This window comes from Lutra lutra, chromosome 13 (assembly GCF_902655055.1).
Source record: "Lutra lutra chromosome 13, mLutLut1.2, whole genome shotgun sequence".
In the NCBI taxonomy this organism is placed as follows: Eukaryota; Metazoa; Chordata; class Mammalia; order Carnivora; family Mustelidae; genus Lutra; species Lutra lutra.
This window is the reverse complement of record NC_062290.1, coordinates 42,108,711-42,231,237: the sequence shown is the minus strand read 5'-3', so window position 1 is coordinate 42,231,237 and position 122,527 is coordinate 42,108,711. Positions and strand designations below refer to the sequence as shown.

The 122,527-nt window shown below is 39.7% G+C and overlaps 2 protein-coding genes across 7 annotated transcripts; one reads left to right on the top strand and one right to left on the bottom strand.

The window, feature by feature from the left end:
- Nucleotides 1–15,384: 15,384 nt before the first annotated feature.
- On the top strand, nucleotides 15,385–56,655 carry PSIP1 (PC4 and SRSF1 interacting protein 1). Of its 5 annotated transcripts, none has more exons than XM_047699053.1 (16): nucleotides 15,385–15,538; nucleotides 16,068–16,284; nucleotides 19,396–19,472; nucleotides 33,183–33,321; nucleotides 35,618–35,722; nucleotides 36,664–36,726; nucleotides 42,213–42,309; nucleotides 43,319–43,394; nucleotides 47,613–47,841; nucleotides 49,030–49,148; nucleotides 51,825–51,880; nucleotides 52,484–52,554; nucleotides 52,765–52,866; nucleotides 52,983–53,196; nucleotides 54,807–54,918; nucleotides 55,686–56,655. In XM_047699053.1, the coding sequence occupies exons 2-16, from the start codon at nucleotides 16,213–16,215 to the stop codon at nucleotides 55,744–55,746; spliced, it is 1,593 nt and encodes a 530-aa protein (XP_047555009.1). In that variant the 5' UTR covers nucleotides 15,385–15,538; nucleotides 16,068–16,212; the 3' UTR covers nucleotides 55,747–56,655. The 5 variants fall into 5 exon arrangements, with proteins under 5 accessions (XP_047555009.1, XP_047555011.1, XP_047555013.1 ...); XM_047699054.1 differs by lacking the exon at nucleotides 15,385–15,538 and adding an exon at nucleotides 15,544–15,665; XM_047699055.1 differs by lacking the exons at nucleotides 51,825–51,880; nucleotides 52,484–52,554; nucleotides 52,765–52,866; ... (1 more) ...; nucleotides 54,807–54,918; nucleotides 55,686–56,655 and adding an exon at nucleotides 50,580–51,218.
- A 4,254-nt stretch (nucleotides 56,656–60,909) lies between these two features.
- Nucleotides 60,910–101,175, bottom strand: SNAPC3 (small nuclear RNA activating complex polypeptide 3). 2 transcript variants are annotated; one of them, XM_047699058.1, is made up of 9 exons: nucleotides 100,810–101,172; nucleotides 100,002–100,079; nucleotides 87,695–87,779; nucleotides 78,994–79,098; nucleotides 77,010–77,159; nucleotides 68,514–68,596; nucleotides 67,039–67,203; nucleotides 62,821–62,928; nucleotides 60,910–61,651 (listed from the first exon to the last, which is right to left on the bottom strand). In XM_047699058.1, exons 1-9 carry the CDS (start codon nucleotides 101,124–101,126, stop codon nucleotides 61,504–61,506), a joined length of 1,239 nt encoding a protein of 412 aa, XP_047555014.1. In that variant the 5' UTR covers nucleotides 101,127–101,172; the 3' UTR covers nucleotides 60,910–61,503. The 2 variants fall into 2 exon arrangements, with proteins under 2 accessions (XP_047555014.1, XP_047555015.1); XM_047699059.1 differs by lacking the exon at nucleotides 100,002–100,079 and having other exon boundaries at nucleotides 100,810–101,175.
- Between the last annotated feature and the right edge of the window lie 21,352 nt (nucleotides 101,176–122,527).

Here is a 122,527-nt window from a genome sequence, read left to right as displayed (position 1 = left end):
GAGGAACCCAGCCAAATGGGAGAACCGAGGCCACAGACAGTGGCCAGTCTCCAGCTATTTGAGTTACTCTAACCAGGGCACCAGATAAGTAAGAGAAGAAGCCACCTTGGATGGCTCAGCCCCTGCAGATACTACATGGAACTCCTATGAAATATTTCCTCTGTGGCCTGTTCAAAGTTTTTGACGTAATTAGGAGAAATAGCAACATAGTTGTTTTTTGAAACCCCTAAATTTTGAAGTAGTCTGTTACACAGCAATAAATAACCAGAAAAAATCTCCCAAACTCTGAGGGGGGAGGAAAAAAAAATAAACCTTCCAAAATCATGTGTGTTATTCTTAAATTCTGCCCTTACCCCAGCCCACTTCTTGTTGTAACTCCAATAAATTAAGAACAAGTGTCCGAGTCCCCTGGGTGGCTCAGTTGGTTGAGCATCTGCCTTCGGCTCACATCATGATCCCAGGGTCCTGAGGTCGAGTCCTGCATCCTGTTCCCTGTTCCGTGGGGAGTCTGCTTCTCCTACTTCCTGTTGCTCCCCCTGCTTGTGCCCTCTCTTTTTCTCTCTTCTCTCTCTGACAAACAAATAAATAAACCCCCCCCCCAAAAAGAGCAATTGTCAAAGCAAGCTACAAGAGCACTTAGAGGGAGCACACAGGTAGTTTTGCAAAAGGGTGCAGATGTGTGCAAAGTTTTAAGGTCCTTTACACGCTCCAGAGCAGCCGGACCTTTCTTTCACCTTCTATAGGTAGTTTATGTTGTCTCTTTATTTTATTTTATTTTATCTTATTTTATTTTATTTTTATTTTGTCTCTGGTTTTAGACATCATCCCAAATTTGTATTTACTTCCATTTTTCAAAGCAGATTTATTAAGATTTGTTTTACATGCCATCAGATTGGTCCATTGGTCCATACAATTAGATCGGTTTCTCTGTTTGTAAATTTATAAAGTTGGGCAACCATCATCACAATCCGATCTGCTCCTTATTTCTGTAGATTTGCCATTTATTGACATTTCACATAAATGGAATCATATCACATCCACTTTTAAAAGAAAAAGGATCTGCATTTGTTTTTACCCAAACAATGCATGCTTTGTCTTAAAACTTCAAAAATACAGGTTTTAAAAAAAAGAAAAATGTTTTAAAAAGCAACTGTAACCCCACTACCAGGAGCTAAGGACAGTTAACATATGGGTATACATAAAAAAGAGAAAGTAAAGTCAAAAACTTTTTTGTAGCCTACAGGCCCTGCATGATCCGGAGACTTTCAACATCAGCTAAGGCTTTGTTCCTACCTGTCTCTGTACACTCCAGCCCAACAGGTTTTATTTCCTTTTCAAGAATATACCAAGCTCTTCACACATGCTGCTCATCTTGCCTGGAACTCTTCCTTCACCCCTGGAGTGAGTAGCTCTTTCTCCTCCTTTGAGGAACTGTTTAGACCCTATCTCTACAGAAAACCATCCCTGATTACCTTGCCTAAATTAGGACCAAACTACCTTCCTTTTCATATGTTCTCTTCATACCACCTGATTTGATCTGAAACTTATTCATGTGCCTGCTTTTATTTTTGTTTGTTCTTTTATCTCCTCTATTTGATAGTAAATTTCATAAGGGCATGAATGCCCAATAGCGAATATGTTTAGTGCTGTATCCTTCACACTTCTTACCAAACAGATTAAGTGTTAGTGGAATGAATGAGTTAAATAAAGCCTATTGTCCTCTCTGTGCCTCAGTTCCCTCAACAAAAGTAGGGAAAAAAGTTGTAGATTTCTCATAGGATTTTTGTGACGACATAGTAAACTCTCAATAATTTTTAAATTATTATTGTCATCATCATTTTGGAATCTTTGGGATGACTTTTTTTTTATTAACTTATTCAATCTGGAATTTTCAGTCTTTATTTTGGTTTTGCAATTTTCTTCACTTCAAATGTCCTATTTCTTTGGGTTGTTTAATCCTGTCCTCTTTTATGTAGCTGGTGTAGGAAGAAGGCCTTGAGTCTCATCCTTCCATCCTTCTTTCCTGTCTAGAAGACCAAGGAGAATTCAGGGTGGGGCCCAAGATTAAGACGACAGGGAGGGTATGGATGTCCAGAACTGTGCTCTATGCCTTCAAAAGAAATGCTTGATTTTCCTTAAGACTCTTTTTCTTGGCTTCATCTTTCTGAGCCTCTTCTCAACTGTAGAGAAAAATTTTCATGGCCCTTAGGAATGACCAAGTTTAGTCTGTTTGTAATGAGGTTTAAGGCTATAGGGATTTTAAAAAAAAATACTGTAAGATCCCTTGAGATTCAACCCAGCACAATAAACCCAAGAGTTACACCTTAGAGAATCAAAGACATGATTCTTTGGCAAGAACCATGTACATTATCTGAGTTGTTCTCTATATACATCTCTTCATGACTTCTGGGGGAAGACCACCAACCAAGGTCCCAATGTTACTGCTCATTCTCTCTTTCCATCAGAGACATGACTCACACATAGAATTGTGAGGTGTCTCTCTATCCCAATGACCCTACTCTCCTCCAAGTAAATTAGGACAAGAAGTGTTCATGTTAGGATCAGGAAAGTGTTCTGGAGATGGCGGTGATGGTTGCAACACAATGCAGATGTAAATTTACTGAATGCCACTAGACTGCATTTAAAAATTGTTAAAATGGGGGGCACCTGGGTGGCCCAGTCATTGAGAGTCTGCCTCTGGGTCAGGTCATGATCCCCAGGTCCTGGGATTGAGCGAAGTGTCAGGCTCCCTGCTGTGCAAGAAGCCTGCTTCTCCCTCTCCCACTTCCCCAGCTTGTGTTCTCTCTCTCTCTATGTCTCTCTTTGTCAAATAAATAAATACAATCTTTAGGGGAAAAAAAAAAAAAGACAACACCTTCTACATCTGCACTGTCTACAAAAAACCATTCTGACTTTCACTGGTGATGATGTTGCATGTGGATTAAATGTCCCAAGACACTACCAGTGTATTGCTTATTGGTGCCATTAAGTGACAAATTTTATGATGTGAAAACTAAGCTTGAGTGAACGTATGCAACACTAAATCATTCTGAACCCCAGAAATCCATGTCACTGAAACCATGCAAAAAAGGAAAACAATTTCCAAATAATGGAATAAAATTACAGCTTAGTTTTCCTTGTTCTGTATTTATATTTTCACAATCAGGGTTTCTTCAATTTTTATGTAGTTTAAAATTATTATGACATCTTCCTTTACAAACATTTGTACATAGATTTTTTTCAATACGGTTTTATTTTATATTGTTTAAATTCTATGTATTTAATTTGATTCTACTATTCATAGCTAACTTATAATAGAAATACTGCAATATTATGAAGATTTAGAAATCTTATCCGAAGTTCCTTGATTGGAAAAAAAGTAAACAAAGGACCCATAGGAGGACGGAATTTGACTTCCTTCTCTGAACTTTGAGAGCTATTTTTTTTGTTGCTTTATGTTGGTATATTTTCCTCTTTCTCTCGTTATATAGATATTTTTGTTCTTTGCACTCCAATGGAGAGTAAGATAGTATCTGAGACATTTAATAATTATCTGCAGACGGGGCGCCTGGGTGGCTCAGTGGGTTAAGCCTCTGCCTTCGGCTCAGGTCATGATCCCAGGGTCATGGGATCGAGCCCCACATTGGGCTCTCTGCTCAGTGGGGAGCCTGCTTCCCCCTCTCTCTCTGCCTGCTGCTCTGCTTACTTGTGATCTCTGTCTGTCGAATAAATAAATAAAATCTTTAAAAAAAATAATTATCTGCAGTTGAATATATATTGGTTAGTTAAAACAAAAAAGGGAGAACTACATCACCCAATGATAAATTACTTCCTACAAGTAATGGTTCATAAACATGCTTAGGCAGGAGAGAAGCAGCTAGATATACTAGAGAACACTCAAGCATTGTAAACAGAATAGAGGAAAAGGAGAGGAAGCCAACAGAAATATAAGAACCAAAACAAAGTCAAAAGACAAGACTCTGGGCAACATGTGATAGCCTAAATCCAAAGAAGGGACTCCTTTTTTCCTTCTAGGAGGTAGGTACCAGGGCAGTGGAAAAATGAGCTTGCACAGTAAGATCAATGAGGACAACATATATGATTTAAGAATTAAATTCTTGGCTAGGACAAAAGGGACAGAAGAAATGGACTAAGACATAGTCCTAACCCTCCAAGCATTTCAATCATTTTGAATCCCTAAGTGATGAGATTCAGCTTCCATTCGTCTGGTTTACTTAGTGTGATGGTTTGTTCCGTGCTAATTTAAATAAGCTGGATCACATTTCCCAAAATCCTCTTCCCTGAAAGATTCCAAATTAGAGTTGGTCAAAAGAATTTCAGAGAGGGATGCCTGGGTGGCTCAGTTGGTTAAGCGGCTGCTTTCGGCTCAGGTCATGATCCCAGAGTCCTGGGATCGAGTCCCACATCGGGCTCCTTGCTCAGCAGGGAGCCTGCTTCTCCCTCTGCCTCTGCCTGCCACTCTATCTGCCTGTGCTCACTCTTGCTCTCTCTCTCTCTCTCTGACAAATAAATAAATAAAATCTTAAAAAAAAAAAAGAATTTCAGAGAGATCTGGAAGGTGGAAATGAAGCAGCAGCCATTACTCCACAGGTCCTTGTGGTTAGATGCTGGAAGAGACAGATGTAGAGGACCAGCAGGTGTCAGTTTGTCTTTATTGTCCTCCAATCCATACCTGGCTCTTCTTCCCAACTTTTGACCCCGTTGACCAACAGTGGCCTAAACCAGATGTTTGGCAGCTGATCCTCAGGGGTGGTAGCTGAATGGAGGCACACCTTCCTAGAGATCTTCCCATAAGCCTTCCCAGTCAGTCCTATTTTGGCAGCTGGACATGTTTGGTTTCTTAGATTGACTCCTTAGTTTCTACCTCTCTCATATTCTAATGTGTTTTTTTGGACCTTTTCTTCTCTGGTTCCTGCCCCAATTGTAAAAGTTCTACTTCCTGGAGAAAAGAAAAAGAAAAAAGAAACTTTTCTCCCACAACTCATAGTGGTTCTGCCTCCCTGACTAAAAGAGTTGTTAATTTCAGAAGAAACTGTGCTGGCTCAATAATTCCCAAATAGTTGTGCTAGGTTTAAAGTCCCCATTGAAGAGCTTTCTTTGTTGTTTGTAGTAGAAATACATGAAATTAGGGGGACCTTACATTCATCCGGTGTGAAGTACGAAATGACTAATTCTAACTGGATCTCTGATCTCAAGGATCTTCCAGGCTAATTAGGAAGAGAGATTTACCTAAGTGTATTATACAGATATATATGGATCCATGTAGCAGATACCATTGTTTGGCTAACTGAATTCCTATTGACAATATTTTCCTCACTTGTACTTTCCAGCTATGAGTGGCTATGTAACAGAATATTGTCCAATGAGATAAAATGAGAAGTCTGCTCAATGTGACTTTTGGAAGAACTTTTTTTTTCTTTTTAAGATTTTATTTATTTATTTGAGAGAGTAGAAGTGGGGTGGGGGAGAGCAGAGGGAGAAGGAGAAACAGGCTCCCCACTGAGCAGGGAACCTGCCTCAGGCTTGATCCCACGGCCTTGGGATCATGACCTTAGCTGAAGGCAGATGCTTAACTGACTGAGCCACCCAGGTACCCCAGAACTTTTGTTTTCTAAATAAAATGAGGTGGACCAGCAAAGCCTAACCCTTCATTCTATGCCCTTTTTTCCTACCTAAAATTCAGACGTAGTTCCCAGAAGAGTAGTCATCTGCTTACAGGTAGATGAGCCAGTGTGAGAAAAAGGTCAAGTGAATTGAAGAGACACTGGCCAGGAGTAATAAGTTACAGTGCCAGCATCTATCTCTTAATTTCTTTTGCATAAGCCTCTACAACAGAGACTACTGTTAATTAAAGCTGAAAGTATTTTAAACTGAGACAATATGTTAATTAAAAAAAATAAGTACTACAGAGAGTAGTATATATAGGATTTTAGAATAGGATAATGAGGTTAGAAAGAGACCTAAGAGGAGAAACTAGATCTGGACTTTTAAGAGAAGAAAAAAATAATAATAAGCAGAGAATGATTGAAGAGCATTTCTGAGGAAGATAATGGTATAAAGAAAGGCACAGGGAGAAAAGCATAAAACATAAACCAATATTTTCATTTATGCATGAGCTAATGAAGTTTCTATACGGGAGTGGTTCATTGAGAAAATAAAGAAGGATAATGTAGTGAAAGAAAATATTTACCAAAGCCTGCTTTGTGTCAGGCCCTGTATCCTTAGTAGACAGTCATGAATACAAACAAGTTCAATTCCACTAGAGATGAAGGTTAAGTTGTGAGTGGTGAAGTAGAGGCAAACTATTTTTAATAAACAATTTTTCTGCCCACAAACTTGGTGGTAAAGGGAAAGTAGGAAAATAGGCCCACAGGACATTGTAAAGAAAACAAACATAAGAGGTCTCTGAAACGTGAAGAGATTACAAACTGGCTAGAGACTTTGGGACCCAAGGAATGATACAGTGGTGAATTGTCTGCTGGATTTTCTTTTTGCCTCATACATCTTGAAATAGGAGCTAGAAAAGCCAGCAACTAGAAATTTCAACAGACACAAACAAAACCTATTAAAAAAGAGCCTGCCCTCTATAGCCAATGAACAAGGAAAGGGGCAGCCTAGCAAGACAGAAAAGTTTAGATAATTATTACCCTACTCTAACCAAACACCGAGGACAAAACTGTGGTCTTACACCCATGATAAAAGAAGGAAACTTGAAACATCTGAAGAAAGAACAATGGAAAGCGTAAAACTATAGATAAACACAACAGACTTAACTTCTCCTCTTGAGTATTTCTAAATTATGTTTGATGGTTGAAGCAAAGTTATACATTCTGATGTGGTTCTTGGTGTGTATAAAGGAAATATTTAGACAGCCATCTTATAAATAGTGAAGAGTAAAAGGACTAAGAGTTAAGGTTTCTATACTTCGCTCAAACTAGTAAAATATCAACAGAAGTAGACTATCATAAATTATGTATATATAATATAATGCCTATAGCAACAACTGAAGAATTCATATGAAGAAATATACTAAAAAAAATATGGATAAATCAATATGGAATTTTAATAAAGGTTCAATAACCTTCAGGAAGGTAGGAAAAAGGAAACAAAAAATACGAGAATTAAGCTCTAAAATACTGAAGATTACATTAAATGTAAGTGTTCTAAATATACCAAAAGACAGAGATTGGCACCATGGATTGAAAATATGACCCAACTGTGGCACCTGGCTGATTCAGTTAGTAGAGCATGTGACTCTTGATCTGGAGGTCATGAGTTCAAGTTCCATGTTGGGTGTAGAGATTATTAAAAATAAGAAATAAAAAAAAATCTTTAAAAAACAGTTAAATCTTTAAAAGCTTTAACCTTAAAAACAAAACAAAACAAAAACAACTAGGGTGCCCAGGGACTCAGTTGGTAAGCATCTGCCTTTGGCTCAAGTCATGATCCCAGGATCCTGGGACGGAACTCCAAGTCCAGCTCCCTGCTCAATGGGAGTCTGCTTCTCCCTCTCCCTCTCCCACTCCCCCTGCTTGTGCATGCTTACTCTTTTTCTCTGTCAAATAAATAAATAACACCTTAAAAAAAAGAAAACCCAACTATTTGCTGTCTACAAGAAATCCACCTCGGATATAAAACATGTTAGTAAAAGGCTGGAAAAAGTTATACTGTGAAAACATTTATCAGAAAAAAGTAGGAATAGCTATATTAATATCACATAAAGTAGATTTCTGAGCAAAAAAGAATTACCAGAAATAAAGGGGAACAATAAATAATGATAAAAGTTGACAAAGAAAATACAGCAAAAACGTAGCAATTCTCAATGTATATATTCCAAACAACAGCTACAAAATACATAAAGCAGAAACTGATAGAACTGAAAGGAGAAATAGATAAATCTACAACTATAGTTGGAGACTTCAGTTTCTTTCTGTTAATTATTGATAGTGCAAATAAATAGAAAATAATGGAGTATATACAAGAACTCAATGATATCAACCAGCAGGATAGGATATAAATCGACATTTATTAATTCTACTTAACAAAGCAAAATAGGGGCACCTGGCTGGCTCTGCTGGTGCAGCATGCATCTTGATCTTGGGGTTGTAAATTCGAGCCCCACATTGGTACAGAGTTCACTTAAAAATAAGAAAATCTTGGGGCACCTGGGTGGCTCAGTGGGTTAAAGTCTCTGTCTTCGGCTCAGGTCATGATCTCAGGGTCCTGGGATCGAGCCCCACATCGGGCTCTCTGCTCAGCAGGGAGCCTGCTTTCCCCCTCTCTCTCTGCCTGTTCTTCTGCCTACTTGTGATCTCTGTCTGTCAAATAAATAAATGAAATCCTTAAAAAAGAAAAAAAAAGAAAATCTTGAAAAAATTGCAGAATATACAGTCATTACAAATACATAATTAGAGCGCCTGGGTGGCTCAGTCGACTGGATGTCTGTCTTAGGCTTAGGTCATGATCCCAGGGTCTGGGATCAAGTCCTGCATCTAGCTCCCTGCTCAAAGGGGAGCATTCTTCTCCCTCCCCTTCTACACTCCTGCTTGTGCTCTCTCTCTCTGTCCTGTGCGCTCTCTCTCTAATAAATAAATAAAATATTTTTTAAAAAACACATGATTAGACCATATCTGGGGCCATAAAACAATCCTCAAAAAATTTAAAAGAACTATGGGGCAACTGGGTGGCTCAGTCAGTTAAGTGCCTGCCTTTGGTTCTGGTGGTGATCTCTGGGTCCTGCATTGGGCACCTTGCTCAGTGGGGAGTCTGCTTCTCCCTCTTCCTCTGCCTCTGCCTCCCACTCATGCCCCATCTCTCTCTTTCTTTCTCAATCAAATAGATAAATAACAAATCTTTTTGCTGCTCCCTCTGCTTGTGCTCTCTCCCTCTCTCCCTCTGTCAAATAAATGAAAAACACTTTTAAATAAATAAATAATAAAATAACAGGGAGAGATCTTAAACATAAGATATTAAACTGTAAAATTTTAAACAAGAAAACATAGGAGGAAAAACCTTTACAACCCAGGACTTGATGAAGAGTTCTTAGACGTGACAATAAAAACATAACGTATAAAAGAAAAAAGTTGCTAAATTGGATTTCATCAATATTAACAACTTCTAGTCTGTGAAAGAGCCTGTAAAGAAGATGAAAGGGCAAGATATAGACTGGGAGGAAACGTTAGCAAATCACACCTGACAAAGAATTCTTACCTAAAATATAGAAAGAATGCTTAAAAAATTAATCCAATTATAAATTTGGCTAAGGGGGCGCTTGGATGGCTCAGATGGTTGAGCGGCTGCCTTTGGCTCAGGTCATGATCTCCAGGTCCTGGGATCGAGTCCCACATCAGGCTCCCCGCTCAGTGGGGAGTCTGGCTCTCCCTCTCCCTCTGCCTCTCCCCCTGCTTGTGTGCTCGTTCGTTCTCTCTTTCTCCAATGAATAAATAAAATATTTTTTTAAAAAGGAAAGAAAGTTGGCTAGGAACACGAAGAGACAACTCACCAAGGAGGACATACAGATGGCAAATAAGCACATGAAAAGATGTTTACTATCACAAATCATTAGGGAAATGAAAATGAAGACCACACCTATTAGAGCAGTGAAAAGAAAAACTAGTGACAATCCAAATGGTGATGAAGGTGTGGAAAACTAGATCTCTCATACATTGTTGGTGGGAATGTAAAATACACAGCCATTCTGGAAAACGGTTCGACGATTTCTTAAAAAACCTAAGTATGCAACTAAAATATGACCCAGTAATTGTACTCCTGGGCATGCATCCCAGAGGAACAAAAACTTTTATCTACACAAAACATGTGCAGGAATGTTTACAGCAGCTTTCATTGTAATAGCAAAATTCTGGAAACAACCAAAACGTCCTCCAACAGGTAAATGGTTAAAGGAACTAGGTAAATCTAAACCATGGAATCTACTGAGATATAAAAAGTATGAACTTTTGATATGCAGAAAAATTTAAATGGGGGTACCTGGGTGGGCTCAATCATTTCAGCATCTGCCTTTGGCTCAGTCATGATCTCAGGGTCCTGGGATTGAGCCCAGCTTCGGGCCCTTGCTCAATAGGGAGTGTGCTTCTCCCTCTCCCTCTGCCTCTCCTTCCACTCAGGTTCACGCTCTCTTACATAAATAAATAAATAAAACCTTTCAAAAAAAAAAAAACCCAGAAAACTTATATGGATTTTTTTTCTCAAAGATTTTATTAATTTATTTGACAGAGAGAGGAGAGAGACAGCAAGAGAGGGAGCACAAGCAGGGGGAGTGGGAAAAGGAGAAGGATGCTTTCGGCTGAGCATGGAAGCACCCAGGACCGTGCGGGGCTCAATCCAGGACTATGGGATCATGACCTGAGCCAAAGACAGATGCTTAACGACTGAGCCACTCAGGCGCCCCTTAAATGGATTTTAAAAGCATTAAGATGAATGGAAATAGCCCTTCTGCAAAGGTTATATGCTGTATGATTCCATATATATATAATGAAATGAAATGACAAAATTTGAAATGACAAAATTATAGGGACAGAGAAATGATTGGCGATAGCCAACAGTTAGGGATGGCAAGGGGCAAGAGGTTGGGATGCCTCTAAAGTAGGTGGTAACTATAGGGAGATATTCATGGTCATGCAGGAAAAAAAAGAAAGCAGGGGCGCCTTGGCTCTGGTCATGATCCCAGGGTCCTGGAATCAAGTCCCACATCGGGCTCCTGGCTCAGCAGGGAGTCTGCTTCTCCCTCTGCCTGTCTCTCCCCTTGCCTGTGCTTGTGTGCTCTCTCGCTCTCTCTCTCTGACAAATAAATAAAAATAAAACAAATAAGCACAAATAAAATAAAAACACAAATAAACACACACGCACACACATACACACAAAAAGAAAACATTGTAGGAGACAAGGGTCACACACACATGAGAAGACACTACAAAAACTGTCTGTCTTTCCTTCTTCTAGCCATATTCTTAACAAATTCCAAATTCCAAATGCTTATTGAAGCTAAGGAAAGCCAGGGTAAGGTAGGCCTAGACCAGATTTATGACATCTCTGACTGAACTAGGTCTTTCTTTTTTTTTTTTTTAAGATTTTATTTATTTATTTGACAGTGAGAGAGGAAACACAAGCAGGAGGGTGGGAGAGGGAGAAGCAGGCTTCCCGCTGAGCAGGGATCCCGATGAAATGCAGGGCTTGATCCCAGGACACTGGGATTGTGACATGAGCCAAAGGCAGCCACTTAATGGCTGAGCCACCCAGGTGCCCCTAACTAGGTCTTTGATTAATGCCTTTTATATTCCCCTTATTCTTGCTAACTTCCCCATCACGAGGCTTGAAGGATCACACAATAGAAAAGTTCAGGATTATGGTTCATACTCATGAGTTTAACATCTGTTATAAATACTGCATATTTATGGTAGGAAATTGTGTATATTCTACATAAAAGATGTGAAGGAAAGAATTATCATTATTTAATTTGGGGGATATGTATCAAATCTGATTTGGAAAGATTTCCATCAAAACTATTAAATGAATGTATTTTAGTCCATGAAAACATGTCAGTGCTTTTATTTTTTTATTTTTTATTTTTATTATTTTTTAAGATTTTATTTATTTGACAAAGCAAGATCACAAGTAGGCAGAGAGGCAGGCAGAGAGAGAGGGGGAAGCAGGCTCCCTGCTGAGCAGAGAGCCAGATGCGGGTCTCGATCCTAGAACCCTGGGATCATGACCTGAGCTGAAGGCAGAGGCTTAAACCACTGAGCCACCCAGGTGCCCCTATGTCAGTGCTTTTAAAGGGTTAACCTTTAAGTACATGAAAAAGTCATAAAGTCAAAACAAAAACAAATATCTTTTAAAGTGTCTTTTTATCTGTTTTCTCAGACTAAAACACTAGGGAGTTTTTCACATGCCCCTTCCTTTTATTCAACAAATATTTGTTGAGAAAAAATTTTATTTAGTGCCCGGTAAATGCCAGGCACTGGTGACTAGAAGTTGCCCATTTCTTTCTTTTTTAAAAATTTTACTTATTCATTTGAGAAAGAGAGAGAGAGAATACCAGCAGGGGGAGAGGCACAGAGAGGGAGAAGCAGACTCCCTGCTGAGCCAGCCAGGGAGCTGGATGTGGGGCTCAATCCCAGGACCTGGAGATCATGACCTGAGCTGAAGGCAGATACTCAACCATCGGAGCCACCCCGGCAGCGATGGTGCCTATTTCAAAATGGTTTAAATATTAGTTTGAAGGATTGTAAATAAGAAATTACGCCACAGTAAGATGGGGTCTGAAACCTTTCCAGAGGTGATTTTGGGGTTGAGTCTCTTAAAACCGGGAGTTAAATAAAATGAGCTGATGTAGGGACAAGTTGGGGAATGGGGTGGGGTAGAGGAAGGTCGTTAGGAAATTTGATGCTGAAAATACTTTCAAGTCAAAAGACAGAGGTGGAAGAGTGAGCGCTGGCTGCTTTTCCTTCTAGCATCTTTTTCTAATTATAAGCTCCTTGGCTTCCGGCACTGCTGGCACCCTGCTCCACCTAGAGGTGGTGTGGGACCACACCAAGGCGTGGACTGGAGAATTGACTGGTTGCAGCATTGTCTTGGCCGCTTGACAAGATGTGTGATTTGGGGCAGTTCGCTGAACTTTTGTGAACCTGTTTTCTCATCTGTAAAATGGGGATAGGAGCACCCTGATAAAATGAAAGACTGTAGATCAAGTTCCTTCCTGAATTCATTTAGATCTCCTTCCCCACCTCACCTCCCCACCCCTTGTTTCAGTTGTTTCGGAAATTGTATTCTTTCTCCTTACAACTTTCTCATTGCCCTTCAATCTCCATCTTGCTGTACTTTTCCTGGCATCCCCTCCCTAAAAAGATGGAGTATGGGGGCAGCTGGAGAGGGACACAGGCTCTCAGTAGTTCAGAAAAGCTTTCCAAGTAGCTCTGGCGAGGGCAACCCCCCCTCCTCCCTCTCCACTCCCCCTTTCCCTCATTCCAAACTGCTGTTCCCAGGGATCCTGGGCTTTTGTTCTCCGGAGGCTTAAACTACCACCTGTTTTGCCCCGACTTACTGTTTTCCAGGGCTTCCCTTGTTGTCTATAGACGATCACAAATTGAAATTGCCAAGTTTAAAGACACCAAGAGCTAAGTTTGTACTTTCTATTTTTAACAGTCACACTGAAACATCAATGTTTTTCCACTTTCCCTCTATTTTCATGTCTTTTCTGAGGAGCACCCCCCACTCTCAGTTACCACTCCCTTTTTTTTTGTTTGTTTTATCATTTAACACTAATAAAAAGTTATCTTTTAATATGCATTACAAATTATCTATTATACCTGTTTTCCTTACTTGGTTTACAGCAATAATCTCTCAAAGTTGAATATGCATAAGAATCACCTGGGGTTCTGGTTAAAATGCAGAATATGATTTAGCAGGTCTGGGGAGATAAAGCCCATGCTGCTGGGCCCTGGACCATACTTGGAATTGCAAAGCCTTAAAAGACTTAGAACAAAGGAGGTGTGCAAGAAATGGTAGCTGAATGATGCCTTGGTCTCTCCTACTCAGTATCTTGGAATTTTCTTCAATACATCTTTGTCCACTTTTCCTGTGCATGATTTATGGCTAACGCCTGGCAATCATTCTTTTGTGTACTTAGTTGTTCACTTTCTTGCCTTTTTCAGTCACCAGTCTCCTCTAGAAATGGTCACTTTGGGAGTACAACAGTAACCTCCAACCTCTTTCTACTGTCATCTACTTTGTAGCAAGCAAGAATAACTTTTTAAAGAATCATCTTTACTTTCTTGCTCAGCAAACAGTGGTAGTTCCCTAGCATACATCATATCAAACTCATTCAGGAGGAGAGGCTTCCAGACCTTTCTCTAACCTTTCCCTCTTCATTGCCAGTCAGTTTCTCTTTTTGCAACACTTGGAAACCTCTGCCTGTTGCTAAGGTATGATTTAGTTTCTTCAGATTCTAGGCAGGACAGTTTGCATTAGGGATGCCTTCATTCTTTTTAAGGGAGTATCTCTTTCAAAGTACTCCTCTCAAATTTACCTACTTTAATAAAGCTTTCCCTGATTTATTCCCAGTTGTGAGTTCTTCATTTAAAGGAGTATGCGCTACATACCATTATTGATACATTTTAATATTCTTAAACTTTTTCATATTTTATTTTAGATGGGAAGTATTTGTGCCTTTTGTTCGTGGTTGTATGCCCAGCGCCTAAAAATGCTTGACACACAGTAGGTACATTTGGGGGGGAATTCAGTGAAGCATGAAACAAAACTCAAGATTTTTATTAATTTTCTAAATGCCTTTTTAATTTACTACATGTATTGGGTGAATGTTAATTGTTAGGTAAAATTAGGCAATTCTAGTGACACAGTTCTGGTACAGTAAAAATATTAAAATATCAATTCATATTAGAGAGTTGGGCATGTTACTGCCAACGTCTTAAAAAGTGTATTAGCTGAAGGATCAAAAAATAAAATAATTTTAGAAATCTCTTGAGTATTTTAAGAGACAAAACATGTGAGGTTTAACAACACGTCTACACTTGACCACCACCCAGCTACCATTCTACTAAACAAATACAATTTAGATGCAGCTAAAATTTAGCAGGGGCCCAAACCCACATCCTATCTGAAAATCTTATGCTTTCCTGTCATTGTTCTCTTCCCTTCACATTTTGCATTCGTTAGGATTGTAGTTTTAATAGTTCTTGGTGCTTTAAATTTAAAAAGAAAAGAAATAGGGCTTTCTCATATTACAATTTCAAGGAAAAGGCCCATTCAGCGAGGTATAAGAGGCCTACAAGCTGCACACCCTGCAACAGCCTCACACTCCGATTTCATCTATGGGTTTTTGTACAGTTCTTTTTTGGATGGATGGTGCAAACCGCGCAAGTGCAGCATTAAAGCCTCCCCGCCCTGGGAAACGATGCAAGAACATGCAGCTTAGGCTGCCAGGTTCTCCCTAACACACAGCCAAGGGCTGGAGGCCCGGATACCCGCCCCCAAACCCCGTCCACAACAATCGTTTCCTCCCTCCCCGCCTTTTACATACAGTACACATACAAATACACACACGCAGAGCAGCCAGCAGGGGCGGGCCGGGCCAGACCACTCTGCAAACCGCAGGGGGGAGCTGCCGACGACGGAGCTTTTTTCTCCCACTTATTTGTTCCTTTGCCTCAGTATCTCTCTCGGCTTGGCTGTAACTGTCGGGAAGAAGCCAAGCTGGGGATCTATCGGCTTCCGAAGTTCCGCTTCCGAGCCCCACACCTCAGGCGGGTGCTGCGTTGTCCCCCCGCCCTCGGCCCGCCGTTGGTCCCGCCCCAGTGCTAGCGGGCGCCGAGCGGGAGCCGCGCGGGAGCAGCGCAGCGACGGCGGCGGCAGCGGCGGCGGCGGTTGCGATTCGGAGCCGTTGAGACGCCTCTGCGGCAGCTGGTGGCGCAGGTGGCTTGCGTGGACGCGGGCAGAGGCGGCCGGCCCGCCACCGCAGCCTCACAGCCCGCGGCCCCGGCAGGTGAGCGGGCGGCGGGGACTCGCCCCGCCCCCCCCTCAGTGGCCTCGCTCCTGGCTGTAGCGGGGAAGTGGCCGCGGCCCGCCCGGGAGCAGAGGGGCGGCCCGGGGCTGCGACCGTCGGGAAGCAGGTTGGGGGAGATGTCCGGTGTGGATGGGAGGGGGACGTTCCCCCTTCCTTTGCCATCTTTTTCCCTCTCCCCAGACTCCCTCCCTCTTGGGGCTTAAGCCCGGAGAAAAAAACCAGGAGAAAGATGGGGCGGGAGAAAGGGGAACGGGGGCTGAGAAGCATCTCAGCCTCAGGTGGTGGCGTCTTTTCCGTCGTCGAGCGGTGGACCTGCAGAAGCCTGGAGGGGTAGCTCCCGGGCTGCGGAGGCCGCGCACTCGCGGGGGAGGAGCGGGAGGCGGCTCTCCCCTCACTCTCCCACCCCCACCTCTCGTCGGCCCTCCCTTCCCCCTCCCCCGGGCCTCCCCGTGCGGCCCCTCCCTTCGGGTTTCTGAGCATTAACCGCCCTCGGTGCTCTCCCTCGCAGGCGCTTCGGGACGCCCGGAGGCATCTTCCCCCTCCCGCCGCCCCGGGAGCCTGGGCGCCCGTCCGCCCTCCGCCGGTACCCCCCCGCCGTCCGCACCGCCGCGCCTCCTCCCTGGGCTTCAGACCCCCGGCCTCGCCCCCGAAACATGACTCGCGATTTCAAACCTGGAGACCTCATCTTCGCCAAGATGAAAGGTTATCCTCATTGGCCAGCTCGAGTAAGTGATTTTAGCCTTCGCATTTAGCGGTGCTACCTTCCCCAGGGGCCTACTTTCTACCCTTTCTCTTAATTTTGTTCTCGGGTCCTTTCTCCCCCTCGCTTTCCTTTGGACTCTTTTGTAACCTTTCGTTTTAGCTTTTTGCCCAGGAATCTCCCGTGGAATTGTCAAAATCCAGGTGTTTCTGCTTGAGAGTTTCCCTGTGGGTTTGTTTTTGACAGACTTGGGCAGGTTTTCTTAATAGGAAATAGTTAAACGCGATGCCAGTTAAATGTCCCATTGTAGGTGAAAATAATCAAGGTTGGACTTTGTTTACCGTTTAATGAAGCACTGACATTTTAAAAATTTTGAGTAAAAGGCAGAGTATCAGTGGAGTTTATGCAGACTCTTAGATGTCAAAGATGTGATTAAATTGATTTCATAGGGATTTTTATGTTTTGTAGTTGATGAGACCTTCTGGGTTTGCTTGTTTAATATAGAGATTCAGGACTGGATATTCTTGAAAATTTTACGATAAGTTTTTTGTAAATTTATTTTCATGTTTGTATTCGTTAAGTTTGCCTTATGACCTTGAAGAAGTTGTTTTACCTCTTTGTTTCCCATAGGCGGAAGAGCAGATTGCTAGGTTCACATCTAGTGGTACAGAGGTAATTAAGGCCCAGGATTTTTGTGACATTTAAAGAATTGAGACTAATACCTAAATGCCATTTTCAGAAAAAGAGGTCTTTTTGTTAGCTTATGGTAGGACTCAGGTTCTAAGATCATGATAGAACCAAAAAACTGTTGAGATCTATTAGATTTCTATAGAATGCTCAATATTTTTTTTTAAATATAAACTTGATATTATTAAGTTGTAATTTCCACCAGTTTATTCTTCTTTGAGGGGTGTATTTCTTAAAAGACAGTTAAATCCTGTATTTTTAATTATGTCAGCTGGGAGAAAGCATACTCATTGGTTACAGAGAATCATGTAGTATGTTTGCTGATTGCTGTCCAAGTATAAAATGTTTACTGTTCTCTTGGTTTTTCCCATCCAGTTCTTGCTTGCAGGTTTCCTTCCTAAACCTGGAAAGATCCTCCCCTCCCCACAGTCTATCAAGTCTGCCTTTTCACTGGAGTCTTATCTTGAACAATCCTTATTCATAATTCTTATCTATATATTTGACATTCTAATCTGTTTCCTTTGTGATGACATTTTAAACTCTTAGGTGTGTGCTTTGATTTCCAAATAGATTATAAGATTTTTTTTCTTAAATTGTAAGCTTCTTGAGGGCAATAGACATAAACTGAATTTCTTCATGTGCTCCACAGTCCTTAGTATGCAATCATGTACCTATTAAACACTCTTTCTTGTCTGAATAGAGGAGAGGGAAGTTGGGCAGGTTTAAGGCCCCTCCAAGATACTTTTTTTTTTCCAATGATTTTAACATCCTTGTTTATTTTGACATGTTATAAAATCTGAGGTTATAGGGTATATCTGTATTCACATTTCGATGCTACATTACATTTATGAGCCAAATGAAAATGTTTGAAAAGTTACCTACTTTTCTTTCAAATTGTCTTCTCCACATGCTTCATTGTGTTAGGTGATTAAGAGCTGCTACTGCTAAAAGCAGAATAAGTAGCCTTAGGAGGGCCAGAATTTTCCTTCGTTAATAAGTTCTATATTCAACAAGGTCACTTGATTGGAATGGGAAATTTTTGTTTCTTTTCTCCTTTTTTTCTTTACAGGCAGCTGATTTTGGTTTGATACTGTCTGTGTCCGAGAATTATGTTCCTTTTTCTGTCATCTCTAGTCTTAACAAATTATGTCTTTGCTTTAGAGAGATTAGGGTATTTATTATCGTCTGTGAAGATGACAGTTGTCCATATTTTGATTTTAATGTTTTGTGTCTCTATATTTCAAACTACTTTAAGTTTTCTTTTAAGTTTTGCATGTTCTTATAATCCTGCATCAGTAATAACTTTCTACAGTCAACTTTTTAAAAATTGCCTAATGCTTATTAAACTCCATAGGTAGTGCACATTTAAAACTGTTGGCTAGTAGAAGGAAGCGTATGAACTGAAAGTTGACAGAAAGTATCCCTTAAGGGCTCTAAGGACTTTGTATATAAGTATAATGATGGTATAGGTGAGGAAATTAAAGTCCCTAAGAGTGTTAGTTGATAATGTTGATGTCTGAAACCTTCAGACTGCATAACAATCAAATCACTTTTACCATCTTTTTTTTCAACATGGTTATGCATATAGAGCATAGTAGGTCCTCAGATGGTCTGCTTCCTTCTTAACAAAGCTAATTGATTTTTTAAAATGTCTTTGAAATTAGGAAGGTTGTGACACAGAAATGTTATTAGGAAGTTAAGTAATGAAAAAATTGAAATGTTAAATTCTGACTTGATATTACTGCCTGATGGCTTTACCTTTGAGGTCTGCTTCTCCTTTATTCTTAAGAGAAAGTAACAAATATAACAGATATGTTAGACATGATAGTGCCTGATACTTTCTTCATTACTTGATTAGAATGATTGACAAATGAAAAAGGAACAGAACTTCATCTGATTTAGCCATGTAGGTGCAAGATCTTTCTAGAACGTGTGTTTCAAACTTAGGAAATACTGCTTGTAACTTTCATTTGTGTCTGCTTTTACGTTACTCTGATACTTGTATAGCCTCCCTGCAGAAATACCATTTAGGATTTTTGAATGGGTTTGGGCTCCCTTATCTGAAATACTCCGGGTCAGATATATTTAAAAATTCAGAATTTGAGGTATCTGTGGTACATAATGGTATATATTTTGCTCCTGGTAGGCTTCTAGAATGGCACATGTAATCTAACAGTATTTTTGCAGAGAAGCATCAGTATAAACACTGGTGGATAAAAGAAATGACGAAATACCTTCATTGTCAGTCCAGGTTTTGCCATGAAATGAGTTTTGAGAAATATTTTGGGTTTTAGAACTTCTTGGGTTTCAGAACTGAGAGAGGGATTATGACCTACAGAACTGGTTTACTTTTATCAGATCCTTTTTGGAAGTCTTGTTCTTACTTTATTCTGGTGTGTTGAGGTGTGTGTGATTTAAAAGATGTTAATTTTTCTGATCTTTCTTTTAGGTAGATGAAGTTCCTGATGGAGCTGTAAAACCACCCACAAACAAACTACCCATTTTCTTTTTTGGAACTCATGAGACGTAAGTCCTTTTAGCTCTAAAGGCAAATCAGAGTTAATTTAGGAGGGTCATTTAGCATAAAATGAAAAACAAGTAGAGATTACCTCACAGAGAAAATAAGAGTAGTAATAGGAAACTTTAAGATCATCTTTGAATTTTGGAAAAAGTCTTCAAGTTTCCCTTTTAAAATATATTTTTAGGGCAGAAAAATTAGATGCTGCAGGTTTAACTTTCATTGGAATAGATGTTTCCTTAATTATAAAAAGAGGATGTATGTGGATCCTCTCAGCAACCAGAAGAATGACTGATAGATGAAAGTATATAAAAGTTCTTAACAGGGCATTTGGTAATGATATTTAGTATACTAAATGCTTTTCATGAGAACAGCCTAGCACCTTGTTCTAGGCTTTGGTGATATTAACCACAGAAATGGTGTATTATGGTAAGAGTGAGAAGAAGTCTGGATAGTTCTCTCATGTGTATTTCTGCAGTCCTGAGAACCATTGCCACTGCTCTGCTGCCCCTGGTGGATATGGGGGCAGAGGACCAATTTGGTAGAGCAAATTAATTTTTCAAAAATTGCAACCAAATGTTGTTGAGCTGATACTTCTAGGTGCATAGGACTACTTCAAGGCTTGTTTCATTGATTTTGGTGTGTGATATCCTACATACCTATAATTTAACAGGCTTAGAAGTACTGTTTATGTAATTCTGCTGACTCTGGACTTGAAGTTTAAAATTTGCAATAATTTTGCTAAAGTAGGCTTGTTTACTTTGGACCAGGAGAAACAAAGTTGTTGATATAGCTAATTAGAATTATGTGTTCCTAACAGTATCTACAATGGCAACATTTGGTTTAGTGTTGCTTAGCTACCTTAGGAACTTTCACATAATTTCTTTCAACAGCTTTATTGAGATGAAGTTTACATAGTAAAGTTTCACTTGTTTAAAGTATGTAATTCAGTGGGTTTTAGTACATTTATTTTCTTTTTTTTTAAAGATCTTATTTATTTGACAGAGAAAGAGAGATCACAAGTAGGCAGAGCAGCAGCAGAGAGAGAGGGGGAAGTAGGCTCCTCGGTGAGCAGAGAGCCTGAGGCGGGGCTCGATCCCAGGACCCCAAGATCATGACCCGAGCTGAAGGCAGAGGCTTAACCCACTGAGCCACCCAGGCCTCCCTGTACATTTATTTTCATGTCCATTAGCAGTTTTATTTTCCATTTCCTCCTTCCAAGAATTAAGACAACCATTCTGTAGATTTGCCAATTCTGGACATGTCATATTAACGGTATTATATAGTGTTGCATAATTATTATTATTATTATTTTTAAAGATTTTATTTATTTATTTGACAGACAGAAATCACAAGTAGGCAGAGAGGCAGGCAGAGAGAGAGGAGGAAGCAGGCTCCCTGCCGAGCAGAGAGCCCGATGCGGGGCTCGATCCCAGGACTCTGGGATCATGACCTGAGCCGTAGGCAGAGGCTTTAACCCACTGAGCCACCCAGGCGCCCCAATTATTATTTTTTTTAATGCAGTTTTGAGACTAGAATTGGATCTGCCTTCATAATTACTTTGAGTCAGGTTTAGGTATATCCTAAACATAAAAACTTAAGTTTTGTAAGAAATGATTAATTTCTCACTCAATAGGGTAATCTACCATTTAAAATATTCACATAAATTTAATAGGAAAAGGTATCTTTTGATGAAAAATTTGTATACTTGGTATTGGAGTAGTAACTTAAGTGTGGTAATAGGTCAAGCTGCACCAGCATCACATGGGAATTTTAAACATGCAAATTCTTGGACCCCCCCCCCACAACTACTGTATCAGAAACTGGGGTGTGGGGCCCAGTAATCTGTTTTAACAAGCCTTCTGGATGATTCCGATGCATGTGAAGTTTGGAAACACTGTAGTAATGTGAGTAGACATTCCTTAGAATTTTTCAGTTTTATAAGTTTAGAATTCTTTAAATGTGATTTTTCTGAAATGGGACAGATTTTATATACTTTCATATGTGGCCTTATATATAGCTTCACAGGACACATAGTTTATTTTTATATTATGTTTAGGGGAATGACTATACCTCCCCCCCAGCATTTAAAAATTTTTTTAAAGATTTTTTACATTGTAAATATCTGTAAATTTTGAAACAACACCAAATAACCAAATTTTCATTGTTTGGTTACTAACAAAAAGTTGTTCTGAATGATTAATGATTAATGAAGACAATTATTAATATTCAAGTAATTGGAATATGTCCCTGGATTTAGAATATAACTTTAGAAGTAAGCTAATACTGAATTTTCATTTCAATATGCGACATTTTGTGCTTTAGTATTAACATAAGTATACCATTTATCTTTGGAAAGGCAGGGCTACTGTACCTCCATTGGTCTGGTGACTTAACTTTTTTTGTATTTAAGGTTAATTTTTAGAGACTAGGTCTCTGATGATTTGTCTTGCTGCATCCCACCCCCTAAATTGGGATGGTGGTTATTGGGAACCTTTCAGTGTGGATTTTGCATAATAAATGAGAGTATATTCTATAAGCTCTCTATAGCCTATAGTTAGGGATATGGGAAGGGAAGACCATGGGAGAAGAAATGGCAATTTGGAAAACTATACTTATTTGTAACTGATTTATAGATTAAGATTTTTTAAAGATATTTTTAAAATGTGAATTTAGTGCAGAACCATTTTAGAGCTTCATTCATTCTTGCTCTAATGTAGAAACTTTGGTTTTTCTTAGCATTTTATGACATTCACAGTAAATTCATCTAGCAGTCGAGTTTTTAATATTAGACAATAATGAGCCCTTAGTATACCAACTGTGACCATCTGCTAAGTATCTTAAAACTAACATTCAAGACAGATTCTTAGTAAATGAGACTAACAAGGACCCAGCGCTTTGCTGGAGCCAAGTTGTGGTGTTATCTTTGATTACATGTTATAGTCTCTTCCCTTCCTCCCCATGAGCAGTCAGCTAGCAAGTTTTATTCTTTTCTTTTACAGTGCATTATGATCTGTCCGGTCTTCCCTGTATCCTCCCCTACAGCTTCAGCTCATGCCACAATTACTCTTATAGTGTCCTAACCTGGGCGCCTGGGTGGCTCAGTTGGTTAAGCATCTGCCTTCCCCTGAGGTCATGATCCCAGTGTCCTGGGATGAGTCCACATTGGGCTCCCGCCCAGAGGGGATTCTACTTCTCTCTCTCCTCTGCCCCTCCTCCTGTTCATGCTGTCTCTCTCTCTCTTTCTCAAATAAATAAAATCTTTAAAAAGATTGTCATATCATGTCATTTCCCTGTCCAGAAATCTTCAGTGACTTCCTAATTAACACTACCAACATACAACTCCCACAATTTATCTATAAATGCTGTGTATTAAGAACTGTATGAATTAGCCTATGCTTACCTCTCCAACCTCATCACATTTTGTTCACTGTTACATAATCTACTTTCTCTTGTCTAAGGTCCGTCCTTATTTTTTTCTTTTTTGGGAAACGCCTTCTGATTTTTCAAAGTCATTTAGATCTTAGCTCATGCCGTCTTTTTCATACTTATTTTCTTCATTGCTATGATGACAAATTTTTTTTTTCCTTTACCCACAAGTGAAGAGCTTGGAGAGCAGGGACATTTGTCTATCTTGTCATCATTTACTTAAGTGGCTGGTGCGTAGTAGCTGTTAAGTAGATATTTGGTGATAAAATCATTTGTTGATTATGAATTTGCTGTCCATTAACCAACACTTATATAGTATTTAAGAAAACTAGATCAGAAGACAGTTTATGAATTCTGACTGCCATTTACCTGCTACATGACTTTGGACAGGTACTTAGCCTTCTGTCCTTTTATTTGTAAAATGGGAATAATTTACTTCAGAATTTTGGGGTATAAAGATACACTACATGAAAGAAGATATACTACATACTATGCATTTAATAATAAATGCCAGCTACTAAAGATAACGTTAACCTACTATTTTGCAAAGACTAATACTTGTGTTAAATTGTTTGAAATGCAGTTTGAGTTTTGCTAATGGCTATCGCTTACTGAGGAAATACTCTCACAGGTCTATCTCTAAAGTCTAGAAAATTTAAATGAAGATGTTACTTAGTTGAATTTATCTCCTTAACTGATTTTATCGTTATACAAGAATTTGGATCCTCAGTCTAGGAACCTAAAAAATACTTACCACAGGCTGTTTTAAAACCAGCCTGATACATAGTTTGAGGAGTGAAGATGAATCTGGAGGTGGCGGTTTTTTGCAACCTGTCCATGACAAAGGAGTAAAGAAACGAAATCGTAGGGTGGGTTTTTATTTTCTTTGCTTGTTCTTCTATGCAGCTTCTGTACTCTAGCCATAACTAACTGCACGTGTTGGTGTGGGCCCTATACTGTTTATTTATCTCTATACCAGCAGGCTTATGGCACACAGATAGAGATTTAGTTGTCTCTTGAATTGTTGGCTGTTACAAAGAACGCATGCTGGGACGCCTGCGTTGCTCAATCAGTTGAGCAGCTGCCTTCAGCTCAGGTCATGATCCCAGGGTGCTGGGATCGAGACCTGCATTGGTTTCCCTGCTCGGTGGGGAGCCTGCTTCTCCCTCTGCCTGCTCTGCTTGCTCTGTCTTCCGCTCCCCTGGCATGTGCTTATTTTCTCTCTTTCTCTGACAAATAAAACATTTAAAAATCATATAAGAGGGGCGCCTGGATGGCTCAGTCGTTAAGCATCTGCCTTTGGCTCAGATCATGATCCCAGGGTCCTGGGATCGAGCCCCACATTGGGCTCCCTGCTCATTGAGGAGTCTGGTCTCCCTTCCCCCACCCCACTTGCTTCCCTCTCTCACCATCTCTTTCTCTCAATTAAATAAAATCTTAAAAAAAAAAAAAACAAATAAATGCATGCTGTTATAAAAACTAGTTATAGGGGCGCCTGGGTGACTCAGTCGTTTAAGCATTAGCCTTTGGCCAGATGATGATCCCAGGACCGTAGGATCAAGCCCAATGTCAGGCTCTGCTTGTGGGGACCCTGCTTCTACCTGCTACTCTGCCTGCTTATGCTCATGCACACATGCTCTCTCTGTGAGATAAATAGATAAAATCTTTAAAAAAATAGAAGCCTAGTTATAAAACAGTATATTTCATATTTTGTGATTTAATAATAATGGAGGAATGAAGCAGCAAGTTAGAATCGGTGTTTCCAGAAATAGGGCTGTTTAGTAGTACTGCTTGGCAACAGTTAAATGAGTTTTGAGCTTTGTATCTTCAGCTCTGGTAAGCTTTCTGGTTTTTTACATATGACCTCTGGTTTGCCTTAAAGATGGAGAGCCCCAGGTGTGTGATAATTGAGCTTTGGTGAGGGATCCGTCTGTTCAGACCCTTGAACAACGTGGGTTTGAACTGCGCAAATCTGTTATGTGGACTTTTTATAGTATTTGTGAATGTATTTTTTCTTTATGACTTTTTAAATAATGTTTCATTTTTCCTAACTTTATTGTAAGAATACAATATATAATACATGTAACATAAAATATGTGTTGATTGATTTATCAGTAAGGCTTCTGGTCAACAGTAGGCTATTAGTAGTTATGTTTAGGGGGAGACAAAGTTACTTGTGGATTTTTGACTGAATGAAGGGGGTCAGCACCCCAAACCTCCCATGTTGTTCAAGGGCCAGCTGTTAATGATTTGCTATTTTCTTTTTTTTAAGATTTTATTTCTTTGTTTTACAGAGAGACCCTGAGAGAGGGAGCATAAGCAGAGGGAGTGGGAGGGGGAGAAGCAAGCTTTCTGCTGAGCAGGGAGCCCAACATAGGGCTCCATCCCAGAACTCCGGGATTATGACCTGTGCCAGAGGCAGACCTTAATGTCTGAGCCACCCAGGCCCCCCAATTTGCTGTTTTATTTTATTTTATTTATTAGCGTGCATGAGAGGAGAGAGGTCAGAGGGAGAAGCAGACTCCCTGCCAAGCAGGGACTCGATCCCAGGACCCCAGAATCATGACCTGAACCAAAGGCAGTTCCTAAACCAACTGAGCCACCCAGGCACCCCAATTTGCTATTTTCTTAGGACATTTTACATTAGCCTTGATTCTTAAGGGCAAGGACATTGGTATTTAAAGTCAGAGTTCATATATATAGGAATATGGTATCAGTATTTTAGTAGGTGTTTCAAAGACTTATAAAGGAAACCCTGAAACCCTCTTAAGGAAGATTGTACAAAGTTGAGGCTCTGCTGTTTAATAGCTAGATGATCTTGCTTGAATGAGTTAATCCTTCTTCTGGTCTTCAGTTTTCTAATCTTTAAAATGAGGATTTTAGTGATACCTAAGTTCCTTTTCACCTCTGGAATTTGATGGGTAACTCTGAATTAACATGTATCATTTCATTGTTAAAATTTTAAAAAGTTTCCTATAAAGGAAAGAAGTCACTTTTATTCCTGTTTTTTAGAAATGACCACCAAACATGTTAATGTTTTGATGTATTTTCTTTGAGATCTGTAGGTCATTTTATTTTTTTAAAATCTCAATTTTGAAACCTTTTATTTATTTTTGGTATGCCGTTTTAAAATGGGCTGCTTTGAAGAATGAATCAGCCATAGCCACATCAGGTTGTGCCCGTGGGGACTCGTGATGGCTGTCTAAACGATAATTTCAATCCTCTTCATCAGACCTGTGGGATTGCATCCCCATGGAGAATCCTGTGTATGTGTGGGGGGGTGCATGGACATGTACTTTTATTTATTTTTTTAATTAAAATATAGTAGACATATATACTGTTGTGTAAGTTTGCAGTGCCTGGCTGGCTCAGTTGGTTGAGTGTCTGACTCTTGATTTTGGCTCAGATTATCAGGGTCCTGAGATAGACCCCCATGTTAGGCTGTGGAGCTCAGCACGGAGTTTGCTTGTCCCTCTCCCTCTGCTGCTCCCCCTACGAATGCCTGCTCACTCCCTCTCTTTCTCAATAAATAAAATCATTAAAAAATGTATAAATTTAAGGTGTACATATTGATTTGATACATTTCCACATTGCAATATGATAACCACCATGATCTGATACATTTCTGTATTGCAGTACGATTACCACTAGAGCAATAGCTAACACCTCCATCGTGTTCCATAATTATCTTTTCTTCTATTATAGTGAGAATGTGGGAGGATTCTTCTTTTTTCCTCCATGGTTTTTTGAGTCTGATTAAGGGGTTTCTTAGTCTTGAGCATATTCCTTGACCCAGCAATTCTACTGAGAATACGTTATGAAGATAGGTGCAAAGATTGAGCAGTATTTTTTATGGCTGCATTATTTTTATAATAGAAAATATGTTACAGAAAGTAGTCCAACAATAGGCAGTCTGTTTTGAGATAGCCATTCAGTGAAATAATATGTAGCTGTTAGTAGTTATTACCATGAAGACATGTTCATTTTAATTTGAAAAAGTATGGATGAGTATGTAGTACATACATCTAACTTATGTATTAGTACATATACATACAACTAAAAAGCAGACTGAAACGGGCTGTCTATAGTTGGTAAAATTATGAATCATTTTTGTTTTCTTTGGTAGGAGAGGTACTCACTAAAGAATATTTTCAACAGCTTTATTGAGATAAAATGCATATATCCTACAATTCATCCATTTAAAGTGTACAATTCGATACATAGTATATCCAAGAGAGTGGTGCAGCCATTAGCACATTTTTAAAAAAAATATTTTATTTATTTATTTGACAGAGAGAGATCACAAGTAGATGGAGAGGCAGGCAGAGAGAGAGAGAGAGGGAAGCAGGATCCCTGCTGAGCAGAGAGCCCGATGTGGGACTCGATCCCAGGACCCTGAGATAATGACCTGAGCTGAAGGCAGCAGCTTAACCCACTGAGCCACCCAGGTGCCCCATTAGCACAATTTTAAAACATTTCCATCGTGCCAAAAAGAAACCCTCTGCCCCTTAGCAGATACTTCATTTTTCTGAAGTTCTGTCTCCTGTCTTACCATGGCTGTCACTAATATGCTTGCTTGTTCTGAGCATTTCATGTAAATGGAACTGTATAACATGTGGTGTTTAATGACTGGCTTTTTTCATTTATGATGTTTTCAAGGCTAATCTGTATCGTATTATGTGATAGTTCTTTGTTACTTTTTATTGCCAAATACTCCATTGTATTAATCTACCATATTTTATTTATCCATTGTATAGACATTTGGATTGTTTCTACTTTTGGCTGTTATGAATACAAGTTTTGTGTGTACCAGTTTTTGCAGGGACACATTTTTACTTCTATAGGAGTGGAATTCCTGGGTCAAATGATAACTTTATGTTTAATCCTTTCAGGAATTGCCAGACTATTGTCAAATCAGCCACGCATCATTTTAATATTCCTACCAGCAATGTATGAGGATTTTAATTTATCAGTATCTTTACCAAGATGCGTTATGTCTTTTTTGTTATAGCTATCCTAGTGGGTGTGAAGGTAGTATCTTGTGGTCTTGATTTACACTTTACTGATGATTAATGATATTGAGCATCTCTTTAAATTTTAGTATATTGATAGAGATGCAAATTAAGTATGACTTATGCAGTTGACCCTTGAACTGCATGGGCGTTAGAGGCACTGACCCTCCATGTGGTGGAAAATCTGCAAGTGACTTTTGACTTCCCAAAAATATAACTACTAATAGCCTACTGTTGACTGGAAACCTTACTGATAATATAGTTAATTAGCACATATCTTGTATGGTATATGTATCATATACTGTGTTCTTACAATAAAGTAAGCTAGAGAAAATGAAATTAAAATTATAAGGAAGAGAAAATACATTTACAATGCTATTAAAAAAATCCCCGTCATAAGTGGACCTGCACTGTTCAAACTGTTTTGTTCAAGATTCTGCTATACTGTGAACATAATGAATAGTAAAAATAAAGTGGAGCATGAAATCTGAATTTAGAGGAGGATGGAGGGGCGGAATTTTTAAAAAACCTATTCAGCAGGGGTGTCTGGGTGGCTCAGTCGTTAGACTTTCTGCCCTTGGCTCAGGTCATGATCCTGGTATCCTGGGATCGAGCCCCACGTCAGCTACCTGAGCAGGGAGCCTGCTTCTTCCTCTCCAGCTTCCCCATTCTTGTGCTCCCTCTCTAGCTGTCTCTATCAAATAAATAAAATATTATAAAAAAAAGTCCTATTCAGCAAAAGTAAGAATAATAGGTATCCAAGCATAATCAAAAGTTATTTGTAAAACAAGATGTGAATAAGACCAAATATAAAGATTACATTATATGACTAGAATTCTGTTAAGACTTTCAGATTGGAAAAAATCTTTCAGATTGGAAAAAATCTTTCAGATTGGATTAATAATCTAGCTGTGTCTGGGATGCTTGGGTGGCTCAGTCAGTTAAGCTGCTGCCTTTGGCTCAGGTCATGATTCCAGAGTCCTGGGATTGAGTCCCGCATTGGGCTGCTTGCTCGGCAGGGAGCCTGCTTCTCCCTCTGCCTGCCTGCCACTCTGCCTGCTTGTGCATGCGCTCTCTCACTCTGACAAATAAATAAATAAAATCTTAAAAAAAAATCTAGCCGTGTCTAACTTTGTGAGACAAATCTCAAATTAGACATAACCAAGTAATGATATAATCATAAAGAAAGCAAGAGTAGCAGTATTGGTTTCTAATAAAAATAGAATTTTAAGGTCAAAGCATGAAGAGGAGAGGAGGGTACAGGCCCAGTATGCATGAAGTTTGGTTACCATGTTTTAGTTAAATTTTAACACCAGTCCCCCAATAACATGGTTCAAAATTTCACATACCCTAGAATATTAACTGTAATTGCATAAACCACAAAATTTGCTGCTAACTGTTCAGTCCACAAGTCAAAATGTAAGTAACAGATGCATAGCATGTCACTTTTTTCAAAGGCTCTTGGTGATTGGTCAGTGTGCATCTGTTTTTCAAATCCTACATAGATGAGAGTGTAGTAGTGGTATTGAATGGTTATCTCAGTGATATACCCATTCAGGTTACATTTAAAAAAAAATATAGGGAATTGACCAGAAAAGGTGAAAGTGCAGCAAAGAAACAATAACACTAGAAGTGAAATTTGAACCGAATGTAAGTGGAGTTACAGAATAAAAAACTAACCTTCAAATGTAGACATGCTGCATTTGGAGAGACTGTGTGTGCAGCCAGAGGAACTTAGTGAAGGCAAGCTTAGCAACATAAATGAGGAAAGTGGTTGTAATAAAAAGGATGAAGATGTCTCAGAGGAAGTGATGCCAACAAAAAACACTAGACATATTTCACAACATTGGAAGTGCAAAGGATAAAATGTTGGAAGCTGATCAGACTTAGAAAGGAATATGACAATTCGCCAAGGCATAGAAAATATGCTCACTCCATATATAAGTTATATGATCAGAAGAAGGTAAGAACTGTTCAAACTATTCTTCCTGAGTTATTTTTTTTTTCACAAAGAAAAACACTTCAATCAATGTTTATAATGTTTTAAATTACAATGTACTAAATAGGTATTTTATTATTTTTTCATGTCTTATTGCTCTCAAAATAATAGTTTTGACAATTTTAAATTATGGAATGATCATAATTTTTCCCCTGTTAATTAAGATTGCCTTGCTTTGTCTATTTTTAAGTTTTATTTATGTGTGTGAGTGGGGGGAGGGGCAGAGAGAGAACCTTCAAGCAGATTCCCTGCTGAGTGTGGAGCCTGACAAGAGGGCTCAATCTCAGGACCCTAAGATCATGACCTGTCATGACCTGAACTGAAACCGAGAGTTAGACACCTAACCGACTGAGCCACCAGGTGCCCCTTTACAGGGTCATTGTTTTTTGTTTTTTGTTTTTTCAGGGTCATTTTTATAGTCTCATGCTGCCATGCAAAGTAAGGACTGTCTGTTTTAAGGAGAGAGGAATAACCCACATAAAGTGAACTCTCAAACCTTTATACACCAAATAACATTGTGGTAGAATCAGTCTTCTCTTGTTCTTTGTTTTTTTTGTTTTGTTTTGTTTTTTTTTATTTATCTGTCAGAGTGAGCCGAGCACAGTGGGGAAGCAGCAGGCAGAGGGAGAAGCAGGCTCCCCACTGAACCAGGAGCCTGACATGGGACCAGTCCCAAGACTCTAGGATCATGACCCTCACCAAAGGCAGATGCTTAACTAACAGAGCCACCTAGGCAACCCCAGTCTTCTCTTTTGAATAGCTTTTAGGTTTAAAGTCATATCTAAAAATGCCCTGTGTTTGAAGTTTTAAAACACTCTTCTATAATTTTATTAAGTATTTAAGATCCCTTCCACTTTTGGAAGTTCTTGATGCCACCAGTTTTGAGCCCATCGGGCATTTTGAACTGGAAGGGATAGTGCTGTGTTTGTACGTTGCTGCTTAGAATCCAGCCTTTTTTCAGTTTTCTTTCCAGCTTCTAGGTCTCTGATGGTATTGTGTTTCTTGTCATCTTCAGCCTTCTAAGTTGTTCTTGTGAGGTTTTGTAAGAGACTTTGTGTTGAATAGCTTTGTTCTAACTAGAATTATATTTGTTTTTGATGGATATTTAACTCAAATTATTTACTTAGAATTTGAGACATTATGTAGGAAGAATTGTTTTACTGTTTTAATTAAATGTGTTAATTTTTCTAATTAGAGATGATGGGTAGGAATGAATGATTCCTAGTAAAAGGCTGAATTTCTGAATCAAATGAGATAATGATGATTTAAATTTACTTTAATCAATGTGCATTTAAAAATACATGTATACAGTGAGAATTCCTAAATTACAGAATTTAAATTATAAAGCTGGCTTTTATATGCACTGGTTACATTTAAATAGAGCTCTGTCTCTATTTTTGTTATTTTTAAAGATTTTATTTATTTATTTATTTATTTGACAGAGTCAGAGAGGGAACACAAGCAGGGGGAGTGGGGGAGGGAGAAGCAAGCTTCTTGCGGAGCAGGGAGCCAGATGAGGGCCTTGATCCCAGGACCCTGCTGAAGGCAGACACTTAACTGAGCCACCCAGGCACCCTCTAAGTCTCTTTTTAATTAAAATTTTATCCTAAAGCCTTCTGAAATACTCTAGAGTGTTAACTGTAATCATTTGGTCCCTAATTCTTTTTTTTTTTTTTTTAATTTTTTTTATTTTTTCAGCATAACAGTATTCATTATTTTTGCACCACACCCAGTGCTCCATGCAATCTGTGCCCTCCACAATACCCACCACCTGGTGCCCCCAACCTCCCACCCCCCACCCCTTCAAAATTCTCAGTGGTCCCTAATTCTTAAAAGAATTTCACCAGATAAGGAACTTGTGATAGATACTTAATTAATAATCCATAATCTTAAATTGAAGTACATTTTAGAGGAGAGGAGTAGTAATCTGCTTTTCCTTTTCCTTTGATGAATACATGTATGTCAAGCAGCATCACCAAAAACTCACAGGCACAGTGCGTCTTCCTTTATAGAACTGACTGATATCTGCAGGACCAGCTGATGTAGGAGATATAAGGGGTCTGTTCTGGAGAATATCTCCCATTACATACAGTTTAGTCTCATCATTCACAGAGTCCATATTTGTGAATTTGCCTGCTCACTAAAAATATACCCAAATCAGTACTCAACGGTGCCTTCATGTGCAAGCAAAACAGCAAAAATTGTGAGTAATTTGATGCACACGTTCCTAGCAGAGGTTGACCAGGGCAGTATTTTGCCTTCTTATTTTTGGTCTTATACTATAAACTGTCCTTTTTGCAGTCCTAGGTAGTGCTATAGTTTTTGCATGTTTGTGCTTTTTTTTGTTGTTGTTATTTTGCAGTTTGTTATGGCCCCCAAATATAGTGCTGAAGTGCTGTTTAGCATTCCTAAGTGCAAGAAGGCAGTTTTGTGCTATATGGAGAAAGTATGTGTTGTATAACTTGCTCACTGTGAGTTCAGTGTGAATGAGTCCCTAACGTATGTTAATGTGTTTTTAAACAGAAACACATGCAAAAAAACAAGATGATATATTGATTGGTTGGTGAAAATGTGACCAGAGGCTCACAAGAACCCTACCCTGTATTTTTTTGGGTGCGGTGGTGTATTATTATTCCCTAATACAGTGTTTGTGGAAACTTTATAGAACATAACTACCACAAATACAAGACTGACTTTAATGAATGTATGAATGAACAAATGACCCAGTTATAACCTCTCATTCCTGCATTGAATAAAGTAAAATTCTTAACACATTTTATTCCAAAAACCTATATATGTGTGTGTGTGTGTGTATACACAGACATATACATATAGTAATATACCTTATTGATAGTGTTTAATGAGTTGTGTATTATAGCAAATTACTTTGAAATAAAATTCTTTTTGGAGTGCATTTAAGTGGATTAATGCAGTTGTGTCACAGTTCTTTTCATTTTGGGGCATTTTTAAAAATTATATACATAAAATTTACCATCTTAACCTTTTTCAAGTGTACAGTTCAGTGGCATTGCAGTCACATTGTGCGACCTGTGCGTTTTTTTAATACAGGACTGGATTCTAGGGGCATGTGATTGAATTTTTAATAAAAGCATTTGAACTTAAATCTAATGAGTTATTTGTGTCTACCTTTCATGTAAGATTTTTTAAATCAATTTTGGGTTAAGAATTGTTTATAATTGCATCATAGCATAGTGCTATTTAAGGAGATATATTTGAGATTACTTTGCACTCACATTTTTCTCCCTCTCTTTTTTTAGTGCTTTTTTAGGCCCAAAGGATATATTTCCTTACTCAGAAAATAAGGAAAAGTACGGCAAACCAAATAAACGAAAAGGCTTTAATGAAGGTTTATGGGAGATAGATAATAATCCGAAAGTGAAATTTTCAAGTCAACAGGTGCGTTATATTACATAAAATTTACTTCAGTATTGTCAGTCTTGAGGAATGATCACTATGCTAGCTGTAGGAAAATAAATACTAAGAGACTTGTGAATTTCAGATTAAATTGTACTTACTTGTGAAGTTGAAGCTTGATCTTTCATATCTGGAGGAAATGATGAAAATAATACCTACCTAGTTAAACAGATCTCAGAAAACTGGGAAATACTCAGTTATTTAAGTTCTGATTGATAGTTTGATGTATCAGTGAATTTAAAGCCATATGTACTATTCTCTTGAATTTGGGTATTATAACTCAAAGGATGTATATTTTTTTTCTTCATTTTAATTTCTAAATTCATAAAATTGTATTAAAATACAAACCTCACATGGGTTAAGTATGTGACAGAAGTTGTTACAGCACAATGCAATTTATACTTAATGTTTTTGGTATCTAGAAGAGCAGCCTTAACCTTCCTTCTTACTGTTTTTCATGTGTTCAGAGGTTTTGTTCATTTCAATTAGACTGAGGTGTAGGGGTACCTGACTGGTAGTCAGTAGAGCATGCAACTTTTGATCTTGGGGTAGTGAGTTCAAGCCCCACATGGGGCGTAGTTTACTTTAAAAAATAAATAAGACTGAGGTAGTAAAAACTAAAGAAAATTTTAGAAACTGTAGAAAATTCTACAACTTAACTACTTTGAAGCCTGTTTTATTTATTTATTTATTTATTTATTTATTTATTTATTTATTTATTTTTACATGTGCCATGCTTTTTCTCACCTTGAAGAACTTTTCAGGTGCTTTTCTCCCTGGAAGATTTAAATCTTATATTGATGCTCCATGGCTGCATTAGATGATCCTAAGTACCTTCATTATCACCCAAAACTTACTTGTTAATCATACCATATCATATTTGCTTCTGTACTTAGCTGCCACAGTTTATTAGCTCCATGAACAAAGAAGTTGTGTGTCGTATATGCCAGTTATATGTGTGGCAGGAATAGGTACTCACTAAATATTGTTGCATGAATGTAAGGCTAGATGGTTTCCCGTCGTTGTTGCCTCAGTTGTATGGTGGGAGTCCAAAGAGACTGAATTCATTATTTCCTGAAGCCAATGATTTGTAATTTCACTTGGATCATGTGTCCTGTGATTGGCCTTTTTCATCCTCCGTATAGCCCAGCAAGGTCACCCTATCCTGTGTTCCTTTGTATCTACTTAATTTTCAGGTAGTTTTTTTACCGTATATGCTTGGGATTTTCCATTCCACAGTGAAATTTTTGGTAGGTTGTGTGTATGAAACCTAGCAATTTTCTGTCCTTAAAAAAGTATGAATGATTGTGCTGATGTGATATACTTTGTGTTCAAGCCCAAACATGTCCCCAGTGGCACATTCCTAGGATTTGGAGAAAACCATGAATTCTAAACATACAAAACAGAAAAATTGGCCATCATCATTTACAAAAATTTATATAAGCAATTTTGGGGGCATTTTAATATTTTTCTCTTGTGACTTTATAATTTTATGGGTTTTTACCAAAGAAGAAATGGGTTTACAGTTTAGACTTGGAAAGGAAATTATTAGGGGCAGTTTGGACTGCAGTGCTGTCATCTTGTAGACCTGTGCTTACCTTCTAATATGAACTGTGTTACCTCTGTTACTCATCTTTTTGGGCCCTTAGTAGATCATCTGTGTATCTTATCATCTGGGGGTAATTAAAATTTAATGATGATTGGTTTTCACCTGCACCCCAAACCCAGAGGAATGAATCACTGCTTGATTGAATTACCATCCACGAATTAAAAAAAAAAAATTGATGATTACTGGACTCCCACTCTGCCTTTTAAATAAACTAAGTATAAGATATAGATCAAAGTCTTTAAATGAAGCTGTTAATATATGCTTTTTCCTAAGGCTCTGTGTCTTGAAGTAAGTTTCTCTTTGGAATATGTCAGTAGTTGAATAAGCAGTGCTATTCTAAATCAATTTACATTGTATCTTATTGGATATTGGTAAGAACATCAGAATGGTATTCTTTGTAATTATACTCCCATTTCTGCCTTAACAGTTTTATTCTTTACACTTTGTATACCTTCAATTAAAGGAATACAATCCCTTTAAGACTTTAAAAAAAAAATAGAGTTTAAAACTTTTTTTTAAATTGTGTATGTGAAAAGCATCTTATGGAACAGAAATGAGGGTACTTTTATAACTTTCTTGCAAATAGGCTTTTGAATTTTTTCATGGGTAGAAAACTTTTAAATGGGGGTAAAGTGTTATTTGATGATTAATAAACCTGGTTGTTTATAGGCATCAACTAAACAATCAAATGCATCATCTGATGTTGAAGTTGAAGAAAAAGAAACAAGTGTTTCAAAGGAAGATACTGACCATGAAGAAAAAGCCAGCAATGAGGTGTGTTTAATTTCTCTTGCATTTTTTAAACCCATTTTGTTGCAAGGAAGAAATTGTAAGATGGTTCATTATTTGATCACGAAGTAGAAAGTAATCTTTAAAGTAGTTGAGTAATGAATGAAAAAATATTTAAGGCTTATTTCCTTGTGTGAATATTAAATACTGTATTGTGAAATAATTTTTGCATTAAGATTCATGATATTGGGGCACCTGGCTGGCTCAGTTGGTAGAGCATGTGACTCTTGATCCTTGAGGTTGTGAGTTGGAGCCCCATATTGGGAATAGAGATTTCTTTAAAAAACTTAAAAAAAAAAAAAAAAAGATGCCATGGATGTTTTTATTTGAAGTCATTTTGCTTTGTAATATCTGAGGTCTGCATACAGGAGAGTGGGTTACTGTTTGTTAGGAATCTTTTTAAAGCATGGTATTGTGGGATGGAGGTACTGGAAAGGGCATTGAAGTGAATTTTTAAAAATCTAGATTTACTTTCATCTCTCTATTTGATTATAGGTGGGGATACTCATTGAGCCTTTTCCGGCCTCATGGAGTAGTTGTTAGATGATCTCCAAAGTTTCAGCCACTTCTTAAAATTTACAACCCTAAAACTCAGGATTCTGCTGTAGAAAAAATTGGTTTTATAAATTTTAAAAGACTATCTTGTATCCTAGCAAGTGTGAATTTTCTATTTCATCTGACAGAGGAAGTAATTTTTTTTTTTGTAGACAAAGATCCTAGCTATTCCTTTTACTTTATAATGATAATGTTAAGACTTTTAATGTTGATAATCTCAAATTTCAGAGAGGTAAAACAAGTATCCCTAGTACCATTAGTGAAATATGCTGTTGTTTTTCAGGAAATTTTCTTTAAGTCTTGACATAATTTATTCAGTTGTGTGTGTGTGTGCATACACACACACATTTTTTTTTTTTTTCCAATTTCAGGATGTTACTAAAGCAATTGACATAACCACTCCAAAAGCTGCCAGAAGAGGGAGAAAGAGAAAGGTAATGTTGCTGCTTAACCACAGGGATCTTAAAATAATTTTTATTTTATTCAGATTGAGAAAGAGTAGAGATAATGAAACCCTATTATTTAAAGTTGGCCTTTACTCCCAAGTCCTTAACTTTTTTAAAGGATAGGTTATTTAGGAAAATTATTTCTTTTCTAGTGATATAGCACCCTTACAATAAATCGAATGGTAAAGGAAATGCATTAGCTTTCTTTCCTTTTAATGACACGTCATCAAGTTTTGTTTGTAAAATGGATAACATATACTCATAAGGTTTTTGAGAAAATTAAACGAGTTACCACATTAAATATTCATAATAAATCCTGGTATACAGTAATTGCTGTCAGTATTGTCCATTCTAATGTTACTATTAGCAACATTATTGAATGAAATGAGAATATGTGACATTTTAGGAGGAGGTACACTCTCTGCTTTTAATTAATGTTTCTTCTTTCTTATGTGAAGTTCTGTTCATCATCTTTTTCTGACCTATTTATGTCATAGATTATTATGTGCCAAAGATCCAAGGAAAACTAAGGGTTGGGTTTCTCATGAGGAAGTAAAATATGAAAACAAATAATTATAGTGGATTTTTTTTTTCTTGTGAGATGTGTATGGAAGGGGCTATGGTATTTTTAACAAGACTTTAACATAGGCAGTCTTGTCAGGCAGATGAAGGGGGGGAGAACATGTGAGGCAGTTTGAATAGTATATCCATAGGTGTAGAGAAAATTTTATTTCAAGCATTGTATCTCAGTATTAATAAAGTTTGAGTGAAAATGGTACACCTTAAACTTAACCTTGAACTTAGAGAAGTGATAGGAAGCCATTGAATCTTTTTAAATTTCACATGCATCATTTTTTAAAGCACTGTGAATGATGGAGACTGGATTGGGGTAGTAAGACAAGTTCACTGATTAATTTGTTCAGAATTTTAGTACTAACATCACTGGTGCAGGCAGAGCATGAAGCAGTGAATAAAAAAGATAAGGTCTTTGTTTTTGTTGAACTTACATTTTTGTGGGACAGACAATAAATACATAAAATAAGAGTTAAAATGGGGCATTATGATAGTGACTTGGTAACTAAGTCATGAAAGGCTTTTCTAAGCAGTTAGCATGAGATTGGAAGGAAAGGACCTTCTAGCAGGTTTTTTTTAGTAGTGTAGAATCAGAGATAGGATTTAAGAGCACTTCGGGGGCGGGGGGCTGGTGGTAAAGCTGATGGTTTATTGGAAGTGGGTGTGAAGGGAGGGAGGAATCTACGGTGACTCCAAGGTTGGTTTGATTTGGGAGCAGAGACATGGGGAGGAGGAAGTAAAACATCTAGGGGAATTAGACTGCAGATACATTGTTTTAACACCAAAAGGGGAAAAGGTAAAAGTTAAAGATAGAGTCACTGATATAAAGATAGAACAATAGGTGAGGTAGTCAAGGGAGAAAGATGGGAAGAACACAGAAACCAGAATCCTGAGGGAACTTAATGGAGATGAGAGGTTGCTTTGTAAAGTTAAGGTTGAGAATGAACTATCAGGAGAAAAGAGAAGATATCAAGCTAAACAAGGGCGGTGAGAATTTTTTTTAAATGGCCAATAGTGCCCTGATACGGAGAAGATCCTAGAAGGTATCTGACAGTTGGACTCCCCCAGGATATTTTAAAGTCAGACAGTAAGGGCTGATGAAGGGGATTGCAGAATAAAATACGTAATGTTAAAGTTACACTGTTTCTGAAATCTTTGAAGGGAAGGAGAGAAAATGCAGCAACAGGGATTTGCATGGTTAAAGGAGAGGGTTTAAAGTGAAAAAATATGGCTTTAACGATTTCTTTGCAAAACTAGGAAAGATTGAAGATGTGGAAAATATGAATAATTGTAGAGGAAGATGCTGGATGAGAGAAAGGAGGCAGGCATATTTGAAGGAAGAGCCTTAACAGGAAGAAGGAAATGGGTATTTCTTCCTCTTTAACAGTAAAGAGAAGGATGGAGGGGATGAGGTTATTTAAAAGTTGTAGGGAGAGTGGGCGCCTGGGTGGCTCAGTGGGTTAAGCCTACACCTTCAGCTCAGGCCATGATCTCAGCATCCTGGGATCGAGTTCCACATCGGGCTCTCTGCTCGTCGGGGAGCCTGCTTCCTCCCTCTCTCTCTGCCTACTTGTATCTCTCTCTCTCTCTCTCTGTCAAATAAATAAATAAAAATCTTAAAGAAAAAAGTTCTAGGGAGAATTGGAAATTAAGGGAATTCCTTCCTGCTGGCCTCACTCTCTCTTTTCTCCACCACGCATTTCAAAGGAGGAATGTGTATATGGTATAAAGCAGGAAGAAAGGATTGAAAGTTCATGCTGGTGAGGGGAGAAGAGGACCTGCTCAGCAGGGTAAAGATATTCATGGATGGCTTTGAGATCCCAACTGAGATTACATAAAATGAATGTAGTAGTATAATTTTTCCCCCCTCCGGTCTCAGCAGCCAGGAATAATAGAGCAGAGAAGGTAGAGTTTTACAGTAATTCTCTGCTGGAGATTTGTGGGAAAGGTGCAGCAAAACAAGAATGCAGAGGGTTTGAGGATATGAATTTGAGTCCCATGACTGGTAGGTGGGAGGGGTGCTTGAGGTAAGATCACGAAGGGGGAGTAGTGCTAGGAAGTGGGGTAATGGGAGTAAAGGTGTGAAAGAGTTAAAGGTCTCAGGGAAATCAAGTAAAACAAAAAATTTGTACTCTATTTGCGTTTAAGATTTAAATATATGTATATTCAAAATAATAGTTTTTGTCTTTTCTCTGGATGAAATACATATTTTCACAAGGAATGCTTTTGACTTGCCTGATTTTTCCAACAGTCAGGAAGACGTATCCATGGTAGCACTGGTTTTTTGATGCAGTATTAGTGTTAATATATTTTTATTTATGATACTTATTATTGATCAATTTGTTGCCTCTTATTTGTACCTCCTCCAAAAGATCCATTCTGCCTTTAATTCTTACATAATGTTTTGGTTTACTTTCAAAAGTAGAAAGTGTAAATGAAGAGATGTGTGGGTTTGTTTTGTTTTTGTATTTGCACTAAAGAGCTCATCATTTGAACTGAATCTTAGAGAACTTTACCCTCTGAAACATCTCAGTCTGAAAAGAGCGGTCATACAGTCTTGGATTCTCAACCTTGGGTACCAGGGGGACCTGATAAAAACACATGTTCCTGGCTCCCCACCAGAGGAGCTGTTGAATCAAGATTGGGGCAGGAGTGGGGGTAGTAGGCAAGTTCTTAAAATTCTAGAAATACAAACTTAGTCAATGTTTAACACAGCAATTTTTATAATGTTCCTTGAGAACAGTTCAGGGGGGAACTTAGTTTACTGACTTTTAATAATACTTTGAACAGGCATTATTTTCCAGCTATAAAAGTAAAAATCATGTTTAAAAATTAAAAATGGAAGGGCACCTGGGTGGCTCAGTGGGTTAAGCCTCTGCCTTCAGCTCAGATCATGATCCCAGGGTCGTGGGATCAAGCCCCACATCGGGCTCTCTGCTCAGCAGGGAGTCTGCTTCCCCCCTCTCTCTCTGCCTACTTGTGGTCTCTCTTTCTGTCAGATAAATAAATAAAATCTCTTAAAAAATAAAGTTAAAAATGGATACATTCTGGGGCACCTGGGTGGCTCAGTCACTAAGCGTCTGCCTTCAGCTTAGGTCATGATCCCAGCATCCTGGGATCAAGCCCCCACATCGGGCTCCCTGTTCAGTGGGAAGTCTTGTTCTCCCTCTCCCACTCCCCCTGCTTGTGTTCCCTCTCTCACTGTCTCTCTGTCAAATAAAATCTTAAAAAGAGTGGGATTGCTAAATCAAAAATTTGCATATTTTTAAATTGCTGGTATTCATAAAGATAATCTTTCAGAAAGGTGTTGCCAGTCTATTGATCATTGGTAATAATATGATTCTTCATTTCCTTACCAGTACTGGGCATTATCTCTTAAATGTTTGCAAATTAGATTGTTGATTGAAAGATTTTCAAGTTTTGGAGGCACCTGGGTGTTTCAGTTAAGTGTCTGCCTTGGACTCAGGTCATGATCTCCAGGTCCTGGGATTGAGCCCCACTTCTGGTTCCCTGCTCAGCGGGGAGTCTGTTTCTTCCACTGTCCCTCCCCCTGCTCATGCTCTTTCTCTCTCTCTGATAAAATCTTTCGAAAAAATATTTTTAAGTTTTTTATCAGTCCTATTGGATTGTACATGTTTTTACATGCTTTATTGCCTTTATTTTTGTTTAGTGCTGAGTTGAAATAATTGGTCATAGGGAAGCAGCTCATTGTGGTCCTCCCATCCTCCTTTTTCGTTTCTTCTTCACTGTTTCTTTCCTCCCATTTCAATTATGATCAGTGGTTTACATTTCCTTTTAATTGGTGGTTTTAACCTTTGTTCTACTCTACTGCTTTAATTAGTTAAACTGACTCTCATTTGGGGCTCTTGACTCTTCAGGGGTCATTTTTAGTTTCCAAAGGGTCACTGGAATTTATTACTTTACTATAGTAACTCACTCTTTATGGAAAATATATTGCCTTATATATCCTCTTCCTAGAGAAGAGGAACAGATGTCATTTAATTCAAAAATAAAACATGTATTGGGGCGCCTGGGTGGCTCAGTGGGTTAAGCCGCTGCCTTCGGCTCGGGTCATGATCCCAGGTCCTGGGTTCAAGCCCCACATCGGGCTTTCTGCTCAGCAGGGAGCCTGCTTCCTCCTCTCTCTCTGCCTGCCTCTCTGCCTACTTGTGATTTCTCTCTGTCAAATAAATAAATAAAATCTTTAAAAAAAAAAACAAAAAAAACCATGTATATATTAACAAAGTAAAAGAATAAGAAATATTGGCAACTTAATGTCTTGCCTTTACTAATATTAGAATATTAATTTAGGTTCTGTCTCATAATTACAGAGTGTAAAGTGTTATTTGCATTTTGAGATACTTGGTGAAAGTACATTTATAAGCAGCATGTGGGTTAAGTGTAATTATACTTGGGTCACCATTTTGCATCAAGCATGTTAGCTCTGTTTTTACAAATGATTTTCTTAGGCCAAGGATATTAAGAAGTGATGTTTTTTGTTTGTTAGAATTATTTGCTGGAGGGGTGCCTGGGTGGCTCAGTTAAGTGGCTGCTCTTGAGTTCAGCTCAGGTCATGATCTCAGGGTGGTGGGATGGAGCCCCACCACACAGGCTCCGAGCTCAGTGGGGAGTCTGCTTAGGATTCTCTCTTCCCTTTCCCTCTGCCCCTTCACCTGCGCACTCTTTCTCAAATTAAAAAAAAAAAATTGTTCACTCTTATAAATTGTTATAAGCTGTGTTTGGAGATGTCATTCTGACAAGTTAACTGTTGAAAAAGAATAACAACTTACAAGTTATGCTTACATGTAAATTCTTAAGGTGGCATATCTTTGTTGTTGAATTAAATTTGGAATGCCTACTATTTATTTGCTAAGCAAGTTAATTAAATCTTTGTGATTCAGGCAGAAAAACAAGTAGAAACGGAGGAGGCAGGAGTAGTGACAACAGCAACAGCATCTGTTAATCTAAAAGTGAGTCCTAAAAGAGGACGACCTGCAGGTAGGGTTATTTGTGTTTCAGTCTCTGGCTTGTGATTAATACAATCCCGTTACAGTGTTGTGCCTCAGATACTTTGGAATAAGTGGATAGACAATTGGCTATGTGTAATATATATACAAATTTCAGAGGAGATAAACCTGCTGGTTTCTGCTTTGTGTGATAAAGTATTTTAAAGTAATTATTTGGGATATTTTTTCATTGTCTGTGTTTTTATCTCTTATATTTTCCCCTAATAGCGGCACATGAGGCTGTGGTGAGGTTAAATTCCATGAATGATGGATTTACTTTCCCTCTCACTGTAGAAAGCATAAGTTTTCCAAGTGGAAATTATTGCATTCTTTGTTTAGGACCTTTACAGTGTGCAGCTATCTTCAGCATTGCCTTAGAGAAAGAAAGTATTGTCCTAATTTGGGAAATTGAAGATAGTGTGGAAGGACATGCCTCTAATACAAAGTAAAACAAAGAAAATTAACCAAAATAGAGCCAGTGTTTTTTTACCTAATAATAGAATTCTTTGAAAAGGGGAGGAAGATCAATAAAACCCAGAAAAGAAAAATCCTGAGATTTGTTTTCATAATTATTTGGAATTTAATTTTTAATGGGTCAATTAATGGTGTTAGAAAATTCAGTGAATTCTGATACAGATTTTCAGAGATGTTAATGTAGAATATACACTTAGTGCTGTAATATGCATATAAATATTGAATATAAGTGGTACTATGCATTATAAAGTTGAATTTTGTAATCCTTCTGTTAAAATAAGGAACATTCTTTTAAGCCCTCTCAGCTATACTAAGGAGGGAATGAAATTACTCTGTTGATCTACCACTTTTAAATATTCTCTTGTTGCTCGTTTGAATCATTGGAGGGTATTATCTTTAAAACTTAAAATAATAATGTCTGTAATGAGCCACCAATATTCTTAGTATATATCATTTATAATCTTAGTGTGAGAATTGCATCTTGAAAAATGATAGTTACTAATTTTGTTTTTCCCTCTGAATGTTAGCTACAGAAGTAAAGATTCCGAAACCAAGAGGCAGACCCAAAATGGTAAAACAGCCCTGTCCTTCAGAGAGTGACATGTGAGTTTATTTTCAATGTATCGTTAATTATACACTGAATGAGGTATTTGACTTTAAGTATAAATCTCTTTGTATTATACCAGTTTTATATGATATTTGCTTTTACTATTTTATATTTCTAAAAATTATGTGGAAGAACTATTGAAAAGTTTTTTGTTGTATAGAAAGTAAAAATTAATGGGAAATCAAGAAAGACACGATGAGAGGCACCTGGATGGTTCAGTCAGTTAAGTGTCTGACTCCTGAATTCAGCTCCAGATCTTGATCTTAAAGAGTCCTGAGTTCAGGTTCTCCATTGAGCTCCACATTGCGCCTGGTACCTACTTTACAAAAAATCTGCTGTGATCATCATTTCATTAATCTACGACGTCTTCTTGGTATATCAGGATGTAAAGATACTTAGATAAAACAGGGTAAAACCTATAATAGAGAAAATTGGGCAAGATACAAGTTTAAGGAAGGTTTAGACAAAGAAAGGCAGTTTCCACAAATCCTTTCTAGCTCCTCCAAAATAACTTTTTAAAAATAACTACTAAGGGGGAGGGGGCCCTGGGTGGTGCAGTCCCTTAAGCATCTGACTCTTGGTTTCTGCTTAGGTCGTGATCTTGGCGTTATGAGATCAGATCGAGCCTACTGTCTGGCTCTGCTCTCAGGAGTTGGCTTAAGACTCACTTCCCCTCATCCCCCCCCCCCCCCTCCAAACATGCTCTTTCAAATAAATAAATAAATCTTAAAAAAAAAAATACTAAGGGTTGCCTGGCTGGCTCAGTCGGTAGAGCATGTGACTCTTGGTATCAGGGTTGTGAGTTAAGCCTCACGTTGGGCATAGAGATTACTTTACAAGCGTTATTAAAATTATTTTTATACTGTGAATTTAAAGTTTTAAAGTATTTTGGTGTAACTACGTAACAAAATAATACTTTTTTTTTCTTGCCACCTTTGTTTTCCACAGATGGATATTGTTTATGTGGCTTTTCTGTGTAGAAACTTCACCAGAAAGGAAAGAATGTATATTTAGACAAAGGGCAAAACTCTTTCTAGCTATTGTGGTTAAAGATTTTATAGAGAAGGCTCAAGCAAGTAGGGCATTTAAGAGGAGATTTATAGTGTTTTGAATGAAACATTTTTATAGGAAATTTTAGTTATAGAACACTGAAGCACTGGTACTTTTCAACTAACATATGTTTTCAGAGTTTTATTTTAATGTCAAGCTAGCTTTTAAAGTATTCTCAAATATTGTGGCACAAAATTACAATATGGTTTTAACTCCTGTAGTGGAATTAAGAAATTAGGTACATGTAGGTGAGTTTTTCTTTTTAAGCATACCAAATAGGGGTGCCTGGGTGGCTCATTTGTTTAAGCAGCTTCCTTTGGCTCAGGTCATCCCAGGATCCTAGTCCCTACTCAGCAGGGAGTCTACTGCTACCTCTCCCTCTGCTCTCTCATGTACTCTCTCTCTCCCATCTCAAAAAAAAATCTTCTCAAAAAGATTTTTGATTTTTAAAGATTTTTAAAAAAAAAAAGATCTCACTCATTCCCTGCCTAATCTAATCATGGAATCAGGCATAAAGTCTAGGATTTTGTGATTGCTGTAAGGCCTTGATCTGGAGACTTAGGAACTGAAAATACAAGTTACCTGCTCCCCTCTCCCCTTTATCATGCACTTAGATCTGGGATAAGGAGCCATGATAAATAAATGCTCCTATTTGGAAAGGGGAATATTAAGAGCCATACAGCAGTCATTGTTCCCTAAGAAATCTAGAATCCTGGAAAATATTGTGTGATCTCCGTATTTTATGTATAAGGAAGGTTCCCTTGATTAGGCCCCAATTTTCCTGATTCTGTCTTGCTAAAAATTATTTCTCTCCATGGCTTTTAGCTAATGTTGTGACAGTTGTCTACTTCTCCGTATCTTCCTTAGTTGTATCTGAAAGGTCATTGGAGGTTATTATCCTCATCACCTGAGTGGTATTGTGTCTGCTTTTAGGCTATAGGGTGTTGGAGACCCAAGATTACTTTTTTGATCTCCATTAATTTCTCTTGGAGGCTGTGTTGCTTTTGGTAATAATACTTTATAGCATGTGGGTGTGTTTTAGTTAGCTTCATGCCCAGTCGTCTTTCCCTAGGATTTTCTCAGACTTGTTTTTAATTCATGATAGCTTTTTTGCAGTGAGTTCTGAAATAACAGGATAGTGGAATAGAGCCCGAAAAGCTGAAGCCATCTCATAATCCTCATGTAAAGTAAGAAGTATTTGGTATAAGCCACTAAGATGTTTGGAGTTGTGTTTGCATTAGTTGTTGCTTATGTTAACATATTTTTAACTCTTTACTAATAGTTTCGTACTGTGCCTTCACCTATTAAAAAGGGAAATTGTCACTATGGGAGAAGTCTGTTTTTCGGGAAAGGTGGTGTGAGAGGACCACTGAGAAAGTACTTGTTTGTAGCAAGCTAGGATAGTTAAGTCTGTGGCAGTCTCTTTGGTATTGTTCAAAAACCCTTGAACCACTATTCCCATCTCTTATAGGATAAGAAGTATTGTACACTTCTTAATCTGTGTTTAATAATTAAAAAAAAAAAAAACGGCCACATGGTAGTCCATTGTATATATAATTCTTAACATCCATCTCAAGTATGGATACATCCTTTCAAAAGCTTTGTCATCTATTCTGTACACGTGCAAATATGTTGGTTAGAATACATTGCTGGAAGCAGATTTGCTAGTTCAGAGGGTATTTGGATTTTTAATATCTGCTTCCTTCCATTGAGGGGATATTTTGGGCAAGGAATTGGTCAGTCTGTCTTAAGAGCCATGGGAATGCTTTCTGTATGTGACTAGATATTCCCATCTCCATGAAATTATCAAAATACTCACATCTGTAAAAATATTGGACAAAGTTTAAATGATTGTATATGCATGCCTTTTCTTCTGTCGATTAGAAATTAATGAGGAAACCCATGTGACATTTGAAAATAAGCATAGCCAATGATGGTTATGTGACAAATTTCTGAAGAGATTAAAGAGTGAATTTTTTTTCTTCCAATTTAATAATCTCTTAAGGGTTCAAGAAGCAGTTGTCTGGTAGGCTGTCACTGGATTTGGAACTGAGATAATGGGTGGGCTAATTATTTGACCCTCACACCATCATTTTCTCCTTCATCAAATTGAATGGGTTGGACTAATGATCTGACGTCTCTTACACCTCTCAGATCCATTGATATAATTGTATAGTTTTTGAAAATCTCAATGAAATTCCTAGACTGGTAAAAAGATGAATTTTTAAACAGCTTGTCCAAGCCTCAAGTTGTGTTTTTTTTAATGGGATGGCTTTAGTTGGATGTATATACCATAAAAATCATTATTATGGTTAATACTGGCATCATTTGATTGTCCTAGAGCCTATCATCGTACCAAAAATAACTTGTATTTATTTCTGCTATACTAGTTAGCATAAAGGTCATCCAATAGTAACATTAGGCTTACTGAGCAATTTTGTTAATTTTAACTTAGTGATGTCTGTAAATCCACTGGTAATGGGAATGCTTAGTGCTAGTGAAATCAGTTATATATTATGTTTAATTACATATATATTATATATTTTGTTATATATTATGCTTAATTACCATATATTTTTGTATATGGTATGTTATATATTATGCATGATTGCCATATATTTCACCACCGTATGCATAAGTTGGGAGCCTTTTTACCTTACAAAGTATTTCTTTGAATTCTGAAGTGATCATATTTGATCATAAGCAGTTCACTTCTGCAATTGTATTTTTCCCAATGTGTGCACTTTTTAAACATGTTATTCTTACAGTTATGTAGAATATAATAAGATCCAGGTGTCACACCCATTTTAACGTATTGCTATATCCCCACAGTGAAGAATTATCTTGGCACATATGATCATATTAGGGAATTTTTTCATTAAATAAAGAACATTACAAAAACTTGGAAAACAAAGGGAAAAATTACTCTTCTATTACCCTAATTCCACTGTAATTTTTGTATTTCCTAATTTATAAGAAAAGGATGTTCTTTTCCTTTTATGATGGATGGTAAAGACATTATATTTAACTGGAAGATATGTTAAATTTTCTTCTCCAAAATACTTATTTGCTTGGTAAAGTATGGTTAAAAGACAGCCTATAATGATACCTAAAAAAAAAAAAAAAAATCTTTTTTTTTTTTTTTGCTATATTCTCCAAAATAGGGTAACTGAAGAAGACAAAAGTAAGAAAAAGGGGCAAGAAGAAAAACAACCTAAAAAGCAGCTTAAAAAGGATGAAGATGGCCAGAAGGAAGAAGATAAGCCAAGAAAAGAGCCAGACAAAAAGGAAGGGAAGAAAGAAGTTGAATCCAAAAGAAAAAATTTAGCTAAAACAGGGGTTACATCAACCTCTGATTCTGAAGAGGAAGGAGATGATCAAGAAAGTGAAAAGGTACAATGTTTATCAAATAAAATATTTGTTCTCTTTTTAGTTGCCTATGCAGTTCTTTTTTACCTAGTATACCTAGTAAGCATTCAGTATCTCAAAGTATGAGTGTGATTAAAACTGAATTTGTCTTTCTTTGTAAGCTTGAACTAGCTGTGTTTAAAAAGCATATTTGAAACTTTATTGTACATTCTAAATTTGTGTCACCTTTTCATAGTTATAATGTGGAAATCAAATGTTCTATAACAAACTTCCAATAACCCACCTATTTAGAATAGAAAAGTAGAAATTAAACCAAATGGACTGTGACCAGTGAAGACAGATGTAATAGAGATGCATTTATACAGTTTTATTATTTACTACAATGAAATTCTTAGCATTCTTCGGGCCTATTTAGTGTATCAGTTATATTTTATTTGAATGCCACTGTTGTTCAGGGATTTGATTATACATCTTCTTGCATAGAAAAACACAGTATTGGAGATCTACAGACTGAGGTCCTGTATCTTTGGGTTTTTTTCCTATTTCTTAATACTTTCTTTAGAGGCCAAAAATTTTTAGTTGGATAGCATAAACAACGTACTTGTTGGTAAACAGGTACTTGTCAGTAAACAAACAGGTCAGAACCATAGTATAGAGAACCATTGTATAGCAGCAAATAGCCTGACATACTTTTACTCCTCTAGTCATCAAGGCCAAGTTCAGTTTAGATAGCAACATGTGTAATTCTGAGATTTTTTAAAAATTAATAATCCCAGAAAAAATTCCCTAATATGATTATATGTGCCAAGATAATTCTTCACTGTGGGGATACAGCAATACGTTAAAATGGGTGTGACACCTGGATCTTATTATATTCTACATAACTGTAAGAATAACATGTTTAAAAAGTGCACACATTGGGAAAAATACAGTTGCAGAAGTGAACTGCTTATGATCAAATATGATCACTTCAGAATTCAAAGAAATACTTTGTAAGGTAAAAAGGCTCCCAACTTATGCATACGGTGGTGAAATATATGGCAATTATGCATAATATATAACATACCATATACAAAAATATATGGTAATTAATAAAAATAATAAGTATTTGTCCCTTCAGAAAATGAGTTGCTTTTTTTCCTCCCAAGATTGTAATCCCAGAAGCACTAGTCACTGACTTGTTAACTAAATTCATCCTAATTCTCAAAACAGAAGAGAAAAGGTGGAAGGAACTTTCAGAATCCTCATAGAAGGAATATGCTGAAAGGCCAGCATGAGAAAGAAGCAGCAGATAGAAAACGCAAGCAAGAAGAACAGATGGAAACTGAGCAGTAAGTATTTTTTTATTCTAAATCTTGATTTCCTTTTTAAGCTAGCATGAAATTTTTAAATGATAGAATCTCGTTTTCCAGACCGTATGAAGCCTTTTAGAGAAGTGACTTTCCCCAGGTGTTAGGAAAAAATCTTCTAGTATATGATGATGATCATGTTTTTTTTTAGGCTTCATTCTTTGCTGAGTAAGAGGATGAAATTCACTGAGGTAGTCAACTCTGTGAATTATTTTTAATTTAAACTGAGAGTGCAGATAGGATTTAAGCTGTTAGTAGCTTTGCTGAAACTGTCCTCATCCTCTCCTATTCACTTGTTGAGTATTAAATATAGAAAGAGTGGTGATAATATGTTGGTGGAGAAAGAATTAAATACCCTTATTTGCCACATACCACCAGCAGGCCACTCCCGAAAGACCAGCAAAAATAATAGCAGCAGTTGAAAACCCGAGAAGGCCAGTAAATCTAAAGGCTGACAGGGTTTGCATTAAATGTGTGTGATATAAATCAAGTTCAAAGCTGATTTAAGTTTTGATACTAGGAAACAGTATATACAGACCATGGGGAATTTCTTTCCCTTTCAGTTTTATTCTATAATTTTATTAAAAGGAAAATAGCACTGATGATGATTACACTTCATGTGCTTATTACATTTGTTTTCCTAGTTATCTTCAGACTGTCACTTCTGAATTCTTTCTTTGAAAAGCATTCTGTGAAGCATCTTTTGTTATTCTATAGCTAAACTTGGTTTTTTTGTTAATGGAGGTGATTTTAAAAACATGCTGTAGGTTATGAAGACAAACTTAATGACAAGTAGTGAATTCGTTAAGTAATTTTGTACTTTTTCTTTATAAGATACATTTGTAAGCCAAAGTCTCTACAAGTATAGTGTTTGACTATCTGCTTTCTTAGTTGTTTGGAGGATGATTATATAAGCAGTTTTATCTGCTTGAGGGGAGTAATTTAAAAATTATCTAAAGCTCAAAAATGTTACTCCCTCCATTCTGTTAGAATTTTGACCATTTCTGTAAATTAAATTATTTTTTGTTACCTATCCTTCTCTATCCTTTCACTGAAAAGTTGTTGGACTGTTTGTTGCTTTTAACTTTATTGTGCTCCCCAAATTAAGATATAAAATTAGTCGTTGCTTAGTAAATCTAGCCCAACCCTTCTTATCTCAAAGTTATCTTTATGTGTTTCAGTTTCTTTTTGAATGTCCTCCGAATGTAACTTTCTCAAATTCTAATATTTGTGTTTTCTTTCCTTCTCCTGTTATTACAAAACTTTGTACTTGGACAGTTTTGCTCTGTAAAGCATTTCAGATGCAGCTTGTGTGAAATGCATTATGCAAAATAAAGTTTATTGTATTGTATTCCCAGCCAAACAACATGTAATCTACAGTAATAAAAAATATATCTCATTTTGGGCTCAAAGCATTAATCCAGTTACTGAAAAGAGAATACAAGTGGAGCAAACAAGAGATGAAGATCTTGAGACAGACTCATTGGACTGAATTTCCCCCTCCCCCCCCTTGATGGAAGAATGTTGCAGATTCTAAATTGAGGACTTCATTAATGGCATTATTACTGTGTTATGATTGTTAAAAAAAAAAAAAATTCCTGTAAGGTACACACTACATACTAAGGTCGGCCATCATTCCTGTTAAGTTTTTTTACCAAGCTTAAGATGAAGCTTTGTATTTGGAAGTTAGAAGATGGTGGTTGTACATTATTTCATTTAGAAAATATAAAAACTCATTTTGTTTTGAAGCTAGGCGTTAAACTGGAACAGCTCTGATGCCCCAGAGAATGGGGCAGTTGTGCCCTTCCCTTGACATTCCTTTGTTGTTTAATTCTTTAGAATCTTAATAATTGTTTTTTTTAATCCTGAGAGATTAAACAGTAGACTTGTTAAGAAAATAAAAATGAAACTGTAACCAAAATTTTAAAATAAAGTTTTTTAAAAAAAAATCCTGATTTTTAGATATTGTTTTGTTCTTGTCTATTTCAATTGGTTTATAATAGGGCCCGAACTCAAAGCCAAGCTACTAGAAATTAAGAATTCATTTTAAAATGGTTATTTTTGTGATTTGCAGTAAAATGGTACCTTTTCTTTTGTGAAATGGTATGTGTCAGTGAATGTCCTTTTAAGTTTGAAATATTGGCCAAAAAGAACCCATTTTAATACCATAGTATCATCTTTGAACAGTCTATTTAACCTAGAAACTTAACCCCTCCAATTATCTACCCTTTTGAAGATGTGGGAAAAATTAGTCTGTTTTTGACATGCTACTTTTAAAAATAATTGTGATGTAGAACTCATGAAATGTTTATAGGCATTCTTCTCCCACAATGGTCTGTTTGTCCACTGACCCTGAAATTGGGTCTTTAAACAACACTATTTACTGTTGGAAAAAAATTTCACCATGACAAGTGAAAATTATTTGTGATGCCACTGAAAAATTAGATTTTAGCATGTTAATTTTTGCATGTGTTTTTAGTAATTAATACTAATGCTGTGGCATTCCAGAGTCCCATTAATTACAGTCAATTCCTTATGATCTAGGTTACTGACTTTCTATCTTAAAAAAATTTTTTAGCTTTTACATAAGGGATGTGGGCATTTGGTAATCAGTCACAAGTTCCAATGTTTTGAAATATTTGTGTTAACATTTGATAGGCAGAATAAAGATGAAGGAAAGAAGCCAGAAGTTAAGAAAGTGGAGAAGAAGCGAGGTTAGTTGTTTCACTTTCTAAGATGTGTAAAATAATACATAGAAAGGAAATTATACACTTAATTTTTCATGTATAGGTTTTAAAATCAGGCATTTTATGTTCTTAAATCCTGCAAAAGTGCTTTTTCAAATCCCTAACGGATTCTGTATACATTATATTTTAATTATAACCAGGCGCACTTGCTAAGGACTCAGGCTTACGGTTTTATTGCTTATTACCTAGTGGTCACATTTTTGTAGCATTGCCAAAAGCTAGATGTTTTCCCATTTTTTGACAGATCTCATGGTTTCAGATAGAGTTTGTATTTTTGGTTACGTGTGTAAGGTAAAACAGCTGTATAAGTATTGGAATAGAGGGATTTATTAACTGGATACAAACTGCTTATCTTACAAACCTATGTAGTTAGATGGTAATTTTTTTTCTTCAAATGATGAATGTTGCTTTCCTAAATACTTAAAATGGCAAATAACTTCTTAGTGAACTAGGCTGATTATGAAGAACATTTTTAAAAATTCAAATCTTATTGTGCTTTGCTTATTAGATTTATACAGAAATACTGGTGTTGGAAAAACTACTTACTGTGTTTCAAATTTTAATTTATAGAAACATCAATGGATTCTCGACTTCAAAGGATACATGCTGAAATTAAAAATTCACTCAAAATTGATAATCTTGTAAGTCTTTAATACCTCATTTAAAAATATAGTACTCTTTATAGCTTCGTATTTTATTTTCTCGTGTTTTACATGTGTAAATTTAAGAGAAATGGGACTATTACTGGTTCTTTTGTATTGCCCTGTTTGAGATTTTAAAAGTGATCTTTAGGAGTAGATCATATAGGTTGTGGTAATTAACAGTTATGAAATTACTGTTTTGTTGTGAAGGATGTGAACAGATGTATTGAGGCCTTGGATGAACTTGCTTCACTTCAGGTCACAATGCAACAAGCTCAGAAACACACAGAGATGATTACAACACTGAAAAAAGTAAGTGATCTGAGTCATGCAGATTTTTAAAACGTCCTCATCACCACTTCATTAAGAAGTAACATTTTAAAAATCAGTGAAGAAAACAATTGTGAGTGTATATTTTGTTTTCTCAGATACGGCGATTCAAAGTTAGTCAGGTTATCATGGAAAAGTCTACAATGTTGTATAACAAGTTTAAGAATATGTTTTTGGTTGGTGAAGGAGATTCTGTGATCACACAAGTGCTGAATAAATCTCTTGCCGAACAAAGACAGCATGAGGAAGCAAATAAAACCAAAGATCAAGGGAAGAAAGGGCCAAACAAAAAGCTAGAAAAGGAACAAACAGGTATGTGATGTAAGTTGTTTGCTGGGATTGCTTTTAAAAAATGGCTTTGATATATTTCATTAATACCTTATCTAAGGTTTCATAAGGCACTTAGAAAAACAGAAGCTAAGGTTAAGGATTTCTGTTTAAATTGTATAATCAAGCTTAAATTAGCAGTTGCTGTTCTTTTTCACACAATAGTAGTTAAGAAAGCAACTTCCCGTGTCCCCATCGCCCAGCTCCTGCAGTGCTCAGTACACAGTCATTCCTGTTTTACCTCCTCTGGTTACTCCATGAAGCAAATTCCAGATACAGTTTCAACCACAGATATGTTAGGATGTATCTGTGATGGATTCTTAAATAGAACCTTAGTATCATTCATTATCAATTCCCCCAATTCCATGTTATGTCTTAGGAATTGGATATTTTTATTTGTCAGGGAATGATGATGTAGGTCTCCTTAGAGATTTCTTAGAAATAAGATATACTTCTCATTTCCTTCGGTAGGACACAAAATCATGTTAATTATGAATAGTACTTTTGACACATTGTTGTGAAATAACAAGGAAAAATACAGCATTTTACTTTGATGCACATTTTTATAAAAAATGGAATGACCGGATTAAAAATCCCCCCCCCCCCACCCCGTGCATCTGTGTAGCTCAGTGGATTAAGCCTCTGCCTTCAGCTCAGGTCATGATCTTAGGGTCTTGGGATCCAGCCCCGAATCAGGCTCTCTGCTCAGCAGGGATTCTGCTTCTCCCTCTCCCTGTGCACAAGTGCTTGTGCTCTCTCTCAAATAAATCTTCTGTTTATTTATTTATTTGACAGAGAAAGAGAGCACAAGCAGGGGAAGCTGCAGGCAGAAGGAGAGGGAGAAGCAGGCTCCCCACCAAGCAGGGAGCCTGATGGTATATTTCATCCCAGAACCCTGGGATCATGACCCGAGCCAGGAAGGCAGATGCTTAACCAACTAAGCCACCCAGGGGCCTAAATAAATAAAATCTTTAAAAAAAATAATCCAGGGGCGCCTGGGTGGCTCAGTGGGTTAAGCCGCTGCCTTCGGCTCAGGTCATGATCTCGGGGTCCTGGGATCGAGCCCAGCATCGGACTCTCTGCTCAGCAGGGAGCCTGCTTCCTCCTTTCTCTCTACCTGCCTCTCTGCCTGCTTGTGATCTCTCTCTGTCAAATAAATAAATAAAAAAAATCTTTAAAAAAAAAAAATAATCCACCCCCTGCCCCACCCTGACTGTTGATTTCGGCTCAGGGCACAATCTCAGGGTTGTGAGATAGAGCACGGTGTCTGATGGAGATCCTGTCTTCTTCTTCTCTCTCTCTCTCTCTCTCTCTCTCGCCCTCCCACGCCCCCCCCCCACCAGCTTGTGCACACATATTCTCTAAAATAAAAATCTTTAAAAACCGCCCTTTCTTGTACCCATAGATCTGATTATAGTAACCCTACGACTTATCAGTGTGCCTCAGCATCCAAAAGATTACAGTGTCATTTCAAATGAGGTGTATTAAGTATTAGAAACTTTAGGGCCATGTTTTTATTTTTTATTCTGGCTCTTTAGAGGACATCTTAATGTATTAGAAGCTCTAACAGTTTTTCCATTGGAACCTTTTTAAAGGTTCAAAGACTCTAAATGGAGGATCTGATGCTCAAGACAGTAATCAACCACAACATAATGGAGACAGCAGTGAAGAAAGCAAAGACAACCACGAGGCCAGCAGTAAGAAAAAGTGAGGACATGTTTTAATGGATCATTTATATTTTTAATTTTTAAATCGCATTGCTGTTCCAAGGTTATTTGTATAGGATTATATTTTGATCACTCAATTCCTGAACTGAGGAAGCAAGATATAAATCAAAAAGGAAACAAAAACTTTATAATTGACTTGTCTGTATTCGAAGGGAATAGAGCTAGATAGTAGGAATCCAGTTTAAAATAACCGTTCTTCTTTGGACCTTTTCACTGATACAGCTTTAAGAGTGACTTACATTCATACTTTCTTGCATTGTGACAGGGTAATACAAAAATGAGATCTAGAATCACAGGCTATTTTCTACTATAGCCTCTAAATAGCTAGTTATTGGACTATAGTTATCCGAGTCTTGGTTTTTTCTGCTACACGTTTGAAGGACTTTGTCAAGCATCCCTTCTGATCTTGAAATTCAGGGAAATCGTGTCTGTATCATCCCTCTCTTTATTAAAGTTTGTAATATATTGGCATTACAGATATAATTTTCATGAGAATTCATTTTAAAGTTGGAAATGATGGAAAGGGCCTGGGCCATGATGCTACCCTGAGTTAATTTGCTTGATCTGAATATTAACATGGTAAAATAAAATTTTGAACAAAAATATTATTTTTAAAAATAATTTGGTGATAATCCACATATTTTAAAAAATAAAAACATTATGCATGGATTTAATGTGTTTTCTGACCCCCGTGAAGGAGTCAAGTCCCTAATCCCAGTTAACACACCTTTCTTTTCCTTCCTTTAGGTCATCCAGTGAAGAGAGAGAGACTGAAATATCTCTGAAGGATTCCACACTGGATAATTAGGTTGATATACCTGGAATATAAAGAACATTTGAGACGTTTGTAATGGTTTTCATTTGAAATATTTAGACTGCTGAAAGTTTTAAATTTTTATAAGCATAGGTTTTGATGTTGAAAACTTGTTTTGAGGGAGAAAATCCCTTTATATTTGTTTAAAAGTAATTAAACATTATTGCTAATTGTACTTGTGCAGTATTAACAGCTACATTATTCAGTAAATGTGAGGGAAAATCCATTTAGGAAATGTTAAACTGCTTTTCCAGACATTTGGTTGTAGCATAATTTCAATTAGTGTGTGTATGTTAATGTGTAATTGATAGTAGAAAAAGGTTCCATTTTTAAAACTGCTACTTGTATAAACCTTTCCTTTTTTCGCAGATACCGTGGGTTTTGTGCATAGTTTTTACAAACCTTGGATTTACCAGACTGTCTTTTCACTGTTTGTGGGTTTTGTAGAAGTTATGCATTTTTATGGTAGATAAAATGTTACTTCTATACAAGTACTCACTCCTTTTATCAAAAGTTAATTTTAATCTCCCAGTCTACGTTGTGCTACATTATCCTGCTGCTTTGTAACAATTTGTGGTCTGTATGCCTTTTTGTATGACAACTAGATATCCAACTGACAATTCTACAAGGTACAAAACTCATGTTAACTTTTGAAGGTTATTTAGTATTATGGCTGGGAATTGAGTGAAGTCACAGGACTTTCCTACAGAAAGCAGAAGAGGTATGTTTAGGAATGAATCTGGCTTTAGGGTTCAACCATCCAAGATCCTTTACAGGCACTAGTAGCTGAAACTAAAAACAAAATGATAAAAGTTTATTTTTGAGAACTGTCTCGTGTTTCTGAATTTTTTAGAAAAAAAGTCACACTCATTAAGGAAGTCACTAAGTATTTTTTTAATTGGGGAAAAAAAATTCCATGATTCTTATGCAGTAAATAGTAGAATTAAATGCTATATAAGAAAACTAACCTATTTGAAAAACATGGTCATATCAGAAGGGGATTATTATTTAGAGATCCTCCATGTGACAGACTTGTAAGGAGTAGAAATACGTTGCTCCGAGGCAGTTAGATAAAGTAAAGGAGTACTTTGATAGTTCGTATATTCATGTATATGGACTAAATCAGGGTAAACCAAGGTTAACAAAATTTAAGGGTAACTTAACAGATAGCATTTCTAAGATATTTTGATTAGGTCAGTTGGTGGTTTTCAGTAGCTAAAGGACACTTCTCATGTTTTGAAACTATGAATACAGAGAAAAGGCTTAATTAGTATCAGTGTTTGCATGTGACATGCATTGTATGTTTTGACCTCCCAGATAATGGTTTTCATCTATAAATGGAAAGTTTGAATTATTTCAATAATTGGAGTTCTTTTTGAGAGGTCTTACAATGGAACTAGGACCTACTGTTTTGAGGGAACTATTGATATTACATTATAGCTGGTCCTTAATACAATTTAAATTTGGACAGATTTATTCTAGTTAAGCCATACGTGTCGACATTGTAAACTTGTTTTGATTAAAGGATTTTTCTATCAAACTCTACTAGTAAATTAATTCTTTGTTATTTATAAAAGTGTTTTTGGAATTCTGGATTTGCTTCCAAGGGAGTAATTTCTTGGTTAACTTGGTATAGAGATTGTGTTGGCTTGGGAGATAGGTAACTAAACTAAAAATGTTATTTTTTGTTCACTCTCTTTTGTTCTGTGACCCAAAAGATCAATATAATTTACTGAGAAACTACAGAATATTCAGCTTCAGGAGATACATATACCAGCATTGTGATAATTTATGTGTGGTTTGTTTGGGCTGGCCGTGCAGAACAGTTGATTACTATAGTGTGAAAATATAACTAGCCTTCCATTTTCTATTGGTCATAAGCTAATTCACAGGTTACTACTACACTCTGAACTCTTATAAAGTCCTAAATACTAAGAACTTTCAGAGGCATTTGGTCAAAACTTCACTGCTGAACAATTCTCTAAGATAATTTAAATGAAATAGTAAGAAAAATGTCTTCCTCTTTTTGGGGGGCATATATAAACCACCTATTTTGTGCTATTGAAACCTCTCGCTAACATTCAAAAGAGGAGGTTATGCAGGCCCTGCAGAATGAGTTGTTGGAAGCTTGCTTAGCTGCTCTGGAGACCTTTCAGAAGTGTCATCTCAGCTGGAGAAACTGAATGTATAAACAACTTGACGATCTCAATTAAACCTTCTGCTAATACATCCTGTGCTTTCAACTACGATCATCTTTTTTTACCCAGTTTTTGCTGATACGTTGATTGTAGTGTACCGGCACACACTTACCTGATTGAAGATGTCAGGTCAAGATGAAGTCAGCCAACTAATCCTATATAAGAGCAAAGGCTTTTACAAGGTTCTGTGAGGGCTTTACTAACAAACACCTTATTTTGTCCCATTGGTCAGAGAAAGGACGATTTATCAGAAATAGCAAACCCCTAATTACAAACTTTAAGAAATGAAGCTGCTATAAGGGAGAAATGTTTTCAAATGTGTGCTATGGAACTCTCTAACCTTAAAGATAATAAAGACATTATGATTTGATTAGGAGAAGGTAAAATTATCCTTAAGGATAAGAAAGGCTGAAAAATATTTAAAGATAAACAGTGCTTTTCTAAATAGTGCTTTTGTGCATGTTCATCCGTCATACCAAAATCTCATTTCTAGGGGTGCCTGGGTGGCTCAGTGGAGTAAAGCCTCTGCCTTCCACTCAGGTCATGATCCCATGGTCCTGGGATCGAGCCCCACATCAGGCTCTCTGCTCAGCAGGGAGCCTACTTCTCCCTCTGCCTCCCTCTCTGCCTACTTGTGATCTCTATCAAATAAATAAAATCTTTAAAAAAAAACAACTCATTTCTAACTACAGAGGATGCTGATTAATAAGTTCATTACCGTATTTTCATATTTGCTTTTCTTCATTAGAGAAAATGACATACATAATTTAGGTCCTGTTTAGTACTGAAATTTACAGCTATAGAGTCCCTAATTCAAATACTCTTTTAGGCTTGTTTCAAACTTGGAAGGTCTTTCGACCTGTACTGATAAACTTAATACATGGGCAAATTCTGGGAGTGACTAGGTTAGTCTTTCTAACTCTAGATTTCACAAGGGGAAATGATCACATAAAGATATTTGAGCCTTTCTAACTTTGGTGGAAAAGTTACCCTCAAGAACCAGCAGGATAAGTAAGATTCTTAGTAAATGATAAAATAAGAGGCACCTGGGTGGCTCAGTTGGTTAAGCATCTGCCTTCAGCTCAGATCATAATCCCAGGGTCCTGGAATCACATCCCACATCGGGCTCCCTACTCAGTGGGGAGCCTGATTCTCCCTTTCCCTGCCACTCCCCTTGCTTGTGTGTGCTGATAAAATCTTTAAGTTAAAAAAAAGACAATTTTGGGGTGCCTGGGTGGCTCAGTCATTAAACGTCTGCCTTCGGCTCAGGTCATTATCCCAGGGTCCTGGGATCAAATCCCGCATTGGGCTCTCTGCTCATCGGGGAGCCTGCTTCCCACTCTCTCTGCCTGCCTTTCTTTGTGCTTGTGATGTCTCTCTCTCTGTTAAATAAAATCTTTAAAAAAAAAAATTTCACTAGCGGTAGCATTTTAGCTGTCTTTCTTCTTTGTCCGCTAAAAGGAATTGACAACACATGGACTAATGCTTCTGTTAGGACAATACAGTGCACATTTTGGAATCTGCGGTTTTGAGAATATGAAATGGAAATGAATAAAAGTAAACACCTGAAACGTATTACACTATATGTTAACTAACTAGAATTTAAATAATTTGGAGAGAAAGAAGGATAAACAGACCCTTGCATACTAATGCAAGACCTACAAGGAATACAGTTTAAAAACAAAGGAAGCAGGGGTGCCTGGATGGTTCTGTCAGTTGACCGTCCAACTCTTTGATTTTGGCTCAGGTCATGATCTCAGTGTCCTGGGATTGCACTGTGTTGGGATCAGAGTCTGCTTGGGATTCTCTCTCACTGCCCTTCTACCTTCACGCTCACTGGCTCTCTAAATTAAGAAAAATCTCCCCCAAATTCTTTTTTACCTGTGGAACTTACAGGAATTGGGTAAACATGGTTTTCTAACAGAATTTTTAATCTGTTCAGTTTAGCATCATCAGAAACATGAAAAGTAAAAATTTAGACAGTAATATAAGCCAGCCACGGGAGGCACCTCTTTACTGATTCTCTAGTCTGTTTAGTGAATCAGTGAATGAGACCATCACTACACATACCAGAAACGGGTGCTTGTCCTCTGCACACCAACTTAATTGGATATGTAGCATTTACGTCCATAAAACATCTCACTGCCAGTCTTTTAACATACAGGCTTAAAGGCTTCATCAGTTTTTTATTTATATGGTAAATGTCTGTTCTTAGCCATCCAGGGAATGTGGAACTCAGCTGAATTTAAATAAATAACCTAGGAGAGAGAAAGTGGAATTTAAATAACACATTTAAAAGGAACTACTTTACAGCATTCTTAAACGTCTTAAATCTAAATTTTCCACCAAAAAAGATTTTGGGAAAACATAATTTTCTGCGATGATCTAGATCTTGGCATTCATCTCAGGTGTCCTTTTGCTCAGAATGAGAGAAGCGAATACACAGCATTGTCAGGGTGAGGGGGCTGAAGGAATTTGGAAGAGTTGGGCCAGAAAAACTTTGTTTTTGCATACAGAATACTGGGTATTTTTATTGCGCAAGAATGAGTGAACCAGAGCTGGCAATCCATAGGATCCTGACTTCCCATGTCCCATGTCTCTATTTTTTTTTAAAGATTTTATTTTTAAGTAATCTCAACACCCGGTGTGAGGCTCAAACTTTTAAAACCCCGAGATCAAGACTTGCATGCTTTACCAACTGAGCCAGCCAGGTGCCCCAAAATTTATTTTCTTAATCATAATATTAAACTGAAGAAGTTCTCAAGAAATGAATCTTCAATTGAAATGTGACTTTTGTGAAGGTTTGAGTATATACTGAAATATTTTTATATTCATTATTCACGCAGTGAGTCTCATTAAAATGATTAGTATGCCTGCTAGTTTCTACCAACAAAAACTTAGTGTTACAAAAGAGCCCACTGTGAGATCAGATTACAGAATCGCTACTCTTAATACTGTATTTGTTAAATCTACTTTTATTCTTCCCCCTCATTTTTAATCACAGGTATTTGAAGGATCTTTACCTTGGAAGCCTCATGGTACAAGATACAACTCTCACATTCTTCATAGAATTTTTTTTTTTCTTTCCAAAGAACTTTCAAAACACCCCCACCACTTGATGTATGATTTGATTAACTGAATTTTTCTAACTACAGATTAGCAAAAGTACTCTGGACACAGAATGAATAGGCATGCCACAGAATGGCCGAAAATCAGAATACCTAAATCTGAAAGGATTTGTATTCAAAAAATATAAAGCACTCCTACAACTAAGTAAAATAAACACACTTAAAAAACGGGCAAACACATCAAATAAAAACCCTATTTTGAAATGAACACTAAAATAATGTATTTCTAAACAAGTTACTTTATAAGAAAACCTGGGTTTAAAAAAAAAAAAACACAAACACAAAAACCTGTGATGTGAACTTTTGCAGGGATGTGGGTAACTAGCTGAGTATTTCAGGTGGGTCCTGTTCTTCAGTAGCACGTTCTGGAAATAAAGTAACCATCCAAGAGGACAGTTACTTCACAGGTACATTTTTTGTTGTTATTAATTAAAGGTTCCAGGATCAACGTAAGGATAAGCAAGGAATTCTCCTAGTTTGTTGCCTTCTGAATCATAGTGGAGCATCCGAAAGCAAACATCACAAAAGAAACATGGGTCCTCTGGTGCAAAACTGTCATTGTTCGTCACCCATCTGTAATTAAAAAAAAAAGATTACACCATCACAATCAACCTTCTCAAACTTTAATGCATTATGACCTGTAGTGATGTGGAAACATAACATTCCCACTATTGCCTTGTCATCCTATCTTAATACACTGTAATCCTTTCTACAATTTTGTATACATATACAGACATATGCTACCAATACTCTGCAAGGCAAAAGGGCAACTAACAAAAACCCTGCAGAAGGCTGTTTCTCTGAAAGACTTCTTAAAAGTAAGTACAGCAAAATAAAACTCCATAGGTAAAAGCACCCTATACACTTCCGGTATGACTTAACCTATCCTCCAAGTAACTATTAAAATGTAATTGGCCATCTTGAAAAAATGGATTAGATGCTACAGACCTGACGAACTTTTATGTAAAATGGGTAAATTAGTCCTGGCAAATTTGAAAACTCCATGTGTTTTACCTAGAAGTCAGGATAAAATGTTACAGAGTGTATACAAATGGGAATATGGGCAACACTGAATTGATATGTTTTCTTGCCTGAGACATTACTACTGGTCATGGGAAGATGAAAGACTGAATTTCAGCAACCTATTTGAATCTGCATCTCATGGTCTATTTTAACATTCCCCGATTTCCGGTTTGATAACTGATTTATCATGTTTTCCTACTGATCATTTAGAAAAGCTCACGGGAGGGGCGGGGTGGGAAGAACCCCCACCCCCAAATCTGATACACAATTATTCTCCTTTCCTCAGAATTTTTTGACCCTGATCCATAGTTAAAAACCAAACTAAACGTGAAATATCCCATAAAGTGAAAATTTTATGAACCCATATTTTGACCTCATTCTATATATTGAATGCTGTATTGTTTTTTCATGGAGGAGCAGCCGTGGATGAAGCTGATTTTGTAGACTGCAGAGAGAAAGACAACATGGCTCCCTAAAGATCCTAAGTCTGAGCCAGCTCTGGACTTTCACTACACAGAATGCATTTCCTTACTGTTTAAATGTAACCTACTAATTTGCAGCACTTATGTACTAGATAAAACCATTTCTTTTATTTATACCCCCACAGTGTAAGTTCTCAGATTCAAATTTAAAACAGGAAACACCGAAATACCAAAAATGGAAAGTACTTGACTACTGAAAACCGGTAATTCTTGAAGAAAGAAATAGATATCACTTACCTGGCTGTGTACGTTTTACAAACAAAACATTTTCTGGTCCACAGCCAATGCTTCTTGATAAGAAGGGGATAAAGTGTCCTGTCCAAGCAGTCATCACAATGTGCGAGCCTTTTGTACATGAGAAGTAAATAAATATATTAAAATGCAAATTGTTATCGATGACAAAACAGATCTTACCTCAACATTAAGAACCTAGTAGGTATATTTTTCAATTTTTTTTTCTTATGAAAGACTCAGGTATAAAATTATTTGTTACACTAGGTCTGACCAAACTTTGTTCTACGAAAACACTCTCCTGAAGATCATTTGGGATTAAACAATGTTTTCTTTCAGGTGAAACTTCCTGAACAGGTCATGTGCTCTGTGACCCTCCAAGAGGGCAGTCTGCGTGCAGATCTTGAACGCATTCCGTCAGAGAGCCCCTGCTTTACTCAACACTCACTGCCTTCCTGGGAGACAGTCTGAGCAACTATTTTATCTATTTGGTCACGCGTTACGTGGCTCTTGTTTACTATCCTCTTTATTAAAATCTAAATCAGACTCGTGGTGTAATGTGAACTGACAGAAGACTTTAGCTTTAGGTGTCGGAATTTGTAAGTTATTAATGAAATCAGTCTCTACTGTGCCACTGATCAGCTGACTGGGTGTGAATAAATTCCTTAACCATACTGGACCTTACCTTCGTCATCCAGAAAATGAAGGGGACTGCGCCAGAGTATTCTAAAGATCCTGACCATTTAAAAATGATTCTTAGTTTTTGTCTTTTAGTAAGAAAGGGTAGCAATATATCAACTTCGTATCAGATGATGATTGGTAGGGGCGCCTGGGTGGCTCAGTGAGTTGAGCCTCTGCCTCCGGCTCGGGTCATGATCTCAGGGTCCTGGGATAGAGCCCCACATCAGGCTCTCTGCTTAGCAGAAAGCCTGCTTCCCCCCTTTCTCTCTGCCTGCTTCTCTGCCTACTTGAGATCTCTCTCTCTGTCAAATAAATAAATAAAATCTTAAAAAAAAAAAAAAGATTAGTAAACTTGTAAGAGTTTACCAACTATCAAACTATGGAATGGCACTGAATGATTAAATCTATTAGACAAAAATGACTTTGTAGTCCAGGGGCGCCTGGGTGGCTCAGGGAGTTAAACTTCTGCCTCCAGCTCAGGTCATGATCCAAGGGTCCTGCGATTAAGCCCTGTGTCGGGCTCGAGCAGGGAGCCTGCTTCTCCCTCTGCCTCTAACCCTCCTCCCTGCTCATGTGCCCTCTCTCTTTTTCAAATAAATAAAATCTTTTTGAAAAATGACTTGTAGTCCAAATTACATCTAAAAATTCTTTAAAGGGCACCTGCCTGATTCAGTTGATAGAGCATGTAACTCTTGGTCTCGGGGGTTGTGGGTTCAACCCCCACACTGGGTGTAGAGACTGCTTAAAAATAAAATATTTTAAAAAGTGAAACTAAAAATTTTTTTTTAAAAACTAAAACTAAAAATTCCTTAGAAACATCCCACACTGCAGATGTTTAATGAGCGTGAATTGTGGGGTACCTGGGTGGCTCAGTTGTTAAGCATCTGCCTTTGGCTTGGGTCATGATCCCAGGGTCCTGGGATCAAGCCCCTCATCAGGCTCCCTGCTCTGTGGGGAGCCTGCTTCTCCCTCTCCCACTCCCCCTGCTTGTGTTCCCTCTCTTGCTGTGTCTGTCAAATAAATAAATAAAATCTTAAAAAATAAATAAGCATGAATTATTCTCCCATGTTGCCTTGAGTTTAAGGATGACACTGCTGTACAGTAAGAAATGTTAAACTAAAATAACAGAAAAGTGGGTTGTCTTCCATCTTGGGCTAATTCTCAGGCACATTCCGCTTCAGTGAAAGAGCAGGCAGAAAGGCTTATATAAAGTCTAACACATTATCAAAGAAATGTATATAATTTTCAGTCCTACAAAACTGGAGTTTATGAGCTCTCCTGGCCCCCTGGCCCTTTGCTTCAGCAAATCTCCTTCCCCTAAGGGCTATTGTTTTGTACATTTAACTGTTTCTTTAGAATTTATCCCCTCAACATCCCTCTACAGAACCAAAATAACTTTGGTTAAATATTCAATGTTTACATGATGCCAAATTAATATTACAACTTGCACCTAAACTCCACAACTTATAGTTTCCCTTTATCATGTAATACACGGTTTTCTAGCTGCGAACCAGAAGCTGCCAGCTAGCTACTTCTCTCAGGTTCGCATCTGCTTCGGTTGCACATAGCTGTCGCCAATTTAGTTCTGTACTTCCCAAGAGAATGAGAACCGCACTGTCCAGTGTGTTAATGCACAAGCGGGAGACCTGGCAGTCCCAGACACCCTTCCCGAGTTCTCCGCTGTGCTCTAGTCTTGGGACGAATTGGCTAGATGGCCATCGTGCTGGGATTCTCCTTTCCCTGAATTATCTGTTCTGCTTTGCCTTCATGGTTTTTTTTGTTTGAAGATTTTATTTGTCAGAGAAAGAGAGAGCATAAGCAGGGGCAGCAGCAGACAGAGAAGCAGGCAGCCCAATGTGGGACTCAATGCCAGGACCCTGGGATCATGAGCTGAGCCGAAGGCAGATGCTTAACTGACTGAGCCACCCAGGCGCCCCTGCACTCCTGTTTTTCTATTTCAAGGTTTACTAAAGGTAAGTGTGGAGTACTTCCTCGGGGACCTTCCCAAGAATGAGTGCATGCCAGGTAAATTTTGGAAACTGGTCACTAAAATTCAAGAAATGTGGAGGTAGGGACTTTATAAAGTTCTTATTACTGGTATAATAAAAAGTATGGGTGTATCACTGCTCCACATACACACAAAAAAACCCCCTAAAAATGGTCTCTCTGAATTAAAGCAGGGATGGAGCAGGGCTTATTTCTATATAATGATCCTTTACAGATTTCCTAAATAAGGAAACGAATGGCCTTATTCATGAGAAAGACACAACACAAGCTATATAAAATTATAACAAAATCTTATTTTAAACTAGTCCTCTCAGGTGCCTCGGCGGCTCAGTTGGTTGAGCAACTGCCTTTGGCTCAGGTGTCGATCCCGGAGTCCCCGGATGGAATCCCGCATCGGGCTCCCAGCTCCACAGAGTCTGCTTCTCCCTCTGACCTTCTCCCCTCTCTATCTCTCAAATAAATAAATAAAATCTTTAATTATAAAAAACTAGTCCTGGGCACCTGGGTGGCTCAGTGGGTTAACCTTCTGCCTCAGCTCAGGTCATGATCTCAGGGTCCTGGGATCGAGCCCTGCATCAGGCTCTGCTCAGCGGGGAGCCTGCTTCCTCCTCTCTCTCTGCCTGCCTCTCTGCCTACTTGTGATCTCTATCAAATAAATAAAATCTTTTAAAAAAACTAGTCCTTCTCACTTTATACTTGATGAAAATATTAAGACTTCACATTTGTCAAATATTAGAATTACTCTTCTCTTCCCCCCAGTTCCCTTTGATCTCCTCAAAATTCTGGCAAAGAGACAAGAAACCTAGATATACAGTTGCAAGTTTGCTAGCAACAGGAGATACAAAGTGCTACACGAAGTGGATGGCTACTGCCTGATGGATATACAAATGGAGACACTTATTTACAGATTTCTGACAACTCTAATCAAGTATTTCTATTATAGATATTCCCAAAATAAAGACAGGATACAAATGGATGGAGAGTTGGTCAGTCCATGGAAAGCAAACATGATTTTGCTGGTCCCAAGCCAAGCTGCAATGACTACTTTTATTTCTCTTATTAAAAACAGGAGTGCCTGGGTGGGTCAGTGGGTTCAGCCTCTGCCTTCAGCTCAGGTCATGACCTCAGGGTCCTGGGATCAAGCCCTGCACTGGGCTCTCTGCTTGGCAAGAAGCCTGCTTCCCCACCTTTCTCTGCCTGTCTCTCTGCCTACTTGTGATCTCTGTCAAATAAATAAAATCTTAACAAAAACAAAAAAGCAAATCCAGGGGAGCCTGGGCAGCTCAGTCGTTCAGCGTCTGCCTTCGGCACAGTTCATGATCCCGGGGTCCTGGGATCAAGCCCCACATCGGGCTCCCTGCTCAGTAGGAAGCCTGCTTCTCCCTCTCCCACTCCCTCTCTCGCTGTCTTTCTGTCAAATAAGTAAAATCTTAAAAACAAAAACAAACCAACTCCAACTGCCTGTGCTTTTATACTGTGAAATCAAGAAAAGGAAAACAGAGCAAATGACATGATGTTCTGAGTGCTGCCACTTACCTTATGTCAGTGATGACAATAACATGTTCACAGTCTCCCTGGTGACAATATAAGTAAGGAAAACCCAGTTTAATAAACAGGTCATTGAAGGTGAAATCTTCCATTTTGGCAGTCTGAAATTTTCCATAGCCTCTGTCATGGGACTCCGACCATTCAATGATAGTTCTGAAGGGGGGGGGAAAGATGATATTTCATTACGCCACAAAAATCTAAAAATGACAGAAAATGGTTTGTGACTACAAGTATTTCATAAAGCCTGGCTCACCCAATAAGCTGGACAGTTGCCACCTTGAGGTGAAAATCTCAGTGGTTGACACATGTAAAAATCAAGAACTCTGAATGTGTCCTTATCCGTTAGAGCAACAGTTCTCAAAGTGTGGTTCCTGAAGTCAAAAGGATCTTTGTGATAAAATGTCATCTGCCCTTTTCGACTCCTATTCTCTCCAAAGACCAGTATTCTAACGGCTACATGATGTGTTTTATTACTTCGGACTGAATGGAAAATTCAGAACAATGCCACTCGTCTCATTCTGTTCTGAAAAACAGTTATTTCCTCCCCCAAATTATTAATGTTAAGATGTAATGGGAGTAGTTAATATTTGAAGTATTTCCTAGTTTCAACTTCTAATATGGTAAACACTGATAGCTATAGCCCACATAATCAAAAGCTGTTTGGAGTCCTCAATTATAGTATAAAGAAAGGCTGAAACCAGCACGTTTGAGAACTGCTGCATTAGAACCCAGATACAAATGGCTATAATGAAAAAGAATGTATATAAACACTCAGAAACAATATACATGTATGTTCTAGTTGCTAGGACACTGATCGCAAACGTATGGGCTAATTAACTTGACTACAAGCTATACATTTTTCATGTTATACACTTAACCATGTATTTACACACCCATCTAGGGCAAACAACAGTATATACTGGACAAACAGAAAAAACAGTAAGACTGACTTATTGCCATCACCTAAATATGAAAAAGACTAATGAAGTGTTTCAGAGGGAGTTAAAGTTTCTCCGATGTATCTATGGCTCAATACAAGATTTGCTAGAATTTTTTTTTTTTTTTTTTTAAGTAGGCTCCACACCCAATATGGGGCTCAAACTCACAACCCCTGTGATCAAGAGTAGCTACTGGCTAAGCCAACCAAGCACTCCAAGATTTGCTGTCGTTTCTAAGATCGTAGATAACACAAAGATTTTTGAAATGGTCTGTGTCAGGTCTTCGCTAGGAAAAGTTTCTTCCTGAAGTAAGAATTGTGATTCACTTACTAATACCTAGGCTGACCAGATGAAATAACTGAATATATTTTAAACTGAGAGACAGTTCTGATCCCAAAACAAACAAAACAGTCTAACAAAACAGTTCTTTGGCAAAGACCCTTAACGGACCAGTAACAGGATGTGTGGAGATCTATTCCAAGAACTAGAAACAGGAAAAACTGAGAAGATTTTTGAAAACTGTACCTGCTTAAATCTCTGCACTCCGGGTATCTTTTATCATTGTAAAATGTCCCTTCAAAATAAAAGAAGGCTGATTTGTACAGGTCCTATAAGGAAATAGATGGCATTGAAACAGAGTCCTCTATTAATAATTAGGAAATTGCTACCAATTCAAAATCTATAGGTCATAAAACCACACTAATATGCTTTACAGTAACTGTATACAACCTTACAGAACATGCTTAGCTTGGTAATTTCTTTACTATTTAATGGGAACTTTCTATGTGACAAGTATTATGCTATTTACCAGGGATGGAAATGTAAACATCTGATCCTTGCTGCTGTTTTCATTATCCTATTGCTGTTTTAATCACTAGGTCCGACTTAAATTTTGTATATTCTGAGACTTGTGAAAGGAACCTAATTAAAAATGAAATAAACAATATTATTTTATTATGTGAATACACAGCAGTGAGTTATTTTGGATACTAGAAGTAAAAACCAAAAGTCACATCTTTTATATTTCCCCAGCAATAATTAGTGATCACAGACTTAGGTTTTTCTGTTATATTTTTTAATATTTTCAGGATACTTAAAAAACAAAAAAGATTTAGTTATTTATTTGAGAAAGAAACAGAGATAGTGAGAGAGAGTGTGAGTGGGGAGGAGAGGGAGAAGCAGACTCTCTGCTGAGCAGAGAGCCCGATGTGGGGCTCGATCCCAGGACCCTGGGGTCAGGAACTGGGGTGAAGGCAGAAACCCAACCGACTGAGCCACCCAGGTGTCACTCAGTGTACTTTTTTTTTTTTAAGATTATTTCTTTGAAAGCACAGCAAGAGGGGCGGAAGGACAGAGACTCTCCAACAGGCTCCATACTAACCATGGAGCCCAACACCAGGTTCCATCCCACAACCCTGAGATCACGACCTGAGCCAAAACCAAGATTCGGATGCTCAACCAGCTATGCCATCCAGGTGCCCCTCAGTGTACTTTTATAAAAAATTCTCCCTTCAAACTTTCAGTAATTCTTAGGCAGAATTTGACTATCTCTTTTTACTCAAGCAGGCTTGCCCCAGAATACCAGAGTAGTTGCACAACTGGCCTGAACCGTCGGGTTTCTTAATTTTCAGCCTACCAGCCTTTCCAGAGGGGTGAGTGTCTCTTGATGCTCACTGGTAACAGAATGAATCGCAGGAACACTGAAGACCAAGTCTCACCTCAGAGCCATTACATGAGAAGCTCTCAGGATGTGGCCCAGGCACTGATGTTTTCCCAAGCTCCCCAGGACTCAGACGGGCAAGCAGTGCCAAGAGGCACTCTAATCTACTGCTCTTCACGATGTCCTGACAACCAGAGCCCTGGGGCAGAGTCAGGAGACCTGTGTTCTTTCTCCTTGCGTATATGTACTCCTCAGACCTTGGGTTCCTCACCTGTGTGAGTTTCTCTGTCCCACTATCTTGCAAGACTACGGTTTATCAACTATGAAAGATATGTAAGTTTTGGGTATTCAAAAAAAAAAATCTTCCCCCAAAATAAATGCAATTCATCTCCTCCCGCAAAGCTTCTATTTTTCTTTCTCCATGCCCTTGTTTATAGGTTATCCGGTAATGACATCAGCCACCCTTATGAGACTGGCTGTGCGGTTTCTCCTCAGGCCATCATTCCATTTCCCTGAAGCTGTTTCTTTCTTTCTTTCTTTGAAGATTTTATTTATTTATTTGAGAGAGAGACAGTGAGAGGGAGCAGGAGAAGGGAGAAGGTTAAAGGGAGAGGCAGACTCCACGTGTTGCTGGGAGCCCAATGTGGGGCTTGATCCCGGGACTCTGGGATCATGACCTGAGCCGAAGGCAGTTGCTTAACCAACTGAGCCACCCAGGCACCCCTGACGCTGTTTCTTCATGTAACACATGAGTAAAGCCACTACGTTCTTCCCAGGTGCTTGCAGAGATAAAAGGATAATCTGTACTAGAATGCCAAATCTAGCTACTGTTAAACACAAAAACTACCACTAAATATACTTCTGTACCCTCAACAAGGTAAGCTAGGGTCTAAAATAAAGATTTTTTTTTTTTAAATAAAGATTTTATTTATTTATTTGACAGAGATCACAAGTAGGCAGAGAGGTAGGCAGAGAGAGAGGGGGAAGCAGGCTCTCTGACGAGCAGAGAGCCCGATGTGGGGCTCGACCCCAGGACCCTGAGACCATGACCTGAGCCAAAAGCAGAGGCTTTAACCCACTGAGCCACCCAGGCGCCCCTAAAATAAAGGTTCTGAAAGAATATTGCCTTGTTTTGGAAATAAAAACAAAAGTTTCATTTTTTATTCATTATAAAATGCTTCTACAGAAATGGAAGTGATTTAGGCAACTTAATGCTTTTGGCTGGCATTGTTATTATTTAGAAGGGGAACTGTTTTCCCTAAATCTGAAGTCCTCCTGTAATAACTCTTCCTTGTCTCAGTACACAAACAGAACAGAAGATGTGAGCAATGTCAACACCAGGTAATTCTGATTTTCAGTGGCCAGCCAGAGATCCTCACTAATAGTTTCCCTATATTGTCAGCTAGTTTAGCTGACCAGCTTTGGGGAGGGGAGGATCGCCAACCAATATGGAAAACCTAGTGAAAGAAGTTACTTCTGTTATAAACCTAACATAGCCACAGAGTCTACTATTTCCACTTCATAAACAAAGTAAATATCAAGAACTGACCAGATCATGATAATTTTAAGCATCAGTAGTTTGTTCTCTTGCTAACATTCAAATCAGCTGTATTAGAACTTCAGAAGTAGGGGCAGAAGGCTGGTTCAGTTGGTTAAGTGTCTGCCTTAGGGGTGCCTGGGTGGCTCGGTTGGTTGAGTGACTGCCTTCAGCTCAGGTCACGATTAATTAATTAATATATGTATAAGATCAGGCCACTATTTTCTACCCGAGTGTTGTTTTGTTTTGCTTTTTTAGTATCTTAATTAGTATTTTAATATCTGGTCTGTTTTTAACATTGCTCAGATTAGTTCATCTTTTTCTCTTTTTTTTTTTGTCAATAATCTCTTAAGCGTCTTGCTTAGAGGAACTTTAAGAAAATACCTGGCACCTGTTGCTGCTAATTATAAATAAAGGCCTGGTGTAAGACAAAGAGCTTCTTCAGCGTCTCTCCCATTACCATTTTCTCACAGCAGATCCTAGGAATACTTCTGAAGTTTTGTTTTGTTTTTTTAAGGTTTTGTTTATTTATTTATTTAACTGAGAGAGAGAGCAGAAGCTGTGGGGAGGTGCTGAGGGAGAGTGAGCAGCAGACTCCCTGCTGAGCAGAAAGCCTGATTCGGGGCCCAATCCTACGACTCCAGTGGCCCGATCTTATATATATTTTAAAAAATGCACTCCATTCTCTGACTACTATAGTCCAAAAAACAAATGTTAGCAAAACTTACTACATTTCAGATGTAAGATTTAAGAGATTGAAATATACTGGCTCAATGTTCCCAGTCTGCTCAGATACTAAAGTCATCTAGACTTTAAGAATTCTTGCTTACTGGTTGAAATGAAGATACTCCTTTCCTCAGCTACAGGAACTGCAACTCACTGATGTTTTGCCCATGCTTACCAGTGAAGTACATGCTATATAACTTAAGAAAAAGCACTACAACTTATGGACCAGTTCTCCGTTTTGCTGGGTGAACAGATAAAATAATTTGGCAAACGCTGAGATTTGGGGAAGGTGGGTAATGGGTACATAAGGACTCATACTATCTCTTGTGTGTAGGGTTAGACTTTTCCAAGGGACCAGACTCACCAAGAAAGATGAGGACTCACATAATCAGAGGAAAAAAAAAAATTCCAAAGCAAAAATTAAAAAAACCAAACCATAAAATACAAATGCCAATCAGTGAAATGAAAATCTTTCCATAGGTCAGACAAATGTCAGTATCTGCAAAATGTCACTAATTCAGCAGTTCACATCCTTAAACCACAGCTGCCGACCAAGGGAGCACGAAACAGCTCTCTGAACAGAGATTCCGGAGTCCTTGTAGAAGCTGTGGTGACGCACAGCACAGCTCGGGGTTTCACTCTGCCTAGTCAGCAAGTCAACCAAAGGGCAGGGAAGACCCTCGGGCCTGACATCACCCATGGTAAAGGAGGATGTGGGGCTTAGGAGGCAAGTCAACAGCGGTCTGAATCCAGCCTCCCCGCTGCTTACCCAACTCCAGCAACACATGAGGGCGCGCTGACCCAACTTTTTCTTACCCCTTGACCGGTGCTAATTCTGTCCAAAGCACACTTCTGTCCAGCACGTAGCAAGCACTCAATCATCAGAGGTTATTCTTTTAATAAAGAGCTGGAAGAGGCAGAAACAATACAACCACACATGTGTTCGGTATTTAAGCCAGGATAATGAAATCTACCAGCACCCTGCTGAGAAAGCTGCTGAATGGGGACACCTGGGTGGCTCAGTCGGTTAAGCCGCTGCCTTTGGCTTAGTTTATGATCCCCGGGTCCTTGGATCCAGTCCCACATCGGGCTCCCTGCTCAGCGGGGAGCCTGCTTCTCTCTCTGCCTCTGCCTGCTTGTGCTCTCTCTGACAAATACATAAATAAAATCTTTAAAAAAATGGCTGCGAGGGGCGCCTGGGTGGCTCAGTGGGTTAAGCCGCTGCCTTTGGCTCAGGTCATGATCCCAGCGTCCTGGGATCGAGTCCCACATCAGGCTCCTTGCTTGGCGGGGAGCCTGCTTCTCCCTCTGCCTCTGCCTGCCATTCTGTCTGCCTGTGCTCGCTCGCTCTCCTCTCTCTCTGACAAATAAATAAAATCTTAAAAAAAAAAAAAAAAATGGCTGCGAGGGGCGCCTGGGTGGCTCAGTGGGTTAAGCCGCTGCCTTCGGCTCAGGTCATGATCCCAGGTCCTGGGTTCAAGCCCCACATCGGGCTTTCCACTCGGCGTGGAGCCTGCTTCCTCCTCTCTCTCTGCTTGCCTCTCTGCCTACTTGTGATTTCTCTCTGTCAAATAAATAAATAAATAAATAATCTTTAAAAAAAAAAAAAAAAAAAAAAGGCTGCGAAACACATCAGCTCCGACATACAAATACCACAAATACCATAGGCACACCTGGTTAGAAACCCTCTCTGGCTTTCTGGCCCTCAGACTGACTCCCAGATCAGACTCTAGCTACCTTGAACAAAGACAACATGACTGCCATGAGAGTGAACTCAGAGTCTGCTTATTAGAGTGGATTTATAAAAACTTTATAATTACTTTTTTTTTTTTTTGGTAGGGTGGAGAAACCGAAGGCTGCTGCTTCTCCTTTAAAAGAAGATAAATTTTTATTTCTTGGTCTGCATACAGCCTTGAAATTCCATTTGTTTCTCTCTATCTAAAGTTTATGTCCCACAGCACCGAGATGCCAAACCTGAAAAAAACCAATTATCTTAAAACCATTTTTGGTAGAAAGAGAAAACTAAGTGAAATCTACATGTGAGTCATAGAACGCTGGTCTCCTTGCCCATCAGCAAAAGGACTGGAACACAGCCCGCCTTGTGGGGCACAGAGACACAGCAGACAGCACCAGCCAATTATTACAGACACTATAATGGCCAAAGAAATGGTGCCAGAGTGGCAAAGAGAGGGCAGTCAGGAGTTTTATGTAATAAGTGAGTTTTAAGCTGGGTTTGGAAATATGAGCATGAGCCAGATGGAGAGAGGGAGGGAAAGGGCTTCCGACCATGTTCAGACATTTGGAGGCATGAAAAAGTGTCATGCTTGAGCAGCATAAATTCTCTGTGGCTGAAGCATACCGTGCAGAAGTAGAGGCTGGATAGCATGGAAAGTTAACTTGGGAATCATCATGACAAAAGGCCTTGTATGTCAGCCTACAGAGATCCACTTAGATTTTTAGATCGGAGAATGACAGGATTGATTTCTTTTATTTTCATTTTCAAAGACTTTATCTTTTAATTTTTTAAAAGATTTATTTTTTTATCTTTGAGAAAGAGAGAGAGAAGAGCAGGGCAAAGCCTAAATGTATTTTCAAAGCAGAGTCAAAGCTCTCGCTGATGCCTTCAATGTGGAAGAAAAAGGAGATAAGGAGGACTCCAGGTTTCCAGCCCAAGTCACCAGATGCATGATGGGCATATTTACTGAGACAGGAACACTGGGGAGGGCACAGGCTTTCGTGGAGCAGTATAGCATTTGCTTATGAACAGATTATATTTGAGATGGCTGTCAGACATCCAAGAAAAACTGTCAAGGATGGGGCACCTGGCTGGCTCAGTTGGAAGAGCACGCAAGTCTTGATCTCAGGGACCAAGATCATGAGACTCTTAGAGCCCCACATTGGGTTAGACACTACTTAAATAAATAAATAAACTGTCAAGAAGACTGTTGGATATAGAAGTCTGGAGGTCAGAGAAGATGCTGAGATTGGAGAGAATTTTGGAATTCCCAGTACTGACAGCTCTGAATCTGGGTAAGATCACCTAGGGAGGATACATCAAAGGGAGTCTGAGGACCGACTCCCAGGGCTTTACAACAAAAGCCAGGAAAATGAGAAGCATTCAACGAAGGAATTAATTAAAAGTCAGTCAGAGAGAAGGAAAATCAGGTGGGTGTAATGTCCTAAAAGTTGAGTAAAGAAAATCCTGCAAGGAAGAAGGAATATTCAATGGAGTCACACCAGATGAGTGGTCAGAAAAGGTCTGAGAATGACGTCTACGGTGGCAGCAAGAAAAGTGATTTTTGAGGAGTAGTGGGAACAAGAGTGAGTACAAGACAAGGTGATGGCAGAAAGAGAGAAACAATGAATTTAGGGGCTATTATTAATAACTCATTATTGTTCCTACTTGCTGTTATTCACTCTGGTTTGCTGAGGAGGAAGCAGAAAGATGAGTGGCGGCTAGAGGAAGCCGCGTGGTCGAGACAAGGTTCAGGAAGTGAGCCATCATGGCGCACCTGTAATGAAGGGAGAGCTGGCAGAATGGAGTGGACCATGATGTGAGGCCAAGCACGGTGAGACATGGGACCGCATGGGCAGGCAGCCTGGCCTCAGGTCGCAGCAGCTTTAGTCCAGCTCTGTGCCGGGTGGGAAGGCAGGAGATGGCTCAGTGGAGGTAAAGAGGTGAGAGGTGATGGAAAGTTCTTTTCTGGTAACTTTATGTTCTCCATGAAACAAACAGCCAGAGTTTCCACTGATGGTAAGTCATGAGGATATGTAGGCAGTTTCAGAATGAATCACAGCTGCCCCCCCGCCGCACCCCCGGAAAAGGAGCAGAGTGAATCAACTATAGAGATGTGAAAAAAATGCCAGGCAGCACTGAGGCTCAATGACAATGTCCAGCAGCCACTCAAAATAATGGTTTGGAAATGAGGAGAGAAGGCAGCAGAGTGTCACTAACACAGATTAGAGTATACTTAAAACCATGAAAACTGAGGAAAGCCCAGAAGAATTTATAAGAACCACCAAAGTGAAGCCCACTTTTTTTTTTTTTTAATCTGACAGAGAGAGCATGAGCAGGGGGAAGGAGGCAAGAGGTGAGGGAGAAGCAGGCTCCCCGCTAAGCAGGGAGCCCAATCCGGGGCTTGATCCCAGGACCCTGAGATCATGACCTGAGCTGAGTCAGACACAACTGACTGAGCCACCCAGGCACCCTGAAACCTACGTGCTAAGAACAGTTTTGTGGCTGGTGGCCCAGGAACCGGCAAAAATAGTGACTGTGGTGGTTCTCATCCAAACTCTCTCCCCATTCTATCTGACCCAAATATCCTTTTCTGAGCTACAGGAGAGGCTGCCCCTTTTAAGTGGGCCAATAAATCTGAGTCTTCCACCAGAGGTGCACCAAGTAACAGAATTAGCTCGTTTGCCTTACCATGAACTACAGAGAGATCAAGGCCCTACTATTCTACAGGGCGAGCAATCCCTTTGGAAAACTTTGTGGGTGGCCAGTCTACCACTCTGCCCCTTTCTATCTTTAACCAATGGGTATGTAAATTTCTGTCCTTTTGACAGCATCTCCGTGGCAAACAGCAGCTAAGGACCAACATCAGATGCCATGTATCCGGGCTTGGTCTTGCGCCTTGGACTGACAGGACCTTCTCTGGGCAGTGAGCCCTCAGGCGGACACCCACCCTTTGCTGGGGGCAGTTAGGGCAGATGGAAACTCAGAGTTTGAAAGAGGAGAGAGTGAATGGCAAATTCAAATGCTAGTGAGGTCAAGTTGTACGAACATGGAGGAGACAATTAGGTGTCACTATGACCTTAAAAGGAAGAGTGTACACAAGAGAATGGCTGAGAACTGAATGGGAGACAGACAGAAAATCAAACCTGAGCCCAGCCTCATCTTTGAAAATGTCTTGATGATAAAAAGAAGAGAACAGATAAATTTGACAGAATGGCATAAAAGAAGAAAGGATTTACTGGAACATTTACGATTCTGCTAGAGTAATCACTACTTATTTAATAGCTTACTATTATTGTTACTACTATTATTATTTCTTGATTTATGAGGGTTAAGGAAAAAAAAGAAAACACAACACCTTACTTTGCTTATGTGCTCAGGAGCTTGATCAGGAGTGTTGCTGAATTCCCCACCGATCTGGAGGTCACTGACACAGCAAATTGAATCCCTCAGTTCTGTGAGCTTCTGACTGCCCAATACCAGCATCGTCTGGTATGGCTTGTGTTCTTTGTGCTACAAATCAAATGGTAAATAAGTAAATGTCCACTTACAGACAAAGCAATTAAACTGTAAATCCTGTCCAGACCAGATCTAAATGAAGTTACTGGTTTTCTTAATTTGAAGTTATCCCCATAACTCAGTGTTCTGTGTTTTCTTAGATTCTGTATTTGTCAATTTGGCACCCGTTAATTACAGGTCCAAATTAATGGCCAAAATTGTTTACATCCCCACCGTGATCCAGAGCCTGGTCTCTGCAGCCACTTCCTTGTTCTCACTCTCACACACCAAGCAGGTATTTCCCTGTCCTAAATCAATTAAGGTTAGGTAGCAGACAACTAGGGAGACAGACCCCATACCCCAAGCCCACTGGAATTATTCAAACTAGCCAAGCCTGAACCGTTCGCTCTGCTCTGCCCTGTCCATGGAAACCTCAATAAAGGCTGTGGTCTAAAGCTTCTCCTCACTCCTTCTCACTCCCAACTGTCTCTAGTGCTTCCCCCTGTGGCCCTGTGGCTGCAGCCAACTCGCTCTTCTCAATGGCACGGACCTCTCGTATGGTCACTCGGCCACCTCTGTTAATCCAACAGACAACTGAGATACTTGGTGCTATGGTCTGAATGTCTGTGTCTACCCCAAATTCAGATACTGGAATCCTAATGCCCAAGTGATAGTGTTCGGAGGCTGGGTCTTTGGGGGGTGGGGGTGATGAGGTCGTGAGAGTTGAGCCTCATGAATGGGCTTCATGGTCTTATAGAAGATCCCACAGAGCACCCTAGCTCCTTCTGCCACCTGAGAAGTCCATGACATGGAAGAGGGCCTCACCCGCCTGTGCTGGCCCCAAGCTTGGACCACCAGCATCCAGAACTGGGACAAACTGCTGGTTATAAGCATCTCTATCAATGATTTTTTGTTACAGCAGCCACACAGACTAAGACACTTGGCAACAGAACTTTCTTAGTTTAAGCTAAAGTTTATCATCAAGATGCTCCTAAAATGTAATTACCAAGAACCTTTGGAATATTACTTCATCTAGCAGCACTGTTTTATTTATTATGATTTTTAAGTAGGCTCCACACCCAACCAAGGGCTTGAACTCATGACCCTGAGATCAAGAGTTGGGCGAGCTACACTGACTGAGCCACCCAGGTGTCCCAGCAACAGTGTTTTAAAATGTCTTGCAAGTTACCTTATGGAAGTCAAGCAATCTATACACTACTCTCATGTTACAGACCCAAAAGTTTGGTTTTATTGGTTTGGTTTGACTGGCAGGGTAATTGTACCAACTACATCCCAGATGCTTCATTACTGACTATTTTTCACAAGTGCAATTCAGGTATACTATTATTTCAATTAAACCTTATCGAAGTTTGTGACACCTATTCAGGGAATCAAAAATACACACATTTGGGCTAGGACTGAATTCTTTTTATTAGAGACCTCTAAGAAATTTCTGAATATTCCTTAACCTATTGACTTTCTGCATTTTCATCAAAGAAGAACTGTCTTTAGTTAGACAAATTCCCAAGTATTCTGAATTCGTGAAAAAAGGTTAACTTACTCCTTTACCAGTCACCTATTCTATTAAAACAAAAACAAAAGCAAAAGCAAAACTAAGAAACAAACCCAAGAATTCATATAATTAGAGTCACTGTGGATTCACATATACTTTCAGTTGTTTCCAGTGAAGCAATCTGGAATAACACATTCCAATAGTGTAAACTGTTACATAAAACAGCATATGTTTGCATTGATTTGGACCCTAAGGACTGTGACTCTTCAAATAATTAAATCGTTTGACAGAAGTCACCCATTTTATCTGTGAAATGAAAAAGGTTTTACTACTGACCTTATGAAATATAACAGGGTATAAGATATTCATAGATAGGATAAGCTCCCCTTCTTCAATCATGTCTGCTGGATTTTCAGGCTTTTTTCCTATGGCATGTGACTCCTAAAGGAGAAAAAAAACAAGTAAGAGACCTTAAAATCAGTGTGACTCAGCTAGCTATGAGGCAGTGGGTAAGCAAGTCAGGCAGCCCTGGCTTTGACTCCTAATTTTACCTTAAGAAAACTGTTAAAACCTCTCTAAGCTTTAGTTTCATCGTCTATAAACAACAACAACAACAACGAAAAAACCAACAAAACAGAAAATACTTGTTTTATAGGACTATTGCTAGGAATATGTACATAAAGCATCTAATAATGGTTGGCCCTAGATGCTTAGCAACCGATGATAAAACATGAGTATCAACTAATGTTGGTATAACGCTGGCATTTACAGCTGCTAATAGCACTTCCACATGCCTCCTCTCATGCTATTATGAAGCTATTTGACAGATGCACCAAGGTTCAGATTTACCCAAGATAAACCAGCAAGCCTGAATGTAAATACAGATTGGTTTGACTCTAAAACCAACACTGTCTTGCCTTTTACAACATTAGCACATCTGTACTCCCTCACACTTCTATTATGTGTGCACGATAACTATAAAACAGGCCCCCTAGAGGAGACTAGTTAAGAAGTACAGATGCAAAAATAAGAGAGAGTGACACTATGCAAAATGGCACAGCAGGCAGCTCTAGGGATCAGTCCCTCCCCCAAAGCAACCAATAAGATGGAAAGAGAGACTGGAACCAACTGTTGTGGAATTCTGGAATCTGATTAGTCAGTTATATCAACTCAGAAAGTGACGATGAAAGGACAAGCTGCTTCTCTTTATTAATAAGCACAGAGTGCAAACCAGCCACCATCCCCCGGTTCCTCAGCCCCCCTGCAGATGTGGAAATAGGGTCCCATGTTCCTGAACGGATGACTGATGCCATGACAAGCAATGGGGAACTTGTTCTCCCAAAACTGGGGGTTGTTTTGGTTGCTCTGGTAATGCCCTGATGTAGACACTGGCCTTGGTGTTGGGCCTCCTGCCAGCAGTGGCTTCCCACAGCAGCACCTACTGGGAAATTTAGAAACAGGGCTTTTAAAATTTTTTTTAACTATTTCTTTCATTTATTTATTTATTCATTATTAACATATAATGTACTATTTGTTTCAGGGGTACAGGTCTACGATTCATCAGTCTTACACAATTCACAGCACTCCCCATAGCAAATACCCTCCCCAGTGTCCATCACCCAGCCACCCCATCCCTCCCACCCCCCTCCACTCCAGCAAGCCTCAGTTTGTTTCCCGAGATTGAGTCTCTTATGGTTTGTCTCCCTCTCTGGTTTCACCTTGTTTCATTTTTCCCTCCCCCACTTTTATTTTAAATTTGTGGAGGCAGACATTTAAGGAAATCTCAAACAGGTCACTGGCTGTCCGCAGAGATGATGAAACAGAAATATCCATAACCATACACAACAAGGAATACATGCAGCTCCAACAATCAAAAAGTAAAAAAAAAATATACTCAGGACGTCCAGTATAGATTTGTTGTTCTCAACAAAAACATAAAGCACGCAAAGAAACAAAAAAACGTCGCATTCACAGAAAAAAAAAAAAATCTGACAAAAACTACCCTTGAGGTGGCCCAGATACAGAAATTACTAGTCAAAAATGTTAAATCAACTGTTTTAAATGCACTCAGTGAGCTGGGAGTAGGAAAACATATTCAAAAGAAATGATAGAAAAAAAACATTAACCAAGAATTCTATACCTGGCACAACTATCCTTCAGGAATTAAAAAAAGAAATTAAGGCATTTTCAGATTTAAAAAGAATAAAAACTATGAGGGAATTCATTACCAGTTGGCTTTAAGAAATACTAAAGAGAGCTCTTCAGGATGAAATTAGAAGACCCTACACAGTAACTTGAATCCATAAGAAAAAAATAAAGGACACTGGGAATAGTTAACTACATAGGCAAATATAAAAGCCAGAGCTACTGTACTTTTAGTTTATACCTTTTTCCCCCAAAAACAAATGGATAAAATATTTATAAATTTATTTATTTATTTTTAAAGATTTTATTTATTTGACAGAGAGAAACACAGCAAGAGAGGGAACACAAGCAGGGGGAGTGGGAGAGAGAGAAGCAGGCTTCCCGCAGATCAGGGAGCTGGATGTGGGGCTCAATCCCAGGACCCTGGGATGGTGACCGAAGCTGAAGGCAGATACTTAACAAATGAGCCACCCAGGCGCCCCAATATTTATAAATTTATGTTAACAGACACATAAAGATGTGATCTGAGACAGTAAGAACATTAAGGGGTAGGGACAGAGATGTATATGAATGGAATATCTATCCTTCAAGGTATTACTGAAACAAAGTTGGTATTATTAAGACTAGGTTGTTGGAACTTTAAAATGGTAGTTGTAATCCACAAGGTAATCACTACAAAAATAAGTAAACACATACACATGGAAAGAAGGAAAACAAAATACACCTTAAAAATTTAACTAAATACCAAAAAAGACAGTAATAGAGGAACCAAGGAACAAAAGAGAGATATGACATACAGATACCTAAATAGTAGAAATAAATCCTCATCAGTAATTACTTTAAATACAGATGGGCCAATCTTTCCCATTAATAAAGCAAAGATTGGCAGAATGGATTAAAAATATTTGATCATCCATACACTCTCTGTAAGAGACTCACTTTAGACATGAAGACACAAAGAGGTTGAAAGTAAAAAAAAATGGAAAAAGATATTCCACACAAATAGTAACCAAATGAAAGCTGTATTATTGTCAGACAAAACAAACTTTAAGTCAAAAAAGGTTATAGGAGACAAAGGAGGACACTGTGTATTTTAAAATATGCAATCCCAAAAGAAGATATAAAAATTATACACACATGTAGCTAACAACAGAAAGCCAAAATACATGAAGCAAAACTGACAGAATTGAAGGGAAAAATATACTGTTCAATGATAATCGGTGCAAATTTCAATACCCCACTTTCAATGAGTAGAATAACTAAACACAAATTTAATTAGGAAATAACACTACAAACCAATGAGACCTAACTGACACATACAGAACACTCCATCCAACAAAACATTCTTCTCAAGTGCACCTGGATGATTCTCTGAGCTAGACCACCAAGCCTTAATGAATATGAAAGTACTGAAATCATGAAAAGTTTATTTTCTGATCATAACTGAACAAAACTAGAAATCAGTAATAGGAAAAAAAACTTAAAAAATCAGTGGAAATTAAACAACACACTCTTAAATAACCAATGGGTCAAAAAAGAAATCACAAGAAAATACCTTGAGACAAATGAAAACAAAAACACAAGAGAAACTTATAGGGGGGCACCTGGGTGGCTCAGTTGGTTGGGTGACTGCCTCTGACTCAGGTCATAATCCCAGGGTCCTAGGATTAAGTCCCACATCAGGCTCCTCTTGCTCTGTGGGGAGCCTGCTTCTCCCTCTCCCTCTGCCTGCCACTCCCCTTGCTTGTGTGTGCGCACTTACACACGCGCTCTCTCTCTAATAAATAATAAAATCTAAAAAAAAAAAAAGGAACAGGATGTTGCAAAAGCAATACAAAAAGGGAAACTTACAGCTAATAAATATCTGCATTAAAAAAGAACGATCTCAAGTAAATAACCTTACTGTATACAGTAAGGAACTATAAGAAGGGGAAACTGACCCTAAAACTAGAAGGAAGGCAACAATCAAAACTAATCCAAGAGGGGCACCTGGGTGGCTCAGTGGGTTAAAGCCTCCCTGGGATCGAGCCTTGCGTCAGGCTCTCTGCTCAGTGGGGAGCCTGCTTCCCTTCCTCTCTCTCTGCCTGCCTCTCTGCCTACTTGTGATCTCTGTCAAATAAACAAAATCTTAAAAAAAACAAAAAGAAAAGAAAAGCTAATCCAAGAAAAAACAGAAAATCTGAATATTAACAGTATATTGGTGCAGTGATATAATGGTAAGGAGACTGAACAGTAATTAAAAACTTATAAACAAAGAAAAGCCCAGGACTAGATGGTTTCACCGGTGAACTGTACCAAAGAATTAACATCCTCCTCCTCAACGTCTTCCAAGAAAGAAGTGTGAAGAAGAGAGAATACTTTTTTTTTTTTTGAAGTAAGCTCTATGCCCAATGTGATACTTGAACTGATAACCTAAGGTCAAGAGTCACATGCTCTACTGACTGAGCCAGTCAGGTGCACCGAGGGAATACTTTTTTTCCTTAGGATTTTATTTATTTATGTATTTGAGAGAGAGAGAGAGAGAGGATCTGGAACCCAATGTGGGGCTCGATCCCAGGACCCTGGGATCATGACACCCAACCACCCAGGTGCCCCTGGAAGGAATACTTCCTAATTCATTCTATGAGATTCTGATACCAAAGCCAGACAAAGACACCACAAGAAAACTACAGGCCAATATCCTTTATAAATATAAGTGCAAAACTCCCTAACAAAATACCAGCAAACTGTGGTGTCTGGGTGGCTCAGTCAGTGAAGCATCTACCTTCAGCTCAGGTCATGATCTCAGGGTCCTGGGATTGAGCCCTGCATCAGGCTCCCTGCTCAGCAGGGAGCCTGCTTCCCCCTCTCTCTCTGCCTGCCCCTCTGCCTACTTGTGATCTCTATGTCAAATAAATAAATAAAATCTAAAAAAAAATTAAAAGAAAACCACAAAATACAGCAAGCCAAATTCAGCAGCATATGAAAAGGATTATATACCACAACCAAGTGGGATTTATCCTCAGGATGCAAGAGTAGTTCAACACATGCAAATCAATCAATGTCATACACTACACTAACAGAAGGATGGAAAAAACCCACATCATTATTTCACTGAAATGCAGAAAAAGTATGAGGAAATCCAAAACCCTTCCAAAATAGGAACTAGGAACAAAGGGGTACTTCCTCAACACGATCAAGGATATATACAAAAAATCCACAGCTAAAATCATACTCAGTGGTGAAAGACTATAAGGATATACACTTTTGTCACTTCTACTCAACATAGTACTAGAAATTCTAGCTAGAACAATTAGATTTTTAAAAAGGAAGGAAGGAAACAGAGTGAATGAGCAAGCAAAATAGAAAGTAAGAGATAAAGTTAGTTCTGTTTACAGGTAACAGGCATGCTCTTCTATGTATCAAATCCTAAAGAATCCACACAAAAAGCCTATTAGAGCAAATAAATTTACCAAAGTTGCAGGCTACAAAATCAACACACAAAAACCAGTTATATTTCTATATACTAGCAGTGTATAACTTGTAAAGGATATAAGAAAACAATAGCGGGGCACCTGGGTGGCTCAGTGGGTTAAAGCCTCTGCCTTAAGCTCAGGTCATGATCCCAGAGTCCTGGGATCGAGCCCTGCATTGGACTCTCTGCTCAGCAGGGAGCCTGGCTCCCCACTCTCCCTCCGCCACCTGCCTCTGCCTACTTGTGATCTCTGTCTGTCAAATAAATAAATACAATCTTTAAAAAAAAAAAAAAGAAGAAGAAGAAAGAAAGAAAGAAAAAGCATCATAATAGCATCAAAAGGAATAAAATACTTAGGAATAAATTTCATAAAAATGAAAAGACTTTGGGAGCCTGCCTGGCTCAGTCCGTATAGCATGCAACTCTGATCTCAGGGTTGTAAATTCAAGCCCATGGTGGATGTAGAAATTACTTTAGAAGAATAAAAAAATCATAAAAAAAGAAAAAAAAAATCAAAGACTTGTACACTTAAAAACTATAAAACATTACTGAACTAATGACAACTTTAATAAACTGAAAGACATAGCTTGTTCATGGATTCGAAGATGTTCAGATGACAATACTACCCCAAATCATATAGAGTCAATTCAATCCCTATCAAAATCTCTGATTTTTTTTAAAAGATTTTATTTATTTATTTGACAGAGAGATAGAGAGCACAAGCAGGTAGAGCAGTAGGCAGAGGGAGAAAGAGAAACAGACTCCCTGCTGAGCAGGGAGCCCGATGTAGGGCTCTATCCCAGGACCCTGGGATCATGACCTGAGCTAAAGGCAGCGGCTTAACTGACTGAGCCACCCAGGGGCCCTCTATGATTTGTTTTTTTTTTTTTTCCCCAGAAATAAAACAACCCTCCTAAAATTTCTAGGGAATTCTGAGGGACCATAAATAGCCAACCAAAACAATCCTGAAAAAGATTAAAGTTGGAAGACTCACATTTCCCAATTTCAAAAATGACCACAAAGCTATAATAATCAAAACAGGATTAGGATTAGGATAAGACAGACATATAGACTAATGGAGTGGAATAGAGAACTCAGAAATAAATCTCACATGGTCAACGGACTTTTAACAAACATGTTAAGACCATTCAAGAGACCATTCTTCAACAAATGGTGCTGGGAAAACTGGATATTCACATACAAATGAATGAAGTTAAACCTTTCCCTTATATAATATATAAAAATTAACTCAAAATGGATCAAAGACTTGAACTAAGAGCTAAAACTATAAACTCTTAGAAGAAAACATGGGGGGGAGCTTCATTACATTGGATTTGCCAATAGTTTCTTAAGAATGACACCAAAAGCACAGATAACAACAACAACAAAGAAAACAGATAAAGTGAATTTAATCAAATTTTAAAACTTTTGTACATCAGAGGAAACTATCAAGGGAGTGAAAAGACGACCTACAGATGGGAGAAAACATTTTAAAATCACACATATGGTAAGGGTCTAGTATTCAGAATATGCAAAGAAGTTTTACAACTCAACAAAGAGACAATGCAAGTAAAACACAAGTAAAGGACTTGAATAAACATTTCTCCAAAGATGCTCAACATCACTTACCATTTGGAAATGCAACTGAAATCATAATGAGATACCACTAGGATGGCTATTGTCAAAAAACAGTAACAAATGTTGAAGAGAATGCAAAGGAATTGGAGCCTTTGTGCACTGCTGGTGGGACTGTCTGTGGAAAACAGTTCGGTGGTGCCTCAAGATGTACCTAGAATTACCATATGACTGAGCTCAGGTATATACTGAAAAGAACTGAAAATGAATTCAGACAGACAGCTGTATACTGATGTTCACAGCAGCATTATTTACAATAGCCAAAAAATGGAAATAAGCCAAATGTCTATCAGAAGATGAACAGATAAACAAGATGTAGCATATCCATAAACGGAAATACTACTCAGTCAAAAGAAAGAAAAAGGGAACGAAGTCCTGATACATACCACACACAGATAAACCTTTAAAACATTATACTAAGTAAAACAAGCTGAACACAAAAGGAAAATAGTGCATGACCCCACTTATGAGGTATTAGAGCAGGCAAATACACAGAGACAGAAAGTAGAATAAAGGTTACCAAGGGCTGAGGAAAAGGAAAATGGGGAGTTACTTATTCAGTAGAGAATTTGTTTGAGATGATGAAAGAGTTCTGGAAATAGTGATGGGTACCTGACACAGTGAATGTACTTAATGCCACTTAAATCAAACATTTTAAAATGGTTAAATAGTAAATTTTATGTAATGCAAATTTTACCACAATAAAAAAAAAACAAGGGTGCCTGGATGGCTCAGCTGCTAAGCGTCTGCCTTCGGCCCAGGGCCTGGATCAAGTCCTGCATCAGGCTCCCTGCTCTTCGAGGAGCCTGCTTCTCCCTCTCCCTCTGCCCCTACTCCAGCCTCTTCTCTCTCTCTCTCACATGTGCTCACTCTATCTTTCGAACAAATAAATAAAAGCTTAAAAAAATAAATAAAAGGTAAAGAAAACAAATGTCTCTATGTATTATCAAGTGCCCAACACAGCATCTGACACTCAGTAGGTCCTTTAGAATATGTACTGAATGAGCCCTCATTATTTATCATCTTAAACTTTTCTGAGGGTTTACATAAGAGATGGTGGATTAAGAATGTGCCTAAACAAAATCAGGAGCAGACTAAAGTACCAGCAACAGGGGGATGAAAAGGCATGAATTTAGCCTAAGATAAAGAGCAAAACCAAACTAAAAGCAGAAATAAAGGGATGCTTGGGTGGCTCAGGCAGTTAAGCGTCTGACCCCAGTTCAGGTCAGGATCCCAGGGTGCTGGGATCAAGCCCCGCATAGGGTTCCATGCTCAGCAGGGAGCCTGCTTCTCCCTCTCCCTCTGCTGCTCCCCCTGCTTGTGCTCTCTCACTGTCAAATAAATAAATAAGATCTGAATGAATGAATAAATAAATGCAAGAATAAATAAATGCAAGAACAAAGGCAGAGATCTGAGAGTCAAACATGCCATCACTTCAATCCCTTTTTGTCCCCCAAAGATTTTTATTTGAGACTAGAGGCAGAGATAGTGAGAGAGAGAGCACTCGAGTGAGGAGAGGGAGAAGCAGGCTCTCCAGTGAGCAGGGAACCTGAGACAGGGATCAATCCCAGGCCCCTGGGATCATGACCTGAGCCAAAGGCAGACGCTTAACTGACCAAGTGACCCAGGTGCTCCATCATTTGAATTCTGTGGGTCTTTTTCTCCTACTTTACAGTCCCAATGAGGTTTCTCTAAGTTTGTTTTCAACTAAGCATATCCAATATAAAGACACCATCAGTGATCACTAACACCCAATGACAGTGTTCACAATTTCATGGGGAAAAAAAAAGATGAGACTCTTACCATCTCATAAGCAAATGTTTCTTGTCTGCAAACCCGGTCTATTGTTATAGTTTCTTCCCGCTGTTCCAGAAGCCTTTTTCTAATCCTGTTAGAGGAACAAGAAAAATCAAACTTCAATACCTGTACTAGGTCTTCCGATGTATCTTTAATACTTAACATTCATTTGATTTTTTTTTTTTGAGAGAGAGAGTGGCAGGGGCAGAGGGAGAGAAGAAAGAATTCCAAGAAGGCTCCGTGCCCAGTGATCTCATGACTCTGAGATCATGACCTGAGCCGACATCAAGTCCGACACTTAACTCACTGAGCCACCAAGGTGCCCTGAGAATGAATTTTGAGCTAATTTCAGACCTAAAGCTAAAAGAAGCTATAAAAATAGTAGAGAGTCCCTTTAAATCTCTCACCCAGTTTTCCCTATGTTAACACCTTACATGATCATAATTATCAGGATCAGAAAATTAACATTAACATAGTATCAGTAACTCTAAGTCTTTTTCGAATTTCACAAGTTTTTTTTGATGAATTGCCTTTTTTCTTGCCCCAGGATCCTCTGCAGGACACTATACTGCATTCCCTCTATTTGTCTGCAATTCTGCAGTTTTCCTTGTCTTTTATCACCTTGACACTTCTGAAGAGCTCTTCTTCGTTATTTTGTAGAATGTCCTTGAATTTGCATTGACTGCTGGTTCCCCACGACTGGAGTAATGCTGCCCATTTTTTGCAGGACTATCACAAGGATGATGTCCTCATGGTGTCACACCAAGAGGTTCACGATGTTCATATTTACATGTCCTGTTACTGGTGATGTTTACTTTGGTTAAGCTCCTGAACACCAGATTCCTACACTAGAGAGTTAACTTTCTTTTCCTCTGTACTCATTAAGTATTTGGGGGAAGATACTTTGAAACCATGCAAATCTTGTTTCTCCTCAAAATTTCACCCAGGGATTTTAGCATTCAAAGGCAGATTTGTCTGCAACATTTTTTACTGTGGAACATGCCTAAGGGCGATTCTCTATTTCCCTCCTTCTACATTTACTCACTGGTATTATGAGGAAGACCTATCTCTCTCTTCCCATATATTTGATCATTTATACTAATATGAGCTCACGTTTATTTCATTCTGTAAGTTAAAATCTAATAATGTAATTATTCTATCAATCAAACTGTTCTACTGGTGGCTGTTAGGAGCGCCTTTGAGTTGGATCCTGTCTTTCAACAAACCCTCATCCCTTTTAAGGAGCATTTCCTTATTTTCTAGCACTGTAAGATGCTTGAGGTTCACCTTGCACTTCCTTATCTCAGTCTTAAAATCTAAGAGCCTCAACAAGACAGGTTTTAGAGGCCATCAGCTGAGTACTAGGTGTGGTCACTGTTGGAGCAGTCAGCACTTCTTCCAGACCTCTTGGGAGAGAAAGGTAGAAAACGTAACTCTGTGTATTATACCACACATGTACGAATATCTGCACTTCTGTATTTTTCTGTTATATACTTAAAACCACAAGTTTATACTGATGCTCCTAATCCCAAACTAAAATCACTCATTTAGCCTTTAACCTTTCGTTGTCACATTTTTCTCCACAAGTGAGAAACCCAACTCCCATTATCTAGTAAGTTATTTGTTTGAGTCTAGAAAACATAGTTTCAGAATTGCTCATCTATACCCCTGTGAGAAACACTAAAACATGAGCAGTACCTTTTGTTTCTAGCTTTGTAACACTAAATCAAGACATGCTTTTGTAGCACTTAGGTTAGTTCTTTCTTCCCCTTCTCTTCAGTGTTGTTATGTTGTGACACAGGCTCATGGGTTAGTGTTTTTTTTTTTTTTTAACTTTATTTACCTATTTATTTACTTATTTCAGATTTTACTTATTTGAAAGACAGAGAGAGAGAGAGAACATGAGCAAGGTGAGGGGCAGAGGGAGAAGCAGACTCCCGGCTGAGCAGGGAGCCCGATGTGGGACTCGATCCTGGGACTCCAGGATCATGACCTGAGTCGAAGGCAAACGTTTAACCAACTGAGCCACCCAGGTGCCCCTCGTGTGTTAGTTTTTATACTCTATTTTTTGGTTCCCCCACCCACACCCTAGCTGGTTTTTATTGCTTTTGGGATGTGTAAAAGACAGGTGAAACATCACTATGGTTCTAAGGATCAGAGTTATAAATACATATATGAACACACTCCAAGAAGTGTCATTCCCTCTTCATCCCTACTAACTTGTTCCTACTCCCTCCTTACTTTCTACTCCATTCCCACCCACCCCTTGTAGGCAACCAATCTCTACATTTCTAGCTTATCCCTTCCATTTCTTTTGTTCAAATAAGCAAGTATCTGCGTATTTTCCTAAAATTTTCTATCAGTCTGAGACCTTAACAGTAATTAGAACAAAGAAAGCTTAAGCCAAAGATGAACAGAGTATTAGAGCAATGAGAGATTAGCTCTTAAAGAAGTAGAGAACTCTACTATAAAGGAACAGCAGATCTAAGGAGTATCCTACCATTTGGACAGAGAAAGCATACCCAAGAAGTCATGTACCCCCCGCCGCCCCCCCACCCCCGGAACTGAGATCTGCACTTTGCTCGAAGGCCATGGCTGGGACTCATTGAAGGGCAGAGAAAGTGGCTATGGTTCTCCACCATGCAACTGCGGAAATCCAGAGTACCAGGAAAAGCTGTATGGGAGAAGCATCAGGAGAGGAGCAGCAAAGGAAGGGGCTGGGCAATGGGTGCCACTAACTGCCAGGTACTGACAAAGGATATATATTTGAAGGGCCAAGGCCCATTTTTACAGAGCAGGCAAAAAAGGTCAATTTATAGATGAAAGCCAACAAACCGATAACATGCAAACCTACTTTCCACATGAAAGATGGGATACACTTTTGGGGAGGCTTTGCTTTTTTCATATAACAGTATCTCCTAGAAATCACGCTATTGGTTCATCCTTTCTCAACCTTTAGTAGAGCTTAAACACTCAACTATATGGACGTCCTACCCTTTGTTCAACACTCTCCTATGTATGTATATTTAGGACGGTTCAAATATTTTGAATTACAAACAATGCTGCAATGAATAACCTTGTTCATACTGTATTTTCATATTATTGGGAGTGTATCCTTAGTATAGATTGCCAGAAGTGGGCCTGCTTGGATGAAAAGATAAGCACCTATGTAGTTTGTGTCAGACTTTACCAAATAACCCTAGAAAAAGCTTGTATCGGTGCACCTGGGTGGCGCAGTTGGTTAAGTGTCTGCCTCTGGCTCAGGTCATGATCCCAAAGCCCTGGGGATCAAGCCCCACGTAGGGCTCCCTGCTCAGCAGGAATCTGATTCTCCCTGTCCCTATGCTTGTACTCTCTCTCTCAAATAAATCTTTTTTTTTAAAGTAAAAATAAAAAATAAATATAACTTTTATAGGGACTGAGAAATCAAAAAAATTCACCTGACTTGCTTTATTGTAATATTTGCTTTACTGTGGTGGTCTAGAACTGCCCCACAAGATCTCCAAGGTATGCCTGTATTTAACGACTTTTAAAAATTTCCAGGTAGAATGGGCTAATGTTTAAGATTTATTTATTTATTTATTTATTTGAGAAAGAGAGAGAACAGGTGTGCATAAGCCAGCCAAGGGAGGGACAGAGGGAGAGGGAAAGAGAGAATCGCAAGCAGACTCCCAGCCAAATACAAGGCCCAACATAGAGCCTGTTCTCACAACCCAGACCTCGTGACCTGAGCAGAAACCAAGAGTCCAAGTGACCAGGCCACCCAGGCACCCCTAGAATGGCCTCATTTTGTTTTTTTTTAGTAAACTCTAGTTTTATTATGTTGTGACCACAGAGTATTGTTTATAGTAGTTTGTACTTTATGTATGTTACTATGTTTTCTTTGTGATCTAATATACAATCAACTTGTGGGGATATGCCAAGTGTTCCCTAATATTCCTCCCCCTCTGCCTACTTGTGATCTCTGTCTGTCAAATAAATAAATAAAATCTTTGAAAAAAAAAAAAAGAAAACGAAAAAATATAAAAGGGGTTTACATGTGGCTCACAAAACAAAAATCTTGTGCAGACAATAGGCATATATAAAATAATGTGATTCAGAGGGAAAAAAAAAAGGATTGGACAAAAGTATACCAGATAAATGGAAAGGAAAATCACGCAGCTATAGTTGTCCTGATAGGAAACAGATTTCAAGCCCTGAAACATTAAATGTGACAAAGTTCACTTTTTTTTTTAAGACTTTATTTATTTGACAGAGACCAAGAGCACAAGCAGGAGAAGTGGCAGGCAGAGGGAGAGGGAGAAGCAGGCTCCCCACTGAACAGGAAGCCCAATGTGAGGCATGATCCCAGGACCCTGGGATCGTGCCTGAGCCAAAGGCAGATGCTTAACCAACTCAGCCACCCAGGGACCTCTATATTTTTTTTTAAAAGACTTTTATTTATTTTAGACAGAGAGAGAGAGAGCGACAGCACAAGTAGGAGGGGCAGAGAGAGGGTGTGGTGGGGAGAGAATTCATGCTGAGTGTGGAGCCTACTGCAGGACTCTATCCCAGGACCCTTTTGATGATCTGAGCTGAAACCAAGAGTAGGACGCTTAAGCCACTGAGCCACCCAAGTGCCCCCAAAGGTCACATTTTAATGCTAAAAGCCACAAACCCCAACTGATAGGGATACGCATGCGCGCACACACGCACACACACACACTCACATACATGTATGTATACACACACATACCAAATAATAGTGATCAACTTTACAGAACAAAACTCTAGCACATGCAAGATGCACAGCTAGGAACTCGCTAACAGTAGGACACTAATTTAATGAGAGGCATTAAATTAAATCAATTTTTCATTTGCATCTATTCTACCTTAGTTATCTCATAATTCCTTTGAGAAATTTTTTTTTCTTCCATTTTCTGAGTTTCACCACTTTTTTTTTCTATTCCTCCTTTTTCTCATCATTTCTGTTCTTAGTTTCAAAATTTCAGATCCAAAATGCTTTTCTATCCTCAAATGCTTGTTTTAGTATACTCAATTTTGTTTGGAATGCAAACTTGGTTTTCTTGTTTCCTAGTTACTGCCTGGGAAAAGGAGAGAGATGATTTGTATAAACAGTTTTCTGATTTTCTGCAATAAACTCCCTATGGACTGTATTTCTACTTATTCATTTTGTGATACTTGTGGTGGAAGAGGGTTTGTAAGATTCCTGGTTTAATGGTACTCTTTTCTGTCTTTCTAACAAAGCCCAGGTAAACTACAGTGGGTTTGTTTGTTTGCTCTGGTGGTAGGGAGAGTTGAGTCCTTCAGTTCTGTGGCTCTCTTCTTCTTGCAGGACTCTGAAGTTCCCCCTTTCACATCCTTTAAATGGTGCACTGAGCAGTGCTCTGTTGGCTAGTCAAGTCAGAGGATGGGGCAGACTAAATGAAATCGCTATTGTATTAAAACTAATGTTGCTGGGCGCCTGGGTGGCTCAGTGGGTTAAGCCACTGCCTTCGGCTCAGGTCATGATCTCAGGGTCCTGGGATCAAGCCCCGCATCGGGCTCTCTGCTCAGCGGGGAGCCTGCTTCCTCCTCTCTCTCTGCCTGCCTCTCTGCCTACTTGTGATCTCTGTCTGTCAAATAAACAAATAAAACCTTAAAAAAAAAAAAAAAACTAATGTTGCTGAGGGACGCCTGGGTGGCTCAGTTGGTTAAGCAGCTGCCTTTGGCTCAGGTCATGATCCCAGCGTCCTGGGATCGAGTCCCACATCGGGCTCCTTGTTCTGTGGGGAGCCTGCTTCTCCCTCTGCCTCTACCTGCCACTCTGTCTGCCTGTGCTCCCTCTCTCTCTCTCTCTCTCTCTCTCTCTCTCTCTCTCTCTGACAAATAAAAAAATAAAATCTTTGGAAAAAAAAAAAAAAAACTAATGTTGCTGAAGCTTTGGGGATGACAGTTAAGTTTCAGTAGTGCCCATGTAGTAGCAATTACTGCTCCAGTTTCTAGGAATTAGTCTTCAAGCAGTTAAAAAAATTTCAGGAGGGGCACCTGGGTGGCTCAGTGGGTTAAGCCTCTGCCTTCGGCTCAGGTCATGATCTCAGGGTTCTGGGATCGAGCCCCGCATCGGGCTCTCTGCTCAGCAGTGAGCCTGCTTCCTCCTCTCTCTGCCTGCCTCTCTGCCTACTTGTGATCTCTCACTCTCTGTCAAATAAATAAAATTTTAAAAAAAATTTAAAAAAAAATTTCAGGAATGCTGACGGCAAGTTATTTAGCTTGGTATGGAACAAAGACAGCAGCATGTATGAGAGGAGAATCAACCTCTTTCAAGTGCCTTTTGCTGAGGTTAAAAAGTGCTCAAAGTGTGTTCATTTTTATGCCATAATAAAGGGGTCATGTATTCAGATTTTGTCTTTAAGTTACTGGTGGAGAGAAGAAAGGAAGGTTTAGAGAAAGCATAGGGATACAGATTTAGCATTTGATACAAGTCTAATTTACTTGCAGTACTGTTAAGATTACTGCTAGTCATGTTTAAAGTGTAATAGTTTCAAAGTACATCTAAATAATCCCAGCAGAATAATGCCATACTGACTCCTTTTACATTAGATCATATATAAACTTCCTTCCACACTTGTGGAAGGGACCAGAAGACAACCAAGGAGATTCAACCTGGAGAAACAGCCCGGTGAAACGTGTCAGGTGACCTGAAAATTATTACACAATGTGGCTTAATAAAATCACTACAAGTAAACAAAAAAAAGTTATTATAAGCCAATTGGTATTTTATTAACTATAGCAAAAAAGTTTGCTTTGTTTATAATTATTAATCTCAGGGGCACCTGGGTGGCACAGTTGGTTAAGTGTCCAACTCTCGGTTTTGGCTCAGGTCATGATCTCAGGGTTGTGGGACTGAGTCCCACAACAGGCTCCACGTGCTCCGTGGGGAATCTGTTTAAGATTGTCTCTCCGTCTCCTTCTGCCCCCCCCCAAATAAATAAAGAAATCCTAAAAAAAAAAAAAAATTAGGGGCGCCTGGGTGGCTCAGTGAGTTAAAGCCTCTACCTTTGGCTCAGGTCATGATCCCAGGGTCCTGGGATTGAGCCCAGCACTGGGCTCTCTGCTCAGCAGGGGGCCTGCTTACCCCTCTATCTCTGCCTACTTGTGATCTCTCTCTCTCTCTCTGTCAAATAAATAAATAAAATCTTAAAAAAAAAAAAAACTTTTTTCAGCCAATTGCTAAAAATGATTTCTCAAGTTTATGAAAGTTTCATTTATTCTCCTCACTCTACAAGTATCTACTGACTTCCTATTATGTGCCAAAGTTCCAGAAACTGGGGATACAACAGTATGTATGACAGACATACTTAATGGAACTTTTAAGTCTACCTAGGAAGACAAAAAAATAAGTATATCATGGGTGTGATGAGTATTTCTTCTTTTTTTAAAATATTTTATTTATTTATTTGACAGAGAGAGAGAGAGATCACAAGTAGGCAGAGCACAAGGCAGAGAGAGAGGGGGAAGCAGGTTCCGGATGCAGCTCTGGAACCCTGAGACCATGACCTGAGCCAAAGGCAGAGGCTTAACCCACTGAGCCACCCAGGTGCGCCCTGTGATGAGTATTTCAACAGGGAGGTACGGGGGCTACATGAGCATAAAAGGGGCCTCACTGGGAGTCCACAGTCCTTCAGTGTTTGAAGGATGAGTAGAAGTCAGCAAGACCAGAAGGATGCAGAGGTGTTAAGTGTTCAAAGCAAAGGCCTGGAGTGAGTGCACAGTCCAGGCACTGAAAACTGCAGTGTGTCTGAAGCACTGCGGACGGAGAGCTGAAAAGATCTGCAAGATCCATTCTACAGTGGCCCTTGGGAGCCAGGGAGTACCTTAGGATTTTTGCCTAAGAGCCAGTGAAAGATTTTAAGAGAGACACGATGTACATTTTAGAATTGTCCAACTCCATCGATCAATGACAGTTAAAGAGCACCAATGGAAGCAAAACAGCACAATAAGCTTAGGGGAAATACACAGATGGGGAGTCTGGACTCTCAATGAGCTTTCAAAAACTTCAGAAATATTACAACTGGAGTTCTGGACATTACAAGGGAATCTATTTTCTAAGGGAGGAGACTGGCTGTAGTAATATGGAAAGGAATCTATGGCTTCAAATATGGAGTTTTAGATGGGAAAGGGGCCTCCTGAGCCATTTGATCCCAGGGTCCTGGGATTGAGGACCATAAAAAGAGAAAGTGGTTGAAAAGAACTCTGGAAAGGCAGATTTGGACTCTAAGTGGGGAGTTTCACATGTCTTCGTAAGGAATCTAAAATCTGTCATGGAGGAGAGGTACAGCCATTGGGAACTTCTCAGCAAATGAGCACGATCAAGTGGCAGCACAGATGAGTAAATCAGAAGAGGAGAAAACTAGACCTAGGAGAGATGGGAAGCATTCCTGGTGCTCCAAGTATCACTAATGTACACATTAGCAGTGGGGATAAGGAAGAGAGTTAGCGGTTATTATAAAAGAAACCAAGGTGCAGCTGAAACACCCGAATTTTCAAGGAGGACAACGGGAAGGGCAGGGTCAAGGATTAAAAAAGATGAGGTGGTGTGAAGTGGGCTCCACACTGGAAATGGTAAATGTCACCATTACACACACATTTTCTCTATAGTGCCATCACAGCACAGTGTTTCTCCGTGTGACTGGCAGACCAACGCTGATCTGAGAGCGATTTCTTCCTTCAATCAGTAGAAACAATGCACGTAAGCATTTAGAAAGTCATAGCAATATGAATTTTACTTTGAGTATGAATAGTAATTTTACTATTGAGTTTAATAATAAAATATAATTGGAAGAAATAAATGAATTCAATAAAGTTGCACAATATAAAACTAATGTACTGAAATTGACTGCATTTCTGTACACTAATAATAAAGTAGCAGATAAAGAAAAATTTAAAAAAAAATTCCATTTACAATTTCACCAGAATAAAATACCAAGGAATAAACTCAACCAAGGAGGTAAAAGACCTATACTCTGAAAACTATAGAACAATGATGAAAGAAATTGAAGCCAACACAAACAAATGGACAGATAGTGCATGCTCATGGACTGGAAGAATATTGATAAAATACCCATACTACTCAAAACAACCAACAGCCTCAAGGCAATCCCTATCAAAATACTAACAGCACTTTTAACAGAATTAGAACAAATAATAAAAATTTGTATGAAACCACAAAAGACCGGGAATAGCCACAGCAATCTTGAGAAAGAACAAAGCTGGATGTATCACAATCCCAGATTTCAAGATATACTACAAAGCTGTAGTATACACAAAACACACACACAGACCCATGCAACAGAACAGAGAACCCAGAAATAAACCCACACTTACACAGTCAATTACTCTATGAAGGAGGAAAGAACAGACAAAGGGAAAAAGCCAGTCTCTTCAACAAATAGTGCTGGGAAAACTGGACAGCTAACATGCAAAGGAATGAAACTGAACCACTGTCTCACACCACACACAAAGAACAGATTAAAGGATTAAAGACCTAAATGTGAGACCCGAAACATAAAACTCCCAGAAGGAAAACACAGGCAAAAATCTCTTAGACATCAGTTTTAACGATATTTTTCAAGACATCTCAAGCAACGGATGGGACACCTGTGTGGCTCCATTGGTTAAGTGTCCACCTCCAGCTCAGGTCACAATCCCAGGGTCCTGGGACTGAGACCTGCACGCGGCTCCCGGCTTAACCGGAAGTCTGCTTCTCCCTCTGCCTGTACTCTCCCTGCTTGTGTGCTCTCTGACCAATAAATAAAATAAAACCTTCAAAATAACAAAACAGAACAAAATACTCTTGGGCCTATACCAAAATAAAAAGCTTTCATATAGCAAACAAAAATCATCAATAAAAAGGCAAACTACTGAAAGGGAGAAGATATTTATAAATGATATATCCAATAAAGTGTCAATATCCAAAATAAAAAACATACTAAAAAGGGAGAGGGCCTGAATAGACATTTCTCCAAAGAAGACATACACAAGGCCAACAGACCTATGAAAAGATACTCAGTATCACTAATCATCAGGGAAATGCAAATCAAGTGGTGCCTCAGTGGCTCAGTTGTTCAGCGTCTGCCTCTGGCTCAGGTCACGATCCCAGGGTCCTGGGATTGAGCCCCACATCAGGCTCTCCGTGGAGCGGGGAGCCTGCTTTTCCCTTTCCCACACCCATGCTTGTGTTCCTCTCCTGCTGTCTCTCTAATAAATAAAATCTTTAAAAAGAAAAAAGAAAGAAATGCAAATCAAAACCACCAAGAGATATCTCTAATTAGTCAGAATGGCTAAAATCAAAAAGTCAAGAAATAACAATTATTGGCAAGGATGTAGAGAAAAAGGAACCCTTGGGCACTGTTGGTAGGAATTAAATTGGTGCAGCCACTGTGGAAAACAGTATGAAGGTTCTTGAAAAATATAAAAATATAAATACCATATGATTGAATAATTTCACGACTAGGTACTCATCCAAAGAAAGCAAAACACTAATTCCAAAAGATATATGCATTCCTATACTAGGGCATTATTTACAATAGCCATGATATGGAAGCAACTCAGGTGTCCATCGATAGATAAATGGATTAAAATTTGGTGTGTGTGATGGAATATTACTCAGCCATTAAAAAGAATGAGATCTTGGAGTGCCTGGGGGGCTCAGTGGGTTAAGCCTCTGCCTTCGGCGCAAGTTATGATCTCAGGGTTCTGGGATCGAGCCCCGCATCGGGCTCTCTGCTCGGCAGGGAGCCTGCTCCCCCCCCCCCCCGCCTGCCTCTCTATTTGTGATCTCTCTGTCAAATAAATAAATAAAATCTTAAAAAAAAAAAAATGAGATCTTGCCATTTGCAATAACATGAATGGACCTAGAGGGTATTATGCTAAGTGAAATAAGTCAGACACAGGAAAACAAATGCTATATAATTTCACTGATATGTGGAATTTAAAAAAGAAAACACACAAGCATAAAAAAGCAGAAAACAGCCCCATAAATACAGAGAATAATGGCTGCCAGGAGAGGTGGGGAGGCAAAGTGGGTGAAGGAGAGGGACAAGTACAGATCTCCAGCTGTGGAATAAATGAATCATGGGGCTAAAGGAACAGCACAGAGAATACAGTGAGTGGTAATTTAACAGGTATTATGAACAGCCTTGTGTTGTGACAGATGGTAAGCACAGAACATGGAGAGCTGTCAGAGAGCTATGCCATACACCTGAAACTAATGAAGCATTTTATCGCCAACTATACGTCAATAAAAAAAAAAAAATTCAAGGGGCACCTGGGTGGTTCAGTCAGCTGAGCATCCAACTCGATTTTGGCTCAGGTCATAATATCAGGGTCATGAGATCGAGCTCTCCATCCTAAGCGTGGAGACTGCTTAGGATTCTCTCTCTCCCCGTCTCCCTTTGCACCCCACCCTCCCCTGCATGACCTCTTTCCAAAAAAATTCAAGACAATGATATACTTCAAAAAATGAAAAAATAAAAAAGCACAATGACCCAGACGTCTGGAAGTTTGGGAGGGGGAGTTATCTTTAATAGTCTTTTTTTTCTTTTTTAAAGAAAGAGAGCCTGATGCAGGGCTTGATCCCAGGACCCTGAGATCATGACCTGATAGTGAGCCGAAGGCAGAGGCTTAACCCAATGAGCCACCCAGACGCCCCTAATAGTCTTTTTAATCTTCAAAAAATAATAGTAATAATAACCTCTGTTCTTAAAAAAAAAAAAACTTTCATTGAGTTTGCCTTTTAATTCTATTTTCCTAGTAATTCACTGGTATCCTATTTCACAAAAAATGAGTCTGTGAAAATTAAAGACTGAAAACAGTTTGACAGGCACGATCAGTATTCAGCTTGCACTGGAACCTAAGTCGATTCACTGTCCCTTTGTAAACACACATTTAAAAATAAACACAAAAATAAGTAAAAATAAAAATAAACACAAATCTGAATACAGACTGGACATTAGAAGTTACATATTTACTGCTAATTTTCCTAGGTGCCATAATACCTCTCTGATTATGTGGGAGAATGATACTTGGAAGAACTATATGCTGCTGTATTTAGGTCTAAATGACCATGTCTGAAACTTACTGAATGGCTCAGCAATAGAGAAAGACTTTTGCCGCAGGTATCTCAAACACACACAGCTAAAGCAAATTTGGCCAAATGTTAATGGTTCGATTTAGCGGGTGGGGTGATAACAATTATGTACTCTTAACTCATCAATCATAAAACGTTGAAAAAATATTTAAGTATCACATAATAAAAGGAAGTATTCCGTACCCTAAAGTCACTAGGTCAGTATTCTCCGGGATGACTTCGGGATCCTCACCCTCCTCAAGGCACTTCAGTTTATCAAGGCTAAAACATAAACAAAAAGGAAAAGCAATCACCCTTCCAGAACACAGCGAGTCAGGGTTGTGTCCTAAATACATCATTAAACAATTAAGAAGTCAGATAAAACCCAGCAGGCGGGGCTCAGAGGAGGCCGGAATTCAGGACAATGACATCTGTGCGGATTTTCGACAGAGAAAAGGATACAAGGCCGATTGATGGATGGTGGCCAAATACTGTTAAACGAAGAAAGCGCCGTTAAAAGTTTTTTTTTTCCCCTCCACCCTATAAAAGGCGCTTTGGGGCCTTTTATGCCTCCAGCATACCTGGAGGTCCCCAAAAGGAACCATGATTAATCAAAGGTTTTAACACTCCTCTGGTTAAATCTCCTTCCAGCCTCATCATACTAAGGCTCCTCCATTGTCAAAGTGTCTTGTCAATGGCAGCTACACATCGCCTTACTCTGATGTTTTTTCCTACATTAATAAGCACTTAAAAAATTAACCAGTAGAAAAATTAAGCTTTTATGCAGCTCTCCCGTCCCTTCACTCCAACTCCCTGAAATTGTGCATTCGGATCACGGGACTTCTCCGGGGGTTCCAGGAAAGCTCGAGCAGCGGAGAGGTTTGGAAGGGCGGTCCTCTTATCCCTGAGAGTAAACCACAGTCCCTCCAAATCATGAGTCCCAGGGGAACGCAGGAGCAATGCTGCACCCAGGTTAGCTCTAAGCAGCAAGAGCCCTCGGCCCCGCACTCACCCACACACCGTCCGCAGCTCGGCTGCTGCCTCCAGGCTGCAGCCCAGATCCCCGGCCACCGCAGCATCCTTCTGGCCCCAGTCGGTGACCCCTTGGCTCCCAGGCAACGCGGATGCCTGTGGCTCCTTCAGCGACAAGTCCCCTTCCCCGCGCAACCGGCCACGCCACAGCTCCCCGAAAGCGCCCACATGGAAAGCGCGCGTGTTTAGCTCTGGAAGCTCGTACTCTGGAAAGTTGCAGTTCCCACTGCTGGAGACCGTGTCCTGCCCAGGGTCCACACCGCGGCACGTTGGGCCGCCCCGGCTGCTTTCAGCCATGTTCGCCCCACTCCTTTCCTTGCAAAAGCCGGGCGAGCAAGACCTCGCGGAGCGTGATGGGACTTGTAGTTGCACGGGGCTCGGTCCGAAGAGCAGCAGGGCTGCGTGGGACAGCTTCAGACACTGCATTTCCCAGAAGGCCCCGGGCCGGGCTGGGCACGCCCCCGGGCGCGGCACCGCGAGCTTCCGCGCGCAGGGCTGAGCGCATTGTTCTCCGCTCGCTGTTATGCGGTGAGCGGTTGGTTGGGCTCTAGGCTTGGGTAACCTGTGTTGTTGCGTTCCGGTTCCCCACGGTTACGTGGCATCGCTGTCTGCTAGGCGGAGCGGCCTCTGGACGCCCTTCGATCCCGTTCGTTGCCGTTGCTCGGCCCGGGATGCGGGACTTTTCCTTGGCCCCGGGGTTCGTGCGCTGCGCTGCTGCCTCAGTGTCCCAGAGCTGGAGAGACAAGGGCGGCCAGGACTGAGACCACCGATCCGACCAGCCCTCCAGATCCTGGTCGTTAAAAAAATCTCCCCAGCAGTCCCCATGTTGTTGTGTATATATGTATGCATTGCTGTATACATTCACAGTAGTGTTTATTGAGCGTTAACTATGTGTCAGATACTGTACATTATTAACCCTGGTGTATATTTTTAAAAATCATAGCCTTCCCAGGCAAGGATTATCATACCATGGTACTACTGAGGAAAGAGTTAACTGTAAGGAAATAGAAGCGGCATTGGAATTGTTTAGCTTCAGATGGAGCTTTCCCCGTGGCTCAGAGACTCCAAATAGGGAGCAGGACATAAAGAAGGAACGCTGGTTGGTTATTTATTTATTAGTATATTATTCACACATCATATACTTAACCCATTTAAAGTGCTCATTCAACAGTTTTTAGTATATTTACAGAGTTGTGCAACATCACCATAATCGAACTGAGAATATCTTAACGACTCCAAAAAGAAACTCCGGACCTTTGAGCTATCGCTCCCAGTCCTCTCAACTCCCCCAGCCCTACCCAACCACTAATCTTTGTCTCTAGATTTACAGATTCTGGGCATTTAGTATAAATGGCATGTTTATGTGGTCTTTTGTGATTAGCTTCTTTCACTTAGCATAATGTCTTCAGGGTTTATCCATGTTTGCATGTATCTACTCCACTTCTTGTTAGGGCTGCCTTGTGTGGTATACCACATCTTGTTTACCCATTCATCAAAAAGTTATTTCTGCTTTTTGGCTTTTATAATGCTGCTATGAACTTTCATGTACAAGTTTTTCCTGAAAACATATATTTTCATCTCTTCCATATATATATGTATATGTTACCTATGTTAATCCATGTGAAGTATTGCCTGTTTTCCACAGTGGCTGCCCCATTTTACCCTCCCACCATAATCGTGTGAGGATTCAGATTTCTGTACATCTTTGTTATTATCTGATTATAGCCATCTTAGTGGGTAGTATCTTGTGGTTTTGATTTGCAAACCAACCTAATAATACTGAGCATCTTGGCTTATTGGCCATTTGTATATCTTTTTTTTTTTTTAAGATTTTATTTATCAGAAATCACAAGTAGGCAGAGAGGCAGGCAGAAGGTGGGGGGGGGGGGGAGCAGGCTCCCTGCTGGGCTTGATGATCATGACCTGAGCTGAAGGCAGAGGCTTTAACCCACTGTGCCACCCAGGCACCCCTGTATATCTTTTCTGGAGCAATATCTATCCAAGAACTTTGCCAGTTTTTTTTTAAAGATTTTTTTTTTTTTTTTTTTTTTTAATTTGACAGAGTGCACAAGCAGGGGGAGCAGCAGAGGGAGAGGGAGAAGCAGGCTGTCTGCTGAGCAGGGAGACCTATGGGTTTAATCCCAGGAGCTGAAGGCTCCACCGACTGAGCCACACAGGCACCCCACTTTTGCCAATTTTAAATGAGGTTATGTGTTTTTTTTGTAGGAGTTCTGGTACTTATCAATATATTGTTGTAGGAAACATCTGTTGTTTTTGTTGGCCAAGATTCCTGTTTTTTAAAACAACCCCTACTCCTTTTGGTCCTCTTGGGGCTGCCAATCATAGAATCCTTCCCACTCTGCCACAGTGATTGGGTCAAGGATGAGTCAGTGGGTTCAATTAGAACCAAGCAGAATCCTCCCCTGGGGATTTACCTAGACACCAAGAAACTCTTCTTCTATTCTGAGGACATAAGGATGTGCTCCCCTCCCCGCAGATAGCCTGTATCAGCCAGAGGAAGAGATAGAAGAAGAAAAGCCAAGGGTTTAAAGAAGTCAAGTCAGAAGGTAGAGAAGGAGAGAAGTCATGTGACTTAGAATACTGTGGCTAAGGCCATCTTCCCCTCCCTCCCCAGACTTGCCATTATGTAAGCCAGTGATTTTTTTTTTAACCTAGTTTGAGTTAGATTCTTTTTTTTTTTAAATTTTCATTTATTTATTTTTAAGCTAGTTTGAGTTAGATTTTTTTTTTAAGTTTCATTTATTTATCTGAAACAGAGTGAGCATGAGCATGGAGGGGGGTTGGGAGCAGGGGGTACAAGGAGCAGGGGGTACAAGGCACACGGGGTGAGGTGGGGAAGCAGATTCCCCACTGAGCTGAGAGCCAACATGGGAATCGATCCCAGCACCCTGAGGTGATGACCTGGTTTAACCAACTGAGCCACCCATGAGTTGGAGTCTTGCAACCTGAAGACTTGGTCCAAATCTCTCAACAGAGGGAGCTCTCTCTCCAGAGAATGAGGTCACCCTTGAGGTGAAAGAATTCTAACCTACATTCTGGGACTTAGCTACCCTGGCTTCAGGAGTGGAGACCACAGTGGTTCATGAGCAGCAGTGGTTAGGGGCAGGACCAGAACACACATGTCAGAGAAAGGTGGTTCTTGTCACTGTAATGTGTGGTACTGGGAAATTTTGCCTTTACAAACTGGGTACTTTTGCCTTTACAGCTTGAGAGGTGTGGATTCCAAGGATTAGTGGGGAAGCTATTAGTGGTGAGCAGCAATCACAACATGGCACTCAGTCAAATCTCATCGTCAGCAAGCAGCCTCTACTTGGAATAAGGCTTAAGGGGTCCCTAGTAGCCAATGCAGAACAAAATGTATTTTGAGCTGAAGGCATTGGAGAATAGGCATTTTTCCCTCTTAGCCCCACTGTCTGCCTAAATGCAGAGCCTCCCCAAAGAACTCAATCATCAAAAAAATTGTGTCTCTAAAAAAACACACTCCTTTGCAACCTATTGCCGCAACTGAGCATAAATCTCTCTTGATGAATTACCAAAGCTCCCCTGCTTGTGAACTAAGCCAACTGGTTTTTCAGTTGTTTACATTTACATTGGAGCCACAATTAGCAGGGGGGCATACCTCAATTTTAAAATTTAAATGACAGTCACAAAGTGCTTGACCTTTCCTTCCTTCAGGCTCTGTAGGGCAGGCATTCCCACCAGATTTAAAAAAAAAAAAAAAAAAAAAAAAAAGGCCCTGCACAACCAGGGGCCATCACAGCTGACAGGTGGCATTTCTGTTGAGAAGGGGTAGAGGCAAAAGCCCTTTAGACTTTGTAAGGGTTTAGGAAATAACTGGCTAGCTCTTCTCCACAAAAGGTTGGGAACTCCTCATTGAAAAAACGAAGAAGAGGTGCCTGGGTGGCTCAGTAGGTTAAGCATCTGCTTTTAGCTAAGGTCATGATTCTCGAGTCCTGGGACTGAGCCCCATATTGGACTCCCTGCTCAGCAGGGAGTCTGCTTCTCCCCCTGCCCTTCACCCAACTCGTGCTCTCTGGCTCTCAGTCTCTCTCTCTCTCAAATAAATAAAATCTTAAAAAAAAAAAAAAGATGATGCAAAAATCTTTTGCCTGGTACTTACTGTTCCTGGATTCTCTGCTTCAACGGATTGTGTGTTCAGGTGGGCTTTCCTAAAGCCAGGGGACCATGTGGGGGTTTCTCTCTGCCGAAGAAAGTAGTGGAAGGACAGAAAGGGAATGATGTGACTGGGAAAGACAGCTGGAGGGCTCTTAGTCATAAAGGCAGTCAGTTGAATAATAACCATTCAGTGAGGAGTAAGATCTCCAGAGACTTGGCATTCATTACAAGGAATGCTAACAACTGAGGCAGAAACCAAGACTCTAGCATCCCCTTTCATTCTAAGCAACAATGCTTCTCTAGCATCCCCTTTCATTCTAAGCAACAATGCTTCTCTAGGTTGGATAACTTAACATATTTGCATAATGACTTTCTTTTTATTCTCTAAATTGCCCCCAACTCATTGCTTTAGAATACCTGTACTATTTTCTTTTGAGGAAATGAAGAGAGTAAGAAAGCATTGGTAATAAAATATAGTCAGAAAATGTTCTGGACCCCTTCAGTTATAGGGACCGTGGATGTGAAGAGGAGAGTTGGGAGAAGTGACCATTTTTGTTGGAGGGAACATGGGCCATTATTTGATTCCCATGACATGAGGCTTGTACCATCCTAAGATTCTACAACCAGATGTTCCTCTATCTGCTTAACTTACCTTAGTTCCTCTAGGAGACACATTCACTCATGTAAGGAGAACAGATCCTGGAAATGATAGAAAATGACTGAAGGCTGGAAGTGTAGGATCGGATCATGAAACACTCTCTGACACAAGATTCTGCCTTCGTCTTGGATGAAAACATCTTTTCCCTCTCTTCCCATCCTCCATACTCTGATGAAGCAAGTCAGTATGCACAGCTTATCCTCAAGACAGGAGGGTAGAAATTAAGCTCCATCTCCTAGAATGGAGAGGAGTTACCTAAATTCTCTAGAATTCTGTAAGAGAGACTTGACTCTTCTCCATGTGTTTAAATATTCTATCTTTTATTTATATCAGTGTGGATTCATGGATATTTATTTTATGCTTTGGGTTATCATCCAATACTACCGTATTAACCATGTGTTTCTGATGCTTTGACATCTTGCAAACCCTGAAGAGACTGGCGCTCCCACCTGTAAGGGCCTATTTAGCCGGAGCGATTCCATCCAGTTAAACAGTGATTTTGTTGTTATGCAGTAAAACTTAAACTGACCCTGCGCCCCCCGCCAGGGAACTTACTTAAAAGCAAGTCCAGGAAACCAGTCCCAGGTAACAAAGCCCAAATACAAGGGCGGGTCAGGCCAGGTGGAGGCATCCAATCAGTGGGGCGCGCATACTGTCTCCCTAGCTACCAAGGAGTATGGGTCCCGCCTTTTGGGCGCCAATTCTGACCAAGGTGATAGGCTAGTTCAAATAGCTACTATAGAGTACATTGTAATTCAATTGGCCACCCATATGTGACCTAGCATGACTGTGCAGCTTTCTCTGTGTGTTACAATCTCATTGGCCACCTGCATGTGGCCAGGCCCAACCACATGGCCTTTGCTCTATAAAAGTTAGTCGGTAGGGGCGCCTGGGTGGCTCAGTGGGTTAAAGCCTCTGCCTTCAGCTCGGGTCATGGTCTCAGGGTCCTGGGATCGAGCCCCGCATCGGGCTCTCTGCTCGGCAGGGAGCCTGCTTCCCCCCCTCTCTCTCTGCCTGCCTCTCTGCCTGCTTGTGATCTCTGTCTGTCAAATAAATAAATAAAATCTTAAAAAAAAAAAAAAGTTAGTCGGTAAGGCAGGGAGGGGTCTCCCTCTCTGTAAGAGGCAACCCCGAAGGGTCAGTTTGGTTCTCGATGCTTGGTGCAAAATAAAGCTTTGCTTGACCTTCGCTTTGTATCAGTCTCGCTCCTTTGATTAGGGACCTAACACCGCCAACTGCCAATTCATACAGATAGTAAAGGACTCTCCTTTGAATGCTCCTTTCAAATGCAAACCAGCCTCTCCAGAGCCTTCATCCCCGTCACTTCCTCTGTTGGGTTCTCACACTCAGAACTACAATTTCCCTGCCTTTAACTTAGCCATCTCTGGGGAGCATCTGGGTGACTCCGTCAGTTGACCTCTGTCTTGATTTTGGTCCAGGTAATGATCTCAGGCTTGTGGGATCTGGCCTCACAATGGGCTCTGTGCTCAGCATGGAGTCAGCTTGTCTCTCTCTCCCCGCCCCCCATGCTGTTGCTCAAACTGTTCTTGCTCTGGCCATGAGAAGCTCTTCCGGGTTGGCTCCTGTGTCCCTTTCCAACAGGCTCCTTGTCGTCTTGTTTTCTGAGCCCTTCCTTACCTACTGGCACTACAAGATACTCCTGACTCATGGATTCCCCACCCAATGTCTAGAATAAGCCATTTCTTCAAGGAGCCCCGGTTATTTTTTTTAACTGGAGAATGGTATTGTGATTGGGTTTTGCAAATAAAGTTTTATTGGAACATAGTCATGCTTATGACATGCCTGTGGCTGCTTTTGCCTTTACAATAGCAGAACTGAGTGGTTGCCGGAGACTGTGTGGCCTGCCAAGCCTGAAATCTTTACTATCTGGTCCTTTACAGAAAGTTGCTGACCCCTTTTTTAGATGAAGGTGGTTGCTGTGCTTATCTTTATAGATATATGGAGAGTTTTTATGGAAGTCCAAAACATAGGATCTGATGCTGGGAATCAACACGAATTTTCTCTCATGGCTTTCTGTCTTTTACTGTGCACTTCTCCATTGCTTTTGTCTCTATCAGGGGGTTCTCACTGCCTCTCTATGTAGACTGCTAAATTGATGGGAGGACTTTCACCCTCTACCTCGGTTAGAAGGGAGGAAAGAGATGATAAAGAAGAATCTCTCGAGATCTGGCACTGCTCCCTCGGATGGTAAAGAAGGCAGTATACACCTCTGGTCATGTGAATTAAATCCAGGGAAAAGAAACTATTTTTTTCTCTGGGCACGTGGGTGGGTTAAGTGTCTGCCTTCAGCTCAGGTGGCGAATCCAGGTCATGGGATCGAGCCCCACATCGGGGTCCCTGCTCAGCGGGGAGCCTGCTTCTTCCTCCCCCTCTGCCTGCCACTCCTCCTTGCTTGTGCTCTCTCTCTCTCTCCGTCAAATAAACAAGTAAAATTTTTTTAAAAGGGAGGTATTCTCAACACAATTACTCTTTTGCAACTTGCCAAAGAAGTACCATTTTCAGAAAGAATATCCTTCTCTTGTACGTGAACAGACATGGTAGCCGAAAAAAAACTACTGACTTTAGAGAGGTGTGCATGGCTTTTTGGGTACATTTCTAAGGATGTCAAGTACATCAAACACTGGGGATGATCCTCACCGTCCACAAGTCAGCTTGACTAAGCAAAGGGCAACCGCTCACAGGCTCAAGTTTGCAAGCACGCACCAAAGCCTTAGGGGAGGGATGTCTTCCGACAGGGAGGGCAGGGGTTTTTTGAGGGAGTGGGAGAGCATGAGGGCACCTAATCCAGGGCTTCAAAGAGAGGCTACATTATCTGGAGAGGGTTTGAAGTGTGGAGAGTGGGGACATTTACAACAGATTTTCCCCTTTTGAAGACCTAGTCTGGAAGGCTTTCCCTGATATGTAGGAGGATGAAAAAATTTAAGTCTAACAAGTCATAGCCTGACTCACTAGTGATGAGAGCCCTCCCCTCACTCCTAGTACACTGTGAGTCTGGGCAGGGACAATGGGGCAGCTAAGGTTCCCAGGAAGGAACAATAAGTGCTCTCTAATGGCTTAGTGGGCTTCCAGCAGAGCCAGGATGAAAGACACACCAGCGGCACTGGGACAGAGGCTCCCAGCATCAGAGACACTTGGAGCCTACATCCTTAGGGCAGGAAAAGACAGATCTGCATGGCTTTGTCCCTGTTTAAAAACAAACAACAACAACAAAAGAAACCTACATGGGGAGCCTGGATGGCTCAGTCTGTTAAGTGTCTCTGGCTTTAGCTCAGGTCATGATCTCAGGGTCCTGGGATCGAGCCCCATGTCAGACTCCCCCTCAGCAAGGAGGCTGCTCCCTCTGCCTCTTCTCCTTTCCCCCACCCCCAGCTCTGCTCTCAATTTCTTTCTCATTCATAAATAAATAAATAGATAAATAAATAAAATCTTTAAAAAAAAAAAAAAAGGAAGAAGGGGCACCGGGACGGTTCAGTGGGTTATTTTAACTTTTTAGTATAAATATGCCTCATATACTACCTGGGACATACTTATACCAAAAAATGGTATTGTTATAGTTAATCTGAAATTCAAATTTAACTGTTATTTTACCTGGCAAACCGATTCCTTTTTTTTTTTTTTAATATTTTATTTCTTTACTTGACAGAGAGCAAGACAGCAAGAGAGGGAACACAAGCAGGGGAAGCAGACTTCCTGCTGAGGAGGGAGCCCGATGAAGGGATCGACCCCAGGACCCTGAGATCATGACCTGAGTGGAAGGCAGATGCTTAATTAACTACTGAGCCACCCCGGGGCCCCTGGCAAGCCTATTTCTGGCCTACAGTCCACTTCATAACCTTTCACATAAGCCCTTGGAGTTATAAAAAACTTTTCTCTGCCTCTCCTGAGAGAGAGAAAACAAAAGCCAGAGGGAGAAAGAGAGAGGAGAGGACTGGCCCAGTTCTCGCTGCTTGGGAAAAGCCCTACATGCAAGATCATTCTAGGCCATTGGTCAGGATCCAGACGACCCTGTCCTATCTTCACTTCTGTTCTAACAAGTTGTGGCCATGGTGATGAGCTGCTGTGGGGTGTAGGGCCACACACAGTTTGCTTCCATAGACAGCAGGCAGTAGGGAATGTAATTATGGGGGCACTTGGATGGTGTAGTCGGTTAAGCATTTGCCTTAGGCTCAGGTCATGATCCCAAGGTCTTGGGATCGAGTACCGCATCAGGCTCCCTGTTCAGTGGGGGAGTCTGCTTCTCCCTTTGCCCCTCCCTGAACTCGTGAGCGTGCACGCACACACACACTCTCTCTGTCTCTGTCTCTGCCCCTCACTCTCTCTCTCAAATAAATAAACAAAATCTTTAAAAAAAATGCATGTAATTATGTCTAGTGCATGTAAATCTGAGGTAGGCATCTCACTCTGGTCCTGCTCCTTGCCACCTTCTCGACCTCAGGCCGGAAGAGGCTCCTTTTCTGTACCCCTTACCTCAGCTCAGTGCTGGTCTTTGTCCTCCCTTAGTCTCGAGACTCTCAGCTACAACTCAGGTTTTTTAGTGCACTTCCCTGCTACTGACACCCACTCCTGGCTCTTGTCAGGTCCATCTTCTGGCTTGCACTCTTTGCTGCCCAAAATGTGGGCAGTATTTCCTCTGTTCATCCAAATCATGTAAGATTCAACTACAGAGCTTTAGCCCTGTGAAGTCGTTCCCACTCAATCCGTACCGCTCTGTCCCAACTCTATAAGATGTCCTGTACACATGACCACCTCAAAAGTTTAATTGGCCTGTTAGTTTCTCTTGCATGTGTGTGTGTGTGTGTGTGTTTAATAGAAGTATAGTTGACATACAATATCCTATCAGTTTCAGGTATCCATCATAGTGATTTGATATTTTTTCTACATTCCCCATGTTTTTTTTTTTTTTTTTTTTAAGATTTATTCATTCATGTGAGGGAGGAGGGGCAGAGGAAGAAGGAGAGAAAGAATCCCAAGCAGACTCCCTACTGGGTGCACAGCCTGATGCTGAGCTGGATCCCAGGACCCTGAGACCACAACCTGAGCTGAACCCAAGGGCCAGACGCCTAACCAAATGAGCCACTGAGGCGAACCCCCCTAATTTTTTTTAATTGTAAAGCAAAATCATAGCATGAAACATTTTTTAATCACACACAATGGCAATGACCCAAATGACTTTAAAAAATTTGAGCAGCTTTCCAAATTTGATAATACTCACATAGAGTTTATATGGCTGCTGGTTGCCATATTTATATCCTTCCAGCTTTTGTGATCTGAGAGGTAAGACCCCCTCTCATCTAGCTCCATGGCAACAACCGAAGAGGGTAATTAATCCAGCTCAGAATACATGCCCACCGCAGGATGGCCCATTCCTTTGAAACAATGACTGGGGCTAGAGGAATGAACTACTATGTTCGGCCAGATGTAGGTCACCCTGTGCCCACATTATTAGACACTGTGAGTGACAGCTCCACTGGAAATCCAAATCAGAGTTGGCAAGTGTACTAAAGAAGGATAATTTCCCAAAGGAAGGCAGGCAATAATGGGTAGACAAAAACAACAGCTGTCTACAACAACCAAGATTCCCTTGAATTTTGGCAGAATGACCCAATCTCCCCAAATCTGGTCATCCTTTAGGAAACTGAAAACAAAGCTTTTCAAACTATTAAACTGAAGACTGAACTCTCATTACCAGGTAATGGTAAATGTTAGGGGACACTTGAATTTGAATGACACTGATTTCACTTAGTTATGTCTTCTTTCATTTAAGTGTCTGAATGAATTTTATAATAATCAGGTGGTATAAAATGGCTAAGAGGGGATTATTGTTTTTCTTTTAAAGAGGGATGCACCAAGGCTTGAAAGGATGGAAAAAATACATAAAAAGCCTGTTTGAGGGGTGCCTGGGTGGCTCAGTCATTAAGCATCTGCCTTTGGCTCAGGTCATGATCCTGGGGCTCTGGGATTGAGTCCCATGTCCGTCCATTAGGCTCACTGCTCAGCAGGGAGTCTGCTTCTCCCTCTGCCCCTCCTCCCCACTCCTGCTCCTTCTCACTTTCTCTCTCTCCCTCTCTCAAAAATAAACAGATAAGGGGTGCCTGGGTGGCTCAGGGGGTTAAGCCTCTGCCTTCGGCTCAGGTCGTGATCTCAGGGTCCCGGGATCGAGCCCCACATCAGGTTCTCTGCTCGGCGGGGAGCCTGCTTCCCCCTCTCTCTCTGTCTGCCTGTCTGCCTACTTGTGATCTCTCTCTCTGTCAAATAAATAAATAAAATCTTTAAAAAAAATAAACAAAATCTTAAAGAAAAAAAAAAGGCCTGTATGATGACATTCACTGGCTCATTGCCTGGATGGAATAAGTCTAGACTTTTCAGCCTCGTATCCTTTCCTCTCCACAACGGAGGCTTTTAAAGCTCAAAATTTCACTGATTTTTTTTTTTTTGTAATTGTAATTTTTTTTTTTTGTAATTGGAAGATGACTTTAGGGTATACAGTTTTATTCGTTTTATTTTCCCAGTGTTGTGAATGAAAAGCTATCACATCCTTTCAGGAATAAGGCAGAAGGAATGTTGTTTAAATTGAATGAATACACCCACATAGGAAGGAATTTAAGTTCTGCTTCCAAATCTAGAAGGCAGGCCTCCCTGCCAACAATGTTTTGCTTTCTCACCAGCCATAAGTCTCTACTCATGTTTGTGTTTTTAAAGGTGCCTATTCTCATATTATGTAATTGCTGTTAGAGTATTACTACCCACATAAGAGGGAGATGACATAAGACATTCTCTTTAGATTTCCTTTTGCCAGAAAGTTTCTGATTCATGGAGCTGTTAAAAAAAAAAAAAAGTAGTCTTGTGAGCCCTATATTCATCCAACTTCATTGTTTCCCTGCAATGTAGTCTTTGAAAAATTATTCACATTTTTAATAGATAATATTTTAGTTAAAAAATTAAGTATTCAATGAAAAGTCTTATTCCCACCCCTTCCACTATCCCCAGACCCAATAGTAACTACTTTTATCAGATATATATTATGTATACAGCTTTTTCATATAAATGTGAATATGAATGTGTATTTTTGTTTTATCCCACTTAAAACAAAAGACAGTATTATTCTAAATGTTGCTTTTTTTCAACTTAACACTGTATCTTTTTACTTTTTTTATTATTATTTTTAAAGATTTTATTTATTTATTTGACAGACAGAGATCACAAGTAGGCAGAGAGGCAGGCAGAGAGAGAGGAGGAAGCAGACTCCCCGCTGAGCAGAGAGCCCGATGTGGGGCTCGATCCCAGGACCCCGGGATCATGACCTGAGCCGAAGGCAGAGGCTTTAACCCACTGAGCCACCCAGGCGCCCCAACACTGTATCTTTTTAAACTTAACACTGCATCTTTTTTTTTTTTTTAAGATTTTATTTGTTTATTTGACAGAGAGAGATCACAAGTAGACAGAGAGGCAGGCAGAGAGAGAGAGAGAGAGAGAGAGAGAGAGAAGCAGGCTCCCTGCCGAGCAGAGAGCCGGATGCAGGACTCGATCCCGGGACCCCGAGATCATGACCCGAGCCGAAGGCAGCGGCTCAACCCACTGAGCCACCCAGGCGCCCCTTAACACTGCATCTTAAAGATCTCTCATATTAGGGACGCCTGGGTGACTCAGTTAGTTAAGTGGTGGTCTTTTGCTCAGGTCATGATCTCAGGGTCCTGGATTGAGCCCTGCGGCAGACTCTGTGTTCAGGGGGTAGTCTGGTTCTCCCTCTTCTTCCTCTGCCCCTTTCCCTGCTCATGCTATCTTTCAGATAAATAAAAAAATCTTTTTTTTAAATAAAAATATCTTTAAAAAAAAAGGTCTCTTATATTAGAGAGCTTTCATAAATAGAGAGGTTCTTCATTCTTTTTTATAGCTGCATAGTGTTCCACCAAGTGACTATACCATATTTATTTAAGAGGTGCTCATTAGTTAACACATGGCTTATTTTTAATCCCAAACTCTTACAAATAATGCTGCAATTGTTAATCTTGTATGTAAGTCATTTGTTACAAGTACATTTGTCTGCAGGATAAATCCCCAAAATGGGATTACAAAGTTAAATAGTTAACAAATTTGTCATTCTTACACTGTTTTTTTAAAGCAGTGCCACCCTTCTTCTCTTGGTGAACTTGTCCTTTCTCCAATACTCATTTTTTTTTTTTAAGATTTTATTTATTTATTTGACAGAGAGAAATCACAAGTAGGCAGAGAGGCAGGCAGAGAGAGAGGAGGAAGCAGGCTCCCTGCTGAGCAGAAAGCCCGATGCGGGGCTCGAACCCAGGACCTGGGATCATGACCTGAGCTGAAGGCAGCGGCTCAACCCACTGAGCCACCCAGGCGCCCCTCCAATACTCATGTTAAACATTAGCTACTCTGTGAAGACTTTCTGACCTCTTTTATGAAGACAGCCATTTTTTCCCAACTTGGTGCTTCCGCTGCCCATGTTTGTACCTCCGTTACAGTCCTTAGCCCTATGTATGAGATTATTTTTTGGTATGGCAATTATCTTCACTAGTCTATGATGTTGAAAAACAAGAATGTTCTATCTATCTAGATAGATAGATATAAATATCTATATCTTTATGTATATATATTTTTAAGTAGGCTCCACACCTACTGTGGAGTCTAAGGTGGGGCTTGAACTCAAGACCCTGAGATCAAGACCTGAGCTGAGATCAAGAGTTGGGGGCTCAGGTGCCTGGGGGACTCAGTCAGTTAAGCGTCTGCCTTCTGCTTGCATCATGATCGTGGAGTCCTGGGATTGAGCCCCACGCCCCACGTTTGGCTCTCTGCTCGGCGGGGAGCTTGCTTCTCCCTCTCCCACTCTCCCTGCTTATATTCCCTCTCTCACTGTCTCTCTCTGTGTCAAATAAATATACAAAATCTCAAAAAAAAAAAAAAGAGTTGGGGGCTCAACCAACTTAGTCACTGAGGTGCCCCAATCTGCTCTAATTTTGTGACCCCAGAACCATGAACAGTGCCTTGTGTGCAGTAGATGCTACATACAGATGGATGGATGAGTGGATGGATGGATGGGTGGGTGGATGAATAAATGAATATGACGACAGAAATTGCTATTACAAGAGCAAGTTCCAAAAATTCCGAATCTATGGAGAAGCTGGGGCAAATATCAGGGTGAAATACTAGTGTGTAATTTTTATGCTTTAAGATTTGGCTTGCAGGAGAAGTTCTGGGCTCACAGCAGGACACACAGCCTTCAGATAGTCAACAACTGAGATGTGTACGGGATAAGGCACATTTGGAGACAAACACCAGAAACTGATCTTCTATCACTTAAGCAGAAATTAGGTTAATTGTGCAAGCTGACAAGAGAAGGCAAAGCTAAAAGGCCAAGTCTCAGGAAGCGTAGTCACAGGGTTGGACCTTCAGAAACAGGAAGAACCTGTGGGCTTTTCTCCTGAACATTGCCAGTGGTGACTCAGCTTCTACCATATCCTGTTTCTAAGTTCTCAGAGTTTGCCAGCAAGAACCTGTTAGGTTACTGCTTCCTTTCCTTGGATCATTTAGATGTAGCTTAAGGACAAGATGATGACATGGTAACATAGGCATGGCCTTTTGGGAAAGCATGATGTTCCAGGCAGCCATTGTAATTTTTGGCTGCGGGAGTGGCCAACATGGCAAGGTAGTGGGCTTATTATCAGCGTACAACAAAATGATAAAAAGGCCCGGGTCAAGTAGATATCAGGTCAACAGGGCCAGGAATCAAATAGGAGCACACACAGATTTCTAACCATCTGGGCAATAGGTCAGAATCAGACTGGCAGCCAAATATGGAGTTGGAGTCATCTGAGCACATCAGGCCCCAGGTCAAGATTGGTTCTGAGAACTAGAAGAGCACTGAGCCTGCCCTTGGGATGTGAGTAGGAAGCCAGTAAGAAGCCAGTCTGGAAACCAGACTGGGCCTGGAAGATCTCAAAGCAGAATTACCTAGGCATTTCTCTTCACTCATCAGCCAAGTGACACTATGAAGGGCAGGCCCAGCCTACCTTGACCCCAACAGAGTGTACCACCAAAAATGTTTACATATTTCATTGTCTCTCAACTATGGGTGCTTGTTGGAATTTTTTGTTCATGTGATTTGGCCTTGAATTCAACTTGCATACTAGTATGACTAAGAAAAGGGAGGTTACTAGTGTTCATTTGTGCCAACTGTGTCCAGACATAGTGACAGTGATCTCATGTGCACTATTACATAAAAATATCTTCAGGGGCGCCTGGGTGGCTCAGTGGATTAAAGCCTCTGCCTTCTGCTTGGGTTGTGATCCCAGGGTCCTGGGATGGAGCCCTGCATCAGGCTCTCTGCTCAGCAGGGAGCCTGCTTCCCCCTCTCTCTCTGCCTGCTTCTTTGCCTACTTATGATCTCTGTTTGTCAAATAAATAAATAAATAAATAAAATCTTTTTAAAAAATAAAATAAGAATATCTTCAAAATAGCCACTTGAGGGAAGGATTAGTCCTCTTTTTATATTATAGATGAATTAACTTAGGCCAAGGAATATAAGTTGCCTTAGTCTATTCAGGCTGCCATAACAAAATACCACAGGGGGCGCCTGGGTAGCTCAGTGGGTTAAGTATCTGACTTCAGCTCAGGTCATGATCCCAGGGTCCTGGGATTGAGCCCCATATCGGGCTCTCTGCTCAACAGGGAGCCTGCTTCCCCCTCTCTCTCTGCCTGCCTCTCTGCCTACTTGTGATCTCTCTCTCTCTCTGTCAAATAAATAAATAAAATCTTTTAAAAAAAATACCACAGAGGGGCGCCTGGGTGGCTCAGTGGGTTAAAGCCTCTGCCTTCGGCTCAGGTTGTAATCCTGGGGTCCTGGGATCGAGCCCCGCATCGGGCTCTCTGCTCAGCAGGGAGCCTGCTTCCTCCTCTTTCTCTGCCTGCCTCTCTGCCTACCTGTGATCTCTGTCTGTCAAATAAATTTTTAAAAAATCCTTTAAAAAAAAAACCCCACAGAATGGATGACTTTTAAACCATAAGCTTTTATTTCTCACAGCTCTAGAGGCTGGGAAGTCTAAGATCATGGCACCAGATTTGGTGTCTAGTGAGGGTCTACTTCCTAGATAGTTATCTTTTCACTGTTAACTTCACATGTTAAGAAAACGTTCCCTCTGAGGCCTCTTTCATAAGGGCACTAATCCCATTCATAAGGGCTTTGCTGTCAGGACCTAGTCCTTCCCAGGGCTTCCCCTCCCTTACCATCACTCTGAGGGGCAGGTGCCAACATATGGATTTGAGGGGTACACATTCAGACCTTAGCAGAAGGCATAATAACTTGAACAAAGTGTTTTCAGACCCAACACTCATTTTTCCCTTTTCATAGCAACTTCTAGATTTTCTTAGGTCTCATCACATACACCCTGAGCCCTGTACTGATATGGACTATATGGCAGCCATGATGTCATGGACTATGGAAGGCACTTGGAGTCAAGAAACCTCAACTTGGGGGCACCTGGGTGGTTCAGTGGGTTAAACTACGGCCTTTGGCTAAGTTCACGATCTCAGGGTCTTGAGATCAAGCCCCGCATCGGGCTCTCTGCTCAGCAGGGATCCTGCTTCCCCCCTCTCTGCCTGCCTCTCTGCCTACTTGTGATCTCTCTCTCTGTTAAATAAATAAATAAATAAACAAACAAACAAACAAATAAATAAATAAAAGAAACCTCAACTTGAGCTCAGCTGTGTAATTAATGAGGTGGTGGCTTAGTTTACTCACCTGTAAAGTGAGGAGATTGAATTAGCTTACAATGGAGGCTCTTTCATTGCTCTAAAAGTGCCATGCTTCTGATTTCATAGCTTTTGAGGCCATTAAAAATCACTTCTGCTTTAGAGAACTTCAGTTAACTCTGTAGTTAGGCTTCCACAAAATGGTGCCACATTTTGTTGGCTTCGTAAAGATTATGGTGTATTCTTGACGTTCTTCTTTATTCCTTTGCTAATTTTTTCACAAGATCTGATTCAACTGAATACCGATCAATATGGTCTGGCATTCTCAGCAAACTTTGAACTTACCAACACAGTTGTTCTGTGAAATGGAGGTATATGCAAAATGACCTCCAAAGGTTAAAGGAGACTTACATACAAAACCATGTGTTGGGCAGGGGCAAGATGAGTAGACCTCCAGAAGCCCATCTCCTGTAAGAACTGGATCTCTTGAGCAGGATCAAGGATGCTCTACCCCCAGGGTGTACTTAAGGGTGTGGTTAAACAAAAAGAAAGAATGTGGAGGGTAGGGCCTGTGCCACCTGGGCTGATTTGTCTAACGGGGCTGTTCATCTGGTTCGCACAACAGTTTCTCAGACATAAGATACATTGCCTTCTTTACTTTTTAGGACTGGCCCAGTTTAAAGTTACTTAAAAACTTTCTCCCTATTTTTAGTAGTGAATATCATTTTTCAAATTGAAATTCTTATTTAGAATTCCAAAATGTAAACCAAATGTAACTGGGTGTGAAAAAAGTTACTACATCAACAGCAGAGAAAAAAAATCCTGTTGGGAGAAAAGTGGTTTTTGTATTGGGAAAGACTTTTATGCGTAGAAAGTGTGGTTTAACCTTCTGTGTACTAGAAAAAGAATAGAAATTTGTAAGTGGAGGGATTGATAAAAGAGAGTGGAGTAAGGACTGAGTAACAGAGTTGTAGGCTGGATCTCAAGGCCCCTGAAATTGATTGAAGGAATTTTTAAAGAGTGGAATGTACCTAGTATTCAGTTTTTAAAATTTTTTTTAATTTTTTTAAATTTCTTTTCAGCGTAATAGTATTCATTGTTTTTTGCACCACACCCATGCAATCCATGCCCTCCATAATACCCACCACCTTGTTCCCCCGCCCCTTCCCACCCCCCGCCCCTTCAAGATTGTCAGGTTGTTTTTCAGAGTCCATAGTCTCTCATGGTTCACCTCCCCTTCCAATTTCCCTCAACTCCCTTCTCCTCTCCATCTCCCCATGTCCTCCATGTTATTTGTTAGGCTCCACAAATAAGTGAAACCGTGTGATAATTGACTCTCTCTGCTTGACTTATTTCACTCAGCATAATCTCTTCCAGTCCCGTCCACGTTGATACAAAAGTTGGGTATTCATCCTTTCTGATGGAGGCATAATACTCCATAGTGTATATGGACCACATCTTCCTTATCCATTCATCCGCTGAAGGACATCTTGGTTCTTTCCACCGTTTGGCGACCATGGGCATTGCTGCTGCAAACTCAACACACATAAAACAGATAATCATATCAAAAGATGGGCAGAAGATATGAACAGACACTTCTCCAATGAAGACATACATATGGCTATCAGACACATGAAAAAATGTTCATCATCACTAGCCATCAGGGAGATTCAGATTAAAACCACATTGAGATACCACCTTACACCAGTTAGAATGGCCAAAATTAGCAAGACAGGAAACAACATGTGTTGGAGGGGATGTGGAGAAAGGGGAACCCTCTTACACTGTTGGTGGGAATGCAAGTTGGTGCAGCCACTTTGGAAAACAGTGTGGAGATTCCTCGGGAAATTGAGGATGGAGCTTCCCTATGACCCTGCAATTGCACTACTGGGTATTTACCCCAAAGATACAGATGTAGTGAAAAGAAGGGCCATCTGTACCCCTAGTATTCAGTTTTATACTGTCAGTTTTCTGTGATAAAATCTGTGTCCTAAAGGCCTGACATTAAGCTTTCTGATCATAATGTAAATGCCTGACTTAACACTTTTGATTCCTGAGACATGGCTCTGGAAAAAACATATTTCCAGCTCTGTCACAGCTATGAGTAAAACAACTAGGTAAGAAACTGTCGGCTCCAACTGTGAAGTTTCCTATGAGAAAGCTGGGTAATCCAGATAACTGACTGCTTGAGGGACCATGCTTCTCCCTTCCTGCACTCCAATTCCTGCTCTTATGTTTTAAATTCACCAATACAGTGAACCTAAAAACTGTAGGCACTCCACCTTCCACCCTAATAAAGGCAGAGCCCCAAGTCCTTGCTTGCTCCCTGCACCCCATCTTGCTACCTGTGACCTCACTCTATGGCCTTTAGACATGTCATGTACCCTCTCAAATTTGTAATACATCTTGTTTCTCAGAGTTTCCTGATGGATTTTTGCTTACACACTTCTTGCAATCACAACAAGAACCACCAGGACCAGTCCAGCCACACTATTGGCTCTGATAGGGAGATATCTGCAAGGTCTCACTACCAGTAGTATGGGCAATGGTGAGTGTCCCAGGAATTCCTAACGGATAGCATCACTATCAACAGGGTGAGGCCAATAGAACAAAATCTTATACAACTCTACAACTTTGGAATACACACACACACACTCACACAGAGACACACACACACACGCACCCTTGTGTGAATGGGGCTTTTGTCTGTGTGGTAGGTAGGTGAGGGTAAAAAATAAGGAATAGAACTAAATTCCATATAAACTAAATTAATTTACCAAAAGCAAAAACAATCACAATTCTAAGTTCCAGGCACTATATTTGGTACATTTAGTCTTCTGGACAACCCAAGGAACTAGGTACTTTTGTTACCCAACAATCTATCATAGCTATTAACTCAGGAAATGAACGGGTTATTCCTGGTGCATCACTGCAGCCAACTGCTCCATGCAGGGGAATTCCAAGGGGGCTGGACAAATCAAAAGCACAGCTCCTGGCTGGGTTTGCCAATACTGTTGCCAAACAAACTCAGATAAACTCATTGCAAGAGAAGCCAATAAGGAGATGAAGGTTTGGAAAAGAGAAAGGGAGAAATTGATGTTGGGTGCTGACAGCCAAGAATGGTGTCAGGTTCAAGCCATAACAACTGACCTCTCTCTGCTGGCAAGATGGACACCTAGGGTCTTTATAGGAAGATGTTTAGGGGGGTAGGTGCAAGAGAGCAGACAGAAAGCAAGTGATCACAGATGGGGGTCAGCATGTGTTTTGCACATGATGCGTAGGGAAAGGGGTGTGGTTCTCTCGCTATCTGGACTTTTCTGGCCTGGGAGTTGGAATGTTCCAATCATTATAAAACATCTTCCTCAATATCTCAAGAAAGTATGATAAGAAATAACTGCTGTGGTCTATGGTTGACACTATTATCAATATCTGTTTTAGAGATATTAAAAGTACAGTCTAGGGGTACCTTGGTGGCTAGTGGGTTAAGCGACTGACTGACTCTTGATTTTGGTTTGGGTCATGATCTCAGGGTCATGAGATTGAGCTCCATGTCAGCCTCTGTACTCAGCAGGGAGTCTGCTTGAGATTCTCTTCCTTTCCTTTTGCCCCTCCTACCCATAAGCTCATGTGAGCTCTCCCTCTTAAATATATAAATCTTTAAAAAAACAAAAAAACAAAAAACAAGAACTAAAGTCTAGAGAAAATTCATATCTTACACAAAGTTACCCAGGGAGCTAGCGGTGAGGGTAGGAATTGAATTCAGATTTGTCTGATTCTACATCCCATTTCTTACTCAGTCTCTGTCCTATATGGCTGCTCATGTTGAATATGAGCCTAAGCACTTGGGTGACAACTTGGAACTAGGAGCAAGCTATGCTTTCTCTTCTTTGTCTTTCCCCTGAATTTGTTTTAGTTTTGCTATTTAAAGATGTTATACTTAATAAGCAAACAAATAGACAAACCCCTAAATGTAAATGTAGCATTAACTTCTGCTGGTAATAATATACAGCATTTATGTGTTATTTACAATCTGAAGCATTTATGTGTTAACTTACAATCTGAGGAGTAACTGGTTCTATACTTTCCCTTCCACCATAAACAATTCTAAGTCTGGATAAAGTATATGAAACAGCTGTTTTGAGGAGATAGGCAACAGAGACCTTGGGCTATAAAGCGGGAAAGGAGGAAAATAAGTGATGTGTGTTCCAGGTTTGCCTCTGATTTATGCCTGTGGACATTCTTCAGCCTGCAAAACACAGAGCCTAAGTCAAGAGCGAGGGGCTTCTGGAGCAGCTGAGAAGACAGGCATTTGTGGGACAAGGAACCAAAGAGGACACACTGTACTAGGGGGCCAGAGGAGGAGAAAAGAGCCAGAAATATTCATGTGGTAGTTCCCTTGGCTTCTTGGCTAAGTTTGGGATGCACGCACACATGCAAAACCTAACAAAAAACTGAAAGAAGTAGATGAGTCCACAATGATACCTGGAGATTTTTAATTTTTAATTTTTAAAAAAGATTTTATTTATGTATTATTTGAGAGAGAGAAAGGATAACACAGGGGAACACACAAAGAGAACATTTTCTCATAGCCATTGGCTTTGAAAAGGAGAGGGGCTGAGTTGTGCTAGTTCTTACAACCAGTGAGGCTTAAAGCCTGGAGTTTTAAGGGTCAGTTGGCTTGGCTGGGATAGAGTACTGCACTGCTCTTGGAGAGGAGGTAGGCAGATAACCTGGGGGTAAACAGTGTGGAGACAGCTATCTGATGAGTGCCTGGGCACATAGTGGAGAGATTATCCACTCTTCTCAGAGTTCCTCCCTGAGAGGCAGCATTCATTGAGATGTCTCCCTGGGAACAAAGGAGCTGGCTGGTGTAATTTACCCCCCCCCCCCTTAGCATATACCTGCAGGAAGCAGAGCAGTGCTGACACTGGCTGCCTAATTTGTTTATACCAGTCCCAGCATGGAAGGCCCCTCCCCCAGAAGACTAGCACAAAACCCTGCCCACACAAATCTCCTGACCAGAGCATTTTGCAGGACTTCAGTTCTAGTGGAGGTGGTGATAAGTCTCATTTCACAAGCAGACCCGAGCACACTTAGTTAAAACTCACTACATTCATGCCAGGGACAAAACAAGGCCCAGAGCCTCTCCACATGACTGGCCTTAAGGCTAGAACAACCA

Coding starts and splice junctions, on each gene's coding strand:
- PSIP1 (XM_047699053.1), top strand. CDS start 16,213: ATGACTCGCGATTTCAAACCTGGAGACCTCATCTTCGCCAAGATGAAA. Junction 33,322..35,617: donor TGAAATTTTCAAGTCAACAG/GTGCGTTATATT, acceptor GGTTGTTTATAG/GCATCAACTAAACAATCAAA. Junction 51,881..52,483: donor GAAAGTGGAGAAGAAGCGAG/GTTAGTTGTTTC, acceptor TTTAATTTATAG/AAACATCAATGGATTCTCGA.
- SNAPC3 (XM_047699058.1), bottom strand. CDS start 101,126: ATGGCTGAAAGCAGCCGGGGCGGCCCAACGTGCCGCGGTGTGGACCCT. Junction 100,080..100,809: donor GAGCTGCGGACGGTGTGTGG/GTGAGTGCGGGG, acceptor TTTATGTTTTAG/CCTTGATAAACTGAAGTGCC. Junction 87,780..100,001: donor ACTGACCTAGTGACTTTAGG/GTACGGAATACT, acceptor TTCCTCTAACAG/GATTAGAAAAAGGCTTCTGG.